The sequence below is a fragment of the Arvicola amphibius genome, chromosome 6, assembly GCF_903992535.2.
Source record: "Arvicola amphibius chromosome 6, mArvAmp1.2, whole genome shotgun sequence".
In the NCBI taxonomy this organism is placed as follows: Eukaryota; Metazoa; Chordata; class Mammalia; order Rodentia; family Cricetidae; genus Arvicola; species Arvicola amphibius.
Window position 1 is genome coordinate 147,543,041 of NC_052052.2, and position 144,179 is coordinate 147,687,219.

At 44.5% G+C, this 144,179-nt stretch overlaps 2 protein-coding genes across 2 annotated transcripts; both read left to right on the forward strand.

Annotated features, from left to right (window-relative positions):
- Positions 1 to 35,669: 35,669 nt before the first annotated feature.
- Positions 35,670 to 85,903, forward strand: Spin1 (spindlin 1). Its single transcript, XM_038334578.1, has 6 exons — positions 35,670 to 35,793; positions 56,360 to 56,566; positions 61,291 to 61,339; positions 72,872 to 73,125; positions 77,433 to 77,666; positions 82,268 to 85,903. The coding sequence occupies exons 2-6, from the start codon at positions 56,515 to 56,517 to the stop codon at positions 82,465 to 82,467; spliced, it is 789 nt and encodes a 262-aa protein (XP_038190506.1). The 5' UTR covers positions 35,670 to 35,793; positions 56,360 to 56,514; the 3' UTR covers positions 82,468 to 85,903.
- Positions 85,904 to 109,089: 23,186 nt separating this feature from the next.
- On the forward strand, positions 109,090 to 113,703 carry Nxnl2 (nucleoredoxin like 2). The gene is made up of 2 exons (XM_038332321.1): positions 109,090 to 109,391; positions 113,535 to 113,703. The coding sequence occupies exons 1-2, from the start codon at positions 109,090 to 109,092 to the stop codon at positions 113,701 to 113,703; spliced, it is 471 nt and encodes a 156-aa protein (XP_038188249.1).
- The last annotated feature ends 30,476 nt before the right edge of the window (positions 113,704 to 144,179 follow it).

Genomic DNA, 144,179 nt, shown 5'->3' on the forward strand with positions numbered 1-144,179 from the left:
TTTCCACTCATGAGGTAAGGGGTGGGCTGGGCTTTCCAAGGACAGCTACAGACATCCCCCCACTGGGTTCCTATGCTGTGACCTGGTTACTCCTGCCTGGGTCTGGATATGTAGGTCCATTGTTAGCACACTTGCCTAGCACGCACCTCTAGCATTGCTTATACTGACTGGGTATGGTACATACCTGCAGTATCAGTACATGGGAGGAAGAGACTGTAGAACCAGAAACTCAAGGCCACCCTTGGCTACATAGAAAATTTGATGCCAGACTGGCCTACATGAGACTGTCTCAATGAAAGCGGCGGGCGGGGAGTGGGGGGAGTCTGTTTTCCTGGGTGTCCAGATTTGCACAGAACACTCCCAGTTACAAGGCAAGCGCTGCCAAGCAACTGGCCTACAGGGAAACCATCATGGTTGGGCGCCAGTGCATGTGTGTTGAGGACACATTGACCATCAGAACTCATGGGAGAGGGACTGTGAGCTTCAAAGAAGGACCATATAACGGGGACTTCCTCCGAGTTCTGCTAGTCAGCCATGTCTGGGGTTGTCAGCATGAGCATTAAGCTCTGGATCACACAGCCCAGAGGATCTAGAAAAAAACAAGGGCTGTTTGCATATTGGGATATGGGGATTCTATTGGAATCTATCCTGCTCCTGGGACCACATAGGATGGGGACTGGAGGTCAAGGGGGGATGCCGGCTCTACCACCCTCAAAACTTATTAATGGAGTTTCTGTCCATCTCAGTTGCTTGTCAAACACTCTGACTCTCTGGTTTCTGGGAATTCTTGGTTATAACACACTCTTGAGCATGCCTCAATTTATGGATGCTGAGACCAACTGTGGGGAGGCTCTGGGCTTAGGTCTAACCCTCATCAGGTAGGAAGCAGGCTTGTTCTTCACCCTACAGACTCCCATCTGCAGTTCTGGTCATTTCACACCCAAATGGTCTGATCCCAGGGATCCAGAGAAGAAAACAGCAGCCAGTAACATTTAGGCTTTGCTCCTGCAATCTAAATTTAGCCCTGCAGGTTGCCAGCTGAAGTGTGCCAGGTGGTCTCCAAGCAATATACCTGTGTTTCCCATCACACCGTTCATTTCCATGGTTTCCACACTTTCCCATTTTGGGGACCAATTTCATTACCATGTCTAAGCGATTTTAGCATTAAGCTAAAACAAAAAAAAAATCCTGCTAGAATATTCACAGTGAAAGTCATAACATTCAGAATCTAATTTAATTATCCTCGTTGTACATTATCTTTCCCAAACAAGAGGAGGCCTGACTACAATAGATTCCTGCACATGAAAAAAAACATCCCTGGGATACACAGTGGTGAGACGTTATTGAAGTAAGACATCACACACTAATAAAGCTGACATTTCCATCAACACAGGGGATACTTAAGAACTCAAAACTATTAAATTATTCAGAACCACGGGACAGCATGGAGCACGCAGTCACTGTTTGTTTTTAGTCGCTACACCCAAATGTTTGGGGCCTATTGTTTTACAGAGAAGAAAGGTTTGTGTGCTCATGCTCCCAGTGGCTGAGAAGTCTGAGATGCTGGCATGTAGAGAGGGTATTCTCACTGTATCCTAACAAGGGGAGAAAGGGAGGGGTCACCACCTCAAGTCCCTTTTTCTTCTTCTGAAGCCATAATGCAATCACAAACGGCCCATTCTAACACCAGTTACCTCCCAAAGGGCACAGTCTCAACAAATACCACCAACATTTGGTATCCCACACATGAAATTGGGGGAATACATTCACATCACAGGATACAGCCGTCAGAGATGAACAATGACTTCTTGTTGACAATTTCTTTTCTAAGCAGAGACAGAGAAGATGGAGAGGTCTGGTGTTGGGCACAGAAACACTTAAAAACTGGCGACTGATTCCATTAGACACTTCTGGTCCTTCCTGAAGCTCGGGGTCATCCTTCTGAAGGCTGCTGGTGAGCTGCTCCACACTGATGATGATCTCAGGGGTGAAAAAGGCATTCTCTGCAGCTTCCATCTCACAGCAGAAGTGAGGTTGGTGGGAAGGACAAGCACCCGGAGTAGATGTCCAGGAGAAATCTCCACGCAGACTGACAAGGACAGACGCACCTCTTCCCTCCCAGCATTCTGTCTTATTTATTTATTTATTTAGAGATAGGGTCTTGTAGTGTAGGCTGGCTTTGACCTCCATATGTAGTTGACCTGAACTTCTGATTTTCCTGCCTCTACCTCCCAAATGCTGGGACTGTAGATCAAATCATCAAACCCCTGGCGCTGGAAACTAAGAGCTAGGCAAGTACTCTACTAAATGAACTACATCCCTTTCCCAGCATTCCAGATATTCCCCCATAGTACCTATGTGAAGTCACAACACCCAGAGCCTTTGAACTGCATCTTTTAATCAACTTTTATATATAGACAAAACACAGAAATCAAAAAGGCCAGGGATCACCAGGTATCAGCACTTCCATTCGCAGCCTTCCAGAAGGATGGGCCTGCCCATCCCTTCCACTGACTAGAAAAGCCTGCCTGTCTGACAGTGCTGAGTTCTCTTATATTTCTGGTTGTGAACTTTTAATGGCTGAACCATTAAAGGCTGAGCTCTCTGCCTCCTCCTTGTCGACTGTAAGTAGGACATAAACTTGTCCTTTCCCTTCTCTAAGAAGGACAAGCTCATCCCAGACAGCTGTAGACGGCATTAGAGGGACATACACAGCGCATCTTCTTAGCTGTAAATTGCCCTGTGCTGTCTGAGTTCACTGAGAAGCTGGCTCTGGAAGCAGTAGGCCCCTTCTCCTGCTGACACTTCATACCTACGCATGTTTGTCTCAAAGTGTCCTCAAGATTATCTGGGGATGAGTTGGTCCCCCTAGTTCTGTGACAGTGCACCCTTGAGAACAGCTGGAAAATGATCCGTTCCCAACAGGTCGCTCTCGTTTATCTCATGGTGTGAACGCACCCGCAGTGAGAGAGATGAGCCTGAAGCTCAGCCATGGAGACTCAGCCATCAGGAGAAAGCTCAACTGTGCACGCTGGCTGACTGCCTCAACTTCCCCAGTTAGTGTCTGCTGGTGTAAATGGATGACGTAATTTGTTTTTTTGGAATTTTTTTCTACTGTAATTTGTTTTACTTGGAAACCTCACCTAAGGGGGACACTCTGCTCTGCCAGGGACTCTAAGTAGAGAACTCAAGATGGTTGACTTAAAGAGGCTCCCATAGTCCATTTGTTTGAACATATGACTTGATGATATTTTGTAGATCTATCTATCTATCTATCTATCTATCTATCTATCTATCTATCTATCATCTATTCATCCATCCATCCATCTGTCTGTCTATCTATTTGTCTGTCTGTCTATCTATCTATCTGTCTGTCTATCTATCATCTTGTAAAACTACGCCAGTTCCATTTAGCTCTCTACTCGCTAGTGCTATGGGAATTAGGCTGGAGACTTAAAATCATACAGACAGACAGAGACAGACAGACAGATGGGGCCATGGGAACATCCTTGAGACAAGAATGCCCACTTCATTGTGCTCAGAGGCAGCTTATATAGGGCTCTGGCCACGCCCCAGCTCTTAGGATCTTTCAGCTGCAGACTCCAAGTCCCCTGCCTTCAGGGTCTCATGCTCAGAGCAGCTGCAGGCTGCTCAGAGCAGAGGAAAACAAGTTGTTTACAAGAAACTCAAGGTCTGGTGGTCTGCAGTCCCCAACATCATCTATTCATCCATCCATCTGTCTATCTGCCTATTCACCTATCTATCTATCTATCTATCTATCTATCTATCTATCTATCTATCTATCTATCATCTATCTATCTATCTACCATCTATCTATCTATCTATCTATCTACCATCTATCTATCTATCTACCATCTATCTATCTATCTATCTATCATCTATCTATCTATCTATCTATCTATCTATCATCTATCTATCTATCTATCTATCTATCTATCTATCTATCTATCATCTGTCTGTCTATCTATCTATCTATTTATCTATCATCTATCTATCTATCTATCTATCATCTATCTATCTATCTATCATCTATCTATCTATCTATCTATCATCTATCTATCATCTATCATCTATCTATCTATCTATCTATCTATCTATCATCTATCTATCTATCATCTATCTATCATCTATCTATCTATCATCTATCTATCTATCTATCATCTATCTATCTATCTATCATCTATCTATCTATCATCTATCTATCTATCATCTGTCTATCTGTCTATCTATCTATCTATCTATCTATCTATCATCTATCTATCATCACCTGTTCATCACCCATCTATCTATCTACTTATTTATCACGTATCATCTATTCATCCTTCTATCTGTTTACTTATTTGTTATCTATTCTTTTACTTTGGCTTGCTATATATTTAATAAACCCATTCAAAACCGTAAAGATGACTAGCACAGCCCATTCTCTGGCTCATCACAGAGCACTAACCTTATTGTCTTTTAGTTTCCTCACAAGAACTTAGTCTTTCATTTATGAAAAAGTTTTGTCCCAGTAAATCTTTACTGAGTTGGAAACACCATTCTTTGGAAATGCATTGAGTCTTCCTGACCTAGCATGTATCCTAGCATAACAACAGGGAGCAGGGGTGGAATATTGGTCACTGTTAACCTCTGTGACCACGCGGCTACCTCAGAGCACATGAAGAGCGTCATAAGTCTATCATAAACCTAGACAAATCAAAACCCTGATGGGGCCTGCGGATGTCACACAGGAATCTAACCTCTGAAGAGAGGAGAATGAAATCCCAGGGCAGATGGACTTCATCAGCCTGGACCAGACTTTGAGGAGTTTAATGCCGGGCAGTTCATTGTTGCCATATTTAAAACAGTACAATTTGGGGAAGGAAAGGTTTCCAGGCAACAATCAGTCCAATCAGTCCAATTCTAGGTCCACAATAAAGCTTAAGGAATGACTACATCGAGACTCTTTTGCACAGTGCATGTGACCATAAGGGTGGGCTCTGTAGCTAAAAGGCCTAGAGTCTAGTGTGGTCTCTGACCGATAGCATAGAGGTCAGTGGGGCATAGAGCACACGTGACATCTCCCCTAAGGATGGGTAATGGTTTAGAAAGGGAAGAGTCTGGGACAATCTTTCTGGGGAATTTGGCTGAGGTCTGCCTCTATAATCAAAAGGCGGTGAGGTCTGCCCTCACAGACAGCAAAAAGGTCACCAGGTCGTTAACAAACTCCACTCTTAGTCTTCAGTCTTCTGGTCGGGGAAAGCAGGTATTTTATCACCTCCTTTGAGAAGAGGCCCCTGTGTGTTTAACATTCCTGGTTGCCCTAGTGATCTATGGGCTCAAGGACCTTTGTGCCGAAAACAAACCCTAAAATCAGAAGTCCAGTTTCTATTTAGAGCATGCCACTTCCACGGTCTTAAAGCTGAAGAATTGTACCTTAAACCACCAGAAGTTGGCAACTGTCTGTATTTGCATCTGTTTTCCAGGGTTCGCTACAAAAAAAAAAAAAAAAAAAAAAACCACAACCAATAGAATCCTAATAAAAACATATTAAAAAGGAGAGAAAAACAGAATCAGAGCCAAAACTGTATTGAGACAATGGTCTGTCCATATGGACACAAAACAAAACTTACAGCATTTTGTTTGTTTGTTTTTGTTTGGTGCTGGGCATTAAACCCAGGACCTGGCACATGCTAAGCCCGTGCCACCACTGAGCTCTACACCTAGTGTCCTTAAAGCTTTTATTGAGGACCTGAAGAGATAGCTCAGTGGTTAAGAGCACCGGCTGCTCCTCCAGAGAACCTGAGTTCAATTCCTAATACCCATATTGGCTAGCTCACAACTGCCTATTATTCCATACTCAAGGGATCCCACTGACACTGTTTTCTGGCCTCTTGTGCACCCACAAACATGGCACTCACTCACATAAACGCATATGTAAATAAATAAAATTAAATTTTTTTAAAAATTGTGTTGATCAAAGTTCTAAAATATATTAATTTAAAAGTAAGTTACAGGGGCTGGAGAGATAGCTCAGGTTTTAAGACACTGAGAGGACCAGGGTTTGATTCTCAACACCCACGTGGCTGCTCACAACCCCCTGTAAGCCCAGTTCTGGGGAATCTGATACCCTCTTCAGTCCTCCACTGGCACCCGTACCTACATCCACATATTGCACTACACTCAGGTAATTAAAAATAAAGCTTAGCAACAACGGAAAAGCACAGCCTGGTAGGAATTGACACCCTAGGAAGTGAGGAAACAGCTCAGAGAAGGAACACTACAAAAGGCCCACGGGTGGGCACGCCTTAATCGCCGTGGGAGAAATAGGCATTAAAACAGTTAGCATCGTTTCAACTAATTAAAAGGGCTAAACACTGAAAATGACCGCAAACGCAGTGTTGGCATGGGCATGTGTACCTAACTTATCCCCGCCAAGCACAGATCTCACCTCAAAGAGAACAAGACAGTTTATTCCTGAGTTGCTGCAAGTGACCATAGCCGGGGAGCACAGATTCAAGCTGACCCAAATACGTGTTGCAATGAGGAAGCTGGTTAGTGAGAACTTTACAGTGACAGCCCAAAGCAATGTGAAGCGCAGTGTGTAACAGGATCCAAGTGTATTGGTGGAGATAACAGGCCAGCAGGTTCCGGCAAACTGGGGAAATCTCTGGCTTGGGGGCCTTAGATGCTATACCAGGACATTCCTTTAGGACAGCATAGCTTTAGGGCTCGTCTGTTAGGACACCAGTTCGGAAAGATCTTATCTGACAGTCACAAAGGTACTAGGCCAGACACAGAGGTAAGACAATGAATAGCCATTGAGGAGACTTAAAATAGCCCCAGACTGGATCTGTAACGCTCCAACTCTGTACAGTCACTGCATCCTAACCGGTCAGTCTTCCAGACTCCACCTCAGTGGCTTTCTGTGTATCACAGGTGACTAGAGAAATGGTGTTCATGACACAGGACAGGGATGCATGGTCATAGGATGGCCCTCTGGTACAGTTACCACAATTTTTAGACTAAAATTCTGGACTCTCTCAAAACCATAACAAGCTACATTCAGCGATTAGTGTCTAGGACACCAATTAAAGAAACCAATAACGGGGGAAAGCTAAGAGGAAAATTATCCAGTGTGACCACACCGAAAAGAGGGACCCCAAGATCATACTCGGGGCACTGACAGATTTGGTTGAATACTTTTGTGGTGCCGAGCATCACACCCAGGCTTGTGTACCAGGTTAGCACTCTAGTTCAGAGACAGAAGCCCAGAGGAACCTTGAGTTTAAATAGAGAGCATGCAGTATGCACAAATGTCCAGCCCTGGTCAGGTGATGGTGCGGCCCATTGTTGACCTCGGCTCTGCTCTATCCTGCCATGTGGCCGGAGAAGTTAAGTTGTTATTGTATTAATTGCTGAGGGTACATTGTTTGTCTCTGTGTCCTCGAACAAAAAAAGACATGAAATAAACCATCAATGAACTGTTGACACAAGCTTTCATCTGCTGTTAGACACCTCATGGACTCAAGTGAGGAGTCGATGTATTTTAGCAAACGCAGCTTGTACTGCCTGTTTCAGTTGATGGCCTGCATAGCATTAGCAGGACCCTGAATTCCAGCCCTAGCACATATCCATGTGAATGAAACTTTAATACTTATTGTTATGATCTGCTGCCCTTGTCTGTCACCTGGGTACCCTGTCCCTTTAAGAGACAAGCCCCACCCTCTCTCAACCCCTCCCCTTCCACCAAGGGAAGCAGATATCCAGTCTCCTCCAGCTCATGCTCTCTCTTTCTGCCTCTCTCCTGAAGAGGTAACTTCTGCTCTCTCTCTCTCTCTCTCCCTCCCTCCCTCCCTCCCTCCCTCCCTCCCTCCCTCTCTCTCTCTCTCTCTCTCTCTCTCTCTCCCTCCCTCCCCCTCCCTCTTCCCTTTCCTTTCCATAACCCACTGACTAAACTCTATATTCAAACTCTCTCTGCATGATATACTGTCTCTCACCCTCTGCAATCTCCCACCTGCAAGGCCTCAGGGGACTCACTGAGACCTGGAGGACCCACCAAAGACTTGGGTCACCCGCCCGTGGGACTGCCACCCCTCGTGGGACTGGCCTTTGCCCCTTATATGTTTAAAAAAGAATACCACTTATCAAAAAGGATGCCCAAGGACTGGAAAGATGGCTGAGACACCAAAGTGTTTGCTGCACAAGCGTGGGGACTTGAGTGCCTATGTAAAAAGCCAGGCAGAGTGGCTATAATCTTGGGCAGAGGCAGGTGGGCCCCTGGAGTGTGCTATTCAGCCAAGGAGCTGAGATTCACTCAGAGACCCTATCATAAAGAACAAGGTAGAAAGCCACTGAGGAAACCATCTCATGTCAACCTCTGGCGACACATGCACGTGCCTACACATTCACATACACGCAGGCACATGCATGTACATACATTAGAGAACACACACTGAACCTTTAAATAAGCTATGGCATCTTCCGAGTATGGCAAACTGGGGTGGTTTAAAAGGATATGTCGAGTTCTGACTCGTGGGCTGGGGTGATGGCTCAGTGGATAATGCACCTGCCACACAAGGATAAGAACCCAAGTTCACGGATGGAAACCAACATGAAGCCAGGCACAGTGGTAGATATCTGTACCCCAGGCTCCTGGGTGAGAAGAGAGGAGAGACGGGAGAATCCCCCAGACTGTAGTAGGCCAGTGATCTTATTCACAGCAGCAGATAATAAGGAGATACTGTCTCAAACACACACGCATGCACGCATGCACGCACACAGGTTTAAAAAGAAAGAAAATACCGTGTCCTCACCTTTCATCTTCCTGAGGCTTCAGACACAAAACTGAGGGTTCTAAGTCACGGCAGGAGCAACAAGCCCAAGGCATGGGGGTAAAGGTGCTTACCAAAAAGCTTTATTTAATATTGAATATACACCATAGATAAAAACACAGTTGGTGACTTCGGAGAAAAATAGGGATGGGGGCGGGGAATGGGTCCTTTCACAGCCATTAACCAAAGTGACCCAGCCCCACCTCTGGACCATTTGAGAGAAGCTGCATGGTGAGAAGAGTTCAAGGGGGCACTCACTATCTCGAGGAAGTAAATCTTTCTAATGGCCACTTGTCCTCCTTGACTGTGGCCATTTGGGGTGAGGCATTAGGGGCCATTAGGAGTCAGGCTTTACAAGTCACAGTGTCAGGCTCTGAGCGTGAGGGGTTGGCACTAGGCAGTAAGGAATTTTGCTTTTAGGTCCTTTTGTTCATGCCTCTTTGTCTCTATGATATTGAAGCAAGAATGGGGTGTCAGGACACAGAGGAGGGATGAGCAAAAATGGGAAACTGAGGAACTTCAAGGATTTGCAACCGGATACAAAAATGCTGTGACTGACAGCTGGGTACGACTTAGTGATGGGGTACGGTCTGAGGAACATCATTGGTTGATTTATTATTCTACGAACCTATTGTGCGCTTCCACAAACTCAGGTGGCTCCAGATTTCTGGATAGTGGGCATTTCCAGCTCTATTTTAGTAATCTCATGGCGCACCACCTTCATGCATGGGTCTGTGGTTGACTAAACCACTATGGGGTCCATGACTCAAGTTTTAGTGAGGTGATCTCAGAGTGAGAGACAGGATGCAGGGTGCAGGAAACACGCACTGGGACTAGGTAGGAACGTCAGCTGCTCTGGCGGAGCCTCTCAATTGCTTCTCTTAGTACCACGGTAAGAAACAAATGATACAGGATGGATGTTGTCTCTTCAGGAGCAGAAAAGAAGTTGGCATTGGGGTTTTAGCATGTCACTTGGGTTACCTGGGACTTGCTCTTTAATTTGCATGGGCTTTGGACTCACTGTTCCCCTGCCTCAGCCTCCTGCATGCTGGATAACAGGAGTTTGCCATTATTCCTGGCCAGACAGTCCTCTGGAACCTTTGAGTACGGGCTGGCAAGATGCTTGCCCCCCAAGCCTGACGACCTGAGTTCAATCCCTAGAACCCAACAGTAAAAGGAGAGAACCAACTCTGATACATTGACCTCTGACCTTCACACATGTGTGTCCACAGTCACACACACGCGCTCACACACACACACACCACAGTTTTTAAAAACAGACATTGAGTAACAGGCAAAATCAGGGCTACAAATTCAGGTGGTGTTGGTCAGGGAAATACCGCTTCATTTGTGGCCCCCTAGGAACACACCTGTCAGAGATCAACTTTAACAAGGATACCACTTACCAGGGTAGGTGCATGGGGATTAGGAAAATAAGTAAAGAGAGTGAAAATAATAAAACAGAAGCATAGGATAATATCACGAGGGGGATCCAGTGAATACTGAGAACCTCGCTGGCAGTTAACCAGTTAACGTCCCTTGGCTTAAACACCCCCACCCCAAAAGGTAGGAGTAAGATAAAAAAAAAAAACTGCATTAACATGATACAAGGAAATAAACAGACCACTTGAAGGATTATGGGCTACATTCTTAGTTAAACAATCTGTTGCCAAAACAAGACAAGTAACCTCTCACCTTAGACCAAAGCATTCTGTAGGCAAAGTACTCCCTGGGTGGAGTTCATTGTTCTCTCAGGAAGGGGGTTGGAAGCTAGTTGGATCCTTAGATTTTTGTTTGCAGTAGAAACAGATCTACTTTTTCATACCTGAAATACCAGGTCTGGATATTAGCCACACCTGTTGTCTGAACTGTTGATAATAACCTTGAAGGAACAGAAGTAAGTTCCAGCTCTCTGCCCTCTATCTAGTCAAGGTAGAATGGACCCATTCCTGTGGGCCCGGTCACACACCCTTTGCAATGTCTGTTGCAAGTTAGTGTGTGGCTCCCTGACCCCCTCTGCAAAGATGGGGCATGAACTTCTTACTAAACAATTTCATAAACTCCTGAGCCAACTTTTAACAAGCAACCAAAGATCACCACACACAAAAGATCAAGAGGCGTAGAGAGCATGTACCAAGAAATGGGGGCAGGGAGGAGAAGAGAACACAGGCGAATTTGGGGAACAGGTGGGCTTAAGAATCTCTGAATGCTTGTCAGATTTTTCATCATAAGATAAAGCCAGGGTAAATGAGCAGTTTCTATTTAATGAGGATAACATTTTGTTTTGGGGGGGATAATACTATGGCATCCCCAAAACATGTCACTGGCACAATTCTTATTTTGAGCTGAAGACACGGGTGGCAGCATATGCCAAACATCTTTATTTGCCTGAAACCTCTCTTCTCCTGAGACCTCAGCATGGAGACAGAACTGCAGGGGATGTGGGACCTCGTGGAAACAACCCTTCTGTGCTGTTAGTTTCTGCTTTGTATCTGCCCTCCCAGAACATGGGTGACAGCAGAAATTCTCCCTGTCCCCCTTCTTCTCACTTCTTCCTGCATCTGTCTTTGATAAGATAACGTGTAGACCTGATTTCAAATCACAGAGTTCTTGCACACTCCCAATGGGCATGCGCATTACCTGTATTAATGTCCTTGTTTTTCTACTGCTAATCAGTATTTTGTCAGGTTAATTTGCAAGGCCCCAAGCGAAAAACCTACGAAGGCTTATTGACTGAGGTTTCTGTCCCACCTGGTCCTGTAGCTAGCTGTTCAGTCCCAAAGAAACACACAGAGATCTACATTAATCATAAACTAGTTGGTCTATTAGCTCAGGCTTCTTATTAACTAATTCTTACATCTTAAATTAGTCCATAATTCTTGTCTGTGTTAGCCACATGGCTTGGCACCTTTTATCAGTGAGGTGTTCCCATCTTGCTTCCTCTGTGTCTGGCTTCCTCTGTGATGACTGCAGACTGAGCCTTTCTTCTTCCCAGAAATCTCCTGTTCTCGTCTCCCCGCCTATACTTCCTGCTTGATTGCGCCACCTGTACTTTCAGTCTGGCTACTGACCAATCAGCGTTTTTATTAAAACAATACAATATAAGTGACAGGGTACACGACCATTGTCCCACAGCAAAGGCTGAAGGAAAAGGCTTTTCTTCTCCTTCACACTGCAAATGGAGATGCCACTGAACTACCTGTCAACAATGGTGACAGTGGTTCCATTTATATTACATGTGTTTTATATTAAATCAATTTAAAACAAAACAGGTTATGGCCCTGGGAATTATAGCTCAGCAGTAGAGAGCTTGCTTAGTGTGCAAAAGTCTCCAACATTGCAAAAAGACAGATAAATATATACTTTAAAACGGTACAATGGGGATGTAACTCAGTAAGGTGCTTGTGGCAGAAACAAGGCTTGGTGCATTCTGCAATTCTATAGGTGGAGACAGGAGCAAGAAGTTCAAGATCATCTTGGGCTATACTGTAAGTCTGAAGCTAGCTAAAGTCATATAAGAACCTGTCTCAAAACAAAACAAAAGCCAACCAACCAACCAAAAAATCAGCTCCTCCCTGTGTCTTCTGCGGTGGTTTCAACAGCTATGGGGGACCTGAGGAAGCAAGAATAAGGCAGAAGCCAAGCCATAATCATGGTGCTGAGCTGAGAACCTCTACCAAACACGTTATCCTAACTTTTGTTTTTTTCAGACAGAGTCTTACTGTGTAGTCCTGGCTTTCCTGCAACTTTCTGTGTAGACCAAGCAGGCCTCAAACCCATAGAGATCTGCTTGCCTTTGCCTCCCAAGATTTAGGATTAAAGGTGTGCAACAGCTTGCCCAGCTTTTCCTAACTTCTTTTGGGTGTCTCTGTCACCTTTGAGCATGCTGGTATCCGTATCTAGATGCATGCCTGTTATCCCACAACTGCACCTTGGGTTTTCCCGGCAGCACTTCAAAAACACCTTAGCAGAACACTGCTGTCAATCACTTGTAAAATGCTCAAACTATACTCAAGGTTATTTAGTTATTTAGTTAGTTGGTTACATTTAAGTATGTGTTTCTTTCTGTGTGTGTACATGTGAGTACAGGGGCCCTTGGAGGCCAGAAGAGGTGTAGGAAACCTGGAGCTGGAGTTAACGGCCACTGTGAGATGCCCAACATGGCGGCTGGGAACAGAACTGGGATCCTTGCTAGAAGAGCAGTGAACTCTCTTAACCAATGAACCGTCTCTCAAGTCTTGGGATGGTTAGACTTTATACCCAACTAGAACAGCATCTCCAAGACATGATTGCTCTTTAAAGACCAGCAAAAGAAAACAGGCCCAAGGAGGATTTCAGATGCCTGAGAGCCAGCCCTTCTGGACCCTTCTGTTGTGGTTTGGATTTAAAATGTCCCCCACAGGCTCATATGTTTGAATACTTAGTCACCAGGGTTTGGGAAGAATGTGGAACCTTCTGAAGAGGGAGTTTCACTGGAGGAAGTGGGTTAGTGATTTGCGCTTTGAGATTTGTTAGCCTAGGCCTGTTTTCTTCTGTTCTCTGCTTTCTGAATGCTGACCCAGCGTAACCAGCTGCTTTATGCTCCTCTGACCTCTGCACACATGCTGTTCCACGTGCATGGACACACACACATACACACACATACACACGCACACATACACACACATACACACATACACACACACACCACACACACACACACACACACACAGAGAGAGAGAGAGAGGAGAGAGAGAGGAGAGAGAGAGGAGAGAGAGAGAGAGAGAGATTTAATAGCCATACACTGTACCAGCTGTGAAAGTGTGAGCCTTCTATTCTATCTGCTGTCCTCCACATTTCTGAGACTAGGATTTGAGAGATGGAGAGAAGTTGAGTACAGCTCAGAGGCTCAGAGTCCTGGGTTTGAGTTCCAATACCCTAAACAACTTGGACCTATTAAAAACTAAACATTTATCAAGGTTTCGGGAGCTCACATCCATGCTTGGCTACAAAACCCAATTGCCTAGAAATCTTTTCTGAGTAACTGCAGGAGGGTCTTTGTCCGGGAGAGAAACATCTGGATGCTTGACCGTACTTTGTTTTGTTTCAACCAATCTGATATTTATAGCTTTGCCTTTTCCCCCGACAAAGACTGTGGTTTTAAAATGAAAGCTGTGCCTCTTCTGTAGCTGCCTCTACTTCCCTTTTTTTTTCTTTTCCTTGACAGTTAGGATCTCTCTCCCAGTCTCTGAGTCAAGAAGTGACACTCACCAAAATGCAAAAAAACACTGGCCTAACATGCACGAGCCCCTGGGTTCCATCTTAGCTTCACATTAAATCCATCTATCCATACATATGTTCATCCATCTGCACATGCATACATTAAGTTTTAGTTCAGACATTTATACTCTGATTTATATTTATTTTATTCAACTATTTTGCCACGCAGGGTGAGTGACACTAACTTTTCTACCCCAGTCTTATTCGGATCTCTATAGGCAACGCTTTCAAACAATACTATGAACCGTGTGATGTGTGAGTACTTTGAACCACTTTCCTCTATACATAGTATGTCAAATTTGGAATCTATTCTCCCCAGAACCCTTTAATTTGTTTAGCTGTGGAGATCATGTGTTCCTGGGCAGTTTAGGGTTTAATGGTCTTGTTAATGAGGATGGCTCAGAATTCTATTGTCCTAACCCTATAGCTTCCCTTCCATCCAGCATCAACAAGTGTCTATCAAAGATCTTTGGAGACCCGGGTGGTAGAGTGCTTATCTACCATGCTGGATTTCAATCTCAACACTGCATAAAACCAGGCAGGGTGGTATGAGCAGGAGGCAGGAGGGTTAAGAGTCCAAGGCTATCCTCAGCTACAAGTTCAAGGCCAGTCTGGGCTACGGGAGACTCAGCTTCAAAGGAGGATACTGAAACCCCTCTCCCTTGATAATAGAGATTGTGCAAACTGAAGACAGTCTGAGAAGCCACCCAGAGAAGAATGTTCATGCGCCATACACAGTATAATTTGCTTGCACAGAGGATCAATCTTCCTTAGCTGTGAGCACCAAGTGCCCGAACTTCATAGAGACTTAAATCAGTGAATCTTCCTTAGCTGTGAGCACCGAGTGCCCGGACTTCATAGAGACTTAAGTCAGTGTCAATATGTGCATCTGATACACACAGCTTCGCTTAATTGACTGATCTGCACTACTGAGCACCATTTGGATGGTAGATTATGAAAGTAACATTGACATTTCTATACCTGACTTGTGTTTGTACAGGAATGAATCCAATTTTTATTTCTTTCTTGTCTTTTTCTTTGCAAAAGAGTTGTTCAAATTTTTTTCCAAGGGGGAGAAGGTGGAAAACTCTTCCCCATGTAATAAATCTCAAACATGGAAAGCAGCTGAGTCGGACGGAATAAATCCCTCCATGTCCACATGCTGGCAGTAGAAACCTGGAGACTTGCTGTGCAGTGTACATGCACACACACGTGTGTACTCACATGTGCACACACACCGCTTTCCCCAGCCTTGAGTCTCCCCCACCTCCTCTCCCTCCAGCACCTCAGGCTGCTGCCTCTCTGCTTCACCTCTGACTCAGAGTGAAGACATAAACACTTCAATTTGAACTTCCTACTCTCCTACCAACCCCCTTGGGGATAACCACATCTGCCCTCCTAAAAGCATTCTTTGCCCACTCACTCCTGGGTCAGGGCGTAGAAAAACATAAGAATCTGAGGCCCATGCTCACTTACTGAGTAAAGAAACAGGCAGCTTTCTCCCCAAAGTCACAATTGCTGGTGGTCAGTCAAGGGAAGGAACAGAACCAGGAACACAAGCACCCATTTCCCACTTCCTTCTCAGCCATGTGAAAGGAACATTATTCCGGTATGTAAAAGATATACATATACACATATATGATACACACACACATATATGAAAGAGAGAGGGGGAGAGAAAATTGTGTGTTTGTGTGGGTTGTGAGAGGGAGAGAGAATGTGTGTGTGCACGTGTGTGCCTGTGCACATGTGCACGCCAGCGTCTCTCTGTCAACCCAAACTGGATTCACACTCAAGAGTCCTGCCTCAGCCTCTTAGGTATGTTTGGATTTCAGGTGAATAAGGAAAACTTACTTTTCTTTTTACAGTTTGTGTGTGTGTGTGTGTGTGTGTTTCATGGGTGCATGTGTGTAAGCATGTGAGTGAGCATGGTCGATGTCTGGAACCCTTATAGCCTTCACATGATTTATTGAGGTAATCGAGGTAGGCGCTCTCAACCAAACCCAGAGTTCTGGCTTGCCAGCTTGCTCCGGGGATCCCCTTCTCTGCCTTCCAAGACTGGAATGACAGGCAGACAGCCAAGCCCACCTGGCATTTACATGGATTTTTGGGATGGAGTGGGGGTGGGGTCAGAACTCCAGTTCTTACACTGCTGCAAGCGCTTTAACTGATGGGCCATCTCCCCCGCCCCAAATATGGAATCGTTATTTAAGACTATTGCAATAAGGAAGAGAGAATGGGCTCAACTCCCAGTGAAACAGAGAGAGCTCTGGGGATTTATAGCCAAAGCTCAGGGTAGGGGGAGGAGAACGGAAAATTCCTAAGAAGAGCCATCAAGTGTGGGAGGCTTCTGCTCAGCTGCGTTGCTACGACTTGGGTGCTCCAAAGACCGGCGCGTTACAAGTTTGTTCTCCAGCCTGTGAGGCTGCTGGGAGCGAGGGACCCCTTAGGATACCTGGCCTAGTCAGAGAAAACTAGGTCGTTGGAGCTGAGCCCCGAGGGGAACTTGGGGACCCTTGACTCTTCCTCCCTTGCTTCCTCTCAGCTGCCATGAGGAGAGCAGCCTTCTCCACCGCGTCCTCCTCCATGTGCTACCATGTCACCGGTCCGAAGACAAGGAGCCAAGAGACCGCGAACTGCACCTCTGACCCCATGAGTCAAAACAAGCCTTTTCTCTCTGCAAGTTGATTACATTGCTGTTATTGGAGGCGGTTGTTTGCTTTTTCGTGGTGGTTTTATGGATTAATTTGGGGCTTTCTGAATCTTTGGCAAGAATTCTACACTGTCAGCTCTTGCATATGTATTTTTCATTATTTTTAATAAGGACTTAATTTAAAACATATTTATTGTATTTTATTTATCATTTGGTGTGTGTGTGTGTGTGTGTGTCACATTCCACAGAGAAAACATGGAGATCAAAAGACAACTTGCAGAGATTGCTTCTCTCCTTCTACCTTGTGGGTCCCAGGGATGCAATCCAGGTCCTCAGGATTGTGTAGTAAATACCACTGAGACATCTTGTCAGCCCAAGCCAACTTTTAGTATTTTTTTACTTATGTATTTTTATATTTATTTTTATTTTATGTATGTTCGTGTTTTGCCTGCGTTAGGTCCAAAGTGGACTCCCCAAAATTTTCTCCTCCCTGTAATACGCAGCGTCCATTTTTGGAAGCCCCCTCTCCCGGGAGTTGCCTTGGTCCGGACTCCACCTCCAAAAAGCCCGCCAAGAACTGACCCCTCTCCAGGGAGGGTCAGCACCACTCCCACAGGCTATTTAGGCTGCTGCCCAAAAAGGGAACCCGTGGTCTTTGGGTTTTAGTGGTCCTCCGCACCCCCATGCTCTCCCTGCCACCCGGGAGCACTGCGGTAAATGTGGGCATCTTTTATTCGTTCTAATTTGGTCTGATAGGAATTATTTGCGTCGGTGGAGAAACTCATCTTAAGATTATTCCTAACACTCCCCACACCAGAGATAGCTTTGGCAGTTTGGTCCCCTACAAACCTGTCTTTCTGCCCAGAGTGGTCTAGCTCAATGGTTTCACTGTGCTGCACTTAGAGCCTGCGCATTTGTACGTGTAACACACGTCTGCCTGGTGCTCGTGGAGGTCAGAAGAGGGCATCAAATGCCCCAGAACTGGAGTTACAGATGGCTGTGAGTCTTCATATGGATGTTGGGAGTCAATCCTGCGTCCTCTGGAAGAACGGCTAGTGTTTCTAATCACTGAGTCACCTCTTTAGACTGTTTTTAGTTTAATAATAATGACAACAATAATTGTAGCTTGTTGTTTGTGTGTGAGGACAGCGTTGTGGATCCGGTTCTCCCCTTCTACCTTAATGTGGATTCTGTACATTGTACTCAGTTTACCAGGCTTGTGCACACAGCAAGCCCCTTTATCAACTGAGCCATCTCATGGGTCCCACTCTGGTTTTTGATATAGGATCTGGCATATACCTCAGATTGGCCTTGGACTTACAGTCCCCCTGCCTCTGACTATCGAGATCACAGGCATATACCACCATATCTAGCTATCTTGGGTGTTTTTTCAAAACTGATATAACACACTGGTTCAAAGAAATCTTGCCAAAGTCAGGCCAAGAACTTAGACCTAGAGATACCACTTCGCCCAAGGTGGGACTTGGAGGCTTGATCAGCTAACTGTCGGAGTGGAAGGATTCTTGCTAAAGTGATTTTCTGGGCTCTCTCTCATTTTTTTAAAAAAAATATTTGTTATGTATACAGTATTCTCAGTACTATGCCTGCAGGCATGCCTGCAGGCCAGAAGAGGGCACCAGATCTCATTACATATGGTTGTGAGCCACCTTGTGATTGCTGGGAATTGAACTTGGGACCTTTGGAAGAGCAGGCATCTCTCCAGCCTTCTCTCTCATTTTTGAAACAAGATCTCTCTCTATTGGCCAGGCTGGCCTAGAACCCCCAGGCTCCAGTGATTGGCCAACTTTTCGAGAATGTGTACCCACAATCCCTGTACCATGGGTCCATTTAATCAGGACGCTGGTGTGGGTTGAACAAAGACTTGTGTGGGGTATGCAGGTAGTCTGAACTTGTTAAGAGATGAGTCCTTATGAAAAGTAATCAGAAGGAACTGATGTGGCTCTCACAGGCCACTGCTCAGTCCTGGAAAAGACTGAGGATCAAGACTGGCCCTCCCTGGCTTCGCTGGCCTCCCTGGCCTCCCTAGCCCTCCCTGGACTCCCTGGCCTCGCTGGCCTCCTTGACCTCCTTGACCTCGCTGGCCTCCCTGGCTCTCCCTGGCCTCCCTGGCCTCCCTGGCCTCCCTGGCCTCTGTCTCACTATGTGCTCTCTCCCTTTCTGACGTACTCCTGTGAGTTCATCCACCATGAGATTCCCAAAAGAGCTGAACCAATGCCTATGTCACATCCTTGAGCCTCCAGAACTATAGTCTAAGAAAATTTATCTCCTTTATAAGTTATCCAGCTTCAGGTATTTCATTATATGTGTGGAAAATAAACTAGCTGGCCATGGTAACATACTCCCAGCATTTAGAAAGCCAAGGAAGGAGGTTCGAGATCTCAGGGTCATCCTTGGATACAAAGTGAGTTTAAGGTCAGCCTGTGCTATAAGAAGCAATTGCCCCTCCCCCCAAAAAAGGCAAAATAAAAAAATAGGGAAAAATAGTTAATACAAGGACCTGTGACATCAGTCCCACCCAAAGTCTTGCCTCCTAACATCACCTTCAAGGTTAAGGCTTTGGTGTATAGATTTTGAGAAAGGAATTTTCAGACCATAGTAAATATCATAAGCACTTAGTAATCTCAGGTTCTGACAGTAGCTGAAAACAGATGTGCAGATTTAAGACCGATCACAGTGCCATGGGACTTGAAAGCTCAGATCTGCTGAATTCGGGTAGAGACTTGGGCAAGTTCTCCCAATCCTTCCCGGTCTCAACTTACTCATTGTTAAGTGGCCACAGTAAGAACGTATAACTCATAAAGCTGCCATGAAAAGAAAATGAGGGGGGGGGCAGAAAGATGACTCCATGGGTAAAAAGCTCTTGCCACACAGTGGTGCAAACCTGGTGACCTGCGTTCTATACTCAGCACCCATATAAAAATAAAGGGGAGAATGAACCCCACAAAGTTGTCTTGACTTCCATAAGAATGGCTGGACTGGTGTGGAAGGTCCTTCTGTCTGTGTGTTGCTTTTATTGGTTAATGAATAAAGAACTGCTTTGAGCCTATGGCAGGGAAGAACAGAACTAGGTGGGGAAAGCTAGGCTGAATGCTGGCAGAAAGAAGGGAGGAGTCAGAGAGAAGGCATGGAGCCGCCAGAGATAGACGCTGGGAACTTTACCTGGTAAGCCACAGCCACATGGAGATATACAGATTAATAGAAATGGGTTAAATTAATATAAGAGTTAGCCAATAAGAAGCTAGAGCTAATGGGCCAAGCAGTGATTTAATTAATACAGTTTCTCTGTGATTATTTTGGGTCTAAGCTAGCCGGGTAGCCAGGAACCAACTAGTGGCCCCTCCCCTTCAACACTAGACCAACCCCCACTGTGCATAAATGCACACAATAGCAAATAAAATAAATTTAAAAGTGAATTAATTGGTATATACAATAGCTTGGCCGTTTGGTAAATACTAAGAGTGGTGGTACTGGGAGGTGGTGGGACCATCTGAAGGTGGGACTTTAAGGAAGGAGGTTACATAGTTAGGTTCATGGTCTCTTCCTGTTTCTTTCTCAGCTTTCTAGCTGCCAGGAGGTGAGTTTTACCCTTAAAATTTCTACATCTAAGATTTCCTTACAGGAGGCCTTACAGTAAAATGTCCAAGAAAACAGCGAGGCTGAGTGTTAGTGGGAAGGACACTGCTCCTTACCATAAACGAGAACTGTCAAGATCATGAGACAAAGGGGGACCTTTGTTCTCACAAAGCTGATAAGCTCAAGTATTCTGCCACACTGGCAAAAAGATGAGAAGCAGACTTTCCACAAAGTGACTCAGAGTGTAGCAGCTCTATCAATGCCATCTTAACTAGCCATGAGCAGAACTTAACAGTAGTTTAAAATGATAGACATATGGGTTAGACAGGGTTAAAGAAACTTCAGTCTTATTGTAAGAAGTGGAATACTTTATTTAACCCTAAACAGAAAAATTAAGAGTGGAAAAAGGAAAGTACCATGCTGATATCATTCAAAGAGGAAGGCACAGAAGAGAAAGAAATGTTGTGAAAAAAATTAAAGTGGGGTCTATTCTATTGAGCCAATCAATTTGAATGGCATAGCCACACGTTGGGGCGACATCAGTTGGGGTCCAGCCTTGATGAGTTTGTATGTTCCTGGGTAGGGGACATATGAATTAGAAATATTAGGCAAGAGGAACAGAGGTACAAATGAAATACAGAGACATAGGACAGTACCAGGAGGGCAATCCCATGAATACTGAATGTACACATGTTTATTTCTTATGATCTCTAACTACCCCAGTCCAAAAAAGGGGAAGAAAGCAAAAGACATTTTTATCATGATACAAGGAACAAAGTGATTACCATTTTAATACCAAAACACCAAGTAACCCAAACCCTAGGTCAAGACCTTATGTCAAATCTCCTGTCAATAACCTTGACAGAACAAAACTAGGCCTAAACTCTCTGACTTTAGTCAAGGTGGAATGGATCCACTTCTGTGGGCTCCCACACTTGAAAGACTACTAGTCTCTGATTCAGTCACTGAAATGAGAGGTGAGAGAGTACCTGCCTAGCATGCATAAGGCCCGAGGTTCCACCCCTAGGTCCACAGGTAAGAATGGGAAGATCACCCAGTGACATCCGTAAAGGACATTGATAAACCTCATTCCTTTCTTCCACGGGTTATTAGACATCACTGGCAACAGGGTGAAAAGTCTGCACAGCATAGTCAGTATGTACATGGGTATAGGGCCATCCACTGAGGCATGGGCAACCTATTGCATAGCCCCTCCCCCAACAAGGCTCAGGAATCATCACGGAAGGAACATGAAGACTGTAAGAGACACTTGGTTGCCCATAATAACTCAATGGTAGAATCCTGTTGTTATGGTTTAAGTAAAATGCTGCAGATCCCTGAGTGGCTGCAGCAGGCAGCGGGCCATGAGACCACACCACAGGTCCCTGAAGTAACAGTAGGCAGCAGGCAGAGGGTCCTGAGAGTAGCCAGTCCCAGGCAGGGATGATGCAGTTCCCTGACTGAGTGACTACACTGGGCCACAAGGGAGTTGCATGGTGGGTGAGAGACCTCAATGGGGCAGTCAGTCCCACAAGGAGAGACTGATAGATGGGCATGCCACGAGACCATGTCACAGGTCTCCAAAGGCAGCTGGTCCCAGGCAGGGAGCCATGTGGCGAGAGACAGAGATATGGATAGGCACGCCATGCAGAGTAAGGTTGGATATTTATTTAGTGGGTTATGGAGGGGAGAAGGGGAGAAGAGCAGAGAGAGAGGCAGAGAGAGAAAGAGGGAAAGAAAGAGAGAGAAAAAGAGAGAGAGAAGGAGGGAGGAAAAAGGAAGGGACTCAGGCTGGAAGCTGAAGATCAGCTTGCCTCAGTGAACAGGGGAGGGAGTGGGCATGGCTTGTCTCTTAAAGGGACAGAGCAGACCATTACATCTATTGCTAAAGACTCCACACACACTTGTGACACACTATGAAAAAAATCAAGTTGGTACTGACCAGGAGACTTCCTTCTTGCTGTCTACTTTCATAGTACTTGCTGGTGCTATGCAAACCATGGGACAGGGTAATTCATCAGCAGACTTACCCAGATATGAACGACAACAAAGACCAGCATGGCAAGATATGCTCATGGGTGCAATAAAGGCACAAATATCATAACAGTAACCCGCCGCTTTCTGATTGGATTTAAGGCCCATCTATAGGAGGAAACACATGCCAAGTACTACAAATCAGGCAAAGAGCGTATGGTTGGGGAGGCTCATGGCCCCCTGGGGTGAATATACTATTGTTGTTTTGCTAAACAGATATAGTACCACTGCCCTCTAACTTCATATCTCTACAGATTAGTGCAGCTCTTAGACCTCATCAGAAAGGTTGCTCTGTGTAGTGAGTGGTGGTTAACTGGTTAAAGTGCAAAAATGAGTGACGAGTGCTCGGTCACAAGTTGGACATCTACATGATATCACTCCTCAAGCTCAGGGACCATTGTAGAAGAGAAGGTAGAAAGACTAAGAACCGGAGATTAGGGAGGTCCAGGGATCAGCAGGACAGTGTCTTCTAGACATGGAACAGCTGCAGCACCCATGAACTCAGAGTGCTGTGAATGCCTGCACAGGACCCACATGGGATCAAGCTAGTCAACATTCTAGCATGAAATACAAAGGAATTCATGGGTCCCACCTCTAATTGAGGGGCTTTGAACAATTTATGATTTCTGGAGGAGGTGAAGTTTCTTTCTTTCTTTCTTTCTTTCTTTCTTTCTTTCTTTCTTTCTTTCTTTCTTTCCTCCAAGACAGGGTTTCCCTGTAGCTTTGGAGCCTGTCCTGGAACTAGCTCTTATAGACCAGGCTGACCTTGAACTCACAGAGATCCAACTGCCTCTGCCTCCCAAGTGCTGGGATTAAAGGCGCGCGCCACCACTGCCTGGCTAGAGTTGGTTTTCTTTAAGGTCCTGATAGGTCAGTCATGCCCCAGAGGACAGCCCCACACCCAAAGCATATAGATAGTAAAAACTAGAGTTGGTGAGTTATTAAATAGTAATTTCATTGAGAAGAGTAAGGAGATAGGGATGGGCCTGGGAGGAGTAAATGAACTAGATGACAATGGGTATGAAGAAAATAAATTGTATGCATCTGGCATGGTAGGACTCTTTTAATCCCAGTACTCAGGAGACAGAGGCAGGTGAATTTCCATGAGTTTGAGACCTGATCTACATAGTGAGGTCCAAGGCAGCCAGGACTACATAGAGACTTTGTCTCAGGAGTGAAAAATACAAAACCTAAACACACATAATGGCATTCTCAAATAACTCTTAAGATATTTTTTCAAAATGATTGTAAGGGCCAGAGGTTATGGAGGACTTCTGCAAAACAGAATTTTCTGGACATACCAGGACTATTGCACATCATGAATTCACAGTGGCTGTGATTGTATACATAAGACATGTGTAAGGTCAAGCCAGCCAAGCTTCTAGCAGAGAGGAGGGAGGGATGTGTCGGGGACCAGCCTCCAAAAAGATACCTCTTGCCAGGGTAGAGACATGGGAATTTAGAAATATAGTAAAGTATCAGAAGACACGAATGAAAATAATAAAATGGAGAAACACAGAATAGTATCAGGAGGGAATTCCAGTGAGTACTGAAATTCACCCATGTTTAATTTCCAATTGCTTAAAATACTGCTGCTCACAAAAGGTAGGAGTAAGATAAAAACTGCATTAACATGATACAAAAAAATAAAGAGACCAGTTGAATGTTGCAGGCTACATTCACCCCATCCATCCATAGTTAAACATTCTGTTGCCAGAACAAAACAAGTCATGCTCACACCCTAGACCAAAATATTCTGCAGGGTAACCACTCCCTGAATGGAATCCATTGTTATCTCCTTAAGGGAACTAGAACTTAGTTGGATCCATAGACTTTTATTTGAGGTAGGAACAATCTTCTTCTCTATACTTGAAATACAAGGTCTGGCTATTAGCCACACCTGTTGACAATAACCTTGAGAGAGCAGAAATCTCTGTTGTAAATCTAGGTGGGACCTTTGTTTGACACCTTTGTAAAAACACAATACCCTTGAAGGACTGGAGGTAAATTCCAACTCTTTGACTTTTGATCAAGTAGGAAATAGGCTCACATTTTCGGGTCTCCACAGGGACGAAATAAAATTCCACCCCAGCTGAGGAGCTATTGTCAAATAATGGCTGCCAAGGGAAGGAGAGTTAGTTTTCATTTTTTTTTAAAAAAAAAAAAAAACAAGGGAATTGTGTATAAAGATGGTGCTTGTGGTCACTGCATGCTTATCTCAGCAGCTGTTCAATTTCCAGCATCCAAGTGACACAAATGCTTACACTGCACAGTCACCACACTGCACTTACACTGCTCAGGCACTGCACTGCACCGCACAGGCACTGCACTGCACAGACAACACACTGCACTTACACTGAAAGGCACCACATCGCACAGTCACTGTACCACACTTACACTGCACTTACACTGTAAAGGCACTGCACCGCACAGGCACTGCATTGCACAGACACCACGCTGCACTTAAACTGCAAGGAACTGCAGCACACAGGCACTGTACCACACTTACATTGCACAGGGACTGCACCACATTTACACTGCACCACACTTACACTGCATTTCACTGCACTGCACTTACACTGCACAAGCACTGCACTGTGCTTACACCACACAGGCACTGCATTGCATGGTCACTGCACCATACTTATACTGCACAGGTACTGCACCATACTTACACTGCACAGACACTGCATTTCATGGACACTGCACTGCACAGACACTGTGCTGTGCTTACAGTGCACAGGCTCTTAAGCTGCCTCCCAAGTGCTGCAACTATAGTAATGCACCACCATGCTCAATATAATTGGATATTTTGCTTTATTTTTATTTATTCATTTTAATTTTTGAGGTTTTTAGTTTTTATTTTATGTATATGAGTGTTTTTGCCTACTGTATATCTCTAAATCACACGCATTAAGTACTGAGGAGATCAGAAGAGAGAGTTGGATCCTCTAGGACTAGAGTTACAGACAATTGCAAGCCACTTGTATGGGTGCTGGGAATCAAACCTGACTCTTTTGGCAGAGCAGCTCGTGTTCTTAGCTACTTTAGTATCTCTCTAGCCCTCTGGATATCTAACTTTAGAGAGACAGTCTCACTAGAAATTTAAACAGAGATGTCTATGCTTAGCAAGTAGTGATCCTGCTATGATTTCAGTGGATTTTGGAATAGACCGTTTTCAAAACAGTGAATAGCTGGTGTCTTAGCTTGGGTCTCTATTGCTATGAAGAGACACCATGACCACAGCAACTTTTATAAAGGAAATCATTTAATTGGAGTTAGATTATAAGTTCAGAGGTTTAGCCCATTATCATCATGGTGGGAAGCATGGCTGCATGCAGGCAGACATGGTGCTAGAGAAGGAGCTGGCAGTTCTATCTCTGGATGGGCAGGCAGCAAGATGAGAGAAACACTGAGAATGGCTTGGGCTTTTTAAGCCCCAAAGCCTAATGACACACTTCTTCCAACAAGGCTATACTTCCTAATCCCTGTCAAGGATCTCCACTCCCTAATGAGCAAGTATTCAAATATGAGAGCCTAAAGGGGCTATTCCTAGTTAAACCTCCACAGTAGGGCAGGGCTCCTCAGCATCTCACCACTCCATAGCTTGCTTTCTTTTAGTGAAGAATAAATAGTCTTTTGTTGGAAACACTGGCCATTTTACATCGAAAATTACTTTATAAGGTTCTCTTTTTTTAATATTTATTTATTTATTATGTATACAATATTCTGTCTGTGTGTATGTCTGCAGGCCAGAAGAGGGCACCAGACCTCTTTACAGATGGTTGTGAGCCAGGAATTGAACTCAGGACCTTTGGAAGAGCAGGCAATGCTTTTAACCACTGAGCCATCTCTCCAGCCCAGGGTTCTCTTTCTTTAGCCTTACAAAAAAATGTACAAGAAACTAGAGGTGCCTTATTAGTTACTTTTCTCATTGCTGTGACAAAATTCCGGATGAAAGCAACTCTAGGAAGGGTTTATTTAGCTCCCAGTTCATGGGTCTAGTTCACCTTAGAGGGGAAAGCATGGCAGCAGGAGCTGAAGCAGCTGTCACCCTTTATCCAGAGTCAGGAAGAAGAGAGGTGAGTGCTGGTGCCCTTGCTCCTCCTGGGCCTCCAGTCCATGGTGCCACCCACATGCAGGGTCGGGCTTTCCCATCTCAGTTAATCCTCTGTGGAAGCCAAGCACTCCCATAGGCATGTGCAGAGGTGCATCACCTCAGGGAAGCAAGGATTGGCCAGTGTTGCAGGAGAAGAATGCTGTACTGTAGCTCGCATGGAGTGTGTGTGTGTGTGTGCAAATACACATACTTGCTTGCTATGTGCATGTGAGTTTGACACTGGGTCTTCCTTATGTTTCAGGAAGAGTCTCTCACCGGTTTGCTTTTCTGGTCTTCAGGTTGAACCTCAATATCTGTCTCTGAGTTTTTATTAATCATGCTTCATTTAAGAGATCTATAAAACAAAAATACCTCTAACCTGTAAGCCCCTCTTACCCAAGGACAGGTAACTTCCTGGAATACTCGGGGCTTCTGTTCATGTAAAATAACAAACCATATGTTTCCCTTCTGTAAACAAGGTTGATCATCCCAACTGCACAGGATGCACTTGATCACACATAGGCAGGAAGTGCGTCAGGATGTATGTTTACCTATTACTGGACAATGGAGGGAAGTACATAGCCCTGTGGGTCTTGCCTTTATAAGTTCTGTCTAATGAAATTTGGTGCCATACTCTGGGAATCCTGGGTATGGCGCTAACCAGTATCTGGGGAACTGGCTAGTATTTAATAAAGCTTGCTTCAAATTTGGCTCAAAACTTGTGGTACGGGCTGGAGAGATGGCTCAGAGGTTAAGAGCACTGACTGCTCTCCCAGAGGTCTTGAGTTCAATTCCCAGCAACCATATGGTGGCTCACAACCATCTGTAATGAGATCTGGTGTCCTCTTCTGGCCTGTAGTCATACGTGGAGGCTGAACACTGTATACATAATAAATAAATAAATCTTAAAAAAAAAAACTTGTGGTACTGGTCTTAGTTTCACCCAGTGGGATTAATAAATCTTAGGCTAGAACCCTTCAGAAGCTTGCAGGCTTGGCCTATGTCTGCTGTGACATCTGTGGGCTGTGGCAGGATGGGAAGATTGCATACTGATGGTGATCCAAAAGTTCCTTGAAAGCTTCAGCCAGGTGCTAGTGCTGACAGGCCAACATAGGTAAGCCCAGTGGAGATGCTGGAAGTTCAGTGGTCGCTGCCATGACCACATAAAAAGGCCAATCTCAAGTCCTCTTGCCAATGGGTGTGACCACAGAGGCTAGAGGAGCCTTGTCTTGGGAGCATAGTAGTGTGATCCTAGAGACCATTTCCAAAGTTCTAATGTTGGTATCCTTTCATTGCGCAGTAGCTTTGTGCTGTAAGGGTTCACAGCGTTGGGTTGTTTGACTAACAAGCATGTCATAGCCACCTTAGGTTAATTCATTAGCATATCAGGGCCTGTCTTGGCTCTCTTGCCTAACTTTTTTTTTTTTTTTTTTTTTTTTTTTGGTTTTTCGAGACAGGGTTTCTCTGTGGCTTTAGAACCTGTCCTGGAACTAGCTCTTGTAGACCAGGCTGGTCTCGAACTCACAGAGATCCGCCTGCCTCTGCCTCCCGAGTGCTGGGATTAAAGGCGTGCGCCACCACCGCCCGGCTCTTGCCTAACTTTTTAACAGTTCTCAAATCCAGGCTACCTTCAGATATTATAGAGCTCAGAGCTTGAAGGAAAATTGTTCACAGATAAATCTGATCTAGGATTTCTTATATTTGTGTGTGTGTGTCCCTTCGGCCTTTTGGAATTTGGGGGAAAAGGAGTTTCCTTTGGGCCTGACGCATATGCACACACATAAAACAATAGGCACTGTGAACAGATCCACAAAGGGTGTTCTGTACGGTGTGGAGAATGACCTACAACACCCATACTTTGTTTTTTCGAATGAGTTTACTAGGTGTACAACAAGCTGAAGCAAGAGAGTAAATAACAGGAGCTGGGGAGATAGCTAGGTAGACAGAAACATTGGGCGTTAAGAACATTCCTCAGACATCAACAGAGGAAGCCTCACGGAGACTGCCAGTTGGAGTTCACAATAAGAGAATCCCCAGGTAGAGCCGAGTCCCCGCAGGGAAGCTTCCCAGGAAAAGAACAACCAGTACTAGACAGAGATAATCTCAAACCCTGTGCTCACCTCTCACAGTGGAAGCTGACTGGGGAAGCTGAGGCAGTCACCTGGAGTTTCTAATTGAGTTTTCCCCTCCATGGCTGAGCTTCCCAGGGGCGAATTTTGGCCCCGCCCCCCTGCAAGTATGTTTGTATACTGTGCTAAACAATAGTCACCTCTGTTGGATGGTTCACTTTGTATCTCTTCTCAAGGACATAATGTTTTTAGTTTTGGACTGTTTTGCTCTTCTTTCTGGGGTTGGCCAGCCTATCCCTAGACAAGTGGCCTTGAGGACGCTTTTAGTCCTGCAGGCTTAAAAGGGCTTAAAATGTCTGGAACCGTGAACTTCTCAGTGAGTACAAACAGCACGTGACAATGACCATGCCCACCGGCTTGCACTTGGGTGCTGAGGACTTGAACTCTGGTCCTCCCACTTGTGCAGCAAGTGCTTTAGCCACCGAACCATCTCACTAACGATCTGAACTTTTGATAGTTGATGTAACTCCTTCAGAATGAACAAGAATAGCTTAACCCATCCCCCAATGTCCACTATTTTCTTAGGCTCTATGGCCTAACACACCCATGTGACTGGGTATTCCCAGGACAATTCCCAGGCATCTATGACAAAAGAGTTGATTCCCAACTGCTGTCTAGGGAGTGGACTGGCAATAAAACCGGATTTCATGCCTGCCCTTTGGCCTTTATAATGGGGTGAAGGCCCAGGAATAAAAAAGCAAAAAACCCAACGCTGGCTTAACAGACGGGATCAGTGCCATCCAATATAGGTGAGAGAAGTGAGGGCGAGCCAATCATGCGCTGTCAGGGGAGGATAGCACTTAAAAGCGTTTGTGTGTGTGCTGTGTAGAAGTAGCCCGGGTGGTGGCAGTGTATCAGAGGACACGGAAGGAAGTCAGCTCGCTGTGGGAAGGGCTGGACCATGCTTTTGCTGTGTACATCTTAGAGCTCTTCACGCAGTAAACATCCCCACCACCATGTGATATTCCCTGAACACAGCAGAAACAGGTCTGAACATGCATACTTAGTGTCCCCTACCTGGGATGGTGCCTCCAGATCTCTTGCGGTTCACTTGACATATGTTTGGCCAGGATGTAGAAGGGCTGTGTCTTTCTTTATTCAGCAGTGATGCTGGAAGATCTTAGGGTTTCTGTTGCTGTGAAGGGACATCAAAACAATGGTGACTCTTAGAAAGGAAACCATTTAACTGGGGCTGGTTTACAGGCTTAGTTCATTGTTATGGCAGGAAGCCTGGTAGCACGCAGGCAGATGTGGTGCTGGAGAAGGAGCTGAAAATTCTGCATCTTGATCCATAGGCAGCAGGAAGAGGATTGAGTCACTAGGCCTGGCTTGAGCTTCTGAGACCTCAGAGCCCACTCCCAGTGACACACTTCCTCCAATAAGGCCACACCTCTTAAGAGTGCCTCTCCTGAGTGACCAAGCATTCAAACACAAGTCTATGGGGCCATTCCTAAACCATACCAAACCACTGCAGAAGGGAATCCTGGAGGGGTTGGGAATTGTATCTGTGTCTGCACAATGTCTAGTTGCCAGACATTTGAGCTTTGATAAAAAAAAAAATGACTGTTTGGGGCTGGGGATATAGTCAGGGTGTGAACTGCATGCATGAAACCCTGGGTTCACTTCCGCACTGCATGCACTAGGCATGGTGGAACATGCCTGTGATCCAATTCCCTCCATAGCCCAAACCATGCTAGCAGGCACACTGGGGCAGAAAGTTCGCTTGGCTTTTATTCTAATGCAGGTGAAGGTTGTATCTGTCTCCTATAGGCTGGGGTCTGGTCTCCCAATCTTTAATGATCGGATAGCTTTAAAAGAAGCAGCACAAAGGATATGAAGAAAACTGGGGAGACCATTAAATTCCAGGGATACGGCAGGCCTAAAACAAACTTTACAAAATGGGAGAGATTTACAGAATATTGGCCCTTATGACATTCGCTACGTTCTCAGCAGGCAGGGGCAAGAGGCTCCATTTCCTTCCCATGTCCTTCCCTATGTCCCCTTATTTTCTAACTTGCCTCTGCCTCTGTGGGATATACCTAAGGATCCATCTACAGATTCTAGCTGGCCTTCAGTAGTTGTCAGTGAACCTTTTCGTTACCCAGTTTTGTCCCTTTTGATTGGAAATGTGGATCAAGATCAACTGAGTAGCAGAGACTGTCTCACATCAACTTTTCAACCCTTGGGGTGATAGGCTAGTAAGGGGAGGAACAGCTATCTTTCTGGAAATGGGGAGACATTTTCCTAGCATTCAGACCCTGTTCTTTTTTTCCTCTCCTTGTAGTTCCTTCCTTGTTGTCATGGCAACTGTTGACTAGTGTGGCTTTGGAGGTAAGTCATCTGCATGCAGATGGGGTTATGGGGTTATAATGAAGTTAAAAGTTTCATGACGTCACCCTGGCAGCCATCTTAGGCTGAAACTAGTTTCAGTCAGCCTACTTGAAGAGGAACTTGGGCTCACTCGCAGCCTGTCCTCAAGGATGTGTAAGATCAGGCCTGGATAGTGTTACTGTCAACCGAAAGGCTGTGGAGTCTGAGGGTTGGGACTCTGAACATGCCCCTGGGGGCAATATCGTAACTTAATTGAGGTGGGAAGATCTGCCCTCTGTGGGTCACTGCTCTCTGTTCCTGACTGTGACCACCAGCTTCAAGTTCCCTCCACTCTGACTACCCCATCATGACGGACTGCACCTCAAACTGTGAACAAAGCAAACCCTCACTTTCTTCAACTGCTTTTGCTGGGATGTTTTATTATAGCAACAGAAGAGTAAGACAGCTGGATGGGGGGTTCAGGGTTAGTACCTGCTCTCAGCGCAGCTTTGGTCTGGACAGTGGAGACATCGCAGAGGACAGAAACAAGGGTGCTCACAGGAAAAGACCTGGGAGACAGAGGCTATTAATCTCACCGGGCGAGAATAAGACCACTACCACAATTTTTTGAACCGAATTTGAAGCAAGCTTTATTAAATACTGGCCATGACGATGGGCACTGCCCAGGTCCACACCCGGGATTCCCAGAGAATGGCACTAACTTACATTAGTCAGAGGCTTATAAAGGCAAACCCACAAGGCTACACGAACTTCCTGCCTTTGTCCAATCAGGGGCAAACATACATCCTGACATGCCTCCCACCATATATGATCAAGAACATTCTGTGTAGTTGCGGCAAGCGAGCTCTTTACAGAAGGAAAAACAGGTGACTTTTTGTTACCTTACGTAAACAGCCCCCGATATTCCAGGACATTATCTTTCTTGGGCAAGTGGCACTTACAGGCTAGAGGCATTTCTGTTTTATATTTCTCTTAAGCGCAGTAACTGAAACCTGAAACACAACTTTAGCCTCGGGCACACATCCTAACCTCCTCCAGCTTCCTATGATACCAAGTGTGACAGGCACCTGGAGAGGTACTGCTAGGGGTGGCTATGCTCAACTATGTCTGACCCCACTTTCTTACACTGCAGCCTTCTCATCTGAGATCTAATGACTTTCACAGACCCCCACCCCCCATGGTGGCCTTGTAATGAGTGTTAGAGAAAACTTGAGTTGCTAAAAGTCAAGTCTTTGGAGAAACAGCTAAGCAAACAGTCCTGGGATCCATCCCCAATAGTGAACACACTTGCTGTGGTATTGTATATCTGTAATCCCAACACTCTTGAGGGTAGAAGCATTTGCAATAGAAGTCCAAGTTCCTCCTTGGTTACATAATGAGTTGGAGGCACGGCCGTAGACTATGGCATTCTATGTCAGAAAAAGCAATCAAGCAAGTGGTCAATGAGCAAGACAGAAGTTCTAGAACCAAGCACCATTTTGAACCAAAGTTGCTTTAGTATTCCTGGACCTACCATATATCCACGTTATGCTTGTGGCTAGAGAAAAAGCAATGTGCCTTTAGTAACTCAGAGACCACATCTGCCTTATAGAGCTTGGTGCGCTCAGTGAGTAATCTGCAACCAGCAGAGGCTCAGCTGGGATGCCGCTGAGATTCGCTTGTAAACAGGAACACGCTCATGTTAGGCTACACCTTGTTCACACAGCAAGCAAGGGTGCAGTTGACTATTTTGGAGGCTGCTTTAGGCCAAGCTTTATTTATCCTTAGTATAGAGGTAGTTTTAGGCCAAGCCCAATTCAACAAAAGTGTAGTGGTTGTGGCTCTAGGAATTCTGTCCCTGTCCTTGTGAGACCAGCTATACCAAGATCCTCTAGTGAGAGGGGCCTGACCAGCAGATCAGTAAACCTATAGTTGCGGATGTCAGTCGTGGAGTTAGCAGGAACTTTACTGTAGGTCATCATTTAACTGTGAGAATCCTTGTCAGCAGGCAAAACAGCCCAGAATGGCTGCCAGCAGCCCAAGGAGTTCACTAATCCTCAAGAGGCCCTCAGGAATATAAAGCAGGATCCTTGACTTTATTGCAGAAGAGAATTTTAAGAAGAGTCAGTAGGAAGCAAAGCTAGAGTTTATTAGATTTTTAATAAAACATTTTAGATTCTGTTTTATTTGGGTCGGTGTGAGTGGCAGAGTGCAGGTGTGGCGGTCAGGTGACAACCCTCAGAAGCTGGTTTTCTCTTTTCAGCATGTGGGCTCCAGATCAAACTCAGGCTGCCTCCACCTCTGAGTGCTGCTGTTAAAGGCATGTGCCACCATCACCCAGGAAAGTTCAAGTTGAGCTGGATATGGTGGCATATGCTTGTTATCCAAGCTCTTAGGAGGAGGACGCAAGTAGATGAGGAAGGAGTTCAAGATGGTCTTTGGCTACATAAAAAAGTTCAGGCCAGCCTGGTCTATATGAGATCTTGTCCCAAACAACCAAAAGTCAAAAACCAACCAACCAAACAACAACAACAACAAACTAACTAACCTTGTCCCCAGATCCAATTTAGGCACCCACAGCTCTAGGGTGTGGCTTATATATTTTTTTGACAGTTTGCTGGAGACCATCAGTAAAGGCAACTTTAAACCAGGGGTTGGGAAGACAGGGGAGAAGGTAAAGACATGGAGGGTTTGGTTGGTCAGAATTGAGGAGAGTGTCTGCTAGTGCCCTCAGACGGGTAGAAGCCAGGGATGATGCCATCCTACAGAGCACAGGGCAATCATCCTTAAACCCAGTCATCCAGTCAGGCATTGGGGAGGCTTACACAGGAAGACCTTAAGTTAAGGCCTACCTGGGCTTTACCTAACACATCCTAGGCCAGCTAGACAGCGAGACCCTGTTTCAAGCAAAACAACCTCAAAACTCTATTCTTCCCAATAACCAGGTCCCAAATAATCAATACTGCTAGGCAGATGTGATGTCTATTCTTGGTTGTCAACTTGACTACATCTAAAACTAAAAGCCCCAAAATGGCTGGACACACCCGCGAGGGATTCTTGCTTAATTACATCATTTGATTGAGATCTTTGAGGTGAGAAGATACAATCTGGATCTTTTGAGGTAGGGAGATAAACCTTTAATCTGGGGGCACACCTGCCAGCAGTCTATTGAAAGGACACGGGAGAAGGAAGCTTGCTGTCTTTGTATGCTTGTTCTTGCTCTCACTAGCAAGTCCATTGCTTCACTGACATTAGATTCCACTTCTTTGGGATATCAGTGTATACTGACGACCATCAGCCTTGAGGATTGAACAACTACTGGATTGCTGGACTAGCTGGACCACAGTCTGCAAGCTATTCTCATAAATCATATATATGTATACACACACACACACGTTCCTCTAGAGAACCCTAACACAACAGAAACGCAGGAGCTTCACCAACGAAACAAAGTGTTCCAGACTAACCACTCCAGCCTCCTTCCCATCACACTCTTCCTTGCTCCTGTCAGCCTTCACTATCAAACATTCAACACAACAACAAAAGGTAATCATCTCTCAATGCTCACGAGGCTGGCTGTGTCTCGACTGAAATTAGCCCTCCCGTTGGTCGGTTGACAAGGTTGATTCTGACAAGAGTGTCATCTGAGACAAGCACTTTAATTTGAGCAGGCACGTATCAATCTTATTTTAAAGAAAAAAAAAAAGTGCCCAAAAAGCGCTGCGAACTAACAACCGTGCTGCGGTTTGTAGTGCACTAAGGGCTTTCCAATAACGTCTTGTAATTCGACCTGACAACACTCTGGCTTATGACAATGCGGCAGTGCAGGAGCACTCGAGGAACCGGGTCGGTGACCGCCTGGCTCGAGACTCAGCTAGGGGTTAGGAGACAGGAGCACGCCAGGCTGGGTGAGATCCAGATGAACCACCAGGTCCCGCTCGAGCCCCACCCCCTCCAAGCCAAACCATTCTGGATGTTTCCTCTCTCCCCCTTTCTGCACACAGCCAAGCAGATCCTCAAAAGGCGTCTTAACTCGAACCGAAGTCGCACGGATTCACGTGCGATCGGGCGAAGTCTTGGCTTGCTGCCTCGCGAGGAGCTCGGAGTGACTTCTAGGCCAGTGGCTGCAGCGAGGCCATGCCAGGTGTTTGTAGCAGGTGCTCCCAGCAGGTGTTCGCAGGAGGCCCTGGGCTTTGCAGCTGAGCCGAGCTTCCCGGCCTCTGCGCAGTGCGGCGTGCAGCAAGGCGGTGGCTTCGAGGGAGTTTGGCGAGCCCATCCATATTTTTTAAAGGGCTCGCGTCCTACAACCCAAAGCTTGTTGCTCGGCAGGGTCGAGGGTGCACCTGCGCTGTGCACGGTCACGTGACCCAGCCCCCCTGCATCTCCGCAGCTAGCCAGACCGGGAGACAGCGGATGCAACGTCTCAGGACAAAGAGGAAGGATAGTTCCTGAAACCAGTTCTCCTGTGCAAGTGCAAATGACGGCGCCCGGACACCGGCGAGCAGCTCGCCCTACGCCTCCCTGATCCTGCTGTGCTCCTAAGGGAGACCCGGTCTGCGCGCGGCCCGCAGCTTCCCGGCGCGCACCTGGCGGCCACGGGTGCGCGCCCCACCCTCCAGGTGAGCAGCGCCAGGCCCCGCCCTCACCGCAAAGCTCCGCCTCCTACCCGCGCCTGCGCAGTATCTCCGGCGGTGCCGGGCGCCGGGGCGGCGCGGCCGTCGCAGTTCGGCGGGCGCAGTGCGCGTGCGCCGTGGCGGCCGGGGGGCGGGCGGCGGCCGCGGCGAGAAGCGGGGGTGGGGAGGCGCCGTCTGGCTCGGGCTGGGCCGGCGGGGAGCACGAGCGAGCCACGGCGGCCCCGTGGGCAGCCTCGGCGGCCCGCAGGTGAGACGGGCGTGGGGCCGGGCGGTGGCCTGGGCGCAGGACTGTGAGGGGAGAGCGGGTGGGCCTCGCGGCGCGCGGACCCAGGTGAGCGCAGCCCGCGGGCCCCGGGCGCATTGTCCGCGGGCGGCGCCCCTCAGCGCCCCCTGCCGGCCGGGCTCGGCGGGGCCGGGGTGCGGCGGGCTAGGGCCGGGGCGTTCGCGAATTCCTTTGTTCGTCGCCCCCGCCCGGTCCCCGCCGCCCCCGCCAACATGGCGCTGGCGGGGTCCCTGCCCCTGCCCGGCGACCGCTTCCCGCGCGCTTTGTTCCGCGCGGGGCGGGGGGGCGGGGGAGGCGGCGGGCATTGCGTAACCGGGCGGGGGAGGGGCGTGGCGGGACCCCTGCGGCGGCGGGTCACCCTGGTGACGCCCTGCCTGGGGGGCTTGTGGCTGGGGCCCGTGTGACCTTGGGTTTGCCTCCGGCTTCGCGCCGGCGTGAAGCGCGGTGTGGGTACTGCGCAGCGCTGGGGGTCGCGGTCCCTGATGGCTTCCTGCACGGCTGGTGCGTTCTGGGCCTTTCCTGGAGGAGGGGGTGTGGGGTTGAGAAATGGCTTCAGTCAACCACGTCGTTGCCTGCGCATCACAAAGTTTGTTTACGCAATTGTTTTTATATTGATTTGGTTTTTATAATCAGCGAATTGGCTTTCGGGTTTTGTAAGGGTTATTCTGTTTGAAGTCTTACTCCAGGCTTAAAGGTTTATTTATCGTGTGCATCCACAAGCCGTACAAGGTACGTTTAAGTGTAAAGGATTTCAGTGTGACCAGTGCCGAAGATGGGATCCGCACCGAAATGCGAATGCCTCAGTAACTTTCCTTGGAATTTTCTGGAAAAAACTGCAGCCTGAAAGGATTGATGGAGAGTAATTGCCTTCTGCATGGCTTTTGTTAGGCTGTGAAAATGAAACCCGATCTCAGTCGTTTTTACCTACATATCCTGAAGCACACTTTTGAGGTGGTGAAATTTTGGAAAGATAGAGGCGAGGAGGCTCATCTTTAGCCTTCTTTTTCACCCCTTCAGCATTAGTTAATGGGAAAACGGAAAAAAAAATCGGTGTCTGATTTATAGAATGTTCATTATCAGGTTTGATAACAGTTAACGTTACCTAATATAGTTATAAAATGTGTAGCGTTTCTTACAATAAGTAAAATGAAATTAGCTTAAAATCTTACTAAAATGCCTATGAAATGGATCAAGCGAAAGGGTTTTCAGTCTAAATTAATTTGTATGAAATCTCTTGTACTTTAGACTGGAGACTTAATATCCTGTCTTGGCCGGGAGTGCATGAGGGACCATATTTTTATGCTTAGGGATTTTGAAATATATGTGTATGGGTGCTTTGTCTGCATATTTGTTTGTGTACTGCATGTATGCGTGGTGCCTAGGGAGGCCAGTAGAGGGCTCTGATCCCCTGGAACTGGAGTTGACAGTTGAGTGCCATGTGGGTGCTGGTAATCAAACCTGGGTCCTTTGGAAGAGCAGCCAGTGAGTACGCTTAACCGCTGAGCCCTGCTTAAGATTGTTAAAAAATAGACTTTGATTTGTAGACCTTGTCTGATTCCACTGTTAGTGTTCAAAGGAGATGGGATAGCTCAAGACAGTCGTGTGAGGTTGCTGTCCTGTGCTCCACATCTAGTCTTTACACTTGGTTGCGCCAAGATTACTTAGGATACCATCATCAGACTTAGCAACAACGGGCATGTAACTCCAAGGGCTGGTGGCAGGGGCTGGAAATTCAAGGCCATTTTGGGTAAAAGTCGGAAGGAGGCTGGAGGGAGAGCTCAGTGGTAGAGCAATTCCTCTAGTATGTTAGAAATACTTAAAGGGAGTCAGGCGTGGCACACACCTGTAATCCCAACATTAAGGGATGGAAGAGACAGGAGCACTAAAGTCTCAGGCAACACAGACCTATTGTGGGGTATTTAGAGGTTGGAAATGATGTCTGCATGCCCATTAGTAGAATCTCAGTTTGCTGAGGAACGTTTAAATACAAGTATTTTCAGCTCAATGTATATTCTTTCCCTCTTTCTAAATGAGAAGCTGCAAGATGCTGTTTTAACTAGCTGCTTTGTTTAGTTTGGAAGCCTGGTGTCTTAAAAAGCATGTTTTGGAGTGGTGTGGCTGGAAGTCAGGATTTCCCCCTCTTGTATTGAACTCACCTCTGCAGTACTGGTCAAACACGTGGAGTGGAGACTTTAAAGCCCCGTTCCTGAGCAGCAGACTGGGAGGAGGCCTGTCCCAGTGTAGTTCCAGAAACAGAAACACAGCTGGACAAGTCAGTGTTGATCCTTTTCCCTTCCTTCCCAGCTCTGCCACAGTTACTAGTGCCTTGTCTTTATGAGGAAGCAAACAGCTTGCTTCACACTCTTGTAATATTGAATCTAGTTTAAGTTAAGTCCTTATTGGGTGCCTAACTTAAAATTTTCCTAAGTCAGAGCTGGAAAGGGGGCTCACTGTTAAAAGCACTTGCTACTCTTGCAAAGGACTCCTGTTTGGTACCTAGCACCCATGTGGCAGCTCAATAATGAGGTTTGTAGTTCCAGTTTCAGGGACCACTGCCCTCTCTGGCCACCATAGACACTGCTTGCACATGTATGTACATACAGGCAAACACCCATGAATATAAGATAGAAGTAAATCTTTTTTCTTTTTTTTAGTTTTTTCGAGACAGGGTTTCTCTGCAGCTTTAGAGCCTGTCCTGGAGCTAGCCCTTGTAGACCAGAGATCCGCCTGCCTCTGCCTCCCGAGTGCTGGGATTAAAGGCGTGCGCCACCGCTGCCTGGTGTAAATCTTAAAAAAAATAAATGATAGATTGTATTAGGTTCTTTCCACGAGTCCTGTAGGACTTAAGTACATGATAAGAAGTGTGTCTGGAATCTAACATTTTTTAAAAAAAATAATTTTATGTACATTGGTGTTTTACCTACATGTCTCTGAGAGTGTCAGATCCCCTAGATTAGTTACAGACAGTTCTGAGCTGCTGTGTGGGTGCTGGGAATTGAACCCAGATTCTCTGGAACAGTAGCCCATGCTCTTATTAGGAAGCTATATATGCTTAGTGTGTGTGATGGACTTACACGTTCACAAATACCTGAGAAGAGAAAGATGTGCTACACAGGACTAAGAGTATTTAAATAGGAAAGAAAAGAAGTCCAAATGGTGGGTGGGGACAGAAAGAGAGTTGACATTGGTAGGAGTTAATAGTTTGCAGTGGGAGAAATTTTTCCATCTGTTCAGGCTTTGAATATTCAGCTAAAAGTTAGATGTTACCTTTTATTCTTAGGAGGCATAAGTACCTTATCAGGAATAGGCCAAAGTTCATAACAGTTTATTCCTTGTTTTTCTGTCAGTTTAGTGGCTGCACCTTAATCTACTCATTTTAAAACTACTGTCTGCAGTCAGCATCTGGCTGCTCAGACCATGACCTGGTGAGATTTCCTGTCCCGCTAGCACTGGCTCAGCACCAGCCACCAAATGTAGGTTTTAATTAAGTCAGTATCATCTGTTTACCAATACTCAGGAGTCACATGTTGGGGTGAAAACCTGCTAGATCAGAGAGGCTGAGAAGCAGTCAACTGGCCTTCCTTTTTGCCAGAAACCCAGCAAGAGAAACTTCTCTCCACTCCTCCAAACCAGAAAGATTTAAGCAAATCTCTTAAGTTTCTCCCTACTCCTTCCTGTGTTTTCTCTGTCCATATTCCTGGCTCCTCCATCCTTCTATCCTCTCTGGCTGATTCCTGTCAACTAGTTGCTGGCTCTGCCCCCAGAGTTTACTTTTATTAACATGGTCTCGGGGGTTCACAGTGCATCCTGTCCTGCAGCAATCCTGGCGTATGGTGACTGCAGTGGACACTGAGGTGCAGCGTCACCTTTGGTTTCAGTGGCTGATTTGTATGAGAATAAACTTGAAAACACGTTGAATACCGTATTTCATATGAATGTAGTTGTTACATATTTGTAGTAGACTGTAGTTGGTATTATTTGAGATATTGTCTCACTGTGGTGCTGGCTAAACAGGGACTTAAAATATAGACCAGGTGGGCTTAGAACTCAAAAGATCTGCCTGCCTCTGCCTTTGTAAGTGTGGGAATTAAAGAAACAAGCCGCCATGCATTGCCAGGTGTTCATTATGTCAGGAAGCCATCTTAATGTAGGACCAGTACTAGACCTGAGTTCCAGAGCAGTGTGGGAAGTGGTTTGACCTCTTAGGCAAGTGGTGAAGCCCACTGAAGTCAGGACTTATCTCATGTCATTCCATGTGGGCCTTAGCCACATTTTGGCAGAGTAAGTGGAAAAACCAAAGGTTATTTTTCTAAGTGCTGAAGATCAGGTTTTATGCTGGAGTAGTAACTATTTAAAAAAATACTCTTTGAGATTTTTTTTTAAGATTGTAATAGTCTTCCTTCTTTTTCTTTTTTTCTTTTCTCTTTCTGGCAGGCTCTCATGTAGCCCAGGTTGGTCTCAAGCTTCTTCCCCTCCTACCACCACTTCCCAAGTGCTGACCCCAGGTTCGCACTGCCACGCCTGGCATTTTGCCTGTCGTTACATCCTTGCAGGATCCAGACTTTATGTTTTTATTTTAAGGTTGTATGCTGAAATTGCTACAGGTAGCTTGAGTTGGGTCCTAACGTAGGTGATAAAGAATATTCTTTTTCCTGTTTGTGATGGTTCCTGTGAATTGTCACCATGACAGATCTACTGTCACCTGGGAGACAGGCTTCTGAGCTGCCTGTGTTTTGTGCAAGATTATCTTAATTAAGTTAATTGATGTGGGAGAGACCCACCCCTGACTGAGATTCTGGACTGGAGAAAGGGAGCAGAGAGCAGATGAATTCATCTTTTTGTTTCCTGATTGTAGTTGCCTTGTAACCAGCAGCTTCAAGCTCCTGCTACCTTAATTTGCATTTGTTCCTTTGAATTCTGACCTAGAACAAACCTTTCTCCCTCAAGTTGCTTCTGTCAGGGTATTTTATCACAAGAACAGAAGAAACTATGATGCTATGCAATAGCTGTTGTGGGGTGATTACTTGCTTACCTCTAGGTTATTGTAGACTGATGGATTTTTTTTCTTTTGTTATTTTTTTTTTGTATCCAATGGTTTAATCATATAGTTACTCTTTCTACGGTTTATCCCAACTTGGCTGTATTGGGCCTACTTTGACATGCCATGACAAAAAAATGTTTTGGCTTTTGCTTCCTGATACTTTTACTAAAAATACGGATGTTGTTTTAGCTCCTGTGGTTGGGAGTGGAGTTTAGGCCTGTTAGTGCTACTGCTACTGTCCCACTTCCATTGGGCTGACTTGGGACATGTATACATTTTGATGCCATGTGAAATCCTTTAGTTCAAGGTTAGTTTTTTAAGGTTTCACACTGAATGCATCCTTTTTTCTCTGATACTGAAATGTGTAGTCTTAGTAACATCAATGCAATTGCATTATTCTACAACACAGATAATAGACATTTGAAAATAAAATTAGTAAGTAGAGCAACAGTAGGTTATGTTTGACTGACAGTTCTTTATGCCTTTACAAACTTAACTACATAGGATGTATTTGTTGATAGTCTGAATCATAAAGCCATTTAAAAATATTAGCTGGCTGGTAAGATGGCTCAGTACTGAAAAGCACTACTTCTTCAGTCAAACTTGACTACCTGAGTTCCATCTCTGTCTCACAGTAGAAGGAGAAATCACCCCCCCTCCCGTGTACGTACACACACACACACACACACACCCTAATACTGCCTTGAAAAGAAAATTTCAGTTGTGCTGCCAGATTGATAGTTTATTTGCATTAAATGCTTAAACTTCTTAGCTTTAAGGGTCAATGTAATGTTTTTAACTGTCAGTCTTTTGAGAGAGGGTCTTGTGACCCTTTTGGCTCAGCTCCTCCAGTTCTGGGGTTGCAGACTGGGCCACTGCTGCTGCTTGCTTTAATTTTCTTGCTGTCTTTTTGTTTGCCTTTTTGTAGGTGGGGTCTGTGTCACATATCCCTGTGAACATTTATGTAATTCAGGAATCAGAACAATTTTCAGAAGTCATAGTGTCATTTCCATTGGCTCTTCATTAGTCCTTCCCCAGTAATATGTTTTTGTTGCTTCTTGGGTGTTGAAGTTTTGAAAATAGAAATACGTGCATTCTTATTTCCTTTTTTCAGTATGGTAAATGGTTGCTTGATGTCAGCAATTCAGGGACCCGTGGTGAGTCTTCTGGAGCAGTTGAGGTGTTGCCAGGTGGAAATGCTGTATTGGTTTCTCCATCCACAGGGTTAGTGCTTCACTCTGCACTGCACTGCGCACGTCCCTGCGCTGTGACTAACTTTTGCAGTTTGAGATTCAGCAGCAAAATTAGCATGAATCTGTTACAATTACACTGAAGAACTTTTGTTTTGTTTTTGCTTGTTTTTTGAGACAGGGTTTCTATGTGTAGCCCTGGCTGTCCTGGAACTCGCTCTGTAGACCAGACTGACCTCGAACTCACAGAGATCCACCTGCTTCTGCCTCAAGTGCTGGGATAAAAGGTGTGGACCACTATTGCCTGGCTACTGAAGATTAAAAAAATGATTTATTTTTATTTTCATTTCCATAGAAATATGTTTGTGATATGACAGTATATTGTGTGTGTTTCCTGATGGAGGCCAGAGAGAGGGCATCAGATCTCTTGAAGGTGAAGTTAGAATCAGTTGTGAGCTACCCTGTGTTGGTGCTGGGAACCGAACTTGGGCCCTCTTCAAGAGCAGTCTTGGCTTTTAGATACTGAGCCATCTCTCCAGCCCCAGAAGATTCACTCTTACCTGACAGTTTTGGCATACTGTTCTGTTTTTTTCTTTTCCTTTAAGCCTAGAACTTCTACCTTTTTGCTAAAGGAAGTATCCTGTGACTTCTTTGGCATATTCAAACTGAAAACATGACTGTATTTGTACTCTAAGTAAGATGTGAACATGAGTTCTCAGGTGCTGCAATAGGGGATCTGAGGCCCCTGTACCTACCAAGTGATTCATGTGTGGGTGGTGTGCAGCACGGGTAGGAGAGAAGGAGGGTGATGACTGTTCTGAGCAGCATAGGGCACAGTTTATCTTGCTGTTCAGTAGTGTAGAGTTTATACTGTATGTTTTCAGCCCTCAGTTGCTCTGGTGGTTGAAGCTGTGGGGCGCCTGGGTGTCTTTCCTGCTATCTTCTTTACTTAGGAGAAGTTAGGGATCTTGGTATTTTGTAATGCCCTTCTTTAAACTCTTCATCTTCCCTTGGGTGTTCTGCTCAAGCCTCACTTTGTTGTGTATGAATTGGAGTGGAGATGTTAATTTGCCCATTACAGCTCCAACAGTTTTCTGCAGTTCTTGGCCTTTCTGAAGTAAATACTCTTGGTTCTTTTCAAAATTAGTGTTTGCTTGATAAAATTTCTCAAAACGGTTGTGCTCAATGAAAGTGATTGTTTTAGTTTCCCCATAATTACTTTTCTAGTAATTCACTGGACTTGGAGTGCAGTAGCTAGGGTTAAAGTGAAGGAAGTCAAGGCTGTGACTTTAAAGGCTGGAGTCTACCATACAGGTATTCACTGTGTGGTGATGGTTAAGTAAACAGTTACAGCTTCTATTATTTTTTGCAAAATTGGGAGTTTGACTATGTTGTCTTCCTATATGCCTAACACTGCCTGCCTCTGAGCCTGCTTCTGGTCTGCAGTATTTCAGAATCACATGGTAAGGAGCCAGCCATTCAGATGTAGCACAGCTAGGATAGGTAGGTGGGTGAAGGTATGCTCCCAGGGGTTTGTTACAGCAAGTTGAGTTGACAGTGTAGGAGACAGAGAAGCCACTGGGAGACAGGTATCTCTGTGTCCTCTGTTAGAGTTGGAAGCCCACAGGCAGGCATTTGGAGAAGAAGATAGATGAGTGGGAAGTGGGGAGAGCAAGAGCCTGTTGGGAGCTGCCAACAGTGTTCATGCCATTTCCTTTTGTCTCTGACCTTGCGCCTGTGTGGCCTGCAAAAACAGAACTCTTTGCAGCCCAGGTAGACGTTCTAGCAGCTGATGTGATGGTGCAAATGGAATGTTGATGGTATTGCACAGCTTTTCCTAGATGTAAAGATGCATTCCTCCCAGCTAGGAGGGCACCAACAGACCAAAGAAAAGGATCTTGTGAACCAGAGTTTATTTGGGTTTCTTTACAAGAGCTCGGGTCACTTCTGCAGCTCCACCACTAAGAATTCCCACCCTGGTCAACTGGTTGTTGGGAGGGAAGGTTGTCTCCTGAGTCCTGTGACCAGCTCTCCAGGAGCGAATGTTACTGGCTAGGGGAACTGAAAAATAGTTAAAAACAGCATCTAATGTGCAAGAGTAAACTCAGTGGTGGCCGGTGAAGGCCCAGGTCTCTAGCGGGAATGGCTTTGTCAAGGCATTCCAAGTCAGATTTTGGTGGACTAGTGCAGAAAGGGATCCTCTGTCTGAGGGGAATGGGACTTGGAGCACAGATTCAGGGCAGAGTAGGAAAGCAGTTATTAAGCAAAAGTACCTTCTCTTCCTGTGCTTAAACAGGGGTTGCCTAAATGCCTTTCAGTCCTAACAGGTCACTTACTTATGGTAGAAAGGATCTTGCCCTTGCTGTGTCCTGTTGAGGGAGATTGCTCATTGTGTGAGGCAAAAGGTACCAGACAGGCTGGAAGCCAGGAGGTCAAACTGCTTTCTTGTGTCCCAGCATGGCCATGCCCGCCCTGGAAGTCACCTTAATTTTCCTTAGTCCCATTTTCTCTTCTCTGTATGTAAATATTGACTTTGAATTTATATGGCTTTTCTTCTGAAAAATTCTTAATTGTAGTGGTGATGAAATTAGTTAAATCTAAAGTATTTTTGACTAGCATATGCAGAAATTAGTCTCAAACTCCAAATAAACTGAAATCTTCAGACTCTGGTATCTTTAGTGTATAACTATCCATTCTTGCCCTACTGGTGAACCTCAGTATCAGTTTCTTTTGACAGGAATAACCTTAAACCCCTGATCCTACTGTCTCTGCCTGCAAGGTGGTGCGTCCCTTTGAATAGCAGTCTCTCCTAGTTCTTAGGTTGAGTTTTTAAGTTCTTTATTCCCTTTTGATAATCATTGGTACTTTAAGCATTTATTTTATTTATTCTTAGAGTTCAGGGGTCTGTGAATTGGGCACCTGTGAGATTAGAGGACAACTTTTGGGAGTTTGTAGTGATGAGGCCAGCAGGCCTGCTTTTCACCCGGCTCCCGGCCGCCTGGCTAGCTCATGCCCTGAAATAACAACACACAAATTGTATTCTCTTAAACACTGCCTGGCCCATTAGTTTCAGCCTCTTATTAGCTAATTCTCACATCTTGCTTTAACCCATATTTAGTAATGTGTGTAGTACCACAAGGTGGTGGCTTACCAGGAAAGATTCAGCATGTATGACCTGGCAGCTGGCTCCATGGCGTCTGTCTCAGAGAGGAGAGGCATGGCGATTGCCCAAGGCGTCTGTCTCACTCCCAGCATCCTGTTCTGTCTACTCCACCCACCTATGTTCTGACCTATCAGGCCAAGCAGTTTCTTTATTAATTAACCAATGAAATCATCAGATAGATAGAAGACACATCTACATTAGGAGTTAGTTCTCACCATGGGTTCCAAGGATTCAACTCACCCAGGCTTACTTCCTGAGCATCCTGATGGCTTCTTTTATGTAACAATGATCTGCATGCAAATGCCACTGGTGTTTAATGAAAGGGATTCTGAGCAGAAATCTTGTTCAGTATTTCCAGTATTCTCTTTCCTAATGTTCTCAAGTTTAAAAAGTTAAACATTGTTTAAACACCTAAATCCACTTGGTTAAATAAGGGTAAAGGCCTATTAGATTTTCTTTATTTTTGAATTAATATGATTGAAAGCTACAGGTCATTTCATTTGTTTACTCAGGTATTTTTGTTTGGTCCTGTGGGTTTTTTTTTGTTTGTTTTTTCACTTGAAGTTTCCTTTAATCTTTCAGCAAAAGATTAAAGTCTTTTTGGTTGGTGGGATCTTAATTTGGTGTAGAATCTTTTTAGAGGATGGCTTCACAGAGTTTGATGTGTATATATGTTGTTTCCCAGTAACGTACTCCTAGGCATGTGCACAGATTACAGATGAGTATGTGTAAGGTTCTTCATCGTGGCCATGTTTGTGATAGGGAAGAATCTTGGACAATTGTTCAGTGGTGGAGTTAATGTAAAATAAAAGGTTATTATATCCTTTATGTTCCTGCCTCTATTAAAAATGAGAGATTGGGATTGGAGTGTAGCTCAGAAGTAGTGTGTTGGCCTAGCATGTGGGGTGCTCTGGGCTTGATTCCCCAACACTGAATACGGTGAGCCTGGTGGTGCACTCGGGAGGGGAAGTAAGAAGAATTTAGAGTTCAAGGCCATCTTGGAATATAGGGGACCATGTCTGAAATACATTAAGTACTTGAGGTTAATAAGGAATACAGTGTATTGGGCGAGAAGCTTAACACTTGTAGAACAAAAGCAAGTTGTGGAACTGTCTGTTTTCCATGCTACATTCATGTGTCCTTCTGAGTTTTTTGAGAAATTCTTGCCATGTAGCCCAGGCTAGCCTGAAACTTTCCCTCCTCCTGCCTTAGCCTCCCTAGTGCTGGGGTTGCAAGCATGAGGCATCACACTCTGCTTGAAGGTCTTTTTTGATGTGTATAGAATTGTGCGTTGATAATCTGCAGGGTCAGAAGACACTGGAACTGCATCTCCAGTTTCTGCTGTTCTGTGAGTGTACTGTCAGTTGATACTTGAGCCGTGGACGGGAACTCTTGTTTATTTTCAGATTTTTCTTCTTAATTACGTATATCTCTGTGAGTCCATGTGTGCAGTTGTCCTCTGAGGCCAGAACATGACTCGGATCCTCTGAAGCAGGAGTTACTACTAGTTGTCACCCAACATATATGCAGGGAACTGAATCAGAGTTCTCTGTGAGTGAAGTATGCACCCTTAACCGGTGAGTTTTTTTGTTTTTGTAGCCTTCTCTTTTACTGTGCTTTTGTGGGCTCTGTCTCTGATTTTCATGATGTAGTGAGAGAGACAGACAGACAGACACACACACACACACACACACACAGAGAGAGAGAGAGAGAGAGAGAGAGAGAGAGAGAGAGAGAGGTGTCTTACATTAATCTAGGCTGTTCTTGAACAGCTGATCCTATCTCCACCCCCAGTACTCACATAATAAGCATATGCCACTACATCAAACTTCCTTATGTTTCTTTGTTTTTACTGGATCTATGATTGTGCGACTATAAAGTGTCTCCAGAGGCTCATGCATTTGAACTGTGTCCACAGCTGGTACTGTTAGAGAGCTATGGAATCTTTAAGGGTGCAGGGCCTTGCTAGAGGGAAGTGGGTTTGTTGCTAGAGGGCATATCTGAGAAGTTATAACTGTTTCCTGGTTGTTGGAAGTTTACTGTAACACACCTTGGTGTCAGCTTCCATAACCAGGGCAGAGCCCTACTGTCACTTTCATCCATACAGCATGAAGTAAAAGTATGGGGTCTTTCCTTCATCTTAGCTACCCCCCCACCCAAGAGAAAAGTAGCTAGTAGATACTTAATTAGTTTTGAAGACCATCTGTTCCAGAAGTTTGACTCTTCATACAGAGTCATATAACTGAACATGGGGGTGGGAAAATCTAGTAGCAGCAAAAGGTTTCCGAGTGTGTTAAGGCCAGAAATATTCAGAGTGAAGCATTGAATGAATCGGGGGCATTGGACAGTGCTCACCTGTTCGTGTTGCAGCTTCACTGTGTCCTTGGCTCCAAACACTGCACCTTTGCTCTTGGGGTTGAGTCACCCCACACAGGTAAGAGACACTGTAGGTTAGGAATCACGGTGCTTTCACTGTACACGCAAAGGTTTTCTGCTATTTTCCTGTTGTCATTTCTTAGCTTGTAAATATCAAATCAATGTATAGTTTTGGTTTATATTATGTTAGCATTTGATTTTTAAAATTGCTGTTTGGATTGTTTTATTTTATAAAAATTATTAAGCAGATTTTGGTTTAGGGTTAGGACAGAACTTCAAATTTTTTTGAAATGGCACCGTTCTTTGTACTGTGCCCTTGTGTGATGCTGTGCTCTCAGCAGTGATGATTATAGAGTTAGGAAACATGGTCTGTGGCGAAAACATGGTGATGTTCCTCGTCCCGCAGTCTCAAACATGTCTGCTAAGATTCCATTCTGAGTAAAAGTGAAGTACATTCTTATTAGTATAAAAATTTGTTCTAATTTTTAATAAAATTAGAGTATATCAAACAGTCCAAAGTAAATTTCTTTATGACTTCATCAGCTTATGTGATTTGTGTACTTTATACCCTTGTACCCAGGGTCATGTGAAAATTTCTCCCGCAAAAGTTGAGGAAATAACCCTCACCATTGCTCTGTGCTCCTTGCGTCATTGTGGTTCAATAATTCACAAAGGAGCCACAGAGAAAGTACAGTCATTCATGATTATAGCTTTGTGTCAGAAAGGATCCAAAGGACCAGCCAGAGGAGGTCTTCAGGGTAAGGTGGTGAGGGCATCCTCCTGTGGAGTCAGGTCAGATATATAACAGCATGCAGAGCTGTCAGTCAACCAAGCTCACGCAAGCCTGTGTGTCCACAGACTATTGATGGTTCGCATGTCATCTTTATTGGTTGGATACTTAGTGTCTCCTTTCACTAGATACTTGGCTGATGTCTAGAGTTCAAAGCTCCAGCCTCTGGTCCATTGGTTCATCTTTCTGGTGTGGCCAACCTCCCTTCTCAATCATTTTGTTAGCCTTGATTAGCTGAGAGCTCACCTTGACTCTGAGACAGTCATGTTCTTAGAAGTAGAGGGTACTTTTTGAGGATCTACACAAAGGCTGAAAACCTGTATGCTTTGGTGTGCAAAGCTGGTGTGGCCACTGGTTCTGCTTCTACAGGGTAGTCAAGGACCAGGCCTAGAGTTGCATTGTGGCCAGTGTCTGGGCACCTGCTCCTCCGGCACAGAGCTACTCTCTGGAGTAGCAGGTCTGTAGCTGTCATAGTTGTTTGGTTTGGGGCATTTTGACGTCTATAGCATTTGCAGAGAGGGATGATAATGCCTATGGCTTCTTTTGAGAGTCTGGTGCACCAGCCGTGTCTTCTTATGGAAGGGGTATTGTAGTTCAGAAGGGGTTTAAAAAAAAAAAGGATGTAGCAGTTTTTCCTGTTTCAGTTTCTGGTCCTTGTGATTTTTGTTCATGCTTAAGAGCTTCATTGTTAAAATTTGGTGTCTGTGTCTGTGGTTTTACACTGAATGATGAATTTGTTTAAATTGGTAGGAGTGTTTTGGTCTTTTAAGAACTTAGATAACTACTTAAAAATGTATGTTTTGTTTTTTTTTTTTTTTTTAAATATTGGGTATTCAGTGTTCTTCCTGCATGTATGCCCACCCACCAGAAGAGGGCATCAGATCTCATCATAGATGGTAGTGAGCCACCATGTGGTTGCTGGGAATTGAACTCAGGACCTCTGGAAGAGCAGTCAGTGCTCTTAATCTTTGAGCCGTCTTGGCAGCCCTAATCCACTGATGGCCATTTTTTTCTGGCAACTTGGAATAATTTAATCACTTTCTCCCTTTTGTATATTTATTTACTTAGTTGTTTATTTATTGGTGGTGCTGGGGATCAAAGCCAGGGTTTTGCACATGGGAGTGACCTGGCATTGAGGTACTGTACTCTACCTTGACTGTTCACATTAACACTGAAGTGGACATGCAGTTATTTAGCCTTCGGCAGCATCTATCAAAACAATTTTACTTGGATTTTCTAGTAAATGTTATTTAGTTTCTAAGAAGGTTCTGAATTGCATTCTCAGAATTACAGAATCTAAAACCCATTGACCCCTTTTGCTCTTGACTTTTGTATTCTCCAAAGTGATGGCCTCTCATCCAAGCTGGTGCCTGGACTTAGGTGACCTCTTAACTCCATCTCCAGTGCACTTGTCTTTATGGTGGGAAATTTCAAAACTGAAGTGAACTGGTAAATACCTGTACATGCTCCCTCCAGATTCCATTTGGGCACATGCCACAGTGTACATTTGGAAGTGAGAGGACAATCTTTGCATCTTATGTTGGTTGTGGGGCTAGAATCCCATGGCCAGGCTTATGCAGCCCATGTCTCTACTCACTGAACCATTTTGCTAGCTCCGGTTTTTTAAAGATACTATATTAGGAGTAATGGAATGGAGATGTAGCTCACTTAGTAGAGTGCACACACATAGCATGCATGTGGCCCTGGCTTCCTTCCTTCTCATTATAAGACCAGGTATGGTGTACGTCTGTGATCTCAGCATTGGAGGGAGAGGCAGGAGAATCAGAATTTCAAAGGCATCCTGACCTACATGAGACCCTGTCTCAAAAAAAAAAAAAAATCTTAAGAGTAAGTTGCATACTTTAAAACATAACCCCTTTGTTGCTAAAGCCAGTTCTAAAGTTGGCTGGGTCCTCAGTCTTCTACCACTGAGTTTTCTTCTTCATCGGGCTTGAGAGGCAAGGACTTTAACACACTGAGCCACCTTGCTGGACCCCTTTACTGAATTTTCCGTATTTTAAGTTTATTAGCATATGTTAATTATACACAATGGGGCTTTATTATGACATTTGTATACCTGTATATGAGGTATCTTACTCATTCCTATCACCCTCTCCTGTCTTTCTCCCACTCTGCTCATTGCCTTCCTCTTCCCAGCTAGTTTCTTTTCTACTTTTCATGTTTTTTTTACAACTCACTGAGTTTATTTAGGGTTAGGTTACCTCAAGGAGGTAAAGGGTCATTTACAGGATCATGGGCAACTTATCAATGGCTATATCATCACTGAAGAATATTTTCTCCTCTCCAACATTAACGGCCTGTAGATACTCAGATTTCTTAAGCCTCACACCTCATGGTTTTTTTCCCTCTAGGACATAACTGGTTGGCTCAGTCTTGTGCAGATTTTAGGCAGACAGCTGCTAAAAATTCAAGAATGAAACACTCATCTTGTGCCCAGAAGTGTTCTATAACACTCTTCCCTTCTAATGTTTACATTCTTTCGGCGGCAGAGGGAGTGATAAAGATGTCCTGTTTAGGGTTAAGCATTCGGTACTCTTTTAATCCCAGCACTTTGACCACGTAGGGATCGTAGGGATTGCTGTGGTGACTGTGATCCACTGCAGAAAGCACCTTCTGACCAAAGCCTACACCAGCACTATTAGCAGGTCATCAGGTTATCATCAGGCTTTTGCAATTGTGAAACCAACAGCATGTGTTTCCCTACTAGTGCCTGTGTGGATTTTGTTTTTAAGGTAGGGACTCTGTATCCCTTACTGGCTTGGAACTGTCTATCAAAGGGAGATTTTCTGCCCAGGAAGGGTTGAGATTATTCTTTGTGATCCAAGCTGTGAACTCTTCATCAAGATTACATTTGCTGCTGTGCAACTTTACCTACCTTACCAAAGATTTTGAGAGTTGCCTTAGATTGCAGACATCATGGCATTTTTAAGACAAATATGTTACTCTTTGTAAATGAGTGCTGTTACCTAAGAAAATAACTCTTCCTTCTTTTCCTGGTAGATCTTGTATTTAGATTTTTTAACTAGTTGCCCTTTGTCGTGTAAATGTTTTTGATAATGTGTATTCCTTCCACCATGCTAGAAAGAAAAGTTTTTTTTCCTCTGTCACTCAGCATAGAACGCGTCTGTCGCCCAGTGTGTGTGCGCTTTTTCTTCATAGCTGCAAGTTCTCTGTGGACAAGAACTGGGGGTTGGTTTTACAGTTTTACTCAGTTCTGACACTGTTTGCATGGAGATGCAGTATCAGATCCCCTAGACCACACACTCTATGCCAAGTTGTGTTGTCTAGGTTGTCGTCTTTGTTTCTAACCCATAGGCTGTACCTTACTAAGTTTTTTTTTTAAATATTTATTTATTTACTATGTATACAAATTTTTGCCTCCATGTATGCCCGCACGCCAGAAGAGGGCACCAGACCCCAATACAGATGGTTGTGAGCCACCATGTGGTTGCTGGGAATTGAACTCAGGACCTTTGGAAGAGCAGGCAATGCTCTTAACCTCTGAGCCATCTCTCCAGCCCCCCCTTACTAAGTTTAAGAATTTGCTAGAATAACTTGGGCCCCAGGAAAGGCGTGGGTTTGCTAGGTTTCTGGTTTATTACAAATGCCCTGGGTTACCTACTTCAGATATGTACTCACCTACATGGAAACTGAACTGATTATTGAATTTTAGCGAACCCTCATTCCCTGGGCAAGATTGGTACATTGTTGGGCATTGGTAACTGACTTGGTCCTTTAGCCGTTTTCCCCTCTCTGGAGGTTTACTTTAGAAGTTGAAAGTTTTTAACCTCTCATCTCGGTAGTTGCCATTCTGGGAACCAGCTCCCATCCCAAGGCCTTATATTATAGCCTTCAGTTATCTCATTAAGTGAAAGGGCTTTCACCACGTCATGTTTTGACACGGCTCGTTGACAGCTCAAACTTGAGTCGACATATGTTTCTGCCTGTTAGTACTTCTATATGCTTCTCCACCAGGGGACCTGGTGCTAAGATTGTGCCTCAGCAGTTGTCAGATTTTTATAAATAGCGCTTGTGATAGCAGCTGGCAGAAGCCTTTTCATGCCCCTTCTTCACACTTGGCTATCACTGCTTGTTAATTTGGACTCAAATTGGCCTACTACTTGAGATCTTCCTGCCTCGGCCTCTTGTGCTCAGGTTATAGGTGGCACAAGCCATCATGCTTGGTGTCTGAAAAATTGAAATACTCATTTCTTTTTTTTTTTTTATTTTCGAGACAGGGTTTCTCTGTAGTTTTTGGTGCCTGTCCTGGAACTAGCTTTTATCGACCAGGCTGGCCTCGAACTCAGAGATCCACCTGCCTCTACCTCCCGAGTGCTGAGATTAAAGATGTGCGTCACCACCGCCTGGCAAAATACTCATTTCTTAACTTCCAAGGTAGAATACGTGTCATTTGGTTTTTGGTGTGCCCACTGGACCCACATTATCACTCTGTAATCCGGACTCTTGAGGGCCCTGTGTCCTTCCTAAGCACCTGCACTGCTGGAGTCACAGGCAGGTTCCACCATGCCTGCTTATGTGCTTGCTCATTTCTTTATTTCTTTACAGCAGAGCATGTATTTTAGCAGTGCCGCAGTAGTGTGTGACCTTGACAAGGTTATTGTACTCCAGCGGCCTCTCCAGTTTGCAGAACAATGCCATAGTGTTGTGTGGTATGTGCAGCATGTTGTGTGAAAGGCATGACAGAGTCCACGGAAAGCACATGCAATAGTGTTTGCCATATTATGACCAGTCAATACAGTGGTTTGTGAATCGCTTCAGCATCTTACAGTGGACTTTGGGATCATTACTAAAGGACAATCATTTGTTTTATTTCCCAGAAATGAAGGCCCTGTTTCCACTGTAAAGCCTCTCTCTGTCCCCCTCACTCCCACCCCACTGTGTGTGTTTGTGTGTGTGTTGGGAGAGTTAGCAGGTAACCTTTCCCTTGTTTGTGTCAGGATTGTTCCCCATTACGCTTGTGTGTGTGTGTGTGTTTAAATATATTTTTGGGTGTTTTGCTTGTCTTTGTACCACATGCTAGAAGATGCTAGAAGAGGAAGTCAGGTTCCCAGGAACTGGAGTTACAGATGGCAGTGAGCTGTATTTGATGTGGGTACTGTGAATTTAACCCAGGAAGAGCAAACAGTTCTTTTAACCACTGAGCCATCTCTCCAGCCCCCTCATTTTTCAGTGGCTTATAAGTAAGTTCCACTAGTTGACTGTTTCCTACAGCACTGGGGTAGGAGAGGGGACCAATATAGTGTCTGTTGTCCTAGAAAGGACTAGATTTGTTTACTTTTTCCTTCAGTTTTTATTTACTAAACTAACCTCATAATACAATAACTTAAAGATGATCTATAATGTGAATGAATTAAATGAGTTAGGAGCAGTTCTTTTTCAGAATGCCCTTTAACTGACTTTTCAAAGCACCCAGTGGCTCTCTTCAGATAAGAACAGGGCCCAGCAGCTACACTCAGTATCTTGGGGAGCCAGCTGTGTTTTTGGATGGTTTTAAATGAGTTCGAATGAGATTAAACTGTATTCACTGTTTGTAGCTCAAGAATGTAGACACGTTGCCTTGTTATTAACAGTAAACACAACTCTTACCTCAAAGGGAATATGAGTTAATTCTTATAGCTGTCCTATGTATAGAGATTAAGGCTATTCCAAACACTGTGTTCCAAGTCAGTATGGAATTGGTTTCATGGAATTTTTATAGTTTAGGAACAAAACGAAATTATAAACCAAGGCTGCAGCAAAGTGGAGGAGTCTGTTAAAGGTTTCAGGTGCTATATGAAGACATTCTAGACATTACAAGAAAGGTTTATCTGATAGTCATAAGAATGTTCGAACAGACACTTAGGCGAACGGTCAATGATTTGTAATGGTTTGTAAAGATAGGCTAAGATTGGATCTGTAGCAGTCCAGCTCATTCCACAATCCATGAAGTTCAGTCTAGTCAGCAGTGGGTGTGACTTTCTTCTAGGAACTTTATGCACATTATTTTGCTCCAAAAGTCCCCTGTAGAACTGGGGGAAATAACTTGGTGGTGAAGAGTGCTGGCCATGTAAGGCAGACACGCATGGGTGTCTAATGTCAGCTGTCCTATGGAGAGAAGGGGGGCAGGAGAAACCCTGGAAGCACCGGGTCAGGTGCAGGTGAAGAACAACAGACAGACTGAAGGAGGGCAGGGGAAGCTTGTCACCCAGGCTGTCCTCAGACCTCTGCCCACCTGTGCTGCATGCAGGGGAAAGCAGAAGATTCCGTGTTTGCAACTCTGCAGTCTCTCTTAAAGGTCTGTTAAATTCATCTTGAAATAGCAACAGAAAATGTTGCCAAGATAGCCATAACCTCCTAGTGAGGGCACACACACACTTCAGAACATTAGTAACCTTAAATTTCATATCAGGAATGAGCGTGTTAATATGTATATATGTTACATTTTTTTCATTAGTTTTTGAAGTTTTGTAAATAAAAGCAGAGAAGATGGGTGGAGTATGGGTAACTTTTTTTATTATTTTGATTTTAAGATTTAGTTTTAGCCAGATGTGGTAGCACCCGCCTTTAATCCCAGCCCTTGGGAGGCAGAGGCATCTAGGTTTCTGAGTTTGAATCCAGCCAGGGCTGTCTTAAGACTGTCTCAAATAAGCAAAAAGATTAGCTTTTATTTTATGTGTAATGAGTGTTTTGTCTTCCTGTGTGTTTACCATGTGTATACTTGACTCCCAAGGTCAGAAGAGGTGTCAGATACCTTGGATATGTGGGTTCTGTGTGGTTGCTGGGAACTAAATCTGGAACAAGCGAGATCTCTTATGGGCCTAGCCATCTCTCCAGCCCCAGGGGTTAGCTTTCAGAGTTGGGAGCCACTATATCTTGTTTATTGTATGCCACCAATACTCTAGTGGTAAAATTCATGCAGAGGTACTTTGGAATTGGTTGACCCAATGACAGGACCGAGTTTGCAGGGCTCAGGACAGTGCATCTGTGTTATAGTAACAAGGGGCTCTGGGCAGCTGTCACTTGGGGTGGTGGGAGGTTCTTTGCAGTGCATGTGGTAAGCTGACTAGCAGTGCTGAATGCTGCTCAGGTTACAAGAGAATTAAGTTTGACATAAAAACTTACATGTTTTACCTTCATGTTTAGTGCTTTATCTGTAAGCTCAGCAGAAAGGGTGCTGGGCAAGGGAAGACTGACCAACCATTGTGATGAACCGTCCTTGTAATCCCAGCTAGAGACTGAATAGGAAAAGATGGTAAAACAATGAGGAGAGGGGTGATGGTGCACAGATCTCTGGAATTGTTTATTTAGCAGTTACAAGAAGCCTTCTAGAATAAAAGACTGGCCACAGGAGCAGTTACCTAAGCCAGGAGCATCACGCGGGACCCTATAGCCGTTAAAAAGTGTCTGACTCTGATGTCTATGGTAATGTTTTACTGCCTGGACTGTAGTGTTCCTGGAACCAAATTTGATAGAAATGGTACTACTTTAGTGAAGTGATTTACATCTGCATGGGTGGGAAAGTTTCTTCGGGAGTTCTCTTGGGTTTGTGGAATCTTTTTCTGAGAGGTTGGGAGCAGGAAGGGAGAAGCAAAATTATATACCCTTTTTCCCAGCTGTATCTGCCGTTCCTGAGTACCTGCACTATTGCTATTCCCCTTCCCCCCAGGAAAAAGGCTGTGCTCTAATACATCCTGGTGTTCATTGCCCTGGTGCTCTCAAGTGTCTTCCTCTGCTGTAACAGGAAAGAGCTCTCATCTCTCCGTAGACTCTTCTCTCCACTGGGTCTGCACTTGGCCCAGGCTTTCCCTTCACACCGTCATGCGTTGCCTTTGCTGGGAACCACATCATTGCTTCAGGGATTAGTGCCCTTTACCTGAGAACTGTGCTTTAATTTCCTGTCATATTTAGAGGCTCACTGGCGTTTTCTTGTCTTGATGCTTATTTTACAGAGTGCTTGGGAATCCACATGTTTTTGCTGAACTTGTAGAAGAGACACCTGGATAGTAGATTAACAAGAATACTGACCTGTGGGAAGCTTCATATCTGAAAATACTGGATTTTCACCCTAGTCCAGCAGCTCTGCTGCTCACATAAATACAGATGAATGAAGACCCCATTCGGGAAGACACCTGGCCAGCGGTCTAGAGCTGATGCAGGTAAGCATTGCAGCTCTGCGTGTATTTCAGTGTGGTGTACATTTTAGAACATAGAGCAGCGATTTCACATAGTACCTAACAATGTGTTCTTCTCCATTCCTGGTGCTTTATACCTTGCTGCATGTGAAGGAAGAGCTTTGCTTTCCTAAAAAGGGAACCACCATGCTAAATACTGTTTCCTGCATAACCTAGCAATTTATAGGTAACTGGCAAAATTAACAAGTGAATTTCAAGATTCTGTTTAAGAATAGAATAAAATCAAGGTTTTGTTTTTACTCGAAGAAGCTGAAATGTTAGAATGTTGGCTTTAGTGAGATTTAGGAGATTGAGTAGCTTTGGGATGAAAGGAGGATTTTAACTCACTTTTTAGAATGTTTATTTGGAACAAGTTCACTGATGTGGATCTAAACTGAAAGAGTTCTCTAATTCCAGCACTCTGAAGTGGAATCAAGAAGACCAGGGATTCAAGGCCATTCTCCATTCCATAGCAAGTTCCAGGCCAGCCTGGGCTACATGAAATCTTGTCTCAGAAAACAAAACTAAACCAAAAACTAAACCTGCACCCTTGCTGTGAAGCAGGCATCTGTTCTTTTCTTTTTCTTGTGTGTGTGTGTGTGTGTGGCACATGGCTGAAAGTAACAAGAATAAAAGTGTAGGGTTTTGGGGGGGGGGGAGTGGGGTGGACTTTCGAGACATGGATTCTCTCTGTAGCCATGGCAGTTCTGGAACTTGGTCTGTAGACCAGGATGGCCTGGAATTTGGGGATCTGCCTGTCTTTGCTTTCCAAGTGCTGGAATTCAAGGCATGTGCCACCACTGTCTAGCTTAAAATAGGTTGATTTTTAAAACCCTCTCTTCCCCAAACAACAACAACAACAACAACAACAACAAAATAACCTTACAGAATGTTTTATAAATTAGTAAATGAGCCAGCCAACATCCTGATCCTCCTGCCCATGGCCCCTAGGGTTAGGATCAAAGGCATTTACCAACCTGCTGTGCTGATAAATAAAACTCTTGAATATGTAACCTTCTAGGCATTTGACCATTGAAAGAAGTGCATGATAAAGTTTAAATGAGGTTATGTTCCAGAACTTGTTGCCTGGGCCTGTGACCAACTTGCAGAGTGTTTTCAGTTTAAAGAAGCCCAGCTTTTACAGATATCACCATGGATAGCCTTGAACTTACCATGTAGACTGTGCTGGTCTTGATTTTACATGTGGTCTTCCTGCCCCTGCTGCCTGCTTCTGGGACTGTAGATGTGCATCCACGCCTGGCTTCTTTTTTTAAAAAATGATTTCATCTCCTCTCCTACCTGTCTGGTTTTGTATGTTGCTCATTCTTTCCATTAATTCATTCCCTGGTCATATGATTTGCTCAACCTCTTGGGCATGAATGCTATGTGTGATCTCAGCCACCCTACCTTAGGAGCACAAGGCAGCTTGTCCAGATTATCAGCCTTTAGAGGTAAACTAAAGTGTAGGCCCTTTTAAGAGTAAGTAAGCCTCAGTCTCACTGTCTGATTGGGCTCTAGTAACTCCAGCAGCACCAGTTGTGAGGTTCCTCCTGCACGGTTTCCTGGATGGGGTCTCACTGCCTAGGTGCCATCTTCTCTGTTTCCATCCTTTCTAATTTACAGATAGTTGCTGTCTTGTGACTCTGCTCAGTCTAAGAAGTACTGTTGAGATTTTTAGTGTTTTGCTTGTGATAAGGACAGAGGAGCAACTTACACTCTTTATGAGCATGACCAGAAACTGGAGATTGTCTTAGTTGCAATTTAATTTTCAGGAGCTTTGGGGCTCCTTGCATGGTCTCTCACTCATCATCCGTCCCTTGACCGCACTGTGCCCAGCCATCTCTGATTCTCAGATCATCCCGGCAGCCGTGTTGCTCTCCTCCAGCGCCTCCGTCTCCTCATGTCTGGGGTCAGACAGTTGTGCGGGCTCACCGCTTACTCACCTTTCCTACCCAACGAAAAAGCAGGGTCTGAGTGAGAAAGTCAACACTGACATCATACATGGTGTACAGTGAACTGTTCTGGAATAGAGTATTTGTTTAATAAGTAAAGATTTGCTACATTTGTTTGTGTTGCAGAATAATTGTTCAACTGTGTGTTGCTTTTGTTTATGCTGTATTTGTTTAATTATGTAAAGATGTGTTGCTGTTTCTCCTTGCCTGCCTGAGACACCTGATTGATTAGGTCTTGGCTGGTGGGCAGAGAGGAAAGGGGACAGACATGGAGAAAGCAGGACGGAAAGTACTTAGATAGGCAAATGAGCCCCAGGGCAGCACATAGATTAATAAATCTCCGTGTTACCATTGGGGGGCTGGCCGTCCAAGAAAGCCTGCTGCAGTGAAGTTTTTCTTGAAGGGTCAGAGACAGTGGCCTGGCTGTGTGGCATTTGAGGTACCCATTTCTAGAAGCCAGCATGCTGTGTGCCCAGAGTAGGATCATGAGGGGTTATGAGGCTTGGGGTACTATGGAATGGGAGAGGGGTGGGAATGTCTGTAATGTAATGTATATGTAATGTCTACATTACATATAGTTCTAGCATACTTTGAGGAATCCTTTCTTTGCACCTTGTCACAGGTGTCTAGGGACATGCTAGGGATGTTTGCTCCACTTCTGGCTGACTTGGTCGCTCTCACACACTTCCTTTTCTTGTTATCTTTGTTCTTACCTCAGTGAGGCCATGTGGCCCTCCTGGCACCAGGTCCCAGCATGCCATCTTTGTCTCTGAGAGCTGCAGTGTCTGCTTTAGTACCTTTAGTTAGTGTTGAAAAGCTGTAGAGGCTCCACTTAAGGAAGGGAGAAGGGAGTTTGCACAGTGAAGAAGCTTCCCAGAAAACATTCTTCTACCTTGTGTTGACACCATCTTCATATTTGGCCCCACTCACATAGGCATCCGATGAGTGAAAGCACTGCACTTTGCGGCCCCTAAGATCAGTGCTGTGTGTTTATTCTGCTCGAAACGCGTTCAGCTGTCAGGATGGTTTTGTTTCTATGTAGTTTACTGTGACCTGGTAAGCAAATACATTCTGTATGATTTCAGGATAGTTTAAGTATATTATTAGACTCATCTGACTCAGCATATGGCTAGTGTATCTGGGTGAGTTGCTCTGAGATCCAGAGGAAATACTTTTGGACATGGGTTTCAAGCTGTCTGTTGTGATGCTCAGGTGTTTGTCCTTTCTGGTTTCTCCCCACCTGTTAACACCAACTGGCAAGAGAATAGAGTTTATATAACTAAGTGTACATTATATAGATGTGATTTTTTTTTTCCTGTTTTCATGGATTTTAGTATTTTGTAATTAGGCTTGTGTGTATTTAAGGTTATCGTGGCTTTTTGACTAATTAACCATACCATTTTTGAAGTGTCTTTTGTGATCTATGGTGACATTATTTGTACTGAAGTTTAAATCTATCTCAGTCCTTGTTTGGTACTGCTGGACAGAAAGATACTTTGGCTCTCAATAGGTGGGTTGAAGATTGAATCACTGTTGTCTGGTTTAAGTTTTTTTTTTTTTTCAAGCAAATCTTAATTTCCCTGTACCTATGTGTTTGTTTAGAAGTGTTTTTTTTTTGTTTGTTTTGCACTTGTGAAAATATCACCAGTGGTTTTCAGAAGTTAGTTCAGGGGTACTCTGTACAGCTGCCTTTATGCTTGCTCATCAGCCTGCACGCATGTGCTTCATCACAGCTCTACCTGCCATTGCTTCCCATGCTCCTCTTTATTGCAGTCTAGTTTCCCGTGTGCTAGGTCTATGGGTGCTGCTCTCTGAATCTCTAGGGCTGGTTTCATTTCTCAGTTATTTCTTTTTGTAAGTTTGCGGGGTGGGGGTTGTGTCATTGTGGACTGACCTTACTGATCTACATAGCCTGCTAGTCACTCCAGTGGGTCTTCAGTGGGGGTGACTTACTATATCCTGGTTTCACTTGTTTTCTTGATACTTCTGAGTCTAGGGATCAGTTGGATGTGTTTATCTTTTAATGTCCTTGAAATGTAAAACAAAAACAACTAAACATGTTGTTTTGATCATAACCTCCTTGCTGCTGGCATGTGGCACCAAGCTGGGTTACTCTGTGTGTGAGAGAGAGTGTGTGTGTGTGTGTGTGTGTGTGTGTATTAGAGAGCAAACTGACAGTCTTGAGTTAGATACTTAGATCTTTCTTGTCTTAAAAGTTTTAAGAGAAGTAGTTGGACATTTTAAAAAGCATTAAGTTTATCAAGAAAGTGTTGAGGATGGATTTTTGATATTCTGTTCATGTAGGCTGCTGTGAATTTCTTCAGTCTTTTTTTGTTTTGCTTTGTTTTGTTACTGATTGCCTCATTAGTTCAAGAAGTGCCTAGATGGAATTTGAATAGCTTTATCAATTTGTGATTTCTCAGAATTTACTTATATCCAGATTCCTGTTTAGCTAGAGTATGGACCCTTGCTAACCCCCAGCTCACTGAGGTTTGGAGTTCTCTTCTGAGTAGCTCTCCCTGTGGTCAGATGTATCACTTATTAATTTTGTACGTGTAACTGGCTTTATTTTTATGTCTGATCTAGAAGCAAAGAACCATTGGAACGTCATTGTGTCTACTCAGTATCTCCTTTTCACAGGTCAAATAAACATGTGGCTCTAATATCTTGGTGGTTAATGACCTGTTCTAGGATTTATGCAGTAGGCTTTTGTTTTTAATCCACTTTTTTTCTGACTGTCCCTTGCCTCTCTTGTAGGCCATGCTGGAGTATCTGTAAACATGATGAAGAAGAGGACGTCTCACAAGTAAGCCATGCTCACATCTGTGTTTGGATCACTAGCACCAGTACTACCTCTTAGCTCATCTCCTCTTAATGCCTTGTAATTGTGTGTGATTACCCCTGTCCACTTCCTCTCTTTGGTTTGGATGAAGTGTGTCAGCTATGCACTTCAGCTGTTAAAAGCCTTTGAGTCATGGCTGTCCTCTATCTTAATGCGAGCCAACTGCATGGCAGGAAATAACAGTGTGTGTGCATGTGCTGGGTTGACAGGGGAGAGGGCGACACACACACGGATACACACATGTTAAGACCTCTACAGGTCTTGATAGCTGTTAGCCAAGAAGCTCAGCAGAGATAGTCTGATACTACGGTTCACCTAGCCAGCTACCATTTTCCTCTTTGTACTTGTAATTTATAGAAAGCATACTCATTTAAAATAGAATTAAACATCTTTTTACTATTCTTTTTTTCTTATAATGATCTTCTCATTGTATAGTCTGAGCTGGCCTAAAACTCGTAATTTTCTTGACTCAGCCTCCAAACTTCTGTGGTTACATATGTGCCAGCATATGTCCTCAGGCCCAGCAGTAGTCATGTGTTTAAAGTGACAAGTGTGTTGTAGTTCTGTAGTCGCCATGCAGTGGTGACTGTGCGCCTGTGTCACAGATGTGCCACTCTGACTGACTTGAATGTAAGGGATGTAAGTTACCGATAAAGGCCCTCCTTCTCCTCCTCCCATTGCATAAGCAGCCTGCAGCAGTTGTTCCCAAGTGATTGACAGTGAATATTTGAGTCCTCATTGCCTCAGTGGAGCTGAAGAGAATAGGAGGTCTCTTGGTCATGGGAGGTCTGGTAAAACAAGAGTTCCCTCAGTAATGATTGATGGTTGAACCAGACTTGTCTCTCATTCAGATGAGTGCATAATGTAAATATAATGGTCATCTTAGGAAATGACCTAGAAAACAAAAATTTGGAAGTTAGGTAAGTGTGCCATTCCCTGAGAACGGAATTGACCTTACTTTGTCTCATCATCTTCCTGCTTGTGCTATACCCAGTGATGTGATCATTTATTTGGTGTCTCTACTCATTAGTGTGGTATAAATGGTAAGCAGTATCTTGCCTCAAATAGAGAATAACAGTAAGGCAGAAATACAAACCACAAATATTAGACAGTGAGTAGGTGAGGGACAAGTAAAATACCACCATTGTAAGACCAAAGTAGTTCGTTCAGAATAGAATAACCTAAAAGAAGTTAAGAATATTAAGGTACAGTGTTTTAGCACCCCACCCCCTTTTAAAAACCTATTTTAAGTAATTACCATTGGCTAAACTTTCACTGACTTACCTTAGACATTTGTTTATTGTGGGACATTTGTACACTGTGTGAAGATATATTGCTGTGATTGGTTTAGTAAAGAGCCAGGTGGCCAATAGTTGGAAAGAGGTTAGGCAGGACTTCTGGGGATAGAGAAAGCACTGGTAGAAGGTGGAGCTGCCAGCCAGTAGGAGAGAAAACACAAGGTGCAAGATGGAAAGAGAGGTAACGTCATGTGGCCGAACATAGATTAATATAAATGGGTTAATTTACATTATAAGAGCTGGTTGAGACAGACCTAAACTAAAGGCCAAGCTTTCATAATAAGTCACCCTGTTGTTATTTGTGAGCTGGCAGCCCAAAGGAAAGTCGGACTACGTTTGTTTGGTTCCATAGTTGTATTCTGGATGCATTTCGTGGAAGGGATTTCTTGTTGCCTTTCCTAAGTAATGCTGAGTACTTATTGTCTCATGGGTTTGACCCCCTCAGTCACAAGAAATAAATACCAACTGCTTAAAGCTATCAGTGTAATTGGTTGAGATACATGGTAGACATGTATAAAGTAAATCCTTCCCCCCGCTCCCCCCGCACCCAGCACACAGCTTAGGGTTCATAGGCATACCAACAAAAAACTCATGTTGGTTGTTCCACATTGTGGGGAATGTCATCTGTTGCCTTCACAGGCTAAGATCCGAAGCTTTGAAGTCTTGAGTACATTGTTGTGCTCCAGAAGGTGAAATGAAGTTTTCATTGCAAATCCAAAATTACCTTGTTGGGTGCTGGCTATTAATGTCTTGAATGATCTTGGATGGAGTCAGCAGGGACACAGAGCTTTGCAGATTCCTTTGTGTTATGGCAGCAGCTTGCCCATATCTGAAATCAAGGGTTGAACCAGATCAGTGAGTGGTTCACTTTTCAATATAGGCTTCTTCCTACAACAGATTTTTTTAAAAATAAAAACCAAATACAAAACAACCTGAGTTCCTCAGCTCTCACTCCTCCATCCTCAACAGTCCCTGTCCTGTTGTTCCTTCTCCACAGTGTGGGGAGACTCAGGGCGACCCTTACAGTAGATGCTGAGGTAAAATCAGGAGAGCTGCAGTCAACACACACACACACACACACACACACACACACACGTCCCTAGACCATGCCAGGAGAATTCAGGAGTTATCTTCACAGAGGAAATGGCATGTGTGTATTTTGATCATTGTCCCTGTTGGGGATCTAATCCAGGGCCTTAACAGGCTAGGCAATTGCTATAGCTGTGTTCTTCATTTTATTTTAGTGGCGATCATCTGTGTAGTAGTTGTGGGCTGGACACCTTCTGGGTTTGAGAGGCTAACATCAAGCAAACCTTTCTGGAATTTGTTCCATAAAGTTGTTTGGGATGCTGTTAAAGTTGTCTTGAGTGAAAATACAGTTGGGAAAGCATCTGAATGAACTTAGTTACAGTGGCTTGTTTTTATTCTTATATATTATGTAAACTCTCCCTCCTCCATTTGAATGGGGGGTAGATCTCCATTTCAAGGTACTGTCTTTGGAAAAGGGTATCATTTGTTTCTCTAATTTGTTTAAACTCCCCCCCCCCATACAAAGTCCCTCTAGTATGAATCCTTAGCTAACCTGCAATTTATGTAGAGCAGGCTGGCCTAAATCACAGAGATCCTTCTGCCTCTGCCTCCCAAGTGCTGGGGTTAAAGGCGTGCACTACCGTACCCAATCCACTAATTTGCTTATAAAGTTTGCCTTGCAAGCAAGCATAGGAAAAACCCTAGTTTAACTTCAGCACCCTTGTAAAAAGTCAGCTGCAGCAGTGCACATCTGTAAGCCCAGTGCTGGGGAGGTGGTGGTGGAGGGAGGGTCAGTGAGAGATCTTGTCTCAAAACAGGAAGACACCAGGTGTCAGCTTCTAACCCCATACACACGTGCATGCACATGCTCAGGCATATATGTCACCTACAGAAATATACATACTCAAGGAGCAAATTGTAAATAAGATAGAAACACCAATTATTAATGGAGAGTGTCACTCAACTACCCCTCCTTGTTGATCTCTGGTGTGGTTTCATGTCATTTTCATGGTGCCCTTGTCGTCATGAGCTCTTGTTACGGATGTGAAAACTGATGCCCAAAGAGATTAAGAAACCTGTCTGAAGCTTGACAACTAATCAATAATTGAGCTATGTCTAGAAGTGGTTTAACTACCACACCATATTCATTGAGCTTTCTGCTTTCTTCCTCATCTTGAAAATGGGTTATTTGTGTCATAAATACTAAGATTAGACAGGCAACCACGAGGTATCCAAGGTGTCTGGGAAGACCACAATATTAGTGGTCTTCAGTTTGTCACAACATGTAACCGTTCTGTCACCTTGAGTTAAACCCATGTACAGTGGTGTTCCTCAGTGTGTAGATGAACTGATGGTGACTTTCATGAAGATAACTGTTCTATATCATCTTGTTATTGTGCTGTTATTTTACACCTAGAAATTACATAAAACAACAGCCGCCAGAGAAACAAGTTTCTAATTGTATCTTGCAAAAATACCACAATTTTTATTTAACTATTTTCTTCTAAATTTTGTAGAATCCAAAGAAAAAAATTGCTTTGGCATAACAGTACCAACTAGACTGGAAAGAATCACCAGTAATTCATCTATGCAGCCAAGTTCAGTATACGACAAACTGACTAATAGAACTGTGGTAATTGACAGGCTTATTTTATACACATGGTATATTAAATATTGGCTTCCTTTTTTATTTTCTTTTTAGAGTTAGTAATGGATTTTATTTTGGGATTTTCGTATGTACTTCATTTTGTTCGATTCTTGTCCTCCCCTACCATGTTTCCCTCAGACCCCCTCCTTCAGCTTTTATGCCATATTTTTTTCTTGTCCCCAATCTACTCTTAAAATCTTTTTTTGCCCCTCTCACTATCTACTTTCTAGTATTAGCTGTACTCCCTCAGAGATGGAAAACTTAAAATCTAGGGACCACATATGAAAGAGTATGGTGTGGGGACCTTTTACTATTTTGCTTAGGTGATACTGCTCTGGTATTTGGGATCTTTGTTGCTTCCATATCAGTTTGGGGATTGCTTTTTCTAATTCTGTAAGGAATGTCACTGGGATTTTGATGTGGAGTGCACAGTCTGTAGGCAGCTTTTGTTTTCACAGTGTGATTTTTGTCAGTTTGTGAGCACAGAGATCTTTCCACTCTCTAATGTCTTTGGTCTTATAAAGCTTCCACTGTATAAGTCTTCCACCTGTTGGGTTATTTTTCTTAGTTGGTTTTGGAGCTGGAAAGATGGCTCAGCAATTAAGAGCACTAAATGCTCTTGCTAGAAAATGGGGTTTAGCTCCCAGCAGCCACATGGATTAGGACCAATGCTTCTAATTGCAGTTCCTGGGGAGTCTGACTACCTTCTGATCCCCAAGGGTTCATGCACATACACAGACATGTAAGATAAATGGTTTTTAAAGGCCTTTAATGTTCATCATCCCTTCTCACATTCCTTTCTCTACCTTGCCCTATCATCCCTGACCCACTTAATCCTTCTTGTTCCATTATTTCCTTCCCCTTTATGTATTACATTGTCTCACTTGAAAGATACTCTCTCCCCAAAGGTTTCTCCTTTGAGAGCTTCATAGGAGCTTTGTCTGTCACTTGTTTCCAATATTGAGAGAGGGGAGTTTTCTTTCATCATAAGAGCAAATATTCTTGCATCAGTCCTTCAGCATTGTGTATGTGTAGTCAACATGCTTGGGGAGGGGCATGTGTGTGCATGTAGGTGCAGGTATTTTCTGTTATATATTGCGACAGAGTTCTTCACTTGAACCCAGAGCTTGCCAGTTCAGTTAGTCTAGCCAGCTTGCTCCAGGGATGTGAGTGCTGGCACGTTTTCCCCTGCTAGTTTAGGAGGCTCCTTACCCACCGGGTTGTCTCTCAGCCACTAGATTCTAGAACAGTTGTAGAGCTGAGAAAATCTCAGTGATAACTTGTTATTTCAGTGTTTACTTTTAAATTATTAGTTTTTTATTCTTTGAGAATTTCATAAATGTATTGTGATCATATTCACCCCTCCCAGAGATCCATCTTCTCCACCCTCACTTCCCCACACTCCAAACTTTGAGTTCTTTTGTTTTTCCCTTTATTTTCTGACTCTTTTTTTTTTTTTGTTTTGTTTGTTTGTTTGTTTGTGTAACAGCCCTGGCTGTTCTGGAACTCACTCTATAGACCAGACTGGCCTCCAACTCAGAGATCCATCTGCTTCCGCTTCCCATGTGCTGGGGTTAAAAGATGTGTACCCCTCCCCCAGCTGTCTTTCTCTTTTTGAAACAATATTTTTATTAATTACTTGATTTTATGCAATGTAGTTATAATTAAAATATAGTTACATCAGTTCCCCCTTTCTTTTTCTTCTTCCAGCCTTCTCCATCCATATTCTCTATCCCATTACCCCTGAGCCCTCTCAGATTGATAGCTTTTTATCCATGTTTGCTTTTGAACAAATCTGATGACTAAATCGTGCTTAGTTCTTGGGACAGGACGTTATGTTCTCTTGGATCCCTTCTGTTTCTTCTTTGTCTGGAGTTCATTGTATAGTAGACAAAGCACAGAGATTCAAAGAATTGCTTGAACAGGGCAGTGACCCTCAAACAAGGCCTGCAAGCAACCTGAATACATCTCTACCCTCCTTAGAAAGACCCTGGAGTTAGCAGCAAAATCTGGCTTACATTTGTGTTTTTAAAACATCTTTAAATTTAAAAAAAAATCTTTCAAGCAAATGGGGAAAATATCTTTTAACTTTTACAATTTTAGATTTTTTTCTTTCATAAAGTTGGTGATTAAACCTGTGGCTTGTGTATATTTGGTAAGTACTCCACCAATGAGCTCCATCCCGGGTCTCTTTTCCTATAATTTTAATAGTTGTATAGTTATTTTAATGTAGGGATAGACCTTAATTACTTGGTCAGTAAGATGTATTGCTGAACATTATCTTTCAGTAAAGTCCTAGTCACACACTCCCTGAGGTATTGCTGTTCTCCATGGTGAGGCTTTGGTATGTTGTGCCTTACTGATCCAGGAGAAGGATTCTCTCTGTAAACAGATAAAAAATGGTACCCTGAGCTGAGCATATGTCTTAGTTATTGTATGAAAGCATTTATTTGAGAAATTGCTTGAAGTTTCAGAAGTTAGTCCTGGTTATCATAGTGACGAGTGTTGTGGCAGATTAGGCAAGCATACTAGAGCAGTGGTAGGCAGGTGCACCAGTAGTAGCCGAGAGCTTGCATCTTATCTACGTACCTAAAACAGAAAGAGTGAGACATGGGCTTTTGAAAGTTAAAGCTCACCCTCAGTAACACCTCTCCTCCAACCAGGCCACACCTCCTAATCCTTCCTAAGTAATCCATTGGGAACCAGACATTCAATCAAATATATGAGTTTATGGGGCCATTTTGATTCAGACGTCCATAGCATTGTACTGTATGTATACCTGTGCTCCTAGCACTCAGGACTCTGAAGCATGAGAATCAATGTGCGTTCAAGGCCAGCCTGGGCTATTGAGTGACCCCCTGCCTCTAAAACTTGAAAAGGGCTGGTGAGATGGCATAGCCAAAAGAGACACTTGTTGCTAAACCTGATTGATGATTTGAGTTCTGTCCCCAGTATCCACATGGTGGAAGGAGAGAACTAATTCCTGCCAGCCGTCCTCTGGTCTCTACACACAAACCATGGCATATATACACCCACACATGTGCACATAAAATCAAAAATAAAAACAAAATGGTGCCTAACTTTGGTTTGCATTAGAATAAACATTTGGAGTGAAATAGAAGAAGGTGGAAAAGACCTACCTACCTTTAGATACTGACTTCCTCTTTTATTTAATGATTTACTTGGACTGACAGAATTCCTCCTGTAAAAAACTGGATTCAGTGCAATCCCCATTAAAATCTCAGTGATATTCCTTGCAGAACTGGAAAAACACCCTCAAGATTCATGTGGAAGTACCAAAAATCCTGAATAGACAAAGCAGTTTTGAGTGGAAATAACAATGTCTGTTACTTAGGGTTTAGGAAGTGGTATGTATGCTGGTGGAATCCTTCGCATCCTTTCCTTGGCGAGGCACCTCCCACAGCCTCTCTTGTGAGCCTGTTCCTGTACAGGGGAGTTCTCTGGGACATGGTCATAAAAATTGAATGAAGGCTTGTGACTGGGTTGTATGAAGACAAAGGTAAAAAGTGCCGATGAGAAGATTCTGGTGTTCTAAAACAAGTGTAATCCCTTAGAAGGGCAGATGTTTGTCCCTAGAAACTGCATATGTTTAGTAGTCCTCTTGGGTCTGAGGGTCTGAGTGTCATTTAGTAGTTACAAACTTTTGATAGCTTTATTGAAGCTTTTCTTCTCTTTTTATCATCTTGGTTCTGTGAGAGAGAGGTCGAGAATTGTGCTAAATCTGTGTCAGAATAGATGGCAGTTGCATATTTTTTGTCTTCTCAGATACTATGAGACTGACCTGTGAGTCACGCCACCAAAATTTCACAAAACACCCCCCTCCTCTTTTAGGTTTTTTGAGACAGGCTTTCTTTGTAGCCTGGAACTAGCTCTTGTAGACTAGGCTGGCCTCGGAATCACAAGAGATCCACCTGCCCCTGCCTCCCGAGTGCTGGGATTAAAGGCGTGTGCCACCTCCACCTGGCCACAAAAGGACTTTAAAGATTACTATTTTCAGATACATGTAAGCACAAAGTGCAGCGGCACACGGTAATTCCATCAGAGCCAGCTGCTGTGCCACTGCAGCCGTCTCAGCCACTTCCTCTTGCTGCTGGGGAGCTCAAATCCTATGAGTTCTGCCAGGGTCACACTCTCCATTGCTGCTCATCCTTGAAGGTGTAGTCATGTTCCCTGAATTAGCAATATAAAAAGTGATCGTGTGGGAACTAGTAAGGTAGCTCAGAGGGAACAAGTGCTTGCGAAGCAAGCCTGGTGGCCTGAGTTCAATTCCCAAAACCTATGTAATGTCTGAGGACAGAACCAACTCTGACCCCCACAAATGGATTGTTGTGTGCACATGCTTGTGTGCATATATGCTGTTTATGTTGGTATTATTAGAAAGGTAGTTAGTGGGAGTTTCTTTGCCTAGTTCCTAGGATAGCCTGGAGCTCCCTGTGTACTCCAGACTAGCCTCAGACTTGGCTTCCTCTGTCTTGGCCTCCTGGATGCTAGGATTACAGAGGGTGTCTTCATTCCTGGCAAAGGTTTTTTTGGGGGGGACAGGGTCTTACTGTGTAGTTTAGGCTATCCTAGAACTCCTGACTCTCCTGTCTCAGGGTCTGAGTGCTAGAATTAAAGGATGGTGCTACAGTGTCTGAAACTTTGGGGGTTGTCAACTGTGGTTGACATGTGCATCCCTAAGCACCCCTTCATTGTTCAAGGATCACTGTTTCCTCTCTTCCTCTGTATTGTTCTACAGTGACTGTATCTGTTACTCCCTGCCAGTTCTGAGTTGAGCTGTGTGTCAGCCTTTGGTGCTACATCTAAGGGACACATAGAGATGAAAAGAGTGTTCCCCGCCTTTGGACATGCTTACAATTTTCTACTTGTGGTCTTTCTGCTTGGAAGTCAGCTTGCCCTTCTGGCTCTTGGTTTCTTTCCCAGAGGAGCCCCAAGTTCATTCTTCTGGCATAACATGCTGCTGTCCAGATTTCATTGTTTTACTGTACATGTGATTTGGTGTCTTTGCTTGGATGTGCAAAGGATGTGTTTTATGTGGCATGTCTCAGCATGAGCCGTTCTTTTTCTGACTTCCCAGGGATATAGTTTTTGAGGTGTTTAACTTAGGGTAGTTTTGGTCCTTGGCATTTGACTGTAGGCTGTGGACAACTTCTGTTGAAGTCCTTCCCCACTGCCATGTGTTTATTCCTCATTCTCTGCCTCCTGCCGCCTTTCTCTACTCATTTCTGTATTAGCCCCCACATTGTCATTTCTCCAGATTCTTCTGTGTTTGTCTCATCACCAAAACCTTCAGGTTGTTTGTTTCTTACCTTGCCTAGCTATTTTCACATTGTCTCATTCTCAACTTTTCCATTCTGTGATACATGTTCCTCTGTCAGGATCCTCTGGAGCAAGAGAACCAATAAGAGATAGAAGAATATAAAGATTATGAAAAGTTGAGTCATGTAATATTGAGGCAAGGAAGTTTCTTCCCTTGCAGTTCGTGAGCTAGAGATACTATGGAGCTGATGGTACAGTTCTGATGCAGAATCTGAGAATCAGGAGCCACTGGTGGAAGATCTAGTCCAGGAGCAGAAGAAAACCATGTTCCTGCTTGGGTCCACCAGCAGGAATAAAAAGATGGTGTGCTCCTGTTTTTTGTTGTGTGCAGCCCCTCAGCAGATTGAGTGAAGCCCGTTTGCACTGCTGAGGTCACATCCTTTTTCCTCGGCCCAGCAGTTCAAATACTGATCGCTTTCCAGAACATTCTCAGACAACCCCAGAAACAGGCACCTCTTGGCACAATTACCTGGACAGCTTCTCTTACCTGGCTTCTGTTATTTGCTTAGTGCTGGTAATAGCTTTATCTACTACATGGATTTATTTTCCTGACTAACCTCTACTACCTATTAAAACTCAGTCAAGAATGTTTCTTTCTTCTTTAAACTACTTCTGTATATTGTACATCAGGATCCCTGGGCTGGAGAGGAGGTGACCTTAGAAGTTCCTATGCCTCCTTAGCTCTGCTTGGGTGTCCTGTTTAAAACAAGATTTCCTTTAGCCACCTGTGTCTGCTGTGATCCTGTCTCTGGACTTTCTTACCTGGCTCTAGTCACTCCCTGCTTAGTTAGGCGTTTGTACTCATATGGCCTGGGGACATGGCTCTCCCTCCATTGAAAGAAGGTGTGCTGCTTTCTCAGAAGGTTCTGAGGGCAGAAGACTGGTGAGGAGAGTGTGGGAGTGTCTGGTTGAGAGGTTCTACACGTGGCCTCACTCCCTTTCCCGGTTCACTTTGCCTCAGCTCTCATTCCCTCTCGGCTCAGTGCTTAATTGCCTCAGATGTCCTTTATGTTTGCAACAGACCCACTGTTTCCAGGACCTCTGACAGGCTAAGTACATATAAACAGTAAATGCTTTAGCTTTAGCTATTGTAATGACAGTAAATTTTTAAGAAATTATGAAATGCCATGTGAGCCTCTTCAGCCCTGTTTGCTCTTGGCACACAGCAACATCTGTCAAGTTGGTTTGATCCAAGTTACATCCAAGCCAAGTCTTATCCGTTGTATTTGTATTTCAGAGTGTAATTAACCTCCCACCTCCCTATCAAGAGCCAGGATGGGCATTGGGAAGATGACTGTGTAAAGTGCTTTCTGAATAAGCATAAGGAACTAAGCTTGGGTCCTCGGATGGGGCATGTGTCTGTAATCCCCATAGTTTGGGGGCAGGGCTAAGATAGATGGGTCCTGGGAACTCATTGATAAGCCAGTCTAGCCTAAATGGCAAGTTCTAGATTCAGTGAGAGACTGTTTTGGAAAATAATGTGGAAAGCAGCAGAGGAAGACACTTGATAGCAACTTCTAGCCTCTACATGGATACACATATTCTTATATGTGCATGTGTGTATAAACACAAACAACCAAAGTATTAGCATTTCGTGTAAATATTTAAATCACTAGTTTGATGTTGCTGCAGTATTTCTAATATTACATTATTATTTGTCATAAACTGTTATAAGGTGCTTGTGAGTTATTCTAGTATGTGAGGAAATTGTGCTTCTGAGCGAACTCTGTAGTCCAACTGTATGTTGGTTAGTTTATTTCAGGGTTACCAGGGCAAAAAAAGGAATAAAATGTTAAGTCATGAGGTTTTTTGTTTTGTTTTAAATTTGTGTTTGGGAGTGCTTCCATCAGGTATGTTTGTGTACTCCATGTGTGCCTGATTCCTGAGAAGGCCAGAACGAGGACATTCACCATATAGATGGCTGGAAAGCAAACTTAGGTCATCTGCAAGATTAGCTGATGCTCTTACCTACTGAGGCATCTCTTTAGCTCTTTGTTTTTGAAGCACATTTGGCTCTGCAGTCCAGACTGGCCTGAAACTTGCAGTCATTCTGGCTCACTAGGAGGAGTTTGCCCATGCATGCCTTAGGGTCATGTGTAATGATGAACATGTAAGCTAGTGACTGTATATAGTCCAGATATGCATATTTGTGAGAATAATACATTGTATGTGTGAATACAGAAAACATCGGACCAGTGTGGGACCAAGCAAACCCATGTCCCAGCCCCGGCGGAACATCGTAGGCTGCAGGATTCAGCATGGGTGGAGAGAGGGCAACGGACCTGTCACCCAGTGGAAGGGGACTGTCCTGGACCAGGTGCCCGTGAATCCTTCCCTGTATCTTATAAAGTATGATGGATTTGACTGTGTTTATGGACTAGAACTTAATAAAGATGAAAGAGTTTCTGCACTTGAAGTCCTCCCTGATAGAGTTGGTAAGTCTTTAAAGTTATTCTTTTAAAAACCTTATTATTTTAAAAAGTGGCAATTGAATGCTTTTTGATTCTCATTATTAGTGTTTGTTACTTCTATCAGACCTCAGACACCTCTGATAAACATTTACCACTTATAAACACAGAAACTGACCCGGAGAAGATGATTTGAAACCACAGTTAAGGGCTTATGAGGGATATAAAGATGGATCTTTGACCTAGAGATTTCCGGTTTTCCAGTGGCTCGTGTTGTCTGTGATGGTCATTGGCTCACTGACATGGCACGTTGACTTGACAGCTCAGGAAATAGTAGGTCATTTTGGCTTGTTGTCTATTGCAAACACTAAATGTCCTTGGAAGCATCCAGGAAGAGAGTCCCTTTTTCAGTAAGCTTTGCAAGTGGAAAACTTGTTCTGTCCTGTGGTCTCAGGGTTACTTTGTAAATGTTCCTTAAGGCACAAAGTTTAAGTTAAAGGTAATGATTATTGATGGCAACTTTAAGTAGGATATTCACAAGTTAATATTACTTAAAAGTATATGTTTCAAAATGTTTTGCTGCTGCTAACTGCTGCTTCTTAAAATACTGATGTATATTCTTTCAAAGTTGCCTTTAAGTCTTTGTGCCATTTGAAAATTAGGCCCCACAGTTCTGAAAAGTCTTCTCATTCTCTGTGAAGTTATATTTTCACAGAGTTTTACATTTTAATCCTCTTTTTCAGCTTTTTTTTTTTTTTCTTTTTTTGAGACAGGATCTAAGGCTATAACACTTTCTAGGGCAGAACTTGAGCCCCATGGTCTCCAATGCATGAGCTCAAATGGTCGGTCTTGTCTCTGCCTCCTGACTGACTAGCTGGAATGGTGGGCACGTGCCACACACCTGGCTGTCGACTTCTCCTAGTGTAACTGAGGTCAGACTTCCTCCTGGAAATGTGGATGTTAAATGCCTTACTGATTCCTTAGAAAACTGTAACTGCATGCTTTGGTGGTGTTGCGTGGTGGTAGGCATCTTCTGACTCAGGATTTCAGTCTATCTGCTTTCTAAGGCAAAGCTTCTCTCATCAATATTCATAGGATAGGAGCAAATCTTGTGAGCACCCTGTTGTATGTCACCAAGGGTGGTGTGTATTCTTTATAGATTTGGGTTGTCTCGTTTGTCAGAGGACATGGATTATCGTTGTAAATTAGAGTACTTTGAAGAGAGGAGTCCAAATGGTGGTTCAGATCAGAAAGATACTGTGTCCAATACAGTTAGTAAGTAGTCCACTGCCTCAGACTCTGGAGGGCTAGAATTACAGATGTAAACAACCATACTTGACTAGACATGCATTCTTAACTTAAGTGTTTATTATGAGAGTAGAATCTAGAAAGTTACTTGCTTTTTGTGTTCTGTATAGGAGGAAACAGTCTTCTAGCCCACTTCAGTGTGTACATTGAATTTTAATTATAGTGATACTAGAGATGGCGAAAAAGCCAGCTGAAGAGACTGAAGAGCATGTGATGGTGTCAGTGGTTCCCAAGGCAAGATCTGTGGACCCTTAAGGTCCCGAACTCCATTATTTCCCCTACATTAAGATAAGAATTTGTTCCCCTTACCCTCAGTTATTCACAGTTGCAGTGTGGAGTTCCTTCTTCTACAGGAAAAGTCTGCATAACTCATCATGCATACACACATAGACACACACACACACACACACGAACCAAGTTTGATAAAGAAAATTGCAGAATTTATTGTCTGCATCATTTTGTACATGTGCTCTCCATTCTTGTCTTTAGGGATTTGACTAATCCAGATGGGTTTTTTTTGTTTGTTGTTTGTTTTTCTGTGACTTATTTTATCCATCCACAAAGTAGCACATGGCAGGAATGCTTTCCCTTTGAACACTGGCAGTCATACTCTGATATAAACCTATGTACCCCATTTTGTTTATCCATGACCCTTTTCATGTTGGAAGCTGCTGTGGATGTGGCTATCTGTGACTTCTCTGAAACCTTCCTATTCTTTTGGGTGATTTCTCCCAGAAGTGGTTTTGCCTAATCATAGGGTCTTATAATTCGTGTTTTCTTAATGGAATTGCCACAGTGTTCCCTGTGTTGTTGAGGCTTACAGCTCCAGCAGCAGTGCACAGCGGCTTCAGCTCTCCAACTCTGCCACCATCACCTAGTGATTTCTGTTTTGATAGTAACCATATGTAGGTGTAAGGATAACAGTTAAGGCTGTGTGTCCCTGCATGCTTGTTGCTATTTGTATATCATCTTTGGAGAAATATTCCTTCAAGTTTCATATTTTTAATCAGAAGAATTTTGTGTGGTTGTTGTCGTTGAGTTGTAGTGTAACAGTTTAAACAGTTTGAAGAGTTTAATGGTAATTGGTTCAGACTGTTGCTGCTGACCATTAGGAGTTACTGCTTGCATACTTTGTAGTATTAGGTGAGCATCTAGAATTATCTGGGGGGAAACTCACATCATTGTGAGGCTGGATCTCATGTAACTGGAAACAATAGTTTGAATGAAGTCGTTTTTAAAAACTACACATTAAGGGAACTAGAGAGACGGCTTAGTAACTTAAGAATGCTTGTTGAGAATTAAGAGGACCATACCCACTGAAGAGGACAGACATCCAGCAAATGCCTATCACAACAGTTCCAAGGGCTCCAACATCCTTCTCTGGCCTCTGCATATACCCAAAAACATAACTTGTGTTCATCTATACACAAAGAAAAAATATTTTTAAAAGACATTTTAAGTAGGTATTAAGGTTTGCAAAAATGTGGTTTTTTTTAATTTTTAATAGTTTTTATTGATTGCTGGCTTGAAGAAGAAGCCATTGGTGTGTATGTGCCTCCTGTATGTTGTGTTTGGGGGGGGGGGTGTGATTTTGTGCTGTTTCTGATTACTGTTACATATGTAACACCATGAACAGGTTGTGTGTGTGTCCTAATTAAATTGAGTAGCAGTATATTTGCCTAGCTAGAAAATCTGAATTTCTTTTCCTTTTGATTTTAATAGAGAAGCTAGATAAGTGACTAGAGAGGAGATCTGATTATTCTGAAAGACAGTTGTCTAGAATGTGAGTACTGGTGAGACCTTAACGTCAATAGGACCCCTTATAACCTGTCTAGTATTTTTTAAATATTTGTTTATTTATTATGTATACAATATTCTGTCTGTGTATGTCTTCAGGCCAGAAGAGGGCACCAGACCTCTTTACAGATGGTTGTGAGCCACCATGTGGTTGCCGGGAATTGAACTCAGGACCTTTGGAAGAGCAGACAATGCTCTTAACCACTGAGCCATCTCTCCAGCCCCACCTGTCTAGTATTAAAAACAACACACAGAAACAGAAAGCCTTTCAATTTTTTATACACACACACACACACACACACACACACACACACACACACACAGGCTATCTCATGATACCATACCGGCAGTCTGAAACTGCTAAGTGCTAGAAACGGGGTGAGCCTCTGCTTCACCGCAGTGTCCAGATACCTACCATGTCAGCAAATCCATAAAGTAAGACAGCTTTAGGTGATGAGGACTGTTAACTAAGAACAGAACAACACATGATGAGGCTGGTGGTGCCATTTGCCCCTGGTTGTCCTGTTGAGCTCTAGAGACCTTGTGGAAATAGCCTGTCCCCTGAAGAAGGAAGAAAATTTGTCTGGGTAGATGGGGTATGCCTCGAAGAGAGGCTGGACTTAGGGGCTGAAGGATGGCAACAAGGTGAGAAAATTTTAAATGATAAATGACAGTTTTCTCTAGATAGTGCAGTGTTCACTCTGATTACTATGGAGATTAGATTGTAGGCATAAGAGTAAATAAAAAAACTATTATCAGAATATGAAAATAAAGTGATAAGCGAACTTCCAGTTTCTTTTATCACAATAACAAAATGCTATTAATTTATGTTATTTATGTGAGGGTGGGTAGGCTAATGGAGAGTTCAGAGGAGTTCAAATGTTACGAAGAAAGGGTCAGGAACCATGTGCTGTGTGGGAACTCTGCTCTTTCTGTCTGTGAATCGGATACTAACTCATACTAAATAAGCAGTAACAAAAACCACTTAAGACCTGTGGTTTAGGTGTAATACCGAGGAACTAAATCTAAAAATAAGAACAAAACAGATTGTTGTTCACCTTGGGCCAGATTTCTTCCTGTTTAGTTCACATGTGTGCCAGCCCTGCCTTTTCGTTTGGTAGTTGCTTAGATCTCTTGGCCACGCTCATGTTCACTAATGATTTGCATGGGGAAAAAGCTTTTCTCTGTTAGTAAACACTTGCTCAAGTGTTTTGCTCTTTTAATTCCAGCCACATCTCGGATCAGCGACGCACACTTAGCGGACACAATGATTGGCAAAGCAGTGGAGCACATGTTTGAGACAGAAGATGGCTCTAAAGATGAGTGGAGGGGAATGGTCTTGGCACGGGCACCTGTCATGAACACATGGTTTTACATCACCTATGAGAAAGACCCTGTCTTGTACATGTACCAGCTCCTAGATGATTACAAAGAAGGCGATCTCCGCATCATGCCTGATTCTAGTAAGTTGGCCACATCAGCAACTTCTGGGTTTGGTGATCTGAAAGGAATTAATATTTTAGCTAAAGTATTTGAGTAATGGGTTTGCAGGTGTGTTTTTTTGTATGTACAAACTTTTCCTTGTGAATTTTAGGTGATAAAAATGTTAGGTCTTTTGGAAAGGTTATTTTAAATTTTTAGAAATATATTGGGATTTTTTTTTTATTAGTGGAAAGTATGCGACCATGTAGCGAATCAGGTGAATCCATTCCATTTATATATAGCAGCTGTTTTCTCACTGTCAGTCTGGCTTTTCCTACTTCTTCCTGATTTATTTTGCAGCTGGTCATCTACAGTGATAATTTAATCTGAATATTAGACTTCAGAGAATAATAGTTTCAGAAAACTTAATTGGAGGCTTAACTCAGTGCTATAGATAGGGCTTGCCAAGCATGAATGAGGCTCTGAGTTGAATTCCTAGCACACAACAAAACAGAACTGAGCCAGGGAGGGAACTTTCCATAGCAGCTAAATCACAGACAAAGTGGGAATGGTGGAGCTAATGTGGGGTGACCTGGTTTTGGAAGCTTGGTTTTTGTTCTTTGAGAAGGTCTTGTCGTGTAGCAGAAGTTGACCCAGACCTAACTTTATAACTCAAACTAGCCTTGAACTCAGTCCTCCTGCCTCAGGCTCCCGAATGCTGGGACTAACAGGAATGCATCCCTGTGCCCAGGCAGGTTTTGCTTTAAACAGAGCAGTTTTCATTTTGCTGTCATTTTTGTGCCCTGAAGTCAATACAGTGCTTTTTAGTGTGGTCACAGATGTGTGTGCTCATTGAGGTAGTTAGCTTCAGAATACTGCTCCATCAGAAAGGCCCCGCTGCTCACTACCCGTCACCACACCCCAGCTTTTGAGAGGCACACCTTGATTTTTCTGCTTAGACCTGAAGATGACCTTGAATTCCTGATTGCCCTGCTTCTCTGCTTCTTCACTGTGCCCAGCTTTTTTTTTTTTTCTCATCTCCATCTCCCTATCTTTACTCAACAGCCTAAGCAGCTGTGGATACGTTGACTTTCTGGATACATTTTCCTGTTGTGGACTCCACGGGAATGGATTTTATGGGACCTTTTGTGACTTAGGTTTTTTGTTTGTTTGTTTGTTTCATCAGGGTTTCCTCGTATTGGACCATGCTTTAGGATTTCATCCTTTATAAATAGTGTTCAAGTTATAAATTATTATATAGAGTATACCCTATTTGATTTGTTTAGCTGTTGATTCATATTTGGGTTGTTACTATGTTTGGTTTGTGTGGATATTGGTGCTTTGTAAACGTTTGCATCTGAGGCTCTCTGGGATTTTGAAGTGGAATTGCTGGGTCTTAGCGACAGCTCCAGGTTTCATTGTTTCGTTGCGTCCTTCACATTGCCATCAACAGTGGGTGAGGGTCTGCTCCCCTCATGTTCCCACCAGCACTCGCCATGCTTTAAGTTCATCCTAATAGTTCCTCTAGTGAGGATGAAGTAGTCTCCTGGGTGGTTTGCTTTGTTTTCCTGGTGACTACTGATGTCACAGGGATCTTTGTGTGCTTACTGTACATTTGTATATCTCTGGTGACATGATTGTTCAGGGTCAGCATTCGAGATACTAGTCTTTTATTAGAAATCAGATATACTATGTTCTTCTGTTGGCTCTCTTTTCACTTGGCAATGTCCCCCAGAGTTATAACAGAGTCTTGCTATGTCGCTTAGGATGGCCTGCACTTTGCCATATAGTTCAGACAGGCCTCAAACTCTCCATCTTCCTACATTAGCCCCTGGGGTGCTAGAATTACAGGCGTGTGTTGCCATTTCCCCTCTCTTTTCACTTCTTTGATTGATCTTTGATACCCAAGTATTTAACTTTCAGGCCCAGTTCATCTGTTTCTTTTGTTACTTGTGCTTTTGGTGTCTTAAGCATTGCAAATTTTGTAATTGGATTTTTATTATTATTATTATTATTATTAAAATGTGGTATAGCGTGAAGTGAGGATGTAAGAGTTCAACTCATTCTTTTTCATGTAGCACCCCTTGGACTTAGCTCTGCTTGTTGAAAAAACTATTCTTTCCTCCATAGAATGGTTTTGGCACCTTGTTGAAAATCATTTGGCTGTGGATACGTGAATGTGTCTGGACCCCAGTTCTGTTCTCCCGTTTCTATGTCTGTCCTTGCAGATCCCATACTGTCTTCATTGCATTGCTTTGTAGTAAGTATTGACGTCAGAAGTACAAGACCTCTCCCTACTGCTTCCTAGGACTGTCCTGGCTGTTCTGGATATCTTACAGTTGCATATGAATTTTAAAATCAGTTTGCTAATTTTCATAAAGAATTCTGTTGGGGTGCTGATGGCATCGGTGTTTGTCTGTAGAATATACTGCCCTCTCATGTTCATAAATAGTAGCAAGTCTTCCAGTCTGCAAGTGAGGATGCTTTTTAAAACTTTGAGCTTTGTGATGGTTTTCAACCAAGTTTTATAATTTTCAGAGTCTAAACATTTCCTTTCTTTTGCCACTAAGAATTTTTTTAAGTTACTATAAGTGGAATTGTTTTCTTAATGTGATTTTTGGATGATCCTGTTCATTTATTAATTGGTTTTTGTTTTGTTTCGAAACAGTGTCTTGCTATTTAACCAAGACCTCAAACTCAAGATTCTCTATCCCAGCCTCCCGAGAGCTAGAATTGTAGGCATAAACCTCCATCTACATCAGGCTGAACCTTTTCTGAAAGGACTGTTTCCTCAGACACGTGGACCCGTGCGTGGCCTGAGACATTGTGATTAGCAAACACTGTTAGTGGTGTGATGGTCATTTCAATTTCTTTCTAAAAACCTTTTTTAAAAGTTGTTTTTCTATGAAGAAAGTCAGTTAAGGAACGTACTGATAATGCTTATCTGATCTGGAATGACTACTTAATTTTTTATTGAAGTTTGTTCATTTTTTACAAAGAAAATTATTTGTATACTCTAGGATTTATGTTCTGAAGAGTGTTCTTTAAAAGCATTCTCCAACTGTAGAGGAAGATCCATCCAAGCAAGTGCTGGTGTGCTAAGAATAGATGTGCAAGTCCTTTACACATAACGCTGCAGCTTTTCCAGCCACTTCTTGATCTCTCATTCCTTTCCCAGCTTCGTTTCTTGTCAGTTATGTGGAGGTTTATCTCCTGTTAGAATAGTGCTGACGTTCTGGTAAACCCTGAAGCAGCCCTCTCCCTGTGGTTTGAATCCGGTCCCTTTGCTGGCTAAGTAAGCTTCATTAGAAGTGTAGACCCTCGGGGCTCCTGTCAAATCACTGGCATTATGCATTTGGAATCCGTGTGCGGTGATAATAGGGCAGTGTTCCCGCGGGAAGGGAAGTTTTGAGGAGAAGATACTTCTTTTTTCCACTTTGCTCTAAAAGAACTGATCATGTGCAGGGGTTCAGTTTATATTGTGTGTTTGTACCAGAATCACTGTGGTGGGTCTCAGATAGTCATTGAGTTAGCCGGCTTGCTGTAGTTAGAGGGAAGATGTTAATGTAGATATGCTACATGCACCACACTAGGAAGCTGTGCTTGTAGACTTCTGTACCTCAGTCATGCCGAGGTCACAGAGACTGTTTGCTCACCTGAGATATGGCCAGCCTGAAGCCCATCTGCTTCTCTAAAAGCTTGGCTTTTCTCTGAACTTCTAAGGTGTGCTTTAAAATGTCTAGTGACTGCTTTGTATCCCCACCCCACTTTGTTTTGTTTTGGTTAGTGGTGGCTTGTTGTCATTCTGTGTTTTCCCAGAGGTAACTGCAACCTGAAGCTCTTGTAGATGGATGGTACAGGTACCTGGGCCGTCCTCAGAGATCTGTTGTTCTGTTTTCCTGGTCTGGGTGGAGTTCACCTAGTGCTTGCTTGTCAAGTGTGGAGATTTTATTTCTATTATTCTGAAACTGTGTGGAAGATGGTTAGAATGCATGGAAGTTGAGGAAAAGGAGCTTTCAGACTCACAGGTAGACCCCAGTGATACCTCAACATTTTAAGTGAGCAGCATGTTCTCAGGAAACCCTGCAGGAAAGTCTATTTCAAAGCCATTTAAACTTAATTTTAGAAAATTGCGGTTATAATTTAATTTGATCCCAAGGAGTTTGGGTTATAATTTTAAAATCATTCATATATCTGTTTGGATGAGGTTCAGTAAACCATGTGAGTGGTGTTTTGCTAAAGTACATCTCAGCTATTAATTTCTGGACTGCTTTGGCCATTTTGGTGCATTCTCATAGATGACTAATTGGGACATTGACCATGTGCCTGAAATATTTACAGAGTGGCCCTTTAAGAAAGTGTTGACCAGATCGTGATGAACTCAGGATATCTTTTTTTTGTTGCTTTTCGAGACAGGGTTTCCCTGTAGTTTCTAGAGCCTGTCCTGGAACTAGCTCTTGTAGACCAGGCTGGCCTCGAACTCAGAGATCCGCCTGCCTCTGCCTCCCGAGTGCTGGGATTAAAGGCGTGCGCCACCACCGCCTGGCGAACTCAGGATATCTTCTTTATTTTTGTTGCTAAATGCGGTAGTGATATATCTAAATATTGACTTGATTTTTTTTATTTTTTTTTTTAAATACAGATGATTCGCCTCCAGCAGAAAGGGAGCCAGGAGAAGTTGTGGACAGCCTGGTAGGCAAGCAAGTGGAATATGCCAAAGAAGATGGCTCGAAAAGGACTGGCATGGTCATCCACCAAGTTGAGGCCAAACCCTCTGTCTATTTCATCAAGTTTGATGATGACTTCCATATTTACGTCTACGATTTGGTGAAAACATCCTAGATATCATCACAAACTTTGCCAAATTTGTGGAACTATTAAATGTATAATTTGTAGACATAAAGACTTGATTGCTTTCCAGTTTAATGAAAGCTTAGATGTCCCTGCGAACCCACAATCTCCACCAGCAGAGCTGGTGTTGTTCTGAATAGTGCAGACTGATTCGAACACAAGGCATCTATGAGGGGAGTCCTCCCTCTTCAGAGCATCTGTGAGGGGAGTCCTCCCTCTTCAAGGCATCTGTATGAGGGGGTCCTCCCCCTTACAAGAAGGCTGTCTGTTGGGGGTTACAAGCAAGGTGGTAAAAGTTAAGCTAGTATCATAGTCATTTAAATCTGGATAAGTTGTAACCATTTTCCCCATCACTTTGACACACTGTCTTATTCTGCTGCCACAATGCAAGCATAGTTTGTTATTTTTGTTACTGCCTTTTTTGAGAGATTATGTATCTATAGCTACCTGTCTAGATCTGCATCTGTGTGCCTATGTATATATTACACACACACACACACACACACACACACACACAGGCACTCACCACTGGTACTCCTTTCCTTGTGGAGTGGGGTTGGGGGGTGATAATGTTTTCTCCAGTTCAACAGGAGTGCTTGATCCAAGTCAGGCATATTTATAATATGACTTTGTTTAAAATTAAATTTGGGCACGGAAAGCACACAGGGACATTAGGTTGTTTCAAAGGTCAGAATTCAGAGTACCATTTCAATCTGGAGGCTTTTAGCTATGAGTCCAGGTATAAATTAGCCATAAACAGTCAACAACCCACAGTAGAAATTAGTAAACTGTTGAGAAATCTGGGTAAAAGGCTGCCTTCAATTCGAAGCTTTGTTTTCTATGTTTTGTTTGTTTCTTGTTTCCTTTATTATTATTATAATTATTATTATTATTATTATTGCTGTTGTTACTCTTTAATCATCAGTACTTTTAAAATAAAGCCCAGGACCTTGGTTCACATGGAACAATGTCAATGTGCTTGTGGATGGCACATTGGTCTATTTGTATGCTTCCAGTCATCAGGATTTTAGTACATGGATTTAGAAGGCAACAATATAACAGTGGTTTGTATATGTGGTAAATTCCTGCAAAAACAGTACATTGGTATTAGAAGTGGTAAGTTTTAAAGTATGGCACTGTTGCCTTCTGCTAAGTTCTCTGGGGCTTTTTAGTTTTTATTACTGTTAATTGTTGATATATGATTGTGGTCAGAAGGCCTCTTCTCCCCTTCCCTTCCTGCTCCTCTTCCTCCTGGCCCCTCCACAGTGAATGTTGGACAAAAATGGCTTCTTGCCTTGACCCTGTTGTGGCAGTGTCTGTTCTTGCACCAGGTGTGCTGTTCATGCGGGTTTATTCCCTCCGTGGCCCTGGGTTTTGCATGTGCATTATATGTTATGGTGGAAGGCTGTCGTGCTAGCTGACTTGTGGGTGAATAGCATCTCTTGGCCACTGGGTGCATTTGTGATTTGTTCTGTAAGGTTGTTTGAAGCAGAGATGGAACTGAAAATGTGATTGGTTGACTCACCTAACATCTGCTTGGTCTCACTTGTTTTGGAAGATCCCCAGTGACCTGTCAGCTGGGAGAAAGATGGTTTGTAAAACCAGTCTCTTGTAGAGATTGAAAATCCTTTCTGTGGCTAGACAGATGTTGATACTGTCAAGCACACACCAGAGCTTTGGCCTAGTGTAGGTCTGCTACCTTGTTGGGGCTCTTCCTGATGTAAGAAATCATTCCATGATTCAAGGAGCATGGTTACTGGATACCCATGTAGTCTTCATGAGGCTAACAGCCTCATGCTTCTGGATGGTCACAACTGCTCACCATGTGAACACAGTACCTCAGTTCTGTCCCTGGCTGCAATCACCCTGTGCTCAGTGTTTCCCCAAAGGGACCCAGGGACAAGCTTCTCAATGCAGTGTGATATACCCTATTCTTCAGTGCTTCTAGTGTATGTGACCAGGTGTCGTCATGCATGTAAATCTGAGCTGAGTCTGACTCCTGTGGCGCAGGTGGGTGAGTGTGTCCTGCATGGACTGACAGTGCAGAACATAGCATGGTGACTGGAAAGGAATGTTCATTTTGAAATGTCCCGAGGGCTGGATCTGTTTAGATGTGTCTGCCATTATCTGATGATTGCATTGTGGTTTTCTGCAAGCAGCCCACATTAGTTTGGTTACCTGTGAACTCCTGGTCCAAAGGAATACAACATGATGTTGGTGATAACTTTGATCACTATTCCATTTATTGCCTTTACGTAAGGCTGAGGGAAGGGGAAGGTTTTTGTTTGTTTGTATTTTTATTGTTTTTCCATCCCTCCCCCACTCTTCTTTTGGTGGCTTCCACCACCCTGAATGGTGACTGACTCTCCTCCTGAGCCTGCCACCTCAGGCTTCCCTTAGGCTCACAGTTCAGATCTGCATGCATTGCTTGCATTGTTCTGGTATCTGAGTGTTGATTCCTCATTTAGGAGTTCAACATTAATTTCCAAAATTATGGGGCTTGTGGCAACACAAGGCGTGAATCTGTGTATAAAATTTATTGGCCTTCCTCACTTACCTGCTCTAGTATCGTATCGTGTGTGCGTGCGTATGTGACGTCAGGCTGCCACGTAAACTTCAGAGAAGAACCTTAAAACAGACCATCCTTTTTTGCATGCTCTCTTCTAAGTAGAATGTTCAATGTAACTAAGTAAAATTGCATGTTAAAGAGACTTAGGTTCTTTCTTTCTTTCTTTCTTTGGATTTGCTTTTGGTTTCCTGTATATTTGCTTACTGTGCTGTTCTAGTGGTTGTAGGGTAAAGACGCACTGGTGAAGCAGTCGTAGCGCCGACAGGTGATTCCAGTTGTATATGTCACACAGCATTCGAAGGGACTGTGCACGCTCTAAAAATCACAGTTGCTTCTAAGCCAGATTTCATTTCTTTTCTTGTTTTATGTGCCAAACCCTGAAGTGCATTGGGCCTGAATCTCTGAACACTGTTGACCCATTAGAAAGAAGACTGCGCTGATTGTCACAGATTGTAGTGCCTGAAAACACTTAATGCTGATTGTCCAAGAGATGAGAGTCCTCCAAAGATGACACAGGAAAAATTACTCATAAAATAATCGTGGTTGAAATTTCTGTGTTCCTTGGGAATGCTGCACTCTGTGTATTCTCCATCATTGGTGCAGTTCGAGCGAATGAATAGAGTTCAGAGGTCTTCGTGTTCACATTTAAAACTAGATAAATGACCTCATTTTTTTGAGCTTGAATTCATTTTTAATTTTAACTTTATTTTATACGTGTAGACAGTTCCCTGTTCTCTGCATTTAGAAGTATACACAGTATAACTGTTAATTCTGTAAGTAATTTTTATAATTATGATGTAACTCTATCCTTCCTTAAAACATTCAAAATAAACCCTTTATGTGCAACTTCTGACTGAACTTTGTGCTGCTGTGTTGACTCTCTTTCTGAAGTCAGATGGCATTTCCACACATGGCAATGTCAGGTTTGATAGCAACAGAAGGAAATGTATGTTTGCTTAAACAGTGACAGTAGTACAGTCGGTGGAAGGAAAAGCTGTCAGTATTCCGTGTGCCTAAGTGTTAGTTTCTGATGTGATATTAATGAGAAATGTTAGTTAATTGTGACTTTAAACTTAAAACATTTACTATATATAGAACTCAATAATGTGTCTTGAATATTTTCTAACCTCCCTATCCTTTGACTATTGACTATAGTGCTTTCATTCATACTTAAATACCAGTCAGTGAGACTTGGTAGTACAAGATGCCTTTATTACCCATGTCTGTCTCTTGGTAATTTTAATTCATACTAAGTAGAGAATTAATAATGTTCTTAAATAGTTTTTAAAATGTCTCTGTTACTAATTCTGACAAACGTAACTCGTGTTTAAGGCTTGGTTGGGGAAATCCATGCATTCCTCTGCTGTTAGAATAGTTGGTACTTGGTAGCTTCAGGACTTGGTGCTGCCAGAGCCACAGTGCTTACTGTGTGGCTGAGGGTCAGGCCTGCCAGGCTTTTGGGTGGGGTGGGGGAGACTGCAGTGAGAGAAAGGAATGGGCCTTGGGATTCAGTCTGGCTTTCATAACTTTCCTTGCTGAACGCACATGGCTCACCGATGTGTACTGAAGGTGCAACTCAGCAAATGTTTTCTGGAAAAAGGAACAGTTTAGTCTGAAGGTTGGGTACCGATGGCCAGTGAATCAAGTCTGTGTTTGAGTAAACTGACCCTGTGGGAAACTTGGGGTCTTGTTCTCCCTTCTTCTCTTGGTGCAGCTAAAACCTGGTGGTGAAATCATTTGACACTAAGGAGACTCGAGTGGATCCTTAGGAAGGGCCTTGCTGATAGCGTGTTCTGTCATTTCGTTACCAATAGTCCTTTCCTTCCTCCTTTGCAGAGGAAGGCAGGACAAGGCATGGGGGGGGGGCTGTGTCAGGATTTTAGGGGTGTGCAGACTTAGCCTGTTTTGTCTAGCTCTCAGTGCTAACCACTTCAGTCATCAGTAGTATAATATCCTCTGAAGCATCTTTTTGTAGACACATGAATTGATGCATGTGTGTATGTCTGTATTTTGAGGCAAAGATTCGCTTTAGCCCAGACTGGCCTTAAATTCATGACTATCTTCCTAGATGCGGAGCTTAAAGGTATGAGTCACCACCACCCTGGCAAAAAAGTATTTTGAACTTAGAGTTGTCTTGGTCTCTAGAATCCAGGCCTTTGTTTCTCTATATTATTAAGAACTTGTTCCAAAGTTGCTTTTCATCCATTTGCTCTCCGGGTGGGTTTGTATGTATTCTGTGTGTACTTGTTCTTCAGTTGGGTTTGTATGTGTTCTATGTGTACTTGTTAGTGGGAGTGCACCTGGAGGTAGGAATCGGGTGTATCTTGATTTCATGTTCTGTTTGAAACAAAAGAGCTTTGCAGTCACCAACTCAGCTAGGCTAGCCAGCCATGTGTTCTGGAAATCCAGACTCAAGTCCTGCACCAGACACTTTCCAGACCAAATATCTCTCCTGCCTCCCCTCCCCCCTTTTTTGACACTCTCATGTAGCCCAGGTTGGTCCCAAACTCCTAATCCCCCTGTTTCCACCTCCTGAGTTCTGTGATTGCAGGCATATACCACCATACCTAGTCCAATGTTGTTCTTAAAGAAATTAAGTTATATCGTATAATTAGAAGTGAATTTCTTAGGCCCAGGCTTTGCCTTCTCGTACTAATTTTTATGCTGAGTGGTTTGTCCTATGTCCTGCACCAGTTTCCAGCCTGCGGTGTTTCAGAGAAGCAGCCATTCCAGATTGACAGCTGCCTTTGAAGACTGGATTCAGTAAACCATGTAGCAGGTGGGTCTGATATTTCCTCGACACCTAAGATTGCCTTAAAATGATATGTTTTCTACTTAGTCGAGTGAGATACCATTGTCCCTGCCAGCCCAGCATGGACAATCCTCTACCTGCATGTCCTCACATCTGTTGGCTGTCACAGTAGTTGAATAGGCTTGCTCAGCTGAGTATTGAAATGTCATGGCTCCTTTCACTTTGTACTTCCTCAGAGAACTAGGTTTTAGGTACTGCATGAACTACCTAGAGTCCATTAGAGTAAGAGTGGTCCATTATATACATGACTTTAGAGTTCTATTTATGAATTGGAACTGATGAGAAAGGGTTGGGGACTATTATTAAACCTCGAAATTCACAAAGACAACTTTGCTGATGACTCAGGATTGGGATGCAGCCTTCTGAATTGTCTTCATATACAGATTCAAACCTGCAAAATAGCATTGAAATTTCTTGCCCTGAGTTTGGACTTTGTAAGATTTGGCATCCACTGTCTCCTGCCTTCCCTTTACCCAGACACTTAACAGGCATTCACTAGGACAGCCAGGAAGAGGGACAGCACCTGCAACTTGTTCTTGCCATTTTTCTTTGTCTTGGTATTGTGTTAACTCTGGGTGTGTGCTCTTTATCAGGAACCTGTCGTTTAGTTTTTGTTTTTAATGGGGGGAGGAGAGGTATTCTTGTGCCACAGGTAGTATGTGGAAGCCAGAGGACAGCTGTTGGTTTTCTTTACTTATGGGTCCCATGGATCAAACTCAAGTTGTTGGGCTTGGGATTGGTGGCAAGCACCTTTACTGAACCATCTTGCCAATTCAGGGCTGTAGGTGGACTTTTCTTTCCCACCCGTCAGTTCACAAATAACCAACACAGAGACTCAATATTATTTACAAATGCTTGGCTAATAAAATAACTCAGGCTGTTATTAGTTAACTCTTAGATTTAAACTAACCCACATTTCTTATCCATGCTTTACTGCATGGCTTGGTATTTTTTTCCCAACTTGCTTATCTCTGTGAGTCCTCTCTCTGCTCTTCCTCCCCATATTCTCAGTTTGGTCATCCTACCTATGCTTCCTGTCTGTCCAACCAGTCAGCTTTTTATTAAGCCTATTTGAGTGGCAAAGCTTTACAGTGTACAAGAGGGTTATTCCACAGCACTGGAGACCTGATTTTAACAAAGTGACGATCAGAGTTTCTTCTGGTTTCTGTTGTGAAATAGTTTCAATCATGGCTTCGTTTCTTAATCTAATTTTAAAGAACATTTTATTTTTAATAATGGGGGGCATGTCTGTCTGTGCCTGAGTTGGAGTATGTACATGTGAAAGTGGTGCCCACAAAGGCCAGAAGAGAGTGCTATTTCCCCCTTAAGGTGTAGGTGGTTGTAAACAAGCTAATGTGAGTGCTGGGAACTGAACTTGGTTCCTCTGGAAGAGCCCCCAATTAACCTGTCACCTCTCCAGTCCCCTCTTTATCCAAATTTGACTCTTCGCACTAGGAAGGATGAGGTTTTTCATTGTCAGATTCTAGCTGCAGAGGGGAGCTGAACATTAATGCACAGTGTGCTTAAGGTGTCCAGTTTGCACCACAGCAGGACTGCAGTCCTCTTACCTGCATAGCCTAGGGTGCAGTCTCTTCCATGACATACATGAGAGGTTAGCTGGCCTGCAGAGTCAGTAAGCTGTTAACATTGTGTGCTCTGTTGAGGCCCAGGAGACCTCAGATTGAAGATTTGTGAAAGAAGGGGCATCCATTTCATGTTTGAGCCAGGAAGTGCCACCTCTCCCTTTGTAAGTGGTGAAGCTTACAATGGGGGCACCTGGCTAGACGCCGAAGCCTTTGAGAGTGGCATTCTGACCTTGAGGAGAGCCGCTTTCTTGCAGGTGTGACACAAGAGCATGGCATCCCCCTTGATCCTTTGTGTCAGCCCTCTGTAGATTCCAAATAGCTCATCTTCGCAGAGGTTTGAAAGTTTGTGCTCCTAGAAGCTCCTAGAAGAAAATTCCCTGTGAGTCAGCATTTACCTTAGATTTGGACGCTGATGGCTGAACATCGATGGTGTGCATTTGCTGTGGCTCTTTTCCTCTTCCCAACTGGAAAACTGGCCGCTTTGTTGCAGTCTTTTTCTAATTTAATGGATACCTCAAGTGCTTTTTTTTTTTTTTTAATTTTAAAATTCTGAGGTATAATTGTAAAGCTGCCATATTCTTCCCCTGGGGCTTCGTCACGTGGTGAGCCATGTATGCGGGTAACAGCAGCAGCAAAAGTAAAAGTTTGGTTCTTGCAAGAGAAGACAGTAGATTGCCTTTCAGAAGGATTAATAGTTTCATGGTTTAGAAAACACAGCTGGAACTGTTGAGACTTGCTTAGTGTAGAGTTTCAGATGTTAATGTCCTCCAAGTCTTCAAATTGTTTTTAATCTAGGTTGACTTAAAATTTTTTGTTACATTTAGGGGTGAAGGGCACTGTTAGCATGCCACAGCAGCCATGTGCATGTCGGAGGACAGCTTGTGGGAGTTAACCACGGCCCCCAAGACACTGAAGTCAGGTCAGATTTGTCAGCCAGTACCTTCCCACTGATCCGTCTTGATGGTCTCCCTGTGTGACTTCAATGCTCTGCAGATGTTAAAACTGTGTTTTGTTTGCTGCTTTGGTTTATTCATTCTCCCTCCTTTTCACTTTGTATACCCCTATCCCTCGTCTCCAGTTCTCAGACGACCTCGAACTACCTCCCTGTGGTAGAAATAGAGTGTGCGCCATCACATTCATGTGCTCTGCCAACTGCGCTACATCCCGTACTAGTGTTCTCTCCCAAAGGTCAGGGTGATTGGCGAGATAGCCCAGAGGTAAGAGCACTAACTGCTTTTCCAGAGGACCTGGGTTCAGTTCTCAGGACCCGCATAGAAGCTCAGAACTGTCTGTACCTCCAGTTTCAGGAACCCTGACCTCTTACACCAGTGCACTATAAAATAAATAATTAAAAATTAAAAAAAAACTTTAATGGAACAAAATAAATACGGCTATTCTTGCTAGGTCTCCATTGTGAATTTTTTTTTTTTTTTTTTTTTGTTTTTGTTTTTGTTTTTTTTTTTTTTTGTTTTTCGAGACAGGGTTTCTCTGTAGCTTTGGAGCCTGTCCTAGAACTAGCTCTTGTAGACCAGGCTGGTCTCGAACTCACAGAGATCCGCCTGCCTCTGCCTCCCGAGTGCTGGGATTAAAGGCGTGCGCCACCGCCGCCCGGCTCCATTGTGAATTTTCAACTTGAGTGTTGAAGATTACTTTTTGTCCCACAGATAAATGTGAACTGACAAAGAATAGCACTGCTTTTCCTCAGAGGCAGCAGAAATGGCTTCTAAGATAGTTTCTCACATGATTTGAGGGGATTTTGTTCGTTTGTTCTTTCGAGACAGTCAATGTTTGATATATTCCAGTCTGGCTTTGAACACACTATATTGCTAAGGACAACCTTGATCCTCTTGCCTTCACCTCTTTAGTGCTAGGATCCCAAATGTGTACCAATGTGCCAGGTTTATAAGGCGTTGATACTCAAACCAGGGATGTGATGGCAAGCACTCTGCCCACTGAGCCACAGCTCAGTCACAAGTTGGGCAACTTAATCCCCTTACCTCTTTCAGCACAAGCCTTGGGTGCAGCATCAAATTTCTGGTGATCTTTTTCTCCTCGGTCTGTTCATTTTACATTTTCTTTTTCTGTCCCTTTTGCTATTTTTCATCATAGATTTGCATAAGAATGATTACCAATAACCATGTGACAGTCAATATGAGGCAGTCTTGAGCTCTTCTCCACCAAAAAGGTTGCTCCGTTATTTTTAAATTTAGCCTTGGGCATGTTCTTAGGACACAGGCAGAAAGAAGCCACTTTCTTTGCCAAAATATCACAAGAGTGATCTCGGCCTGTTGCTATTATTGTTCCCCCATCTGAAACCTTTTGAGCCAGGCCTCCAGAGCCCACAGAGCTCTCGGCACTGCTGCCTTTCAAGCTCGATAGATGGCCCATTGAGCTCTGCTTGCAGCAGTCAACCACTTTCCTGATGCAGAGTACCAGAGCCCTCCACACCTCACGCTCAGGCATTTCCTGGCAGTGCTCTGTTTCTGTTGCTGTGATCAAATGAAGGCATCCTGTAGAAGGAAGGGCTTTATTTGGGCTTAGGGTTCCAGAGTTAAGAGTCCATCACATCATGGTGTGGCAGCAGCAGGTAGGCATGGCAACTGGACTAACAAGGTTTCTATCTTGAACCACAAGCAAAGAGGGGTAAGTTGGAATAGGGTGTGTGTTTTAAACCTCAAAGTCCACCCCTCCAATTGACATAACTTCATCCAGCAAGGCCACACCTCTTAAACCTACCACAGAGTGTCACTAACTAGAGTAAGTATTCATATGTTAGAGTCTATGGGGGACATTTCTCACTTAGCCCACTTTACTGTCCATCTTTGTTTTTTGATACATCATCTCACTAAATGTAGAATTTACTGTTTGCTTAGGCTGGTTGGCAGCAAGCTTCTGGGACCCACCCGTCTGCATCCCCCAGCACGGGTTACAGATGTGCTGCCCACTGCCGCACCCAGCTTTCATAGGTTCTAGGATTCCCCACTCAGGTCTTCATGCGTGTGTGGCAGCTTGCTGGCTCGTGTTTCCTTATCCTTTAACACCACTCTGTTTTTACTATGTCCAAGTGGGTCCGAAGGATGAAGTGCCGGGCTGTGTGTTTGGCTGGGTGCCATATTCAAGGTGACTGGACACTACCTGCTTTTGAACCCTAGCTGGTTTTGGATGCAGCTTCTCACTCTATCCCACCCTATTGCAGATGCACTACCCTACTTAGCGCAGTCCTTCTTAGCGCTCCCACTTGTGGAAATGCTGGCTTGATCTTTTGGATGGGAATATTGTGAGAGCTCCTGAAACTCACTGCAAAAAGGTTAATACATTCTGAGGGAAAAAGACGTTACAGGGACTTCAGAGAACCAAGGCTGTTTTCATATTTTCTTTACACTGGAGAAGAGTGTGGTGGCTTAGCCCTGACCTGAGTGAATTTATTATTTTTTTTTCAGAGCTAATATTAGGGGCCTCCAATAAATATATGATTTATCTTGAGGCTATATCTTTTCCCTAAGGAAAAGGACTCCTTTTGTAACCAGAGCATTGAATGAATTTTTAAGTTGAAAGTAATGTGTGTACAACTTTAACACTAAGGATTCGTAGGTAAGAGTCACTCCAATGTAACTTGGTGTTTTTAAGGCGTGTGTGTGTGTGTGTGTGTGTGTGTGTGTGTGTTTGTGCGCGCACGCGCATGAGTGAGTGTGCATGTATGCTCATGTGAGCCCAAGGAAGCCAGTACAGTCTCAGATCCCTTGGAGTGGGAGTTGCAGGTCATTGTGATGCCTGATGTGAGTGCTGGGAACCAAACTCAGGTCCTCTGCAAAAGTAGCAAGCATTCGGAGAAGCTGAGCTGTCAGGAGCCCCTTCAGGGGTCCTTAAAGGCAATAGAGAAGCCCTGTGTCATAAACAATCTTGTTTGACTGCTAAGTCCTAGTTACTGTTTGCAAAGTGGCAACTTGAGTTGAAAATGTTTTGAAAACATTGTAAGCTTAAACGAGTGAGAATTAAGTCCCCATCAGGAGAAGGGTGACTGGACATCATTGAGAAAGGGAGCGACTTCGCTCCCATGGCACTGAAGTTACTGGCACTGAAGGAAACACTTGGACACCATCAAGAACACCTGGACATCATCAAGGCACGTTCAGCAGGGTCTGTCTTAAGAAGGCCTCATGACCTGCTGGAGGCGGTGCATCCAGTGATGGTGGTGATGCAGGCGCCTCCTGCTGCCCTGGTCTTGTTGCCCCAGGCACAGCTCACCTACACCTAGGTCACATGTTAGGCGCTGAATTTCTTACAGTGTCACAGTTGGTGTCAGTATTGTATGAACTCTGTAACGTCCAAAGATCAGCTCCAGACCTGATGGTTGTGGGTTGCGCTCTAAGGTCTTGATGCATGTTTCCTGTCAGATACCCAGGTTAGACATCCCAGGGAAACAGTGTTTGCAGAACTCCTTCTTGGTGAGTTTCTGGAAGACGAAGCGGACTGGAAAGAAAGGGCTTTGGGTCTATTGGTGGGACGACTCTATGTAGATCCCAGCAAGTTCTTTGTCCTCTGTGGTGTCCAGGTAAAGAACACAAGCCTCTGGTAGCTGGCTCTACCGTAGTGACTAGGTATTGTCAGCAGTTCATACTTCAGAAGGTCAGAAGCCCAAATAAAGCCGTCTAGATGACTCAGCTGCGACTTAAGATCCAGGAAAGGTGGCACTCTGTGTCCCGCCTTGAGCTTCATGACATCACTGGGTTGAGTGTCCCAGGGCAGATTGGGGTTACAGAGCCAAGACATGAGAACTCCTTCCTTGCTGATTTTGCCTCTTAGCATGGCCACCTGTAAGAATAATCAGCAAGAATGCAAAAATCTTCCCTGTTGACCCATCTTGGGCCAGGGTTTCCCCATGCAGTGGGGGAAGTATTGGGTGTGCTGTTTGCTGGTCCAGCAGGTGGCTGTGTTTAAAGGGGCTTGCCACCGGGGATGATGACCTGCGGTCAGCTTTCCAGAGTCAGTTCTCTTTAGCTGCGGATTCTGAGGACAGAGTTTTGGTTCTTGGGTGGCCAGCACTCCACCTGTTGAGCCATCTTTCAGCCACCTAGGCTGTGTTTCTGAGGTGGACCAGCTTCCTCGCCCTAAACAGCTTTAGCCACAACTTGGTCTGCACAGTTAACTTGTTTACTGTTTATAACAGGGTCTCCCGTACCTCAGGCTGCCCTCACATTCACAGTGTGACCGAGGATGATGGCCTTGAGCATCCTATGGCTGCTCCCTCCAGGGCACTAGGGTAACAGGTGTGAGTGGGCCAGCATGTTGGGTTATATGGTACTAGAAACTGAACCCTAATCATTTTTAAAGATTCCTTTAACAATGGCTACTCTTCTGGAGAACCTGGGTTTGATTTCCAGCACCCACACAGCTACTCACAACCATCTGTGACTCAGCCTGGAAGAGGTCTGGCCTCTGTAGGCACTGCACACTCATGGTCCGGGCAGACAAAAACACCCATACACACGATTTAAAAATGGAAGAAAAGAGATTACTGTTAAGAGGGTTTGGACTTAGCACGGGACAGCTTTGTTGTTGAGTGCTGTGGACATTTGGAGGAAACAGAAAAGGCAGGCGTGTTCACTGCTCTAGGTGTGTAAAGTTGGTCCCACAGTGGCACTGAGTGGAGGTAGTGGAACCTTAGGAGGTGGGCCTTAGGTCCCCAGGGGCACGTGGGCCCTCCTCCCGTGGTGTGTCATTCCACAGGAGACACAGCAAATGGGGCCTTTTGGTCTGGCCTGTCTAGAACTGATGGGCAAAATAAAGAATTACAAATTTACCTCAGATGGTTCATTAATGACAACTGAATACATTTGATTCTATTTGAATCCATTTATACCACATCCAAACAAAACATTTAAAAACAAAACTGTAGGCCAATATCCCTAGGAACAGTGGAGGTAAAACCATGAGCAATGGCTTAGAGAAGGGCTAAGGTATACAATCAAGTGAGATATATTTTAACATTCGAAAACCATTTAGAAAATCAGCTAATGTATATTAAATATGTGAAGGAGCAGAAGGCCTGGCTGAGCTGGAAAAGGGAAGCACGTTTGGTGAGAACGAGCATCTGTGGTGAGCCCTGGAAAACCTAAGTTAGAAGGGGTCTTCTGCAGCTGGCCAGAGTCATAAAGTCTACAGCCGACTGGTGACTGAACAGGGGAGGCTCTTGCTGTACAAGTGTGACAGCAGGTCAACAGTTTATCCCTGTGGAAACAATGGCCTGTCATCAAACTGATGGAACCAAAGTCCTATTTCAAGACACAAGTTCAAAGCAGCCAATCCAAAAGAGTCAGCCATCATGAGGTAAAATGCTTCTCAAGTCCTCTGTGTCTGTTGCAGGAATTGGTCATAAAAGCTACCCAACCTTTAAAGTTCAGCCTTTTGAAAATGTGTTCTTTGATAGGCTGTTAAAAATCAGTCACAAAAGCTACAATATACCTTGATTTTAGCAAATATTTTCATCAAGATTTATGGTGTTTAACTTTCAGTAGGAGCACAAGACCTTAAGCCCAAAGGAGCAGAAAGACACTTTGGACTGGCACAGGTCTTAATGAACTAAAAACTGAACAAGAGCTGGCAGGGTGACTTGGGAAGGCAAAGCCAGGCTAGGTTGATAACAGGAGGCCACAGGCAGACACGGTGGCACCCAAGGACTGCCGAGGCTGAACAGTCTGCTCGGTATACCAAGGGCCTCAGTGGTAGGCGGCTTCCTCACCTGTGGGATCCGGGTTCAATCCCCAGCTGCTGCAGTGGAGAAAGAGGATGGGGCTGGAGAAATGGCTAGTGGATAACAGCGCATAGTGCTGTGGAGGAATCGAGTTTGGTTTCCCAGCACCGTCGTCAGGTGTCTCATAGGACCTGTGATCCCAGGTCCAAGGGGACTGGGACCCTGGCCGCTCCTGGCACCTGCAGTCATCCTCTCTCTCCCATAATTCTAAAGGAATACAGAAACAAGAAGGGGGGTCCAATTATGGTTAAAATATTTTAGTAGTTGGGAGACTGCTATCAACAATTTGATGCTCTCTAGAAAAAGTAGTCATCAAGACTCAGTGAAGAAAACATAATTTAAAAATCCTCATATAGACTTCTTACAACTATTAAGCTAATTAGCAAAACCCACCCATAGAGACACGAGTCAATAAGAGGCCAGGAGAGATGACTTTGAAGATGTAGACTACCAAGCTTTCTCATAAACCCTATTTTGATCATCAGCCAAATGGATCCTAATGACAAAATCACAAATCTCAGTTCCTACTTAGTTTTATTAGACATACCTGGAGAGAAGCGTAGTCAGAACCTTCGGCAGGGAAGGAAACAAAATACAGAAGTCATTCAGAAGACCAAAAATTTTTGATAAACCTGTAATTTTAGATCTGAAAGAATTTTAAATACCTTAGGTTTTGAAATTGGAAATAAAAGAATAAGTTAACTATTTTCTCTTTGTATACTTTTCAGTCTTGATCATAAAATTGCTTAGAAACAAAGAGAGCTCAGTAGCAGTAAGCAGCACTTTGTTGTTTTGTTTGTTTTTCGAGACAGGGTTTCTCTGCAGCTTTGGAACCTGTCCTGGAACTCTCTCTGTAGACCAGGCTGGCCTCGAACTCACAGAGATCCGCCTGCCTCTGCCACCTGAGTCCTGGGATTAAAGGTGTGCGCCACCACCTGTGCCACCACCCGCCCGGCCACTTTGTTGTTTTTAAAGATGGAATATAGCCCAGATAGCCTCAAATTCAATACATAACCAAGGATGATGTAAATTTTTGATCCTTCCACATCTCCCTCCTGAGTGCCAGGATTAGAGACGTGCGATACCACACCAAGTTTGTGGAGTGCCGTGGATTGCTGAGCGAGCAGTCTGTCAACAGATCTATATCCATAGCCTCATTTTTATTTTTGCAAAATTTGTATATGTATCAAGAAGACTAAGAAAGCCAGTGGTAACTCTTCTTTTTCAGCAACTTGGCTGTTGATGGTGACTGTGGGTTCCTCATTCTGTCCTGACCTCTGGTCTCTGGCATGTGTTGGGAAGCACAGCAGGGCAGAGGTTGGTTTCCCCAGAATCACTCTCCCACCAGGTCTGTGAGGTTGTCAGTGGGACATTTTTATTTTGGGTGTTGTAGTGACCTCAGTGCCCTGAATCAGGACTCACAACAATGTGGGGCTGGAGCTCTCTGGCCCTTTGCTTGCTTGGCATTCACAGGGCTCTGGTTTTGAGCCCCAACACAGCAAAAACAAAAAAGCAAAAATATTCTGGCTTCTTAGGTTGATAAAGGGAACCAACCCTTCTTCCATAGCAATCCCATTTGAGTGTTTGATGTTATTTTTACTTTTTCCACACCAGGGAAAACCATTTTTCCCTTAGAGGTTCAATTACTGGCAACACGATGTATTTGGCAAAGCAGAAATATTTCATGTGTTTGTGTTAGTGGGGGTGGGGGTGGAAAGAGCAGGTGAGAAAGGGGAAAGGAGGGCCCGTGGAAAGAGCTAGAAACTTCCTGTAATGGTGTGTTCTGATACGAGGAGAAGGTAGCAGCATGGTAGTTTATGGTCACAGGGTGGTGGTCCTATTTTCTTACTATGCTTGCCTTTGTAGGTCGCTTGATAGCTGTTGGTTGAGTCTCGTTTACTCTCAAGAGACTGCCATCTAAGCTTAGAAACTGCTTTTTAGACCTGCAAGCTTTAAGTGTGATGCGGCTGGAGAGATGTCCCCAGGCAGAGTTTAGGGGTCGACCAGCTCTTGGCTGTGGGTGCACCACCCCAATACATATTCTCCTTGTAGCAACTGTAGCACCGAGTGTATCCTTCCAGTGTATAACTAGTTACTTTTCTTAATGTTGCAAGGTATCAGAGAGCTGAAATGGGAGCTTATTTTTCTCACAGTTTGAAGATAGAGCCCATTATGGTAGGGAAGGTATGGCAGCAAGGGCTTGAGGCAGCTGATCACTTTGAATTTTTGGCCCAAAGGCAGAGATGAATGCTTTGCTTCCCCCTCCTCCTCCTCCTCCTCCTCCTCCTCCTCCTCCTCCCCCTCCCCCTCCCCCTCCCCCTCCTCCTCCCCCTCCCCCTCCCCCTCCTCCTCCCCCTCCCCCTCCTCCTCCTCCTCCCCCTCCCCCTCCCCCTCTCCCTCTCCCTCCCTCTCCCTCTCCCTCTTTTTTTTAAATCCATCATCCTCAGAGTTATGGGCCCAGCACGTTTCCACTGCAACACTCTGCTGGAGCTTTCTCCTTTTTATTTAGTCCAAGACCCCAGGCCGTGGGATGCTGCTACCCACATTTACAGTGGGTCTTACTGCCGCAGTTAATCACGTCCCTGCCTACGACTCTTGAGTCAGAGTGTCATTTGGCCATTTCCAGAGCAGTAGTCATTCACCATGGGTTGAAGAATAAAGACGGTGACTCCAGGTGAGCCTAGAAATTGCTGTGGAAGTCAGCGCAGCTGATGGAAGCCAAAAGAAACAGGATTGTTCAGGGAAGATGGTCCCCCTGGGCTCAACAGGACTCCTCGCGTTTGAGAAGATTGTCATCAAACATGTAGTAAGCCACCACCAATCTCAGAAGAAGCCTTTAGGTCACTGGGAAGGTGTCAAGCTCTTGGGTCTGTGTAAAGTGTATCCAAACGCTAATGTTTGTTTGAAGGATGAAATGGGATCACAGAAAAAAAAGGAACATTACTTCTTTTTCTTGAGTTTATGGGTCCAATGTATTTATCCCTGAAATAATGTCCACTAACTACCCAAGTCTAAATATGCATGTTTCATGTACCAGTTGTCCATTCAAGGAAGGATGTCACTTGAAAAAAGTGGCTAGTTTAGCAGGCAACTCAATTGCACGTGTGTTTCTTTGAGAAAGCCACTGTGCAGCCACTGACTATGAAGTCACATTGTGTGGCAGAGTATGTTCTTAACATGTCTGTGGCATGGTGTTTGTGGTATCATAGCCATGGTAGCATTATGGCACACTGCATCCGCCCTGTGTCTTGTGAATCATCTCCTGGTTACTGGAGCAGTTCAGTGCCACTGGCTTGATTAAGATCATACCAGCTCTCTCCCCAGCATGGCTTCCACATTATCAAGATAAATGAAAATGAGATGGGAGGAATATGTCAGTATTATTTAGAGAACTGTTTTGACCTCTAGGGGTCATAGTTTTAGTTTATCAGCAAAGACTTGGACACACTTAAGGACTGTTTGAAGTGGTCTCTAGAGGACAGGTCATGGCTTGTTTGGATTTTAAGCAGTGTCAGGTTCAGGCAGATGTCTCTGAAAATCTAGCTTTTTGCTGTAGTTGGTATGGCAGCAGCAGTCCAGGAACACATCCTTGCTCAGCATTCAAAGGCGGGAAGAGGATATACGATGGTTTGGGTTTCATCAGGCCTGGAACCCATATGATAGGAGAGATCTGACTCCTGGAAGTTGTCCCTTGACATTTACCTCCCCCAAGTAAGTAAACATAAAATCAGAATAAAATGAACTCAAGAAGTGAGGGCTGCACCAAGCAAGGGGCTCTGCTTTTTTGATGTTTTTATTAGTATAAACTATACATAATAATGGGTTTCATTATGGCATGTTCATACCTGTATATAATGTATTTCAATCATATTCTTCCATATTCAGTTTTCTTACGCACCTCCTGCTCTTTTTCTTCTTCCCAACTGTTCCCCAGACATTGTTACTTTTTAATCAAGGACTAAAGCATCATTCCAAAAGATCAGATACCTCACTGGCCAGGCTTGAGAGGGACATGGAAGGGCATATCTGTCTGTGCTGTCCTGCCTGTGGGAATGGCAGGCTTCAGTCACAGTACCTGTGAAAACTGCAGGCCCTTGCCCAATAAAGTGCTTTGGGGTTCCAATAATTCTCATGTATTTTTTAAGGACTTATCTGTGTTATTTTGAATTATGTGTAGGTATGTGTGTCTGCATGTGGGTGTGAGCGTGTGAGTGCAGGTGCCTGCCAAGGCCAGCAGCATCGAATCTCCTGGAGCTGGAGTTAGAGGTGGCTGTGAGCTGCCTGATACAGGTGCTGGGAGCCTAACTCAGCCGCTAGAAGAGCAGCCCCCTCTTAGTTACTTATTTTTGTGGTGTTAGGGATGAAACCTAAGCCAGAGTCAAGACTATTTTTGTTTTCAATGTGTTTATGGCATTCGTGTGTTTCGGTGTGTATGCACATATGTGTGGGAGCCAGAGTCTCTTTGTTGACAATCAAAATTATGAACAATGAGAAACCAGTTTTTTGGCTTCTCCTTTGTGTTTGAATCCATCTTGTGACAATAGTCCAACTGCTTCTAGAATCATCCAAAAGCATGCCTGGGAAGAAGCTAATCAGACTGACTACCCAAGGACCCACAGTTAGTCACCGACAAACTCAGACTTCTGGTTTTCATGCCAGTGTCTTTTCCCTGGAACAGATGAACCATTCCTCTGAACATAGGTCATGAAGACCTCAAAGTGTCAATTCCTGGGAACACAAACTGTGTTTATAGAGATAAATAACTGAAGCATAAATATTTTAAAACCAGGAAATCCAGAGTGTGCTGTCTGCACCATTAGGTATATAATTTGTTTGCTATGCTAATCTGATAAAATTCCCCAACTGTATTTGTATAGTCATAAGTGGTTTTAGAAACGAATGGGTCACTATAATCACATGCACAGCTTGGTGACGAGAAGGAAAATGTTTCAAGTCAAGCAGTCATGATCTTGGCTCATGTTTCACACATTTTCTCGGGGGATGGTTCTTGCTGTACCCACTTAATTTCATTTTTGCTTAAGGCAGGTCAAGGTGATCAGATAGCATTGGGGATAGGTGATTAGCAAGATTCTTTGCTCAGACTGGTTTAGGCAGGCTCAAAATGGAATCAGGGTAGCCTACTTGGAAGGAAGAGTGGAAGAACCTTCTAAAGCTTAGAGATAGAGTCCTAGTCATAGCTATGGTCAGACAGGAGGGAATGAAAATGACCCAAGAATGCTCAGGTTGTTTGGGCTGGAGAAGTGGCTCAGTTGGTAGAATCCTTATCTAGCATGCACAAGGCCCTGGGTTCAGTCCCCAGCACCGCGTAAACCAGGTGTGTAGTGCAGGCATAGAACCTTAGCATTCTGGAGGAAAGACAGCAGGAGCAGAAGTTCAGGGTCATCCTCCAATACATAGTGAGTTCAAGGCCAACCTAGGCTACATGAGACCCTGCCTCAAACAACCAACAAACCCAGTGCTATGACTGGATATGCTTAGAGTGTCCCCAAATGTTCCTGTGCTGAGAAATAATGCCTCTAGTAAGTTATTACAAGGGCAGAAACTTAATCAGATAATGTTACTTAGAAGGACTGGGGGGAAGTGGATGATGAGGGCTAGGAATGCCATTAGCTTGTAATCCCATGATTAAATCCTAGTGGCTATAAAAGAAAACAGAGAGAGGGTGGAAATGGCCAAAGTACAGGATGCACATAAAATGAAAATACCATGAGAGCCATTATTGTGGACAAGAAACATTTGCCAATAGTAATTTTTTAGTTATTAATATCTTTGTTACTTGAAGTGCCAAGGGTGGAGCCCAGAGCCTCCTGCATGTTGAGCTAGTGCTCTACCAACTGAGCCACTTCCCCAGCACTGTTCAGTTATTGTTTGAAAAGGAGGAGAATGAAGGGCTCAAAGACTCACAGGCTCTGTCTTTTTGCTATGAGGATGTGCTGCAGGGTCTTGGCCCTCTGCCAGAAACAAGGCCATCACAAGACACAAGTCCCTGTTGCATCTTCTTTTAGCCATGAGCTAAGAGGAATTTCTTTTTAACTTTCTGGTCTGCTATTGGACCAATGCCAGCACAAAATAGACAAGAGGGTCAGGTAGAGTAACTGCCTCGCGTACATGAAGTGCTAGGTTCATAAGCCAAGGATGGTGGTACCCACCTGAAATCCCAGTACTTGGGAGGTGGAGGCAGGAAGGTCAGGTGTTTGGGATCATCCTGGACTACATAGTTGGAGGTAGCCTAGATATCTGAGGCCCTGTCCCCCTTCCCCCAAGGAAGAAAAATATATTAATAGCAAGAAAACAGAATATGACAGCAGGGATGTATGACAGGGCAAAGTTTAATTTATGAGTAATATTTTTCACAGTTCTGGGGATATAGCCCAGAGCCCTGCACACGCTAAACAAACTCTAGCTCTGAGCTTCACCCTGACTGTCTACACACTAGTATTTAAAACACAGTGGATAGACTAAATCACTAACTCGAAAGTCTGTTTTCATCGGGCCTGTTTTGCCTCACTTTCCAAACAAGAGAAGGTAGCCTCTCCTAAGAAGAATGATGAGAACAGCAAAGTTCTCCCCAGTCCCGTGGCTTCTGACCAGAAATCCCCTGAGAAGTTTACTCTGGTGCCTGATGACCTATGGGCAACACCAAAACAGTCCTCTTCACTGCAAGAACTGATGGCCTTCAGGTGTCTACCTGGCAAGGCAAAACCAAGATGCTGTGGAAGCCCATTTAACTTGTGAGCTGTGAACATTGGCAGATGGAATTCGAGTAGATCTTTTCCACTCCAAACCTGCTGCCCACGAAGCTCCTCCATTGCAGGCGCCAGCTTCACCAGCTGGCAGTGGAACTGGACCTTCCATGGCCACAGTGGCAGGATGAGAGGTGAGAGTCTAGAGGGGGAAGCTGCTCATGCCAGCGTCAAACCCATTCCCTGCTATCCTGCAGGGTAGGCAAAGCCTGGCAGAAGTTCGCTGTGAACTGACTTGTCCTGACTCCTACTCCCAACGGTAGTGGAGAGGGAAGGTGGGACTGAAGCAGATCACAGTAGTGTGTAGCTGGGCCGGTCTCAGGAAGGTCCCCTTGAAGACTGGCTGCCTTGGAGTAGTCTAGTCAGCCATAACCTTAAGAAGTGGGACTTTATCCGAATTGTCCAGCTCTCTGGGCACACTTGACAGAGCTCTTTCTGGGCTCACACCAACCCAGGGCAAGGCAGATGTCCTGGGGGTGGGGGAGGGGTGAGCCTGTTCCTTTAGGATCCTGCCATTCCAGAGGACTCCTTTGCTTGGAGTACCTGGCTCTCCACAGTGCATGAGGTCTCTGAGCTGAGCCATACTGTCCCTTGGGAAGGGTGCTCCCACTTTGGTCCTCATCTAGTCCCCTCCCTGCCATCCACCCTCTCCTTCGGGAACTTTAGTTTAAGTCAGGGCTCTGCATTACAAAACGTAAACTGCTTACAGCTCCTCAATCCCTTCCAGTTGTCTGTGCCCGTCCTATTTCCAGAAGTACCACGAACCATCATGCAACAGCATCAAAGATCCCTGGCTAAGCCCACATGACCAACACCAGGCTGTGCCAACAGTAAAAGACCTTCAGCTATTTCTATTTTATTCAGTGCTGAGATGAGAGGGGGCCTTTTAAGTCTGTCGCCTGGACCCCTCTGGCCACTGAATATTAATTAAGTCACATTCCTCCCTCTGGCTCTTTTCTTACATACAATGTTCAAAATACCCCCTCTCTTCATTTTTTTCCCCAGTAAGGTCTCACATAGCCCAGGCTGGCCTCACTCACTTTGAACTGATCCTGCTGCCTCCACCTCCCAAGTGCTGGGATTACAGGAGCATGCCACCATACCTGGCTTATAAAGAGTATGGGATGAAACTCGGGGCCTTGTGCATGCAGGACAGGCAAGTCCTCGGCCGACTGAGCAATGTCCTCGGCCTGATTCTCTGGCCTAGAAGGCCATCTGGAGATTAGTTCAGACAGAAAGACTAGAAACAGGCAAACGTGGGAAGGGAAGAGCCGCATACCCTCACCACCTATGTCTGGCTGAGTCACCAGTTTTGACACAGCTCGCTGGAGATTCACCCACACAGAAACTACACACACAAAGAACACTCCCTGAAAATATCACAGGATGATTAAGCCATCCGGTGAACATGCTTGGGTCTCTTTCTGGGACCTTGAATAGCAAAATTACTTTGATTTTTAAAAGTTGTTTTGGTTCAAGGGTTATAGTAACCACATTTTCCCCTTGGATACTTCCCTGTTCGTGAATCACCTTATAATTTCACCTAAAGAAAAAAAATTGTGGGCTTAGAGAAATGGCTCAGCCGATAAGAGGCCTCCCTGCTCTGGCAGAGGACTAGAGCTCCTTTTCAAAAACCCACACCACATGGCTCACAGCTGCCTGTGTAACTCCTGCTCTGGGACAGCCAGTGCTCTCTTCTGACTTCTCGTGGCACCTGTACAACAGAGAGACACAAATAAGAAGGACATAAACCTAAAACAACAACAACAACAAAGCCCAGCATCTTACTGTAAGGAAATAAGACCGACACTTTAAAATTCTCCCTCAGCCTTGGTTGACAGAGAACCTTTAACAGTGTAACTCTGAAAGCCCCTGGATCCCGACTACAGCTGTTGGTGCTTGTCCTCGTGCCTGCATTTGACTTTGCTTGAGTGTTTGTCCTTCTGCTTAATTAGTAGACTTGAAGCTTTGCTTGGAACTCTGACTCTTTAAGTCCTGAACTTTTATCTTTAATTTTTATTTTATTTATTGTTATTGTTATTTGTGTGTGTGTGTGTGTGTGTGTGTGTGTGTGTGTGCATGCCATGGTTTGCATGTTGGGGCCAGAAGACAACTTGGGAGTAAGATTGCTCCTTCTACTGAGATCCGGAGATTGAACTCAGGTGGTCAGGCTTAGATCTTAACCACAAACAGCTTAAGCCACGGAGCCATCTTGGTGGCTTGAAGTTTGTTTCTACATAGAAAGGCAAGATCCCTCCATGTCTCAACACAGGCCACTGAAGCTCCTCGGGGGACTCCTCAGGGTGTGCACCCAGGCAGTGTAGAATCCTATCCTTCCTGTAGATGACTTGGCCGATGGTGTGGGAGAGAAGCTGAAGGCTTCCAGACTCAGGCTGGACAGACATTCCATAGTGGCTCCTGAATTAGCCACTATGGCAGGTGCATGGGAGAAAAACAACGTTATTAACTGTTGATGTGGGAACAGAAAAGTGACTACCCGTGGGTGTGATGAGAGCTGAGGGCTTATATTCTGCCCCCGTGGGGGAAAGGCAGGTTCAGTTCACTTGCTGGAGATCAGCAGGTCCTTGGAGGAATACACAGGAGATTGAGGAGGCTCTGGCAGTTTGTCTGGGGCCTGTGAAAGTCCATCTTCTCTGGTTGATGAATCTCTGTTCATGGCAGTCCAGTTCCCTCAGCAAACCGGCCTCCAGGCAGCTATGGGGAAGTGCAAAGGAAATCTCCTGTATTTGCTGTTTTCCAAGTGCTTCCAATGCAAAATTAAACAGCGTACCAAAAATGGCATATTCTTGGATCCTATCTTGGGTTCCTTCACTGCTTTGTACTCCACTGATCAAGAATAAGACCACTGCAATGTGTAAAGCCAAATTTGAAACAGGCTTTAATCAAATACTGGCCAGGTCCATACCCAGCTTCTCTGGAAATGGCCCAGAATCAAGGACGGCAAAGGCTTAAGAAAGAAAATTAATAAATATGTTTGGGTCTAATAAAGGAAGAGCCACAAATCAACTCTATATTCAGCCTTCAAATAAAATAGAATAGTATGAAACAAGTTTAATGTTATCTACACCAGAAAGACACCCAAACTCCTTCCTGCTAATCTGAATCCAGTGACCAGAGAGCTCAGAGATGAATTCTGAGCCCTGACCATAAATGCAGCCCTGTGGTCATTGGCAGCTGGCACTCAAAAGCAGCAAAAATATCTGACCCATTTCTGTCTCAGCTCCATGCTTGCAACAAAACTTACAAACACACCAGAAAACAAAGACAAAACTTTCCAACAAAACAGGGAGACACAACTTTTGAGAAAAATAGACAAAACTTTCCAAGAAGACAAGCAAAACTTTCCATGGGAAACAAAACCTTTCCAACCAGAACCAGAAACAAATGGGTGGGTGATGTCTAGCTCTGTGCTCTGATGGGAGAATACTGGGGTCTTGTCGACCTCCCTCCACATCTGAGTGATGTCTAGCTCTGTGCCCTGGATGGGAGAATACTGGGGTCTTGTCGACCCCCCTCCACATCTGAGTGATGTCTAGCTCTGTGCCCTGGATGGGAGAATACTGGGGTCTTGTCGACCCCCCTCCACATGTGGGTGATGTCTAGCTCTGTGCCATGGATGGGAGAATACTGGGGTCTTGTCAACCCCCGCCCCACATCTGGGTGATGTCTATCTATATGTTCATAAGCTTTTAATATGTCTAAAATTTCTTTCTTTTCAAAAACTCCAGGGAGCCAATTGGACCTATCCAAACAGACCAAACTTGCCCAGGATAAGTATCATTTAATTCTTCCCTTATTATTCCTGGTCTCGGAAACTCCTGGGAAATTCTCCCCTCCACCCCCCACCCCCAAAAAAACCCTCCATCTTCCTTCCATCTTGGGACTCTCTTTCCTTAATCACCAGGATCTAAAATTTGTCCAGTCATAATTTTCTGCCTTTACAGCATCTTGCGAGGCCCAAGCTGCCAGTCAGCGAGTTCCACAGAGCCCCCCAAAACACAAAAGTAATCAGCCACCACAGGACGTGGTCAAGCACCTCAACTCTTCGACACCCACAAAATCAGCAAAAAGCAGTCTCAAGAGACCTGACGATGCCCACAAAATCAGCAGGAAGCAGTCACGAGAGACCTGACGATGCCCCATTCCACCCATTAAAGACCCCAAATTCCCCAAATTTTATAATAAACAAAAGGGTAGAATGTTATGATTTTTAGTGAACCAACATAGCTGGCACTTCCAGGTTCCAGGGCCACACGTGTGCGGACAAGCCCTCAGGCAAAAATATGTGCGTCATGGTTGCGTCATCTACGTATGACACAGCTACGTAAGCCCTTGCGAGCTCCGTCATCTGATCTGACTTAGCTACGACATCCCCCTGTGCGCATGTGCTAGGCAGCCTTTAAAAGCTGGACTCGCCATCTTCAGCCCTCTCTCTCTCTGCACACCGACTTCCCCAGGCCTGTACACGTCTCCTGTAATAAACTCCTAAGCGGGTTTGTTGCGTGTTTCGTGTTTCCTTCTCACTCGCGCCAGGCAGTTTCACATGTGATACTTGATCACTTACATCCAGTATGGATTGAGTAAAAAAAAAAACTTGTTTATGGGAGTGAAAATATGTGGCTTGTCATTGCCCATACGCAAGCCTCTAGCATTTCAGAAACTCTCTGTCCTTGGGCAAGGGGCTTGTCAATCAGAGGCATTTTTGTTTCACGGATCTCAAAGGCATAGTAATTAAAACTTAAAATGCAACTTTGACTCTTAACGACTGTCTCTAACTTTTAATGGTTTTCTGCAACTTTTTGCATTACTTTTTATTTTTGTTTTATGTGTCTGAGTGCTTCGCCTGCACGTATGTATGTATACCGCATGTGTGACTGCTGCCTGTGGAAGCCTAAAGATTCCGACCCCTTAGAACTGGAGTTACAGAGGTTTGTGAGCCACTTTGTGGGTGCTGAGGACAAGAGCAGTCAGCCAGCTCTCTCAACGACTCTGAGCCATCTTTCCAACTCCCACTTTTTAATTTTTAAAACACAGCACTTGGGAGTTATTTATCTCGATTCCTGAGGTTTTGGGTGTGCCGGTACATGCTGACCCACAAGAGTTTCTCCTCAAGCTTGGCAGGGAGATGGAACTCTCTTACTGTAGAAACTTCTGGACCCGCGCAGGGCCTGCACAGCTTTAACACTCTGGCTCTACTTGTGCAACATGAGACCTGCCCTCAATTTTCTTCCAGAACTCCAGAATATAGGCGGTGGAGGTCCACACCCAGAACACAAGGGCCCTGGTTCCTACAGCCGGCCTATTCCGGCTAGGGGCAGAATAGCCCTTCCCCTTCCTAACTCACTCCCCTTCAGAGGCGTCTTCTAGACTGGACTGGAGGCAAAGAGGCAAAAGAGGGCGTGCCTTTTGGCTTGTGAGGGCGGATCAGAGAGGGCAGCCTGGAAAGCTGTAAGGCTTTTCTGGAGAGGGGAGGGGCGTGTTTGGAGAGGTGGGAGGAAATGGGCATGGCAAAGCCCTGGGGGGAGGGGGGAGTAGGCGGGTGTAGGATGTAGCTGGGCGGTTTGCACAAGGGTGGGACCCGGCTCCTGTGGACGGGGTGGGGCGGGGCTGGTGGGCGGGACAAAACTCGGGTCCACGGAACAGCACAGGGGTGTACTCGGTGGGGTGGAATGGGGCGCTTGCGTAGGATGGGGTATGGCGGAGCTGAACAGGTCATGGGTGTTTGGACAGGTCCTGAGTGAGCGAGACAGGACGCAGGTGGGCGAGCTGGAGAGGGGCAGGGCTCAGGTGGATGATGTGGGGCGCGGGTAAGTAGAGGGGGTCTTGGGTAGGCGAGACAGGATGAGGTAGAATAGAAGGTGGGAGGGGTTGATGGCGTGACTGCTTCTGGAGCAGGGCACCCACCTGTCACTGCTGCGGCCGCAGCTTGTGGAATAACTGGTGAATGCTAGCTCCTCCCGTGGGCTCAAGGTGAGCTGCTCCGCGGGAGGCGGGGCTGCAAGGCGCCGTGTGCTGCGCGAGGTTCTGCATGCTCTGCCCACAGACGGGTGGTAGCACAGTCTAGGGACTTGTCTCTTAGTGGTGTCTTCCACAAACCAGGTTCCAGGGCTATGGTGGACGTGCTGAGCGGGCGGCGCCTGGTGACCCGCGAGGGCGCGGTGGTGGAGGCGGAGGCCGTGCTGCAGAACAAGGTGGTAGCCCTGTACTTTGCAGCGGGCCGATGCGCCCCCAGCCGCGACTTCACGCCGCTGCTCCGCGACTTCTACACCGCGCTGGTGAGCGAGGCACGGCGGCCTGCACCCTTCGAGGTGGTGTTCGTGTCGGCGGACGGCAGCGCTGAGGAGATGCTGGACTTCATGTGCGAGCTTCACGGCGCCTGGCTGGCACTGCCCTTCCAGGACCCCTACAGGCAGTAAGTGGGGACCCGGTGGACGTGGGCACCGAACCGGAGCTCTGACTTGCCCAGACCTCCTCTCCTTCACCATGCTGCTCTTTCAGACTCTGGTCCTTAACTTCATACCCTGCTTTTTTTCCTGTTCAGGAAAAATTGACCCCAATGCGGGTCAACTCCAAGGAGTTTTGGTTTCAGCATCCACGGGGATCCAGCCCTCCCGTGCTTCTGTCTTTCACGTTTGGGGTTTCAGAGATCCTCATTCCCCAGGAGCTCCGGGGCTGGTTCTGGTGCTAGCTTGCATCCCTTAGCTAGTCTTCTTGATAAGTGTTCAGGAAGAAGGTCGAGAAGCCACCGGCCTGAGTGGGAGCTGCTGATCGCAACCTGTGTCCACAGAGCTGCATCGGGGGCGGGTACTCTGGGGAAGGGGCGGGGCTCAGAGCGGGAGGTGTTGACCATCTTTGTGATTTTAGTTTTACTGATAATGATGAGGTTCGGTAACTATAAGTTTCAGTAACATGAACGCTATTGCAATACATGTAGGAGGAAAGAGGGGTGGGCAGATGTTAGAGCAGACAGGGCTAGAGAGTTCAACGAAAAGAGCCCCAGGAAAGAGCTAGGCATGGCCCGGTACTGGGAGTGCCATGGTGGTGGTGGTGGTGGTGGGGGTGGTGGTGGTGGTGGTGGTGGTGGTGGTGGTGGTGGTGGTGGGGGTGGTGGTGGTGGTGGTATCTCCTGAGATGGAAGAGTTCAGATGGAGGTCTCAGCACAAGCCTCCACCCCGCCCCTTCTAGAACAGATGTCAGTTTATCTTCTGGTTCTGGGTCTTGGGCTTGTTATCCAGCTGCTGAGCTACCTGTGAGTCCTTTCTGAAAAACGAAGCACGGGCAATTTTGCGACATTCCGTAGATTCATAACAACTCTTATTCCGTGTTTGTTTGTGGATGCATTTGTGGGTGCATGCCAGTAGAGATCAGAGGACAATCTCTGCGTTATTTCTCAAATGTCATCCACCTTGTTTTTTGAGACAGGTTCTCTAACTGTCCTGGAAATCACTGAGTTGGCTAGGCTGGTGGGCCAGGGAGCTCTAGGGATCCACCAGTCTCTGCTCCCCGCCCCACCTCCCGCACCAGCTCTGGGATTACAAGCCAGCCAGCTTTTTATGTGGTTTTGAGGTCTGACTCTATGTCTGCATGCTTGCAAAACACTTTACTGACTGAGCCATCTCCTCTACTTTTCCTAAACTCATTCTCTTTGGTGATTCCCAGGGAGGTGGAGAGCCCAGGGGAAGCTGCTTAGCCTTGGAGGTTATGAGACCTCACTCACTTCGGCACCATGAAAATCCCATTGATAGTAAGTCTAAGTGGCAGCTGATTACCTTTGTCTGAGGTCGCACTTGAGGAGAGCTTTGCGTGATGTGCTTTGAAATGGGGTCTGACTATGGCAGGCACTCAATTATGCATAGCTTTTGAAAGGACACACTTGTTTTGCAGTTGAGATGGTGATGGTGTTGGTAATTAGGCAGAGAGCTCAGGTTCCACCCCCACCCCCACCCCCAGAGACTAAGGCTCTGGGTTCCCCATGAGGATTGTGGGAAAGCAGTTTTATGGCTGAGTAAAGAGAAGCATAAAGAATGGGGTGACCTCGTCTGTGAAAGGGATCTGTATTTATTCCTTTTCTAATTGCTGTGACAAAATATTTGACAAAACACCTGCAGAGCACCTGGGGCGGGGGCTCAGTGAATAAGAGTGCAAGTATGAGGCCGTGAGTTCAAATCTCCAGCACTTAAAACAAAAAGCAGACATGGCTGCCTGTACTTGTAACCCCGGCAATGGGTGGGTCTAGTCAGCCTGATCCTGGGAACACGCTGGTCAGCCAGGCTGGCTGAAACAGCCAGCCGCAGTGGTTCAGTGGGAAAACCATCTCCAGAGAATAACGTGGGGAGTAAAAAGACACCTGCTGTATCCATCCCTCTGGCCTCTGCCTGCATGGGTGCACCGCCCTCCCCACAGAATAAAAGAAACTAAGGGGGAAGGGTTTATTTGGCTTTTTTCAAACCACAGTTTGAAAGTGGTCTGTCACTGTGGCAGAAGCATGAGGAGGTGGGGGTCACTTTGTGCCTGCAGTCTGGAGCCAGAGAGCAAGGAACACTGGTGCCAAACTTACTTTGGCCTTTCCATTCATTCAGTCAGGAAGGACCCCAGCCCGTGGAACGGTGCCTCCCAGTTAACGGGGTTCTTTTGAACTCAGTTAAAACAATTTACAAATCTCCCCACAAATTTGTCCAGAAGTTTGTCTCCTAGATGACTGTAGGATCCCGCCAAACTGACAATAGATACTTACCATCCCAGGCTCCTCGCAGGGGCAGCTGGTGACAGATCAGCGTGCTGGCCTATGTCCTAATTCCCAGATGTGCCGCTGAGACAGTCCAGTTCTCCTGGGGTCTCCCTTTGTGCCTTGGCTGAAGTCCTTTACCGGGGTGACTGGCCGCCCCATCTGTACACTGACTCTCTTGAGAAGGGTGTTACTCTGGAGACCGCGTAGATTTCTTCCTTCCTTGCTCATCAGTTCCCGAGCCTTTGTACTCCAGGTGACGACAAATGAGCGGCTGCGAGCACAGGTTAGCCTGGCTCACCTAGTCTTCATTTCTAGAGGGATTTTCCTTTTGCAAACTTAGTTATCTGTCCTTGTCCTTCCTTAACCTTGATGTTGCTCTGTGCAGACCAGGAAGTAGAATATTCTGAGGGGAGGCTAAGTTAGCTTGGATTTTTGGAAACAGGTCATGGGCCAAAGGAAAGAGGCCACCACTGGGGAGAAGGGAGCATTTCGTGGAACATCCCAGAGGTATTTGGGGAAGCTGCCCTCTGCTGTAGGGGGCAAGGCACAGGAAGATCATAGAGGCCCCAACTGGGAAGTGACCCAGGACAGGACCCTTCTGTAACTACTGTCCCTCAATTCCTGAAGAGCCACCTAAGGGAGGAGAAGGGTAATTTTCACCTACCGAGAAAATTACTTGTGGCTGAGATTACTGTGGCATGGCTGGAGGCTGGTGCACCTGTAGGAAGGAAACACCCCAAGCCCTTACCTTGCCCTCCAAATTATGTGGCTGCATTCCAGTGTAGCCCTGTCCCCTGACACAGCAACAGATACTGTGTTCAGTCCGGAGAGGCCTCTGTTTAATACCAGTGTGTCCCTGAAATGAGATCTGGGTGCTGTCTGGAGCTGTCTCCTCTGCGCAGACGTCCCAGTGCAGGTGACTGAGAAGAGGGCCTATTAACATGAGGAGGATTACAGAGGCATGAACCAGTGCTCCCTGCAGGCATTTTTTTCAGAGTGACAGTTTCATCTTACCCCATTCTCTGTGACTGGGATTATCTGTCTAGGAAGAGATCCTCCTGCCTCAGCCTCTTGAGCATGGGCTTTACAGTTATGCATATGTGGCAGAACCAGGTCTCAAAGCAGCGGCAGGCATTCGTGCTATAGGTGCCACTTCCAAGCGAACCCTTGAAGACCTTACAGTGACCTCCTTGCAATGCTGGTCCTCAAGGGCCGGGATGTGGACAGATTCCAAGGTGCCTAGCAGGCATCTTCCCCTTGTGCCAGCCCACCCTCTGACCTGCCTTCTTAGAATGTGGCTGGGTGCTGGGGAACCTCCTACCCGCTGACATGTTTGGAACAGTAGAAGAGTAGACCAGCCTGGCCTTCATTTCTTGGTAGACAGCGGCTCGGGGTTGGTTCTCTGATTCAGATCGCTAGGTCGCCCAGGTTTCCACTTCACTGGCTCTTGGATCCAAGGCAGCTCTTCTCTGGCTCAACCTCATTCCAAGTCCTTTTTAGATGAGGTCTCACAGTCTCCTTATGTTGCCCACGCTGGTCACAACTGCATGAGCTAAAGCAATCCCTCTGCCTCATCGAGTAGCAGGAACTACAAGCTACTTGAGTTTTGGATAATTGCATTTATTTATAGTACCACAAGAATGTCATTGTATCTTCAACATGAGATTTATATATCTAAAGGGGACTGGTTCTTGGCTCCCCTGTGGATGCTGAAACCGAAGGGAATTCACATCCCTATATAAAACGGCGGAGTTTGCACAGAACCTACACACAGCCCCTTCTTCTCAGCCCTGCAGCAGTGCTAACCTTCTGCTCTCCTGTCTTTAGTGAACTGAAGAAGAGGTACGACATCACAGCCATCCCCAAGCTCGTGGTCATCAAACCCAATGGAGCCGTCATCACCAACAAAGGGCGGAAACAGATCCGGGAGCGTGGGTTAGCTTGCTTTCAGAACTGGGTGGAAGCAGCCGATGTTTTTCAGAACTTCTTGGGGTGAATCTGGAGGGACTAGGGCAGACGCTTGCTGTAAGTGCAGACCAAAAGAGTTGCTTGTTCTTTTCTCTGCTGGGGGATTTCATAGTAGAGGCACCAAAGTAGGACAAAAGGCAGATGCTGCCCGGGAAAGGACTACACCCTCCCTCTGCGGGTCCCAGAGTTCCTCTGGTGTGGACTTTTGTTTTTATAGCTTTCTCCACCCGTGCCTAGGCCCCAGGACACATCGACAATGTGCTATCAAAAATCTATGCAAGATGCTCATTTCTACAGTCTTTCTTGGTAAATTGATCTATGAGGCGATGCATTTTCTGATGACATATCACATTTTAGTGATGCCTTGGTAAGTGTATTTATTAATCATGTTTGTAGAATGTATAGTTTAATAAACCAACACTCACACCTTGAGCAGCTCAGTTTTCTTCTTTTTCCTTCCAAACCACACATCAACAGAAGGACGAGTCAATAAACATCGTGCTTAAGCTGGCATTCACCTGAGGGGGTGGTGCTAACTGTGTACTTGGTCTTGGAAGATTTTTCTAACCTTTGTCTTTTCTCTCTCTCTCTCTCTCTCTCTCTCTCTCTCCTTTTCTTCCTCCTCCTCTTCCTTTTTCTTTTCTTCTTATTTTTCTTCTCTTTGGAAGGCTTGCTTTTTGCTTTTCCTCCCACTATCTTCTTCCCTCCTTCCTCTTTTTTTTCCTGAATTGAGGATTGAGTCCACAGCCTTGCCCCTGATAGGCAAGCACTCTATCTGCCCCTCTGTGAATGTGTGTGTTTTATATATGTACATGGTTTGTGAGGGGGTATGCATGTACATGTGTGAGCATGTGGGCAGATGTCCAGTGTCTTCCCCAATGATTCTTTACCTTTTTACATTTTTATACTTCTTTTTATTTTATTTTTTTTTGATACTTCTTTTTAATAATGTGTATATGTGTGCCTATGTGTGTGCATGTGCCTGTCGAGGCCAAAAGAGGGCATCAGATGCCCTGGGGCTGGAGTTAGAGGCGATTGTGAGCTGACAGATGTATGTTAGGAACTGGACTCTTTTGTCTCCTAGAAGAGCAGCAATGGCTCTTAACCACTGGGCCCTTTCTGTAGCTTCCTCACCTTTTGCTTTTTATATAGTGCTGAGGAATAATCCAGGGCCTTGGGCACGCCAAGCAAGCACACTACTGCTGAGTTTCACCCCAAATCCTCTTCTTTGTTCTGTGAGGCCCCTCACCTGAAGCTCCCTGATTCAGCTAGGCTGGCCAGCCATAAGCTGTCTCTACTCCCCAGAGCTGGCGTTACAGATGACACTGTCACCTCTGGCTTCACATGGTCCTGGGGATCCATTCAAGTCCTCATGCATGTACAACAGGCATGTTGCCGAATGAGCCATTACCCCATCCCTTCACCAACGAGTCCCTCCTTTTTATCTTTTTTTTTAATTTAAATTTAAATTTTTTTTGAGATAGGGTTTCTCTGTAGCTTTAGAGCCTGTCCTGGAACTAACTCTGTAGACTAGACTGGCCTTGACCTTACAGGGATTTGCCTGTCTCTGCTTCCTGAGTGCTGGGATTAAAGGTGTGCACCACCGTTTTACCCCCTTTTATTTTTAATAGTATTTGCAATAACATAGAAAGAAATTCATTCACATTTCAAAACTATAAAGTCATGCTCTGAATACTGGCACTTCACTCAGTGGCAATCTATATTTGCAACAGTGGCCCCAAAGGTTATAATGGGTAATATAATTTCACTATATTGTGGAATTTCTATTGCCTGATTAAATCTATGCTATTTGTACTATTCTAAAATTACATACTTTCCACTGTGTGTCTTTGGTGGTTAATACTGGTAGGTAGACAGGATCTAGAATCACTCAAAAGACAAACCTCTAGATATATCTGTGAGGGCGTTTCTAGGTTGGGTTAACTGAGGTGTGAAAACTCACCCTGAATTTAGGTGTCACTGTCCCTTTGGATGGGGTCTGTCTTAGTCACCATTTTATTGCTGTGGAGAGACACCATGACTAAGGCAACTCTTATGAAAGAAACTTCATTATTGGGGGCTCGCAGTTTCAGAGGTTTAGTCCATTATTATCATGGTGGGAGGCATGCCAGCATAAAGGCAGGAGCAGTAGCTGAGAACTACATCCTGATCCATAGGCAGAGGGAGAGATTCTGAGCTAGGCGTGGGCTTTTGAAACCTCAACACACCACACCTCCTAATCCTTTTAATCCTTTCAAATAGTGTCTTTCTCTGGTGACTAAGCATTCAAATCCGTGAGCCTGTGTGTGGTGTGCTGTATAGTTTTAGGCCAACTTGTCATTAACTAAGTCATTTGAGAGGAGGGAACCTCAATTGAGAAAATACCTTCATAAGACCGGGCTGTAGGCAAGGTTGTAGGGCACTTCCTTGATTAGTGATTGATGGGGAAGGGCCCAGTCCATGGTGGGTAATGCTATCCCTTGGGTTGGTGGTCCTGGGTTCTATAGGAAATCAGGCTGAGGAAGTCATGAGGAGCAAGCCAGTAAGAAATATCCTACCACGGCCTCTGCATCAGCTCCTGCCCCCAGGTTTCTACCTCTTTCAGTTCCTGTTCTGGTTTCCTTCAATGACGGACTACAATGTGGGAGTATAAGCCAAATAAATCCTTTCCTCCCCAACTTTTTGGTCGTCATATTTTATAATAGTAATAGCAACCTAAGCTAAGACAGGGCATTCTTATTCAAAGCACCATAGCATCTCAGACTGAATAAAAATGAGAAAATGAGGACCGGGGAGTCAGTTCATTGGGTAAAGAGATCTCTGTGCAAGTGTGATGACCTAAATTCACATTCATAAAACTCACATAAAGCCAGGTGTGGTAATGAGCATCTTTAATCCCAGCGCTGCTGTAGTGAGATGGATGGCAGAGACAGGGGAATTGCCAGAAGTTTGCAGGTCAGTTAACCTTGGTTATATAGCAGCCAAAGAAGTCCTTTGTCCAGGTGAAGGTGACTGTAGATGCACTGTGACCAGCTGCCTCAAACTCCTACCACTGTGCCTATAGTGGTTTGAATGAAAATATGTCCCCCAAGGGCTTATGTGCTTGAACATTTGTTTCCCCAGTTGGTGGCGCTGTTTGGGGGATGTTTGGGAGGTGTGGTCTTGTTGAAGGAAGTATGTCACTGGAGGCAGGTTTGGGGTTTTAAAAGATTCATGCCATTTCCACTTTTTTTTCTCTGCTTGATGCTCATGAGTCAAGATGTGAGCGCTCAGATGCCTGTTCCTGCTGCCATGCCTACGGCTTACCGCCGTGCTTTCCCTGACGTTATGGACGCTGACCTTCAGGAATCATAAGCCAAAATAAACAATCTTCTATAAGTCATCCTGGTCGTGATATTTTATCAGAAGACTATGTGTCTGTGGGCTAAAATGAGTTCTTTCCTTAAGTTACTTCTTGCCAGGCATTTGGTTATAGCATCCAGGAAAGCAGCTAATACAGCCTTCCCACCATTATGCAAGGCAGGACTTCTGGATCTTTAAGATTAAATCTTAATTTAATTCTCTAAAAGACCATTCTCCCCCCCAGGTAAGAGGAAAGCCCCCAAATGGTCTTTGCAAGCAGTAAGAGAAGGGGCTGTCTACAGTTCAAGCAACCAGCCTCCCAACCATGGACATTTACCAAATTTAAACAGAGTATAATTTGGAAAAAAGTTTCCTGGTATAATACAATCCACTGTGTACAAGGAAGTGTAATTGCACTGAAATTCAACTCAGGGTACATATCATTTCTTCCAAGAAGATGGGTCCTGGAAATAGGCTACCTGTACTAGGTAAAGGGCCTATAGAAGAATCTGTCCTGGTCTCGGCATACAGATAACATGGAGGTCATTTGGGCTGTTAGTCACCTCTGGTTCTGGTTGTGGGAGCTTGGGGAACCCCTGGCCGTAAGGGCCATTTTGATTACTAGCCACCTCTGATCTTGTTTGAAAGAGCTTGATATGGCCTGGCCCAACAGATAATGTAGATCACTAGGCTGTCAATCACCTCCAATTCCCAGATTTCTGGATGGTAAACAGGTTTTATGTCCACTCCTTTTCTGGTTTCTCTGGAGATCTGGGGATGCAAGGACCTTTGTGCTGTGCTCCCAACATTTTTGAACACGTATTCTTAGAAGGATGTTCAGTTACGTGTGAGCCATAGATTTCTTCTAAAAGGTGGAGAGGGCTCATTCAATAAGGTGCTTCCCATAAAAGCAGGAGGACCTCAGTTCAACCCCCAGCCCTCCATGTAAAAAGCCGAGTAAGGTGGCACAAGCTTGTAATCTCTGGGGAAGTAAAGACAGATGGATCCCTGGAGCTCATGGGTATCCGTGGTAGCCTACGTGGTAAGTTCCAGGCCAATGAGGCACTCTTAAAAACTGAACTAGTTTTAGCTCAGTGGTTCATTCAGCAGTATATGGATTCAAGCAATAATGTGAGCAGCTCCTGAGGAACATCTGAGGTTGACCTTTGGCCTCCACATGCAGACACACACACACACACACACACACACACACACACACACACACACACACACACTCATGAATGTGCACACAGAGAAGGTTCCAGGTCAGAGCAGGTGAACTAGCCTCCTCATGCAGGGACGGTTTGGAATGGGAGAGAGATGGAGATTTACAATATTGTTGGTCTGTGGATAGCTTTTAGTGTAGAGCAATAATAGCCTAGCATGTCCTGGGTTCCATTTCCAGAATTTCCAAGAAGCAAACTATTGGCATCCCGAGACACATTCTGATAGCTAGTGTTCTGAATGTCAGCCTCCCTGCAGAGAACTATCACACCTACATCACAACTTCTACTACAAAAGCAATAGGTACTCCCTGTGAAAACAGGGAATGTTCTAGAACAACTCTGTCTCATGACAGTCATGCACCTCTTTTCTTTTCTTTCTTTTTTTTTGGCTTTTTAAAATTTTATTTATTTATGTTTTAATTTTATTGCTTTATAAATAATACCATTCAAAATTTCCACCTCCTCCCCTCCTCCCATTTCCTTCCCACTCCCCCACTCACCCTAAGAGAGGGCAGGGTACCCTGCCTTGTGGGAAGCCCAAGGCCCTCCCCCCTCCATCCAGGCCTAGGCACCTCTTTTCCCTGAGCATCAGTTTCCCTCAGTGTGTCCCAGCAACATCCATGTGGGCATGTGCGGTAGGAGACAGAACTGCGAGAAACACAGACCCTCATCTAGGCAGGGCTCCTGACACCCTCCCATCTGGTGTGGGAGGTCCTTCTGACACTGAAATCAAGCCCCATATTAAATGCTCTATTTTATAAGCTGTCATGGCTATGATGTCTCTTTAAGACAGGGATCTACTGTGCCAGAAATAGGGCGCTTACCGGATACTGCCTGTGCTGCTCTCTGAATCTTAGCCTTGATCTCCAGAACTGTGAGCCATAAATTTCTGATGTTAACCACCCAGCCTGTGGTAATTTTTATGGCACCCTGGATAGTGTAAGACAAGCAATCCTACCTGAACCGTGTGCTTGTCATACAAGGCTTCTCTCATCTCCATCTCCTCTTGAGACATTTGGCTATCTCGGGTGGTTTATCCGTTACACTTTCTTGAGAAAATCTTTTTTTTTTTTTTTGAGACAGGGTTTCCCTGTAGTTTCTAGAGTCTGTTCTGGAACTAGCTCTTGTAGACCAGGCTGGCCTCGAACTCAGAGATCCGTTTGCCTCTGCCTCCTGAGTGCTGGGATTAAAGGCGTGCGCCACCACCGCCCAGCTGAGAAAATCTTTTCTGGGAGCTTCCAGGCACTCTGTGTGGTCAGGGAAACTCTATGTCTAGTCCCCAGTGGTCAACTTGGCCCTACCTGTTAGAATTATTCCGAGACTATTTCACACCTCCGTTCTGCAGTGAATGCCTCTGACTTGTTCCCTTTGGGTTGTAATTCTTTCTCATGTGTTGTTCTGAGGTAATGAGGGAAGCAAACATTTCACCACACAAGGCTGCATTTCAAAGACCCTCTTGGTGACTAGATATGCTAGAGCTGGCTTAGTTCATACCATGCTTGCTGTGTAAGCATGAGGACCAGAGTTGGATCTCCAGGACTCACCTAAGAAGCCTGGTGCAGCAGTCCTTTCCTACAGCCCCAGTGCTGAGAAGAGAGACAGCAGGGACCCTAGAGCTCACCTGCCAGCCAGCCAGGCTAGATGTGAGTTCCAGGATTCAATGAGAGACCTGGCCTCAGAGAGAGAGACGGGGGGGGGGGGGGAGAGAGAGAGAGAGAGAGAGAGAGAGAGAGAGAGAGAGAGAGAGAGAGAGAGAGAGAGAGAGGGAGAGAGGGAGAGAGAGAGAAGGAGGGAGAGAGGGAGGGAAAGAGGGAGAGAGAGAGAAGGAGGGAGGGAGGGAAGGAGGGAGGAAGGGAGGGAGGGAGGGAGGGAGGGAGGGAGGGAGGGAGGGAGGGAGGGAGAGGGACAGGGAGAGAGAGCGAGAGAGAGAAAGAGAGCACACTGGACATGGTGGTGCTTGTTTTTACTATCAGCACAGGGGAGGCCAAGGTGGCAGACCCCAGGGGCTTGATGGCCAGCCAACTGAGCCTAAGTGTGAAATTTGAAATCTGGTCTTAAAATAGCAAGGTAGATGGCACTTGAGACATAACAGCTGAACTTGTTCTCTAGTCTCCAAATCATAATCCGCGCACATGTGCGTGCATATGCATGTAAACACACATGCACACACCAGAGTATAAACAGGGACCTGTGTTTATCCTTTGGGTGGTGGTTTAGCTATCTGTCTCTACTTACAGAGTAATCTTTCTCCCACTAATACAGTGTGACACTAACATAGTAAGACGCTAATCCCCCACTAAAATAGCGAGGATGCTGAGCTGAGACTTGTGGCAGCTTTCCCCGCACTGTGTAGCGGTCCATAGGCTTCTGCTCAGGACTTGGCTGGGCTAGGCATTTCTTCCAGTTTGGACCACTGGGCAGTTTCTTTTGAGTAATTCCATGTGTCTATGGCCAGTGGACATCTTGGTCCCTCTGTATCTTTTCTGGCAGGCTTATTGGGTTAATTCTCATGGTGGCTTCAGAATCCCAAGCAGATGGAGCCCTGTTCCAGTCTCTTTTGTCACCTTGGCTCCCATTCTGTAGGTGACCTGGCTAGCCTATGTTGGGGGTAGAGCTTCAGGGGAGGGACAGGTGATGCAGTCTCTGTCTTGGTGAGGATGTCCATTGAGGACTTAAGGAAAGTTTGCTGTGTGGGGATGCCCCCATTGCCTCTTCGTGAGACTTATGACGAATACCTGCACTTTTTTCTCAGCTTTTCTTTTTGGTTGATCACTTGTGTTATGGATGTAGAGCCAGGGGGAGAGAGAGAAAAGTAAGGTAAAGAGGGGAAAGATATTGCTGCATGTGTATATGCACGTGTGTGTGTGTGTGTGTGTGTGTGTGTGTAGCTGTGAAGCTGGAAGTGGGTGTCAGGGGTCTTCCTTGATTGCTCTCCACTTTATTTGTTGAGGCAGAGTATTTCAACTTAATTCAGAGTCCACTGAGTAGTCTAGTCTAGCTAGCCAACTTGTCCACGGGTTCCCATATCTTTGCCAGCTGACTGCCATGCCTACCCAACTTTCATGCGGGTTGTGAGGATCTAAACTCCGGTCCACATCCTTGTACAAGTGTTTTATCCACTGAACCATCTCTTCAGACCTGAATATTTTAAAAGTGTATTTTTTTTTGAGACCGGGTCTTATGTGTGTCCCAGACTGATGTATCCCTTGCTCTGCATTCAAGGGTGACTGTGCATATCTGCTTCCACTTACTAAGTCCTGAAGCTATAGGGATGCACCTTTGTGATCTGTTTATACAGTGCTGAGATCAAAGCTGGGGCTCTGTTTGTGCCAGGTAATCACACTCCCTACTGGGCCATGTCTCCAGCCTATCACGTAACCTCTTTAGTGCCTCTGTCTCACTCTGGAACTTTAACACATGACTTTGGGGACACACAAACACCAACTCCCTGCAGTCCCGCTGTAGTGTGTAGCAGTTATAAATACCTCGGATAGTGCCCGGCTCACAGTGACCCTCAGGAGATGTTAAGTGCCTTTGGTATTAACAGTGCCCATGTCCTTTTGGCTCTGGGGACCTTCAGGCTTGTGTTAGCCTTCTAGGAAGAGCATGCGGCTGCCAGGATTTCTGGGAATGCTGGACCGTCCCTCCCTGGCCTTTAAAGAAGCTGAGCCTGCACAGCTGTCTGTGGCCATAATGACACCTGGCAGCTGCTTTGTGCTCAGGCATCCGGAACTCCCATCAGGCACCATGGCAGAGGTGGCACCAGCTCTTGTGCCCAGGTGCTTTCTTTTCACAAGTATCCTGCCTGCTAATCGGAGCCTGTCTTCAGGGAAGTCAATATTTCTTCAGTAAAGCTGTTCTACTTGTTGCTGTATGAACATACACCTCATTTCTCTAGCACCTATTAAGAAGTAGGTGAGATAATTAAATGGAAAGATTAAGATTACGATCCATGCAAAGTAGGAGAGTTTCCAGTTGGGTTCTTTGTTTTTGAAGAGGGTGGCAGCTGTACCTGCCCGAAGGTCTGACATAACATTTTTCTTGGAGCAACTACCAAAGAGCCAGAGAAAATTCCCTTCATCCCCTGTTGTGTGGATTCTAGAGGTAACTTGCTATATGCTGCCTATGTGCTGTTTGGATTCACTGAGAACCTCTTTTTTTTAAAAAAATATTTATTATGTATATAGTATTCTATCTGTATGTATGCCTGCAGGCCAGAAGAGGGCACCAGTCTTCATTACAGATGGTTGTGAGCCACCATGTGGTTGCTGAGAATTGAACTCAGGACCTTTGGAAGAACAGGCAATGCTCTTAACCACTGAGCCATCTCTCCATCTCTGAGACCCTGGCTCTTGAAGGAGAGCTGCTTCCAGCCCCATTTCAGATGCAAGCACGTTTGTCTCAAGGTAACCTTTAAGGTCCCCTGCCTAGGGATGGCCTGCACCCACCCCGCTCTGTGACAGGGAGGAAAGAACAGCGAAAAAGCCCAAGAGTTAAGTGGCAGTGCCCTTGAGAACAGCTGGAAAATGAATAATTTCCAACAGATGTTACTGTTTTTTTTTAATCTCTGGTAGAGAAGTGCCTGAAGTCGGAAGGGCAGCTGGTACCTCGCCTGTGGGAGGCTCAGGCGCAGAAAGAAAGCTCAGCAGAATCCCAGCTGTCTGCCCCGCTTCCCTAGTTGAGTTCTGCTGGTTGTCGTCAGCGCCTGAGTTGGTAGTGTTATCTCTGTTTGCTGCTATTTATCCTTTTCCTTAGAAGGCTCACCTACGGGGGCACTCTGCTCTGTCCAGGACTCTACTTAGAGCTCCAGCTAACTTACGTAAAGGAGCTTCCTCATCTGCTAGATGTTTCAACTGCCTGATTTGGTTCTCTCTCCCTCATCCCCTTTGCCCCTCGCTCCCTTCCTTCCTTCCTTCCTTTTCTATCTATCACTTGCTACTTATTCTTTTGTGTTGACTTGTTGTATACTTAACTCACTCATTCCAATTAAAAGCAGAGCTATCATAGATCATTCTGTGGACCTTATGGAACATCTCCTTATCCACAAAGTCTATCTTTAGATCCAAGCGAGAACAAGGAGATTTGAAGCTGCATGTTAATCTGCCCTGAGATGGACGACGTTGCTGGGTCCTGCTCAGCATCACTGAGTAGGGTGTTGGGAGACTCAGAGAAGACATCAGTTCACGCAGGCACTCCCACTTGGCAGGATCAGGTGTCAGGTGGTACCAATGTGGTTCTGGCTCAGGGTGGAGGCTAGACTTGCTGGTGTTGGGGTTTGCTGGTTACGTGGTCATTGCTTGTTGTTTAGCGATTTTCTCTCAGTTGAAACACTCCATTCTGAAGGGAAACTTATGAAGACTCGGGGAGTTCTATAAGGAGGTTTGCTGAGACTCAGGAAATAAACAACTCACAAGTCTCGGGAAGTCCCTAACACTGACCAGATACAAAAGACGACTCCTCCAACCCCAAGGTATATAATAAGGTCTGCAGTGGAAACTCAGACCAGCAGAACCACCTGGAAGAGACATTCTGATCTGTCCATCTGCCCCAAGGCCATGCAGAAAGCTCCAGCACTCCCAATTTCATTAGTCATCATCCAAGCATGTTGGTCTGAGTTTGATTCTCAGAGCCCACATGGTGGAGGGAGAGGATGGCCTCCCACAAGTGGTCTTTTGGTGACACAGCCTCCTTTGAGTCATTTGTCCTCCTGTAAGTGACTCCAATAAACTCATTGATTCACTAAGTTTGACTTCAGTATTATTGTTTTTTGGTCTGTCATCAGCTCCCCATCTGAAATGTTTAGATATTTGTGTATTGTTTATCTAGGAAAAGTATAACATGGTACTTCTGTGGATCAATTTGTACCCCTCCCTGATGTAGAATTCCTCTCTGTATGCTGTGAATGTTTTATTAACATTGGGTAATAAAGAAGCTCTTTTGGCCTATGGCAGAGCACAATAGAAATAGGCAGAAAACTAAACTGAATGCAGGGACAAAGAAGGCAGAGTCAGAGAGATGCCATGTAGCTGCTGAAGGAGAAAAGCACAATGTAGCCGCCCAAGAAGCAAGAGTAACAAACCATGAGCCTCATGGTAAAATATAAAATAATAGAAATGGAATAATTTAAGATGTAAGAGTTATTTAGTAAGAAGCCTGAGCTAATAGGCCAAACAGTGCTGTAAGTAATATAGTTTCTGTGTGGTTATTCAGGTCTGGACAGCCAGAAAACAGAAAAGCAGTTTCCATTTACACCTCCCCATTCTTGTTACAACATCTTCATCTTTCATGTGGATCCAGTTGGGCTGTGGTTACCTGATTATATTTTTCCACTACACACACACATACACAGAGAGAGAGAGAGAGAGAGAGAGAGAGAGAGAGAGAGAGAGAGAGAGGGAGAGGAGAGAGAGGTCACTTAATTTCCTCTGGTCTCTCTGGTAAAATAACTAACTAGAAACATGAGGAAGGTTGGAAGTGAGCATAGTTCATTTTCTCAGCAGGACACAATTCCCAAGTGTGTGAGGGATTCCTTCCCTTCCCTCCATTCCCTTCACCCCTTCCATCCACATACTCTGTATTTAGGCCTGTACTCCCCACTAAGGATTCTGAGATGGGATCTTCTAGGAGGATATCCAGGTTAAGTGAAGCTACAAGGGCAGGACCCTTATCCTGTAGGAATGGTGTCCTTGTAAAAAGAGAAAGAGGGCCCATGGGATTGCTTAACATATAAAGACACATGCCACCAATCCAATGACATAATTTTGGTTCCCAGAATCCATATGGTAGAGAAATTCTTTCCACAAGTTGTCCTCTGACCTCCACATGGACATCATGACCTGTGTGTGCCCCCTACTCCCAGATAAATACAAACAAAGATACATATAAACAAATCTGACATCTTGATCTTGAACTTCCTGATGTCACAAATGGCCTTAGGTAAATTTTTGTTGTTGAAGATACTGAGGAGTTTCTGGCATTTTGCTGTGGCAATCTGAGCAAACTGGTACAGACTTCTAACATCCAGGAAGCAACACAACCCAAGTCTGGGGCAATGAGAGTACCATCAACCCTCTCCTGATGCTCAATCATCTGAGCCACCAGCTCTGTTTCTAGAGGCTTTAGGAACCAGAGACTGATCTGAACTACAGTAGGGCATGTCTATAGGCTGGCTCCCGCAGGGTGGGTTTTCTCATATTTCATTTGGTTTTCTGTTTGAGAAAGGGTCTCATGTAGCCCAGGTTGGCCTTGAACTTCAGTTTATCCTTCTTCACCTCCTAAGTACTGGGGTTACAGTATATACTGCTGTGTTCTTTTCATGTGGTGGTGGGACTCTCACCCAAAGCAAGCGTAATACCAACGAAGCTACACCCCAGCCTCCTATTTAATTTCTTAAGGGGTTCAGAGGTGGATCCCACCTAAGGAAGAGAGGCTTTTCCAGTGAAAACTTCAATTTTATCTACTCTATGAAGTAAACTCATTATATCCCATTCCTGGATGATGAGACAAATGTGACCCCAATGGGGTCTTAAGCATCAAACTGTTGATAAGGAGAAAGGGAAAATCCACGCCCAATGATAACCTTTTCCTTTAGTTATTTGGGCCAGATGCACTTACAGCCTAGACCCAGCTGAGGTTCTGAGGTCATCCTGGAAATGGCCAATTCTGTATAGTTCTAGACATCCACCCCTGAGCTGTCACATGCAGATTCTCTTGAGTTCAGACAAATACTGTGGTTTATGCCGCTTTCTTTTCAGAAGCCAGGTCTCATCTCCCCATGGAGAATCTTGTTTCTTGGCTTTCATGCATGTCTAACATTGCATGAGTGTGTTGTAGGCAACCTATGGTCTTAACCAGGTGCCCAGAAACACTGGACTTGGGCTGTATAATAATAAACAAGGCCACAGAATCTCATAAAGAAAACAAAAACCCATTGTGATATTTTATACTTTAATTGAAAAATAAAACTCGAAGATAAATATTAAGAAGTTCTGAGAAATCCACAGCGTGACCAAGACACCATCTTCCCTGACTACCCTTTCTACTTCCGTAATCCGAGAGAGCACAAAACCCCTCGTTCTGGAAGCCACAATATAAGAACAGCAGGTGGCAATTAATATTCAAGGTGTCAGCCCACCAGAAAGAAATTCTCTGATGGCGAACCTCATTAAGAAAAGTCACGAGGCTGCAGACTCCAGAATATCTTCTACCTCTGGCTGTAAGTTCACATGTGCTATTGCCAATTTCCCTGTTTCCTGATATGTTTACCTCATGAATACATCCTGACCTACTGGGCTTTTTTATCTGTGGATTGTCAAGAAGGTGACTCTTCCTTAAGCTGTTATCTAATTGATAAATAACATTAGCTTTTACAGAGTTTTAATGCATAAAAATGAATACAAAGGAACGGTCCACAGCCGAGCCCTGTAGAAACAGTTGAATTTTCCAGAGCTGCCAAGACACTCAAAGCTCAGCTGACTGTTTTTATGTTGGGTCCTGAAATTGTACAGATGACAGGGAAGCAATTAGCTGAGGTCTGGAAAAAAACGGCTTTTTTCCGATACACCCTGGGGAAAGATTTTCTAACTGCCCCGGGCTGAAAAAATAAAAAAAATAAATCTGACTTCATAGCCCCAAGAAAGAGTTAAAAGTTTTCTCTTTTTTTTTTTTTTTTTTTTTTTTTTTTGTGGTCTAATGTTACACATAGGACAGAAAATACATTTTAAGATTTAAAATGCTTTTAGTGTCATTGTGCCTTGGACAGTGCTGATTGAGCTAATATTAGGGGGTTTATGGTAATCCTGAGCCCACCCCAGCCAGACTAAAGATCCTGTAAAGTCTTAGAGTCTAGCCCAGCTTTTACAACCTCTAACCACAAATTATTAGTTTAAAATGTTTATACACTCAGAAGTATAGGATGTAGTGTACAATTTCCTTATTTTTCTTAGACTCCTTAGTAGTTTAGTGCTTAGAAATCCTTTATAGACTACCTCTCTAGATAGATAACAAAATTCTTTCTTTATACCTGTAAGTTCCAGCCACCGGTTAGGGCGCTAACAGAGGAAAAGGGCTCCTTTGCCCTGTGACAGTTACTTAGACTTATTGCATGTGAGTTGTTGGAATGACTCTTTTTTAATCATTTGCTTACAAATGGAATGTGATCTTCAATTGTAACTCCTATATTCCCTAAAAGTGTTTGCTGGGTATATAGATATAGATAGACACATTGCTCTGAAGAACAAAGAGAACTGGAATTCCACAGGGAGAATAAAGAAGGAGCCCACCAGGAAAGTGTGTGGGTGTCTTTCCCCCTTAACCTTCTCGGATAAAACCATTTTAATTGCACTGTGCCGTGAACTTTCTCTTTGAGCCCTGTCTGCAGGTTGGAAGCTGGTTCTTCCAGGAAGCGACACTCTTGGCCCAGTCTCTTTCTTCCCCGTGTGCCCCTCTTTCTCCTCTTAGTCGGCCAGAGAACGTGATGGTTCTCTCAGGACAGCTGAATGTGGACTTCACCCTTCAAACTGAGCTCAGCCCCCTTGGTAGTCTTGGAGCAATCAAATGGTTCTCTCAGGACAGCTGAATGTGGACTTCACCCTTCAAACTGAGCTCAGCCCCCTTGGTAGTCTTGGAGCAATCAATACAGGCAAATCTCCCCATTTTTTTTTTTATGGTTTGTTTCTGAGATTGGAAAAATGTTAATCTGTGTTTCCATGGCTGCAACAAATCACATCCCCATAAATTCATTGGTATGTTAGCTACATATGGTTTTAATGTTTCTATCTGTCCTTCTGGCTCTATTCATTTGACACCATCTTGTACTTTATTTTACCTGATAAAGGTCCAGTCCCTAGAAGCTGATTGTTTACCTCCTGAAAAGCCCTATTTGGATGCCAAGATTTTGGTAAAGTTATTGTTACATTTGTGCCTGTGTCTAACAGAACCTCAGTTTCAATGCCATTTATTTGTATTTTAAGCTTTGGTCTCTGATCATTTATAGAAGTTTGCCAAAAATACCTATATTATTGTCTCTTCTGAAAATTTTGTTTTAATTTATTGAAGCTGTTTTAGTTTTTAACAACAGGCATTAGATCCTTTAATTGCTCTGTGGAATGATTGAACCAAATTTGACAACAGGGCTTGTGAGAGTTCCCCCAAGGCATTTCTCAGTGGCAAAGGGTTACCTTGCCTATCCTCTGTTGACCTGCATTCATTAGTCCAATGCTGGCCTTTGCTGTACCTTCTGCATATTCCAGAAGGCTGGGTTCTTCTATTTGTATCTTCTGTAGGGGGAAAAAACATTGTTGCCAGGAATGCCTTGCTTAAAATACCTTTTAAGGTAATCTTGTTTACCACAATTAAAACATCTGACATTTTGAATTTTCTTCAAGTTTTAGAAATCACCTTGCCTATCCAAGTATCATCATTAATGATGATAAGTATCATCAATAATGAGAATCATTATTGACTATATGTTGGATCCATTTATCTAAGGGTACTGATCTTGCCTCTAAAGGCCTGATCACCCTCTTGCATTGTTAATTAGTATTTTCAAAAGCCAAAGAGTCAACTGATATTTGTCTAACTTTTGGATCTGATATCATTCTACTTATAGCTGAAGTCAATCTTTGTAAAAAAAAAAAAAAAAAAAAAAAAAAAAAAAAAAAAAAAAAGATCAGGGACTGGAGAGATGGCTCAGAGGTTAAGAGCATTGACTGCTCTTCCTTAGGTCCTGAGTTCAATTCCCAGCAACCACGTGGTGGCTCCCAACCATCTGTGATGGGATCTGGTGCCCTCTTCTGGCCTGCAGGCATACATGGAGGCTGAACACTGTGTACATAATAAATAAATAAATCTTAAAAAAAAATCAGTGAAGGCTTCCTTTGGGCCCTGTTTAATTTTAGTAAATGACTTAGTTCTCTTTTCTGATTCTCCAACCCTTCCCCAAGTATTCAGAGCTGCATAGAGCCCTGGTGTGATCATCAAATATAAACTGTTTTTGCAAATCAGTGTACTAACCTTCACCAAGAAGCTAGTCTTGGGAAATTTCAATACCTCTAGCCCTACTTTATTGTTCTATGATTCTAGCTTCTTCTCTCTACCATGTTTTCCATGGTAACTGAGGACCAGCTTCCAATATTGCTGTAATTAAATCTTTCCAGTCTTGTGGAACATTTCTGTTCTTAGTTGTCCATGAATTTAACATCTGTCTCATAAAAGATGAATGCATGCCATATGAAACTATTGCTTCCTTTAATCTCCTCAAATCTAATATTTCTACAGCATCCCAGTTAACTTCTGCATAGCCTTTGGGGTACATATCATCTGGTGGTTATTCTTGTATGGTAACTGGATAAATCAAGGTTGGTTTACCAATAACTTTGGGTCACTCCTCTTCAATTTCATAATGCAATGATGTGGTATGTTCTGCCCTAATTTCTCTGTCTTTGTCTGAATATTTTTCTTATTTTCATTAGTAATTCTTTCTAAGCTGAATATTTTGTTTATTGGTAGTACCTTTTTCTAAAGGTTATATCTTATCAATAGTAAGTTTTTCTAAGGTTTGTCTCTTTATCAGTCAAATTTTCATATTTGGCACATTATCAACGCATTCTAAAGGATAAAATATGAATTACCAACCTGATAATAATTATGATCAATATTATGGTAATATCAGCTAAGTTGTTTATTCCTCTTCATTGTGATATTTCTGACTCTTAACATAGGAGAGATCCCACCCTTTTAAAATTAATTAATTATTTTATTTTATTTTTTTAAGCCTAATTTCCTGTTTAAAAATCCCCAAACGTCTTACCGGCTCTGAAGATGCTGACTATGTAGGCAGAGCTATACAAGGGTAATCAGTTGTGCAAGGGCAAACAGCTGCAGTGACAAGCTTCCTCTGTGCCATCAGGCAGGGCAGGCACCAAAGCAGGAGGGGAGCTCTTGCTAAAGGAGAGAGAGTCAAGTGCAAGAGTATCCAATGGCCCTGGCTCAGCACCTGGACCACGGAGACCAGCCAGGCACAAATGAGCTCAGGGCAGGGTGGCTGTGGTAGTGGCTTGAGGCAGCAATGACTGGTGGTGGCAGAGGCGGGGAGATGGCCTGCTAGCCTGGGACTAGCATCTTCTTTGCTGCCAGCTCTACAGGGACCAGGAGGAAGAGGCCTCTGGAGCAGGAACAAGGGGGGAAATGAGCAGGAGAAGCCCCTTTAGCTAGGGCACAGCATGGGAGGGCACAGGCAGCTGCAGAGCCGGAGGATGGCTGTGCAGATTGCAGTGGGAAAGTCCCAGGCATGAAAAGCTGGTGACCCAAGGTGGCACGGAGTCGTGCGGGGAAGTGGTGGCATTTTGCCGCTTGATTTTGTCCCGTGCTGGATGCCAGATACTCAATTTTTAATTGTTTATTGAAAAATAAAACTTGGGGATAAATATTAAGGAATAAACCCAATAAGTCCACAGAGTGACCAAGACATGATCCTCTCTCTCTACTTCCTTGATCCAAGAGACTTCACACTCCGAACCAAGGTCATCTCCATTGGTGCTCTTGGAGCAATCAACATGAGCAAATCTCCTTGGACAAAAACCATGCTCTTTCTCCTATGTGAAATTTAGCCAATAATATATGCATATTTAACATATGTAAACAAATATGCCAGCAGGTGCAGTATATTTTGAAGAAAAACTAACAAAAATGGCTAGATATAAGGGGATGAGGAAAGATTGAATGCAGATGATGGACATCAGTTATGAAAGAGGATATAAAATTTGTTTTTGAGGCCGGGCGGTGGTGGCACATGCCTTTAATCCCAGCACTCGGGAGGCAGAGGCAGGCAGATCTCTGAGTTCGAGGCCAGCCTGGTCTACAAGAGCTAGTTCCAGGACAGGCTCTAGAAACTACAGGGAAACCCTGTCTCGAAAAATCAAAAAAAAATTTGTTTTTGAGTTCTAACTCTGTCATAGATATTTTTTGGTTTTCATGGTTGTGGTTTGAATAGGAATGGCCCCATAGACTCATGTGTTTGAAGGCTTGGTCCATAGGAAGTGGCACTATTAGAAGGTATGGCCATGTTGGAGTAGGTCTGGTCTTCTTGGGGGAAAGTGTGTCACTGTGGGGGGCAGGCTTTGAGGTCTCTATATATGCTCACGATATGCCCAGTCTGGCACACAGTCTCCTTTTGCTGCTTACGGGTCAAGATGTAAAACTCTCAGTTCCTTCTCCAGCACCGTGTCTGCCTGCATCCTGCCATGGTTTTCACTGTGATGATAATGGACTAAACCTCTGAAACTGTACGCCAGCCCCAACTAAATGTTTTCTTTCATGAGTGTTGCTGTGGTCATGGCGTCTCTTCACAGCAATAGAAATCCTAACAAAGACAGTGATGGATACGTGAGATAGAGAAAGTATAAAAATCCACTGTCCAGTGCCACGGCTTCAGAATGGCTACTCTGACTGTCCAGTGTTGACATCAGCTTCAGAATGGCTACTCTGACTGTCCAGTGTTGACATCAGCTTCAGAATGGCTCTTCTGACTGTCCAGTGTTGACATCAGCTTCAGAATGGCTCTTCTGACTGTCCAGTGTTGACATCAGCTTCAGAATGGCTCTTCTGACTGTCCAGTGTTGACATCAGCTTCAGAATGGCTACTCTGACTTTCCAGTGTTGACATTAGCTTCAGAATGTCTATTATAACTGTCCAGTGTTGACATCAGCTTCAGAATGTCTATTCTAACTATACAGTGTTGGCATGTACAATTTCCAGTATGGTAAATTTTGGTGTGTGATTTTTTTATTTAAAAGTTTTAAAATATTTTTTTTTTTAAAAAAAGCTGTATGTACGTGGATCTGTGTCTGTAAGAATGTATGTGCGCAGGTGTCCTGAAGGTTAGAAGAAGGTGTTCTAGCTCCCAGAGCTAGAGTTACAGGTGGTTGTGAGCCACTAGGTGTAGATGCTGGCATCTGAACTCCAGCCCCCTGCAAGAGCAGCAGGTGCTCTTAATGCTGAGCTGTCTTTCTTGACCCACATGGTCACTTTTAAACTCCCCTTTGGCTGTTTCTTTTGTGAGTCATTTCCAGGCTTCTAGCCAATGGGCTTATAGTATTATTTTTTGATCAGTGCTAGACATGGTAGGCTAGATCTGCATAGTAGCAGATTTTTAAAATCTTGGTTTTGTACTTTGATCGTATTTTAGAATAGAGCTAAGTCAATCCACATGATTAGGGAAGTGGCGTGGATACTGCCCACTGAGGCCCTCTGGAGTAAATGTATGTACAATGTGGATGCTTCTGCCTTGGAGAACTTTTGTTCCTCTGGCCTTTCTAATAGTCTTGTTGTTCCCCACTTGTACAATTTTCTAGCTACATTTTGCTAAATCATCTCAAAATGTTCGGTTTTAATCCTTTGCCATTTTAGTTTCTCTCTTTCCCCCAGATGCCTTCCCTTCTGGAAGCTTCTATAAATTTACCAAACTGGACTGTTTGTTCTCTAGGTCTGTCTGTAGCATCTTTTTTTTTTTTTTTTTTTTTTTGTCTCCCTGGGGCTTCTCCTTAGCTCTCTCAGTTTAGACTCAATGTTTCTTTGCTCCTTTGTTTTCTTAATTTTGGCCAAGATCATCTCCAGTAGCTGTGTAGGGAAGGTGCAGGAAAGGTCAGTTACACATGCTTAGAGGTGTGGAAATGTCTTTAGCATGTTTACATAGGATAAATGTGTTGTTGAATCTAGACCCCTGAGTTGAAAAGAATTTTTTTCCTCAGAATTTTGTAGGCCTTAGATCTTCACAGAGACTCAAGGGAACCAGCATCTTTGCTGATCCCAAGGTGCAGAGTTTTAGAGTCCAGGTGGGTCCTGGTACATTCCACCCTACAAGTCACTCCCCAGGTCACGTGACAGAGACCCAGGGCCTGGTGTGTCGGAGCAGTGGTCTGTATCTGTTACAGTTTGCCTGGACGGCTGCTGGGTGCCACAGAACACAAATCATATTTGCCTTTGTCATGATGCTTAGTGACTGGGGAGATGCTCAGTCAGTAAAATGTTCACCACCCAAGCATAAGGACTTCAATTTGACCCCTAGAACTTAGCCGGGCGATGGTGGCGCACGCCTTTAATCCCAGCACTCGGGAGGCAGAGGCAGGCGGATCTCTGTGAGTTCGAGACCAGCCTGGTCTACAAGAGCTAGTTCCAGGACAGGCTCTAAAGCCACAGAGAAACCCTGTCTCGAAAAACCAAAAAAAAAAAAAAATCTGGGCATTGGAGCCGGGCGGTGGTGGCGCACACCTTTAATCCCAGCACTTGGGAGGCAGAGGCGGGCGGATCTCTGTGAGTTTGAGGCCAGCCTGGTCTACAAGAGCTAGTTCCAGGACAGGCTCCAAAGCTACAGAGAAACCCTGTCTCGAAAAACAAAACAAAACAACAACAACAAAAATCTCGGCATTGAGGCACATAGTAGGAGAGATAAAGACAGATAGATTCCCTGACCTGTGTGCATTTGGAAGCTCCCTGAGCAGCGAGTGGAGAGAAATGGAGTCCAGGGCAGCACAGCCACGTGTAAACTCTTGCCAACCAGTCCTCTGATTTCCCAGGAAGAAAATACGCTCACAGTAAGGCAGGCCCAGGTGTTTAGGCATTCTGGGACTAGAGTCCTGACATTCTAGAACAAACTAGTCTGTCCCTCAGTTACCTGTCCAGGGTCAGTGGAAAACGGTGGCTGTGTCCCCAGTGCCTGTATCTGCTGCTTAGGTTGTTAAGCTCTGGGCGGGAGGAATGACTGGGGCTGGGGAACATTTCATGTTCAGAGTCTGGTGGAAGAAGGCAAGTTTCCGAGAACAACAGAAGAGGAAGGAATCTTCTGTCCTTCATTCTTGGGATTCTATGCAGCGAGACCAACAGTCGTGCTGGCACAGGCTCCAGGCAAATGCACTCTGGAGCAGCAGGTACATAATGTCCCCGTGACGTCTTCCTTTTTTTCCCTTTGGGCAGGTAAGAGAAATGTGTCGGGATATTCTCATTTCCCTGACACATGCGGGTTCAAGAGCCAGGTCTTGTTTTGGGGTTTACAGGAGTCTCTAGGCACCTTAGAGCAGGGTCTTGGGGGTGATATTCCTGGGAGCCACTAGGCTTTCTTTTGCCCCCAGGAAGGCAGTTTAGAGACTCGTTCTCCTCCATCCCTCCCTTCCTTTTCCTCCTCCCCCCCCAGCTTCCTCTGTTTCCCTTTCTGCTTCCCCTTGTCCTTATTTCTGCCTTCTCCCTTCCTCTTTCTTTGACAGTGTCTCCTATAGCCCAGGATGGCCTCAAACTCAACTTGTTACATAGCTGAGGATGACCTTGAACTGCTGATCTTCCTGCCTTTACCTTCTGAGTGCTGTTATTACAGGTGGGTGCCACTGGCCCTGTTTATATGGGGCTGGGGAAGGAACTCAGGGCTGTGTGCAAGCTAGATGACCATTTTACCAACTGAGCACGCCCTCCAGCCCTCTCCTGCTTTCTTATTTAAACAACACCTCCAGATTGTCAGACAGATAACTAGCCTTCTCCTGCTTGGGATGGTGGAATTAGATGGAAGGATATGACCCCATCATCCCAAGAGTTTTTTCCCTGAGAGGAGCCTGGACTTCACTAGTCAGGAAGTTCTGAGGGTTTTGGAGAACACTCTACCAGCAGGGGGCCCATCACTCCAAGTTAAGAAAAGAATCCCCCAGGAGAAAAAAAAAATTACAAAATGCCGGAAATACAACAAAGCCCCGAGTTCCCAGTCTGCCCAATCTCCTCAGGCACATGGTCTCAGAAGGTCTGTCAGCTCACAGGGCTCCTCAAACTCAGCCCGGCTGGAGCCTCAGTATACTGTCAGAGGGTTAAACAAAGCCCATTCTTTGAACTTCAGATGCAGAATCTCGTCATGCCCCCTGTTGATACACATTTTAACTTTATCTCTTCATTTCCTTTGTGTGTATTTCCAGAACTGGAACCAGTAGGCCAGAAAATTTAAAGATTTTTAGTTTTTAAAATTAACATTTTGTGTGTGTGGTATATGTATATGTATGCATGCTTGTGTTGAGGTCAGAGGTCCATTATCTTAATCATGTCTCCATTTTTATCTATCTATCTATCTATCTATCTATCTATCTATCTATCTATCTATCTATCTATCTATCTATCTCTATTTTTAGACAGGGTCTCTCTACATAGCCCCATTTGTCATGGAACTCACTATGTAATCAGGCCAGCCTCAGACTCACAGAGATCCACATGCCTCTGCCTCCCAAATGCCGGGGTTAAAGATGTGTGTCACCATGCCCAGAATTTATTCATTTAGGGTGTGCATGCATGTGCGTATTTGTACACAAGTCACAGCACCCATGTGGAAGACATAAGACAACTCTGAGGAGCTGGTTCTCTCCTCCGCGTGAGTTCCTGGGATAGGACACAGGTCATCAGACCCTGTAGCAAGCACAAATACTCGCTGAGCCATCTTACCAGGCTGTTTCTCTACATTATTTTTTGAGGCAGGGTCTGTCATTGGATCCAGAGATCACCATTTGGCCAGACTGGCTTGCAGGCTCCAGGATCTGCCTCTCTCCTCCCCTCAGTGCTGGGTTGCAGGTGCTTGCCACCACAGCCAGATATTCTGTGGGTGCTGGGGATCTGAGCTCAGGTCCTCAAGTTTGCACAATCTGTGCTTTGCCCATGAGCCAACTCCCCAGCCCCAGAAGATTTAAAAATATTATTTTCATTATTTGTATGCCTTGTGAGTGTATGCTGTGTGTGTGTGTGTGTGTGTGTGTGTGTGCAAGAAGAGGGAGTCAGATTCTCTCCAGCTGAGCTGGAATTACAGGCAGTTGAGAGTCACTTGGTGTGGGGTGCTGGGAGCTGAGCTCAGGCTCTCTGGAAGCAGGAGCTTTTATGAACTGATCTGTTTCTTCAGCCTCAATGTAAAGATTTTAGAATTAATCTTTTCTTCCCCCCTCCCTTCCTTTTTTTCATCCTTCCTCACCCACGGTGCCCACCTCTTTCTGTGGTTCTAGGGACGAAACTCGGGCCTCACGCCTCATTCATGTGTGGCAAGTGTCTATCATGGAGCCATGCCCCAGCTTCCAGAGTGTTCTCAAGCTAGTAACACAAATGATTATGTTCTAATTGTCATACATGTTCATTTGTAATTTCACTGGCAGCAAAATGCACACACAGGGGTGGCCTTCCTAGGGTAGCCTTTCTGTCACAAAGGCTTGGCGTTTTCGACTCTTACATCTTAGAAGATAAAACCATTCTAAGCTCAGCGCCCGGACTCCTGTCAACCCGAAAAGGTGCCGGGTTCTCTCTCAGAAGCTGGAGGGGAAGGCTGTCTCAATGAGGCTCACATCACCAGCCCTTGCCTTATTTAATGCCTGTGGCCAATCATTTACACTTATTTGCGAGATCCCACAGTTCTAAGTTCTTTTCTCAGTTAGGTTCTTTTCATTTAACTTGTGAGTTCTTGAAATACAGTCACCCTGGGTTCCTGGAAGGGATTGGTCCTATGACTGTCCCTGGATACTGAGCGTGGGAGATGCTTGACTAACCTGCAGAGAATCACGGGACCTGCATAGTCTCCTCCCATGCAGCGAAGGTAACTGTTCACATGCTGTTTGCTCCATTTTTATGGTATCAGGTTTATGTTTAAGTTTTTGATTTATTCAGCCTTTACTTTGATGTATATCATAAAAATCTCCAAATTGATTTGTTTTCCAAAAAAAAAAGAGAGAGAAAAGATTAATTTTTCCCCGCTGCACTTACTGACTAGTCCAGTTCCTTTTGGTTTGTGAGTCTTAAAATGTATTCTACTCAAGGCTGGGAAGTTAGCTCAGAGAATGGAGTTCAGTCCCCAACACCCACATTGAACAGCTCACAACCACCTGTGATTCCAGTTCCAGGGCATCAGACAGCCTCTTCTGGCCTCTGGCAACTCCCCATACATGGCACACATTCATACACACATAAATAGAAATAAATAAAATTAAATGAACATGTGTTGCATTCTTATCTGTAGAACTGCTGTAGAGGACAGAATTGGAAGGCACCATGAAAGCTGTCCTTCCTGGGACTGTGAAGGGGATGCATTCATTCCACTTGCGTGACTGGATTGTATTAAATGGGTCAGGGAGACTGTTTCATGGTCTACCTCATCACATGGGGCCTTCTCTAGCTGTACTGGCCCTGAGAGAAAGCAAGATGTCATCAAAGGGGGCAGATGAGAGTCTGTCAATATGGAGATGGGCACCAGTGAGTCCAATCAGTGCTGCCTGCTAGAACATTCACTGGCCTTTTAATTTTTTTTAAGGATTTTATTTATTTATATTTTATGTGTAGGAGTTTTCTGCCTGCATGCTTATCTGTGCACCACAATACAGACAATACCCGCAGAGACCAGAAGAGGGTGTTTATCTTCCGGAGTTGGAGTTATGGGGGTGGGGGTGGTGATGATCTCATGAGTGCAATGGCCGTGCCAAGTCTGGAACACAGCCCTCCTCCCTATCTCCAGCTCTTACATCCTCTCTGCCTCCCCATCCAAGATGTTCCCTGAACCTTTTGGTTGCACCTTTATATAGATGTCCCGTGCCCTAGGTTATACTTTTATAGACTTCCCCCCTTGTCTCCACAGCAACAATTCATCTGGGGTTAATTATTCCCCAACACAGAACCAGGGTTTCTGTGGGATTCTACGCGAATCTACAGTGTGTGAGCTTCCTTACCAGCTGGTGAAGACATGGTAGTCTCGGCTCTGGGTAAGCATTGAACACCACTCTCTAAATCCCTAGTTGATCTTGCCTGTGGTCCTCTTTTAGAAAGGGCAGATATTCAGCGGAGTTGTCGGAGCCAACCCTCCACAGGGCTCTGGAATTCTCTTTGTAGCTCCCCTTGTCAGTCTGTCTATGGCTCTAGCTGCCTCATCTCAAACTGAGGAGCCCGCTGGTTTCTAGAGTTCTTCCAAGCTGTAGGCCCTGGTGGGTTGGGATAACTGAGTGTTCGCTACGGTCTTTCATTATCTGTATCCAGGGCAGTGAGTCTAAGTATGTATGTGTATCTGTGAATGTGGACATGCTTGTGTGTTTATACAAACTTGGGTGCTATTCCTTAGTAACACTATCTACCTTGTTTGTCTGTCTGCTTTTTGAGACAGGTTTCTCATTGCCCTGGAACTTACTGAACAGGCTAGGCTGGTCTACTGAGCCCCATGGATCCGTCTATCAGCTTCTTCAGTGCTGGGATTTAAGTGTGTGCCATCCCACCCACCTATTTTAAATGTGGGTTCTAGGACTCAAACTCAGGTCATCATGTTTGTAAAGCCAGGGTTTTACTAATTGAGCACCCTGAACTACCTCTTCTGGGAAGTCATGGCTTCTAAGATAGACAGCATCACCAGGCTGAAGTCTATCTGTTCTGAGGACCCACACTCATGATTGCTATATCGTAACCCCAATGAGAATGTATATTTCAAAAAAAAGGAAGAAGAAGAAGAAGAAGAAGAAGAAGAAGAAGAAGAAGAAGAAGAAGAAGAAGAAGAAGAAGAAGGTTTAAGCACATCTCTATAAGTATGTGATCTGAAGGAGTGGTTCTCAACCTGTGGGTCGTGACCCCTTTGGGGGTTGAATGACACTTTCACAGGGGTCATCCAAAACAGAAAACATGGATATTTACATTACAATTCATAACAGTAGCAAAGTTACAGTTATGAAATAGCAATAAAAATAATTTTGTGGTTGGTGGTTACCACAACATGAGAAACTGTACTAAAGGGTCACAGCTTTAGGAAGGTTGAGAACCACCAGTCTAAAGTTTCTGCCTGACTGGGCACATGGTGGGAGTACATAGGTAAATGTGAGGTACTCTTCTGTACCTGGGAAGAAACATCTGGATGTGTTTGAATAGGCACAAACCTTGAACTCTGTGAACCTGATAAGATGGCTGTGCCTTGTGCCAGGCATGGTGCCACATGCCTGTATTCTCAGACCTTAGGAAGCAGAGGCAGGTAGATACAGAATTCAAGGCCAGCCCAGCTAAACAGTGAGTTCAAAGTCAGCCTGGATTACACAGCAAGACCCTGTTTTAGTTGCTTTTCTGGCTGCTGTGATAGAACACCCTTCAAATTAAACTTAAAGAAGGAAGGAAGGAAGGAAGGAAGGAAGGAAGGAAGGAAGGAAGGAAGGAAGGAAGGAAGGAAGGGAGGAAGGGTTTCTTTTGGTCCATAGTTTGAGGGTCCAGTCCATCATGACAGGGAAAGTACAGGTGGTGGGAACTTGAGGCAGCTGGTCGGTTGCATCAGCCAGGAAGAGGAAAAGTGAATGCCGGTGCTGAGCTTGATTCCTCCTTTTTAGGACAGGAAATAGTGCTTCAGGGTTCATCTTTCTAACTCCACTCCAGCCTAACCAAGCGCATCGCTCCTAGGTGTCTCCTAGGTGACTCCAAATCCTGTCAAGTGGACAGTTAACACTAACCACTGCAGACACAGCCTTAGAATGTTATTATCCAGGTATGGCTAGACATGCTGTTCTCTTACCCAGCCCTAGGTCACCCAGGAATAGTCCTAAAATGTGGACACTGAATTCTGTACTTTTACAATGTGCCCGTACACCCCCACTCCTACACAAATTCAATCCCCATACATGGACACAGAGCTAGTTCCCCTGGCTTCATTCACCCCGTGGCCAGGTCAACATGTTCCTGAAGTCTAACTTGGCTCAAATATCTTTACCTACTATGGTCTTTTCTTTCCCTGTGTGGTGGACCTACCATTTTCAGTAGCTGAGAGAAATTCAGAATTTGTTTTTCTCAGTAGCAAATCCTCAGTCGGGTGAGTGTTGCTGAAGCTGCATTTGGTCCACTCACCGTCAGTGTTCTCGAATAAATGAGCACAATTAATAATAGGATTTAAAGGCGTTCATCTCATTCAACGAGATGTAACCAGTGAAGCAGATAGATACAATTATAGGCAGGGAGGCAATAAACAGGGTTGCCTCCTGTCCACTTTAATTCCCATATTTGCGGCTGTGGTGTGTAGAAGGCAAATGAGCCGTCCAGTAGCAACTGGATAAAATTCCAACTGGGAGATTTATAACGGCTGCTGGCAGCGAATCACAGCTGATATTCTGGGCCGAGTTTATCCCAGCGTGTGATTCTTACTCAGATTGTGCTAAATATAGACTTGGAGCAGCTACATGGGGGAACATCCAGAGAGACAAGGAGCTGCCATCTGGATTTTCTATGTCCTCTTCCAACAGCAGTGAATTCTTCCCAGAGTGTGGTTTCCTTAAAATTGAGCAAGGGAGCCATGTCTTGCTGATTCCTGGAGGGAAGCTCAGACTGCTGGAAAAAGAGCCCCAGTGACACTTGGATTTCTAGGACTCTAGGACAACATTCTGCTCTGTTCCCCCACATCTGGCAAAATGTCGCCATTTATGAGATTAACACTCATGATAATCTCATGAAGAGGAACAGTGAAAACTGGGGATGACATCACATGTTTATAGTACTGGTACTGGGGGGAGGGGACACATGTTTATAGTACTGGCACTAGGGATGGGGCACATGTGTATAGTACCGGCATTGGGGATGGCATCACATGTTTATAGTACTGGCACTGGGAATGGGGGGCACATGTGTATAGTACTGCCACTGGGGAGATTGAAGCAGGAGGATTGCAAGTTTAAATCTCTACAGCAACTATAACAAAGAAGTTCAAATCTAAACAAAAGCATGAATACGGATGCATCTTTTGAGCTTTCTCTACGTGCTCAGAGATTGAGAAGGGAGACCTCAGAACTTTAGCGTTTACCAGAACATCAGAGATGATCTGTATGGGGGTTTGAATAAAGTCTCTCCCATAGGGTCAGGTATTTGAACACTTGGTCCTCAGTTAGTGATGCTGTTTGGGGAGATCATGGAGCTTTTAAGGGGTGGAGTCTTTCTGGAGGAAATACATCACTGGGAGCAGGCTTCAATAATAATAATAATAATAATAATAATAATAATAATAAAAAGACAAAAAAGAATGAAAACATGATCATCTAGCTCCCCAATCCTGCCACAATTCTTGCCCAACCTGCAACCATGCCTTTCCCATCATGATGGATGGTGTCACTTTAGAACTACGAGTCAAAAGAAATCCTTTCTTCCCTAGTTGCTTTTTGCAAGGATATTTTATCATAGAATCAGGAAAGAAACTAATGCATTCTGGATTGACTGTTGTGACTCTAACTCTCCCTCCATCAATTATCTTCAGGAAGTGTTTTTAATGGATCGCTTTCTAACAAAACACTAGTCACAAAAGGAAAGGATATTTCAAGCTTCCTTAACAGGAACTGAGGCCCAGGCCCAAGAATTTTGAATTCTATAGCTAATTAGGAGCAGATGAAGGCCTGGTTTCTTGGAACTTGAGAATCTTTCTTCTCTGCTATAATGACTTTTGTTGTGTATAGATTTAAACCTCTCCTTTCACCTCCAGTTGTCACATTGAGATAACTTTTTAAAACTTTTCCCATTTAAGAATGGAAAGATCATTTGGTTGAAAAGTGGTGAGAGGAGTAAATTTTACTGAAGAAGTGAAGGAGGGGAATCCATTTAGGACGTGAATGTAAGAGCTCAGGAAATCCATGGGAACAACCGGGCAGAGAGATGATAGAAGGATAACCGAGGGTTTGGGGACCATTTGGATGCTGAGTGTTGAGGAGGGAGAGGCCAGTAGAGACATCCAAGACCAAACCTTGGATACGTAGGTCAGGTTGTGTAATATTAGGTGTGTAGTTAAAACTGTCAAAGGATCTCAGCAAGATCTCAGTGATGGTTTGGGGTAGAAGATGAGTCTGATATTAATCACACTGAACTTGAAAATCTGGCCCTATTCAGTTTATGTTGTTGAGTGGGCAGAAAGGTGCATGGCTCTGGGCTGGAAGGAAAGGAGAGTTCTGGGATAGAAACAACACAAGTGTTGGTCACACAAAGAATAGATAACTTGTCGTTTCCTGTGTTGTTGCAATAAAATACCATGTCCAATAACAACATAGGGGAGGAAATGGCTTATTTGGCTAATATTTCTGGGTCACAGTCCATTACTGAGGGAAGTCAGGCAAGGATTTAAACAGAATCTTGAAACAAAAACCGTGGGGAACTGGATCAATCAACTAGAACAAACCATTTCTGAGATATTAGACTTTTACTTGTTGATTGACTTCTGGATTGTGCAATGACTCATGCATTAGCTAGCTTTCTTTTCTAATTTTTTTTGTTTTATTTTTATTGAGCTGTACATTTTTCTCTGCTTCCCTCTCTTCCTCCCCTCTCTCCTTCTACTCTCTCCCGTGATCCCAACACTCCCATTTTACTCAGGAGATCTTGTCTTTTTCTACTTCCTATGTAGATTCATGTATCTCTCTTTTAGGGTCCTCTTTGTTTTCCAGGTTTTCTGGGGTTATGGACTGTAGGCTGGTTTTTCATTGCTTTAAGTCTAAAAGCCACTTATGAGTGAGTACATATTATATTTATCTTTCTGGGTCTGGGTTATCTCACTCAATACAGTTTTTTCTAGATCTATCCATTTGCCTGCAAATTTCAGAATGTCATTATTATTATTTTTTAACCACTGTAGTACTCCATTGTGTAAATGTACTACATTTTCTTTATCTATTCTTTGGTTGAATGGCATCTGGGTATAACGAATAATAATGCTGCTATGCACATAGTTGAGCACATGTCCTTGCGGTATGATTGAGCATCCTTTGGGTACGTACATATCCAAAAGTGGTATTGCTGGGTCTTGAGGTAGGTTGTTTCCTAATTTTCTGAGAAATCACCATACTAATTTCCAAAGTGTCTGTACCAGCTTGCACTCCCCCAGCAATGCAGGAGTGTTTCCTTTTCCCCACAACTTCTCCAGCATAAGTTGTCATCAGTGTTTTTGATCTTGGTCATTCTGATAGGTGTAAGATGGAATCTCAGAGTAGTTTTAATTTGCATTTCTCTGATGGCTAAGGATGTTGAACATTTCCTTAAGTATCTTTCAGCTATTTGAGTTTCATCTGTTGAGAGTTTTCTCTTTAGATCTTTTTTGTCCAATTTTTAATTGGATTGCTTTTTTCTTTGATGTCAAGTTTCTTGAGTTCTTTGTATATTTTGGAAATCAGACCTCTGATGTGGGGTTGATGAAGATATTTTCCCATTCAGTTCAGAACCACTTGACCAGGGATGGTGCTGTCTGCAGTGGGATGGGCCCTCCTACATAAATTAACAATCAAGATAATCTCCTGGGCTGGAGAGATGGCTCAGTGGTTAAGAGCATTGCGTGCTCTTCCAAAGGTCCTGAGTTCAGTTCCCGGCAACCACATGGTGGCTCACAACCATCTGTAATGACCTCTTCTGGCCTGCAGGAATACACGCAGACAGAATATTGTATACATAATAAATAAATAAATATTTTTTTAAAAAAAGGATAATCTCCTAAGACATGTTCATAGGCTAGTCTGATCTATGAATTTGTTTTACTACCATTGCTTAATAAAATAAGTTGCTTCGGCCTATAGTAGGGAAGAATATAGTCAGGCTGGAAGAGATATATAGAGAGAGTAGGCAGAGTCAAGGAGACGCCATATAGCTGGGCTTAATTACAAATGGTATAGGGTTGGGAGCTGGGGTGGAAATTATGTATAGGAATATTTTTGAAAAAAAAGGGAATTGTATGGAATAATAGCAAGCTCACACTAATAATAATAGTGAGTAATAGAGTGAATACTTGTGAGTTATTGTTTATAGACAATTTACATTGGTATAGATTCTTATATATTGATACAAATTCAAATTATATTTGTTATATTGAATATGCTCCTATTTCTGTTTACAATATTTGTGTACCTATGCAAAATTATTTTTGTCATATTGTATGCATGCATGTTTCTACCTCTGTTTAGGACACTTTGTATATTG

Bases quoted from the DNA above. Each gene is read 5' to 3' on its own strand.
- Spin1 (XM_038334578.1), top strand. From the start codon at position 56,515: ATGAAGACCCCATTCGGGAAGACACCTGGCCAGCGGTCTAGAGCTGAT. The intron at 56,567-61,290 runs GTAAGCATTGCA...CCTCTCTTGTAG, and splicing joins GCGGTCTAGAGCTGATGCAG to GCCATGCTGGAGTATCTGTA. The intron at 77,667-82,267 runs GTAAGTTGGCCA...TTTTAAATACAG, and splicing joins CCGCATCATGCCTGATTCTA to ATGATTCGCCTCCAGCAGAA.
- Nxnl2 (XM_038332321.1), top strand. From the start codon at position 109,090: ATGGTGGACGTGCTGAGCGGGCGGCGCCTGGTGACCCGCGAGGGCGCG. The intron at 109,392-113,534 runs GTAAGTGGGGAC...TCCTGTCTTTAG, and splicing joins TTCCAGGACCCCTACAGGCA to TGAACTGAAGAAGAGGTACG.